The sequence below is a fragment of the Platalea leucorodia genome (assembly GCF_965183815.1).
Source record: "Platalea leucorodia genome assembly, chromosome: 2".
NCBI lineage: Eukaryota > Metazoa > Chordata > Aves > Pelecaniformes > Threskiornithidae > Platalea > Platalea leucorodia.
Genome location: NC_138824.1, coordinates 130,561,049 through 130,704,482, shown reverse-complemented (window position 1 = coordinate 130,704,482; position 143,434 = coordinate 130,561,049). Strand labels below are relative to the sequence as shown.

The 143,434-nt window shown below is 46.5% G+C and overlaps 3 protein-coding genes across 6 annotated transcripts; 2 read left to right on the top strand and 1 right to left on the bottom strand.

The window, feature by feature from the left end:
- Window positions 1-46,063: 46,063 nt before the first annotated feature.
- Window positions 46,064-47,065, top strand: LOC309586884 (olfactory receptor 10AC1-like; the record flags this gene model as incomplete). The annotated part of the gene is made up of 1 exon (XM_082304511.1): window positions 46,064-47,065. One exon carries the CDS (start codon window positions 46,064-46,066, stop codon window positions 47,063-47,065), a length of 1,002 nt encoding a protein of 333 aa, XP_082160637.1.
- A 10,823-nt stretch (window positions 47,066-57,888) lies between these two features.
- Window positions 57,889-93,380, top strand: EPHA1 (EPH receptor A1; the record flags this gene model as incomplete). Its single annotated transcript, XM_082337843.1, has 18 exons — window positions 57,889-57,982; window positions 61,174-61,241; window positions 73,024-73,299; window positions 74,930-75,320; window positions 81,405-81,560; window positions 82,469-82,801; window positions 84,064-84,188; window positions 84,764-84,923; window positions 87,480-87,576; window positions 88,375-88,430; window positions 88,707-88,829; window positions 88,933-89,118; window positions 89,565-89,626; window positions 90,020-90,229; window positions 90,904-91,053; window positions 91,760-91,953; window positions 92,277-92,432; window positions 93,302-93,380. The coding sequence occupies 18 exons, from the start codon at window positions 57,889-57,891 to the stop codon at window positions 93,378-93,380; spliced, it is 2,916 nt and encodes a 971-aa protein (XP_082193969.1).
- Window positions 93,381-99,076: 5,696 nt separating this feature from the next.
- ZYX (zyxin) lies at window positions 99,077-111,285 on the bottom strand. Of its 4 annotated transcripts, none has more exons than XM_082303909.1 (10): window positions 111,171-111,285; window positions 107,344-107,604; window positions 104,128-104,318; window positions 103,009-103,101; window positions 102,206-102,712; window positions 101,739-101,880; window positions 101,485-101,654; window positions 101,149-101,327; window positions 100,746-100,866; window positions 99,077-100,324 (listed from the first exon to the last, which is right to left on the bottom strand). In XM_082303909.1, the coding sequence occupies exons 2-10, from the start codon at window positions 107,591-107,593 to the stop codon at window positions 100,214-100,216; spliced, it is 1,764 nt and encodes a 587-aa protein (XP_082160035.1). In that variant the 5' UTR covers window positions 107,594-107,604; window positions 111,171-111,285; the 3' UTR covers window positions 99,077-100,213. The 4 variants fall into 4 exon arrangements, with proteins under 4 accessions (XP_082160035.1, XP_082160036.1, XP_082160034.1 ...); XM_082303910.1 differs by lacking the exon at window positions 111,171-111,285 and adding an exon at window positions 109,736-110,089; XM_082303908.1 differs by lacking the exon at window positions 111,171-111,285 and adding an exon at window positions 108,129-108,159.
- Between the last annotated feature and the right edge of the window lie 32,149 nt (window positions 111,286-143,434).

Genomic DNA, 143,434 nt, shown 5'->3' with positions numbered 1-143,434 from the left:
AAAGCACATTAAATGAGATGAGCGACACTGAAATCCATTTAATGTTCAGTCCCAATAACACTAGGAAAGATGGTCATTAGAACCAGGGGCTCATTTCTTTCTGTGAGCTTGGGAGTGTTTTTCTGTCAACACGTCCCATTGTAGATCACCTTTCGATTTTCCTCGCTGCCATGGAAAGCCCCCCTGCCAGCGCTGGTGCTCTGCAGAGAGGATGTGGGGGACTTGGGAGTTCTCCGTTGCCTGCATCACTCTGGGACGCAGCTGAGACACGCTCAGACTCGCTCTTTGTGTTGCCTTCATGGCTCTTACATTTGCCCAAAGGGCTTTTCTGAGGCTGCAGGTGCTGAGAAAGATGGGACTGTTCAGTTTGTGATGAATTATGTCGTTATATATATATTTTTTTTTTTCATAAACACAACTAAATAATTTAATGAGTAAAATATACCAGGAAGCTAAGAAGAATGAGTGTTGTTCAATGGCAGCATAAAGCCAGCCTATTCTAGGCTGTTTCAGTCCCTCTTCCAAACATTCCTCCCATTGGTGTGCTCATTCTCCCTTCTCTTGCCAGATGGTGGCCACCATGGTGTAGGAGTGGAATGGGGCCTTCCCCTTTCCAGCAGCCCCAAACTGCAGGGTGAGCTCACTGCAGCCCACGAAACCATGCTGGAAAGGCGCGATGTGGCAGTACAGCAAAGCTGATTTCACATCCAGCTGCCGCTAGAAAGTGAGGTCCTGCTTCTCTCCTCCAAACCCCAGAATGCAAATTTCAACTGCTCTGCTTCCAGCCTCTGCAGAGCAGCAAAAGAATGAACGAGGTGGGAAAAAAAAAACCCCATGTATTTTTGTGCTAGCTTAGTTCTGTGAGATCTGGCACACCATGAGCTCAGCCAAGCAGCAGCGAAAGAGGTGCAGCAGGAGGATTTGGCTGGAGCTTGTGTACAGGCTGCCTGTTTTGGCAGGGGTGAACTCTTTCCCTTCCCAGCTCCTCGTCTTCTCCAGTAACATCCTACCTGACAGAGCAGTGGTCCCTCAAGCATCCCACAGTGGGGCATGTTGTAACAGCGACCTTGAAAGAAGCCTTGCTGGTCAAATGTTGGCCCTTGAGGTCGTTATGTTTAATGACAGCCTAGCGCAGCATCTGCTCTGTAGCTGTAAGCACAACTACCTATTTTCTTTCTCGGGAGTTCTGGTGTATGAAAAACAGACTCGTAGCCCCTGCCTCCTTGGTTCCTCTCAGAGGATTGCACACAGTGCCTGGCCAGTCTGCCCATACCCAAGGTATATTTGAGATCTACCGCTACTGAGCTTGTGGGTATTTGATTTGCTTGCTCCACTAACCACTAAATCTCCTCCGAGTCCTTGTTGCGAGCTTTCTTCTGTCTGGTGGTAAGGGAGGGAACACTTTCCTCCGAAGGTGGTTCAGCACCCAGAGAGGCTGGGCAATTTCCAGCCTTGAAGATGTTCAGGAGTCACCTGGGCAAGGCGCTGAGCAGCCCCAGGAAGATTTAGATTCAGCCCATCTATGAAGATGGAAGGTTGGACTCAAGAGCTCCAGAGGCCCCTTCCCACCTATATCTTTCTGTGAAGCTCGACGGTCGCTCATTTGCTTTCATGGGCAGTGCAGCTTGTTCTTTTTTTTTTTACACAGTTGCTATCATTCATCAGACTGTTGCTTGATTTCAAAATTCGGAGATGGCTAAGGCAAAATAAGCCCTTAAATGAAGCCTCTTCTTTTTACTGCGGGTATTTGCAGGATCCGGATTGCTCTTGAACTAGCGAAGATCCCTTTCTTTTCTCCCACTGTAGTACAGCTTGCCAGCATGCTAGCCAACTCAACGTAACCTGCAACGTGAAAATAAGCAAAAATACTGCCACTGCAGCTCTGCCTGAGCCTCCTTACCCTGCTTTACCAGCTGTGCGTCCCTGTGGCTGCTCAAATGGCTACATACGTGAAAAGGGGGAAAGTGAATTTAAAAAAACCCCTACTTAAATGCCACCTCTGTCACCTGGATATCTCACATAGAAACCCTTCGGAAAACAAACGTTGTGTATATTAGGTGTGTTTCCCAGGTAAGCAAAAATGTAAACCGCAGCAAGCAAAAAAATTCTCCAGCCCATGCATCACAGAACACATTGATGTGTTTTTACTGCCATGATTCAGCTGGCTTCTGGATAATAGATAAAGACAAATCAAAGCTCTAAGGTCTATCAAGACACTCACTCTTCAATGGACTTTTGAATCAGAGCAGCGAGACGGCTGGTTGTAGGAAGATCAAAACCAAAACAAAATGGTTAATGATTTTTGATCTCTGAGGGTAATATTGACCACTTCTCCGTTCCGTTGAGTGGGCTGTTTCACAAGACTTCTGTGCAAGCTATAAATGCAGGCAAGCGAGCCACCTCGCAAACAGCAGCGCCGGACTGGAGGAAGTGCCATCAGCTCTCCCCATCCGCCAAGCTGACATCGAGGTGAGACGCACACTTTTTACCCGAAAACTTTCAGTGGCTTCATGGGCAGCTACCGTGAAATGCAGTTGAAGAGAAAGAGGTTTAAGTGTTGGGATGAGAGCTGCAAAATGTATGCGAGGATCTGATGTCTGTATTTGCAGAAACTTAACGCATCTTTCAGGTGCTGAGAAGACAGCCGCAGGATACACGTACCTTACGAAGGGAGAGGGTGGTGAGCGCCATTGCTACAAAATTCCAAGGGGTGAAAGTGAGAATATTTTACAAATTAATTTTGGGCATAGGATCTTTATGTTGTGTCAGCAAAATTAACTGGCTTGTTATTATATTACTTTTTTGACAGGCGGAAGGTCATCATACTAGTGCTCAATCAACACATTAAAGTTTGGGTAGCCACAGCTTCCATAAATTCAGTTACAACTGTGAAAAAAAATGCTTAAATGTTTTTAATCACATAGTGACATTTTTATTTTAAAAGTGAGATTTAAGTGAGTTTTTTTTTTTTAATGTTGATTATGTTGCTCAGGTCTTGTTGCTTTGACTTTTAATCTTACTTGGGCAGATCTGATCTTCTCCCATCCCTTCCCAGAATCAACTAGAGTAACTCCTTCTTTCCCTCAGATATATTAGCCCTGATATCTGAGATTTTGCTGCGATGACTGTTATGTGATTTAGAAAGGGAGCTGTTCTCTTAATTGGCCGCTTGTTTCTGTTTCTGCAGCTGCTACTAATAAATGCTGTGGTTCTTCATCTGCTTCCAGCCGACTTTGTGTGGATTTAGTGATGACTATTTGTAACAGTGCTCCAAAAAGCCATTTACAACCCGAAATTTAGTCTGACTCAAAGAGCTTATGCTTTGAACTTGATTGCTTCTCAGGTTATGTCAAAAGCAGGAATCTCTTGATTTCAATAGAATTTCATATAAAAAGAGAAATAAGGTATTTCAGTGAGTCTAAAAGTTCAGTTCTGGCCTTAGCAGAATAGATTTTTTTCCTGTTTACAGTACAAAATGCACTTTCATTTAGAAATTAATTGAATGTCTCACTACTTCTTTACTTGTAATATTACGTGGATCATGAAATCTAGTCCAAACAACGAACACCAATTTCTAAAATAATTCTCGAATGCAGTGTCAATTATCAACTGAAAGATTTATCACCAGTTATATATTTTATTTCATTATTACTTAGGATATACTGATAAGATGTTAAACTAAATGCTCAGATGTCCCTCGCACATATACGTAAACCAACATACAAAACTAAATAAAACTGGACAGTTTTGGTGTACATATCTCATTTTACTTTTTTCTTCCAAATTAAAATTTCTATGTCATGCCCTCACTCTTTTCCAGCTGCGGCTATATTTATCCTCTGCTAAAAATGTTTTACTTTTCCTTTTTTCCTTCCCTCCCCCCTCCAGCATTTTGAGTCTGATGCAAAAAGGCTTCTTGTGAGCATCGCTTATTTTCTGTTCTCCTTTTCTGCAGGCTGCCATCCAGCTCCTACAGCAAGAAATCCGAACTACAGAAGTCCTGCTGAGATGGGAAAAATCATCATTTACGAGCATGCCAACTTCCAGGGTTACTCCAAAGAATTCACCGGTGACATTGCCAATCTGAAAGATGTAGATTGGAATGATTGTGTCTCCTCAGTCAAAGTAATTGGCCAGCCTTGGGTGGCTTATGAGCACCTCAACTATACAGGCCAGTTACTGGTGTTTGAGGAGGGAGAGCATAGCTTTGTTGGTCAAGAGATGAATGATAAGATCACTTCTCTGCAGGTGATCACTGAAGATCTGCACAATCCCCAGATCACTCTCTATGAACATGCCCAATATCAAGGGAAGAGCAGGGTAATAAAAGAAGCAACCAACCTGGCTAGGGGACATGACAATGACATCATATCTTCTCATAAAGTCCAGAAAGGTGCCTGGCTGCTGTGTGAACACAGCGATGGAAGTGGTTTTTGTTACATTGCGCGAGAACATGAACACCTTCCAAATTACAATTCCATTGGTTTCAATGACAAGCTTTCATTTCTGCGCCCCCTTCTCCCTGGCAACCGCTGTGGCTGTTAGGCTGCAAATCCTGCAATGCTGAGGGAAGACGCAGCCCCAGCAAGAAACCCGAGATCTAGATCTCTGTCTATGCTTGTATTGCTTTTTTTCCCTTGAGTCACAGAAACACTGAATGGGAGAGCTCTCTTTCACGCTGCGCCACAAATCTGTATTTCTCAGTCCTGCCTTGCACTGTTCTCCCTCCTCATAATCCCCACGAATGCAAGAACTATCGTATTCGGCCAAATGAATGAGACTCAAAGATAAGGGACGTGCCAGGGGTGGGTAACCTATTGTACCTGCCGTTGGCCTTCCAATGTCCTGTACTATGTGATGTAAAAGCATTGCATGTTGCTTCTGTTGCTAAATGCATAAACAAAATATGAGTATAAAACCAGCATCACTCACTTTGTAATTTGTTTTGCAACATTCTTGCTTTACCATGGCCTTTGCCATTTTTTGTATTCCATCTTTTGTTGTTGCCATTAAAGAAGCTATTGAAAGCAACAGTGGGTCTATTTTATGTAGTGTTTGGGGTTTCACATATTGCCCTTCCATGATGAGATATCTCTATGTATTCAGAGAACGGTTCACGCAGTCACTTGTAAACATTTTTCATGGATCTCTCCTGAAAGGTTTTATCTCCTTCCATTCTCACTTGTCAGCTAACTTTGGGTTCAGGCTTGACTCAACCAGACTTAAAGTCTTGCTGAGCATGCCGAGTATTGCTGCGATCCTGGCCAAACTCTCACCTGGAGACTTCACTTAATTATCACAAGACTTATTGTATCTCAAGGCATTGATCATACTAATGATGGTCTTCTACTGCCCTCAATTATGTAATCAAACAGGATGTTTTGATAAATTTGAATTGATTGATTGGTTGATCAGAATAGGAAAATCTGTCTGATTTTTTAAACATTTTTTATCTTGCTATGAGATGAGATTGTTTGAAATCACAATATTTCAATCAGAATGGGAAAATCCCTTTCTTCTAAAGTTACCATCATTGCAATTTTACATTGTAATGGCGCTTTACTGTTGTAAAAATCTTGAGAGTCACCATGTGGCTATGTTCTACCACAGGCCAGACTTAAATGCTAGATCAGGTAGCTCAGGGCCCTCCAACGCACCAAGAAGTGCCAGGGGATATTGCTGTTAAAAGAGGAATCCCAGCAGGCCCTTCTTTGTCCTTTACCAATTCCATAGGCATCACAGGACCCAAACGAGATCTTTCATAGGGCAAAAAGCGGCAAATGGAGGATGAAGATGCAAGCTGCAAGAAGCAGTAAGCTACAGGAGAAGGGTTGCTGAAGCATCTGTAGTTCAGTGTTTTGCAAGCCCCTAGAGCAGCCTGGAGAATGACCTACTGCTCAGCGTTCCTGCAGGATTGTGACTCTGTATGTTTAGAATCACAGAATTGTTAAGGTTGGAAAAGACCCTTAGGATCATCGAGTCCAACCGTTAACCCAGCACTGCCAAGCCCACCACTAAACCATGTCCTTGAGCACCGCATCTCCCCGGCTTTTAAATACCTCCAGGGATGGAGACTCAACCACTGCCCTGGGCAGCCTGTGCCAGGGCCTGACAGCCCTTTCGGGGAAGAAGTTGGATATTTTCCTAATATCCAACCCAAACCTGCCCTGGCGCAGCTTGAGGCTGTTTCCTCTCGTCCCATTGCTTGTCACTGGGGAGAAGAGACCGACCCCACCGGCTCCAGCCTCCTTTCAGGCCGTTGCAGAGAGCGATGAGGGGTCCCCTCAGCCTCCTCTTCTCCAGGCTGAGCCCCCCCAGCTCCCCCAGCCGCTCCTCCCCAGCCTTGTGCTCCAGCCCCTGCCCCAGCCTCGCTGCCCTGCTCTGGCCACGCTCCAGCCCCTCCATGGCCGCCTTGGGGTGCGGGGCCCAGCGCTGAGCACAGCATTCGAGGGGCGGCCTCACCAGTGCCCAGCACAGGGGGACGATCCCTGCCCTGCTCCTGCTGGCCACACCATTCCTGATATAAGCCAGGATGCCATTGGCCGCCTTGGCCACCTGAGCACACTGCTGGCTCATGTGCAGGCAGCTGTCAGCCAACACCCCCAGGCCCTTTCCCGCCGGGCAGCTCCCAGCCGCTCCTCCCCACGCCTGCAGCGTTGCATGGGGTTGTTGTGACCCAAGTGCAGGACCCGGCCCTGAGCCTTGTTGAATCTCATACAGTTGGCCCTGGCCCATCGCCCCAGCCTGGCCAGGTCCCTCTGCAGGGCCTCCCTGCCCCCCAGCAGATCGACACTTCCATCCAACTTGGTGTCATCTGCAAACTGACTGAGGGTGCACTCGATCCCCGCATCCAGATCATTGATAAAGATATTGAACAGAACTGGCCCCAGTACCGAGCCCTGGGGACACCACTGGTGACCGGCCGCCAGCTGGATTTGACTCCATTCACCACCACTCTCCGGGCTCGGCCATCAGCCAGTTTTTAACCCAGCGCAGAGTTCACTTGCTCTTTACCTCCAAAGCAGCGCATTGAACGCTACATGACAGAGTCAACTTCAAAATAATCTCATTTGGAATATGAACTATGCAAGGCCTTCTTGCAGATGTGGGATCACTAGCTATTTCAAGAGCTGTTTTGCCACGTACAAGTTTACCTGGAGAGCACACAGTTGCAGTTTCGCATTACCACTAACAGCAGCTGCACTCTCCGAGCCATGTATTATGATAGCTGTCACGCACCTCCGCGTTGCAATGATTATCTAGCTCTGTGCTGACCTCCTGTTTGCCATGATTTTCTTGTATTTATAGCTGAAAACGAAGCCCAGGACACCCTGCGCTATCGTCTGCTGGGTTTTGTTCCCACTTTGAAACAAACACTGCAGGCTGTGCTGCCATATCAGCCACTTGTGTTCCTCTGCTAGGCTCATGTGGGCCGATGCAGTGGTGATCGCTCAGGATCCCTGTGTTTTGGGACACTTACTGCTTTGCAGCCAATTTCAGATTTCCTTGCTCTATTCACCAAAGATCTTCTTTTAATGGGATTTTCAAAATTCAATTCAAAGAACATGGAGCATTCTCCCTACTCTAGGCCAAAAGCACTTGGAAACACTGAGCACTCTCCAGATAAAGCCAGCTGTGCCCAAAGAAAGGAGATGATACTGTATTGGGAGGGGGAAAGCCGACACTGATATGTTCAAACGTGCTGTAGAAATGGTATCAGTGGGTATGTAGGACGCAGCGTTTTCAGCCTTCTCAAAAAGGTAAATTAGACTGTGGAGAGCTCTGTATTGTCACCATTAGGCTTCTTCCAGAAAGCCCAAGCACAGCACTTTGGGCTACATATAACAAAGCTGCAAAACACCAATGCACATTATGTTCCCCGTATTAAGGCAACTCTCCAATATTAATACCTTTCGGAGTGGCAAATCACGCGACAAATGCCATCTTCTGCCCAAACCAATTTGTGGAAGAAATTATTTTGGAAGTCCTACTGAATTGCCTTGGTCATGTCTGAGGGATCTCTTTCAGCATCTCAGCATGATAATGATGTTACATAGGCACTGTTAATAGGAGGGAGATTATTTAGGATGTCTCGAGTTATCTTTCCTAGGAAATATACTTAATGACATTTCCTTTGTGAAAAATGCCATTTCCTCAAGAATAAAGAAGGTATTCTCTTATTTTCTTGGCATATATAGTTGAAAATTGATTTTCAGCCAGGATGTCTCTGAATCAGGTAATTGTTATCTCTGAGTTTTCCCTCTGTTTCCCTTGGACAAAGAAAAGATTACATTACCTCCCAAAGTTGCTGTTACTCTGTGATTTTAACCATCTGTCCTGGTTTCAACTGGGATAGAGTTAATTTTCGTTCTAGTAGCTGGCATAGTGTTGTGGTTTGGATTTAGTATGAGAATAATGTTGATAACACACTGATGGTTTAGTTGTTGCTGAGCAGGGCTTGCACTGGTCAAGGACTCTTCAGCTTCCCACGCTCTGCCCGGTGCACAAGGAGCTGGGAGGGGGCACAGCCAGGACAGCTGCCCCCGACTGGCCAAGGGGCTATTCCATACTGTGTGGCATCATGCCCAGTATAGAAACTGGGAGGAGTTGGCCGGGGGGCAGCGATCGCTGCTTGGGGATGGGCTGGGCATTGGTTGGTGGCTGGTGAGCGGTTGCATCTCTTATTTTTCCTGGATTTTGTTCCTCTCTTTTTTTTGCTTTTTTTCCCTTTCACTACCATTTATTATTATTATTATTTATTTTATTTTATTTTATTTTATTTTATTTTATTTTATTTTATTTTATTTTATTATTTCTCTTATTAAACTGTTCTTATCCTAACCCATGAGTTTTCTTACTTTTGCCTTTCTGATTCTCTCCCCCATCCCACTGGGGCCGGGCAGGAGGGTGAGCGAGTGGCTGTGTGGTGCTTGGTTGCCAGCTGGGGTTAAACCATGACACCAGCTCATATTCCTGTCTGCGTCTGGTTCTCCTGGTCACCAAAGAGGGGCTTTTCTTTATTTTGGGGGTGGGTCTAGTTGCTCTTGGGATGCAATGCACTAGCAGGCAATTTCTACACTGCTCCACTAGCAGTGCCCTTGAAATCATATTCTCTGATCATCCTCACCTTGTGGCAGGCTTTAAGGGGCATCTCAGAAGGACCCAACACCCTCCCTGGCATTCCCTACTGTACTTATCACGCGATGTTCATCCCTATAAAAAAGCACTGTATGGCACTCTTGCTCATGAAAGACTAGAGCGCTGGCACCTCAATCCGCCCGTCAACACAGGGATAAACAGTATCTGGAAGCCCCGAGCCCTGTTAAAGTAGGCATGGTGCTAATACAGAGGAAAAAGACTGCTTCCAAAATAAACAATCAGTAAAAAACGTGCACAGAGGGGATTAGTACTAATCCACAGCGAAGTGCAAATGGACGTTTGAACAGAATGCTGCACAAGGAAGGCTGGGAACCTATGATACACCAAAAGGAGATGTCTAGAGAAGAAGGCTTGAACACCCTGGGCGTAACTAAGAGGTGATACCTAAACCGACTGAACTTTTCTGGGCTTGATTAGAAACATCTGCAGAACAAGTCTAGGCGTGTTTGTGTAACCACAGCATACAAAAGTTGGGCTTAAGGTCAGATCTTGTCTCCCCAGAAACAGCGTGATGATTACACATTAACCACTTATCTTATTTTGTAACAATGCCGCGTTGCATTGCGGATTAGGTAATAAGTTCTTCGGAAAATTTTCCTAGAGCTGATTCCTCACACTGACTCCGCTCTCAGGTCGTGTCTGGGCTTGATGCATTGATGGATCATGACTCTTGTCTAACAGAACCCCAGGTGACTGCCCTTCCATCTGTGGTGTTTAAAGTAAGAACTACGTTTGGCATGACTTACAGACTCTAGATCCAAATTTCATTCAGAAAATACTGCATAAAAGCTGAAATCTTTAAATCTCTGTGTACAATCATTAACTGAAAAAATATATTCCTCCTCTCTTCATATCACATCACTGTTCTTACCTCCTGTTTTTTTTTTTTTCCTTACTTACACCAGAAGTTACTCTTGGGCATATGAGAACTGCTCGCACAGCAACGTATACTCAGATGACCCCACAGGAGCAATTAGCCCTCAAAAGCGAACATGTACAGAGCTTAAGGCAGCACAAATTTTAATTTCCACCACGAGTTCGGAGGCAGTCTGAGGAGAAACTCCACAGAGCTTCAGCAGCTGCATATACAGCAACACAATTTTTGGCTGCCCCATGTCCAGAGGAGAAGGATCTTGCTGAAGGACTTCAATTCTAGGTTAAAGAACGGCAGCCTTGGTAACACTTACTGGTTTGGGACTGGCACGTTTGCTCAGAGCGGAACCTATGAACCAGTTTTGAAACTCTGACTGCAAAGGAAGTACATTGGGATGGTGTAAATTTTTATACATAGCAACATGCAGGCAGGTGTCTACTTGTCATTTTATGTTCTCCTGTGGTCACTCAGGAACCGACAGCGGGAGATGCTAACAGAGTTAGCGACCAACAAGCGTACAGAGCAGACGAGAGGATGATGAACTGTAGCTGGAAACCCTGTACAGAGCCCATCTGCTCATGGAAATACCCATGACGCGTTAGATGGACTCACAGCCTTGCAACCATCAACAGCACCATCTTTCAGGAGGTAGGAGTGACAGGAACATGCTGGAAATTCACTGTTCCCCGGGGACAAGTGCTGAATGTTGAAGTATCAGAGTGGGAGCTGTTGCATTAGGAGATCAAGCTGATGGTGGAGGACAGAGGCAAGGGTATCTTGGCAAAATTAGCGTGTAACACATACAAATACAGAAAGAGATAACAAGGAGGAAGTAGTTTGATATCTTTAACTGTTAACACACCTGCTTGATGAATCACCTTAAATGCACAAGTCAGTGGTTAAGTGTAGTTCTCCTGTAAAAGATAAGAAATCTTGATAGATCTCTTCTCCCTTGAGGAACTACCTTCTTTTACAGTGTTAGTGCTATGCTACTGGCACATTAATTGTCTTTTGCTGCCACACACACAGTAAATACATGATAGGCCTTATCAGGATCAATGGGAACCAGTAACGACTGGTGTCCTTCAAGGATCTGTACTGGGACCAATGCTATTTAATATATTCACCAATGACATAGACGGTGGGATTGCGTGCACCCTCAGCAAGTCTGCAGATGACACCAAGCTGAGTGGTAAAGTTGATATGCTTGAGGGAAGGATGCCATCCAGAGGGACCTTGAAAGGCTGGAGGAGTGGCCCAACACAAATTCCATGAAGTTCAACAAGGCCAAGTGCAAGGTCCTGCACCTGGGAGCTGGGGCAATCACCAGGACCAGTAGAGACTGGAGAATGAATGGACTGACAGCAACCCTGTGGAGAAGGACTTGGGGATACTGGTGGGAGAAAAACTGGACATGAGCTGGCCATGTGTGCTCGCAGCCTAAGAAAGCCAACCGTATCCTGGGCTGCATCAAAAGAAGCGTGGCCAGCAGGGCGAGGGAGGGGATTCTGCCCCTCTGCTCTGCTCTTGCTGACATCCCACCTGGAGCACTGTGTCCAGCTCTGGGGTCCTCAGCACAAGAAAGACATGGACCTGTTAGAGCGGGTCCAGAGGAGGACCATGAAAATTATCAGAGGGCTGGAACGGCTCTGCTATGAAGAAAAGCTGAGGGAGTTGGGGTTGTTCAGCCTGGAGAAGAGAAGGCGCTGGAGAGACCTTATTGGGGCCTTTCAATATATAAAGAGGGCTTATAAGAAAGACAGAGAGAGACTTTCTACCAGGGCCTTTTGGATTGAAAGAGGGTAGATTTAGATTGGACATATGGAAGAAATCTTTTATGATGAGGGTGGTGAGGCACTGGAGCAGGTTGCCCAGAGAAGTTGTGGAGGCCCCATCTCTGGAAGTGTTCAAGGTCAGGTTGGACGGGGCTTTGAGCAGCTTGATGGAGTGAAAGATGTCCCTGCCCATGGCAGGGGAGTTGGACTAGATGATCTCTAAAGGTCCCTTCCAGCCAGACCATTCTGTGATTCTATGATTCTAGGATGCGTAAGTTGAGCGATACAGTGAAATTTGCCCTGGTTTCACGTCAGGTTATCTTAGTTTCATATTACTCTTTTCACATCTGCAGTAGTTCCATTGCAACACGCTAGTAATACAGTTAGAAATTCTGTATATCAGCAAAAAGAGTCTCTAAAGCTCCAACTATGAGCAAAATGAATATTTAAAATTTTATGCTATCCACGGGTGACTGAGGAGGAAATCTACCCTATGCTAAGGTGTAGGGCTCTGTAGACCCAAGTGTGTCTATGATAAAGCTTTAGCGTTGTTACAGCTAAAGCTGGATGGCTTCTGGTTGTGGTATTAATGGATACAAGAATAATGCTTTTATAGCTGCTTATTAGGCATAGAGTGGATAGCACCTGGATGTGGTGAAGCACAGTGGGAAAAAAAACGTGTAGGGAAGGAATTGAAGATTATGGAATGGTTTCATTTGTAGAATGGAAAAAAAAATGAAGATGCAAGAACATCCTTGTCGATGTCATTTCCCGGTTTCTGACACTATCACATGAAGTTTCTTGTAACATTTTAGGGTGTAACATAATAAGCATTCAGTTAATCTTTGGGCTTTTAATGGGAGTAAAAACTGCTCTTAAATTGGTGCTCTGGGCTTATTTGTCCTTCTTTTAAGTAGAAGACACAAATGGCCAAATGAGTTACCTACTATTAACCTGGCAAAACCCAGTTAAAGGGATTTATTTTTCTTCAAGGATATCAGAAACTGGCTATATTTAACTTCAGAAAGGTTTAATTTACTTGCAAAAGACTCTATAACTACTCTCACTTGCTGTGTCCAAGCAAGTGTTGAAAACATTTAGTGAAGGAGGGAGCGGCAGAGGGAAGGAGATTTCTGTCACTTGCATTTATTCTATATAATTATTCATTATATTTATACCTATTGGATAAAAACAGGAAGCAGTCACATATATTCGAATAAAAAAAAGTCTGCAAATACCTGTTTGATTGATTGCCTTGCTATGCATGGCTTCAGCTGTCTCCTGTAATCTACATTAGCATGTTTTGCTTCCTTCCCATGCCACTTGTAAATGTAACCCTTCTGCCAAGACCAGCAAGGTCCAGGTAAGATTTTGAAGGGGTTGCTATGAGCAAAAGACTTTTTATCTGGAAATCTGGAAAAAGTCAACAAAGCTTTCCGGTAGTCAGGTAGCTAATTTTCTGTGTTTGCAGGCATGAAACACTTGGCTCAGTGAGCTGTATCATTATCAAAGGAAGTAAAGAGCCGTCCAAAATGGTAGGTAAATAAGGTAACACCTAATACTTAATTCCCAAATACCTGTGACAGTTTTACAGTCTCTCCCCCTGGAGAGGCAGCTGCTAGGCCACCTGGATGCCCTCCCTCTCTTGCCGTAACACTTCACGCAGCTGAGGACCGGTCTGTCCGTGGCTGCGATGCCCAGCTGAAGCTGTGTCATCTGCGGTGTTGCATTTTCATAGCCCTACGGTAATAAACCTTTCTCTTCAACACTGCTTTCTCTCCCCTAGCTTTATAACCAGCACTTGTACAATCTCTCTATTCTCTAGCTTTCTGAAAATTCCTATCCAACATGTTTTCATTTCCATTTTAGGTACTAACTTCTGTATATCAAAGCTTGTGAATTAAGATGGATCATGACTTCTCCCAATCCCATTTAGACATAATTATGTGTTCTAGTCTTCTATCAAGCATTTTAGTTTATATGAAATTTGCTCGCAGACATCACTGGGCTCCCTTTTCAACACAAATGCCTTTCCAACACATGCAAAAACCCCATGGCCATTGTTCCTATTCATTTCTCTCCCTTTTCAGCTACCAAATGGCAGTCTAGTGCACCTCCTCTTCCCGTGGGAATTCTTGGCTTTGCGTTATTTTTGCTTTCTAAAGAGGATGGATAGGTCTGAAGAAGACCGCAGCAAAAATATTGAGGGGTTTTTAAAAACATTAACATATTTTTAAGGAATGGTTGACCAAGCTAAGACTGCTTAGCCTGAAGGAGTTAATAAGAAGAGTTGAGAACAGCCTTCAGACACAAAAAGAGGAAGGAAGAAGTCTGTGCTCTGTTTCCCCGCTAGAAAGAAACACTAGAATTATTGCTGGAAGAAGCTGTGGAGTTTTTAGAGATCATGCATGGATTTCACAAAACCACCATCCTGCCACGAGCAGGGGCTTGAAGTAGAAAACCTTAGAGGTCCTTTCCAGCCTAAATGTTTCTATAGTTCTATAAACCTCTCTTTGGCATGTCACAGACACAGCTCTGCGTGCACAGGAGAGGAGTGTAATCCTACAAAACTTTTGAGGTCAAGAGCCAAATCTGGGAATTTGTGAGGCACGTTAACAGGGCTGTAGGCTGGTGTCAGCACTGTAGCAGTAAATACTGTAAGCTCCTCACAGGTGTCACAGCAAAGGAAAGTTTTAAGGAGGGATATGGATGGGGATGTGTTGGAAACCTTGCTCTGCTGTTGCAGAGCTTTTTTTTTGATCAGTGACAGAATACAAACAAATGCAGAAGTGTCAGGTCAAAAAATCTAGCAAAGGATTCTTGAAGGTTTCTCAGTAACAGGAAGAGAAAATAAAGGTGGAGATGGACTTTGACCCTTAAATGGAGCCCTGTGGATTACATTTGATAAGATAGCAAGTGAGAGCCTGTGGGAGAATTGGGAGGGAAGACTGATATTGGGGAAAAGGTCGAAACAGTAATCCGCAAGTTATTGTATATACGACTTGAAATGATGAGGAAACTTTTTTATTAAAATTGAACAAAGGATTAAATTTGCCACAGAGTGACTAAGGCTTTTTATCTTTATTAGAATTACTGACAGACAGATTTAGGCTGGAAGGGAACTCTCTAGTCCAAGCCCTTGTTCACAGCAGAGCTATCTCCAAGTGCCATCAGCTTACTCAGGGCCTTCTCCAGGTGATTTCTGAAGAACTCCAAGGGTGGAGATGCCCCAGCTTCTCTGGCCTCTCTGTCAGGGCTGAACAATCCTTGGGGTGAGAATTTTTTCCTTTATTTTTCAGTCACAGTTTCACCGTTGCCAGTTACAACTATTGCCAGTTGTCCTTTTGCTGTGCACCTCTGAGAACAATTAGCCTTGTCTTCTCCAGGCTGAACAGAACCAGGTCCCTCAGCCTCTCCTGGTACACGGCATGTTCCAGTGCCGTGCAGTGGCATGTGCGGGGCTCTCGCCACTTTGTTCACATTTCTTTTGTAATGGGGCATCTGAAACAGATGCAGTATTCCAGATGTGGCCTCACCGGTGGAGAGAAGATGGGAATAAACTCTTCCCTTACTCTGCTGGCTGCTCCTGTCCTCATGCTCTGCAGTATGCAGGTGGCCTTCTCCGACACACAATCACATGATTAACTCATGTTCAACTTCTTGTCCACCAACAGGATGGAGTGAGAAAGAGACAACTCAGAGACAACTAAAATTCTTTTATTTCTCTGTGGTTGCATATACTAAATACTGTTAAGCTTGAGATGATAGAGTAAAACCTTTACAGCAATAGTGAGTGTAACAGCTACTCTTCAAAATGAGTGTAAAGAAGGAGTACGTTGGGTGGAAACAAGCTGAAACAAGAAAATCCTCTGCTCAGAGACTACGTAAAAGTTGGAGTTAGGGGGTCAGGATGCTTTTTTGTTTCCTCGGAGCACTCTCTGAAGAGTTTAGATGTCTGACAACTCTACGAGTGTGAGAGGGCAAGTGGTTGAAATCATTATGAAAGCAAGGATGGCTGAGCAACCTCAGTGTTGAGAGAAGCACATGAGATAACATCAGTGAAATACTAGACCCTTTCTGCAATTTCACCTCCTAACAGAATCAATTTGCAATCTTCTCATGCTTTTCTGAGGTTAGCAGCAACCTGTTCGCCGAACTGGTGACCCTACAGTGAAATTTCACTTAGAAGTTGCAATCATTGATGAGAAGGAAAGGGACAAAGAATGGCAAGAAACAGTGCACACCTGTTAGATCTCAAATGCTTTAAACAATTAATTGTTCTATCCACTCAAATATTAATAAAGCTACTGTATGCAAATAGAAATGTGGTAACTCTTCAGGGGAGGCAGAGAAATTGTTATGAGCTGATGCAAATACTGTTTTCTCTGATCCTTTCACAACACTCAGGGTACATTTTCTTTCCCTGATAGACAAATCTTCAGGAATTCTGAAAGTAGGTCTTGACCAGGAATGAAATTGTGGATAGCACCTGTGATGTGTCCCAGATGTATTCCTTACCCGTAATGGGTGAGAAATTCAGAAGGCATTTGGGGGTGTAGCACTTGGGTGTTTTTCCTGAGAAGCTATGAATAAAGAGGGAGGGAGGCAGAGAGAGAGATTTCCGTAACAGACTGGTCAATAAATCTGCTGTAAGTGTGCACATCTATAATGTGAGACAGTCAGCTGAGACTCTGGTTTGCCTGAGTCAGGTTCAAGTACACGAGTGTGAATCAAATGTTCAGCTTCTCCCATTGAGGTGTAGGCAATCGTGTTTGACATCAAGTATGTGCTTCACCGAGGGAGGTTTTTCCCGGATGGTGTGGTATACACTCCGTTCCTGTCCTAGCCTCCTCTCTAAAACCCCAGGAATACACTCACGTTTAATACCATCGAGCTAAGGAGGTCATTTGGAGCAACTGGCATATTTTACATTTGCCTCTGACCTATTGCATGCCAACTTTTCCATGTAACCAGTTTTCTTTTAGCTGTTCCTCCAGAATCTCTGGATTGAAAAATCTTATTGAGAAGATTAAAAAAAAAAAAAAAAAAGGTTGCGGAATGTGTTTTAGCTTTTCTAGTTTTAACCACAGATGGTGCTCCCTCTCTAAGGAAAAATTACTACAAAGGGCAACCCAGGGAGCTTTCACCCAGGCCAGCAGCATGCCACAAAATTGCCTTGGCTTCTGTGTAACCCTGCCAGTTCACTTAACTGAAGAAATCCTCAAGCTTAGAAAGCTTGAGACCTCAGCTATAAAAAAGATGAAGCCACATGCCAAATGCTGACAAAACCCTTCACAAGCTTTCTTTGTTCATTCTTGTACAGACCATTGCACAAGTGTTCCTCCCCGAGGAAGCGGTAGAATGATAGATACGGTACAGATGTAGCTATTTGTTGACAACTACATGCATTGAATTTCCAAATTCAGAACTACAGCTTAGTTACAAAAAAAAAGGAGATTATTTCTGGAAAAACTGAGGAAAAGCTAGCATTTCCTAAACAAAATTGATTGGAAAAATCTTGAAAGATGTTAAAAGTGTTTAGAAGAAAATCTTGAATTACAGAGGAGCCTTTTAAAACTTTCCTGTTGATAATATCTGTAAAAAACAGCTTCTATAAAACAACTTCTGTAAAATAACCATTTAATAACAAAGCTTAAATGTCCCCTGATCTGTTTCTCTCAGTAACTTTGAGTACTGTATAAAACTACAGGCATGCAGTCTTACCACTGTCGCGAATGGGTGATTTAGAACGCTTAAGGAATCACCAACAAAGGTATCAGCAAAAGTGGTTTTAATATGATGTTGTTAAAGCGTGACTTAACAAAGTTCGATGGCAAGGTTCGCTCTATTAAAGACTGCGTGGAAGAATCATACAAAGGAAAACTGAGTTACACTCGAGTTAGAATGATTCCCAGAGAGACCGGAGGTGCAAAGGGTAAGGAAGACGCTTCCGTTGAGTCATGGCATTCAGAGTAGACCCCCTTGCTTTCTAAAGTCCTGATGGAGCTTAGGTGTGGCTAGGTCCAATCTTAGTCTCAAACCTGGACAACAGTTTATATAATGTTTCATTAGCATCAATTCAGCATGCAATCAAAGTTACCAAGACAAAATCAAAGTTACCATACTACAAGGTTATGCACGGTATCGGTCACTTACCAAAGATCTGTCGTTGGTAAAAGGTCTCTCTGCCTCAAGGAGCAACCTTGAGAAGTGTCCCAGCTCAAGGGGAGATCTCCACCATGCAACCACGCTGCCGAGCAGGGAGAGCTCAAAGAAGGCTCACTTAGGCCGTCATACTTACAGGATAAAGTGGTTGGCTTGTAGTCAAATTACATGCTGTAGAAAAGATATGCAGGACACTCCTTGTACCCACAACTTTGTTCCTTGATAAATGCATTGCTCTGCCCCTTTGTGGGTTTTCAGGGAACAGATTGAAACTAGAGGAGTTCACAGCCCAGCTACAGCTCAGGGCTTTATCTGTTTTGGAGCCTGCACCAAATCCCTGCCAGTCTGGTGGGTGGAGCACATCCATCACAACTACACATAAAGGATGAAGTACAAAAGTGATCAGAATAATAAAATTTTTTAATATTAACAAATTAGGACAGACCGAGGATTTATCACACATGGAGTGTAGTATGAAGGTTTACACAATGGCTTTAGCTAGCAGGTAGTGGTCACAAAATTCCATATGGTCTAAGTCGATTAGCGTTTCTACTGCTGTATGGCTAGACTACTACTGAGAGTAAAGTGAGCTCATCTGAAGTTTGTTTTGATGTCACTACAATGGTGCTGTGCAAAACCCTGAATTGAGGAGAAAGAGTTGAAAAGATAATAAAAAAAGAGAGGAGGATATATTTTGAACCACTACCTTTTATATTTGTCACATCCTCCTAGGGAATATTTGTGGATTCAAGACACCATTAGTATGAGTTCATTTACTATTTCTGCGTGTTTTCAGGAGGAGATGCAGGGCAATCATTGCTCTGAAATATCTGAGCCATGCTAACATATCATGAAAGGTTTTATTATGGCTTCCTGTGACCTTATAGAATCATTTAGGCTGGAAAAGACCTTTAAGATCATCAAGTCCAACTGTTAACCTCTCACTGCCAAGCCCACCACTAAACCATGTCCCCAAGCACCACATCTCCCCGGGTTTTAAATCCCTCCAGGGATGGAGACTCAGCCCCTGCCCTGGGCAGCCTGGGCCAGGGCCTGACAGCCCTTTCGGTGAAGAAATTTTTTCTAATATCCAACCCAAACCTGCCCTGGTGCAGCTTGAGGCCGTTTTCTCTCGTCCTATCGCTTGTCACTTGGGAGGAGAGACCAACCTTCCACCTCACTACAGCCTCCTTTCAGGCAGTTGTAGTGACTGATGAGGTCTCCCCTCAGCCTCCTCTTCTCCAGGCTAAACAACTCAGCTCCCTCTGCCACTCCTCACTGGACTTGTACTCCTTCACCAGCTTCGTTGCCCTTCTCTGGCCATGCTCCAGCACCTCAATGTCCTTCTTGGGGTGAGGGGCCCAACACTGAACACAGGATTCAAGGGGCGGCCTCACCAGTGCCCAGTACAGGGGGAAAATCCCTGCCCTGCTCCTGCTGGCCATGCTATTCCTGATACAAGCCAGGATGCCATTGGCCACCTTGGCCACCTGGGCACACTGCTGGCTCATGTTCAGGTGGCTGTTGACCAACACCACCAGGTTCTTTCCCTTTGGGCAGCTCTCCAGCCACTCTTCCCCATGCCTGCAGCGGTGCCTGGGGTTGGTGTGACCCAAGTGCAGGACCCGGCCCTGAGCCTTGCTGACCCTCACCCAGTGGCCTGGGCCCATCGACCCGGCCTGGCCAGGGCCCTCTGCAGAGCCTCCCTGCCCTCCAGCAGATGAACACTCCTGCCCAACTTGGCGTTGCCTGCAAACTGACTGAGGGTGCACTCGATCCCTTCATCCAGATCATAGATGAAGATATTGAACAGGACCGGCCCCAACACTGAGCCCTGGGGACACCACTTGTGACAAACTGGATTTAACTCCATTCACCACAACTCTTTGGGCCTGGCCATCCAGCCAGGTTTTTACTCAGCAAAGTGTACACCCATCCAAGCCGTGAGCAGCCAGCTTCTCCAGGAGAATGCTGTGGGCAACAGTGTCAAAGGCTTTACTAAAGTCCAGGCAGACAACACCCACAGCCTTTCCCTCACTCACTAAGCAGGCCACCTTGTCACAGAAGGAGATCAGGTTGGTCAAGCAGGACCTGCCTTTCACAAAGCCATGCTGACTGGGCTCGATCACCTGGTTGTCCTGCATGTGCCGCGTGATGGCACTCAGAATGATCTGCTCCATGACCTTCCCCTGGCATCGAGGTCAGGCTGACAGGACTGTAGTTCCCCGGATCCTCATTCCAACCCTTCTTGTAGAGGGGCATCACATTTGCTAAACTCCAGTCAGCTGGGACCTCCCCGGTGAGCCAGGACTGCTGATAGATGATGGGAAGTGGCCTGGTGAGCACCTCCGCCAGCTCCCTCAGTACCCTTGGGTGGATCCCACCCAGCCCCATAGACTTGTGCGTGTCTAGGTGGTGCAGCGGGTTGCTGACCATTTCCCCTTGGATTATGGAGGCTTCATTCTGCTCCCCATCCCTGTCTTCCAGCTCAGGAGGCTGGGTAATCCAAGAACAACTGGTCTGACTATTAAAAACCAAGGCAAAGAAGGAATTAAATACCTTAGCCTTTTCCTCGTCCCTTGTCACTGTATTTCCCCCTGCATCCAATAAAGGATGGAGATTGTCCTTAGCCCTCCTTTTGTTGCTAGTGTATTTGTAGAAACATTTTTTGTTGTCTTGTACAGCAGTAGCCATTCCAGTTGGGCTTCGGCCCTTCTAATTTTCTCCCTGCATAACCTCACAACATCCTTGTAGTCCTCCTGAGTTGCCTGCTCCTTGTTCCAAAGGTTGTAAACTCTCCTTTTTTTCCTGAGTTCCAGCCATTATAATTCCTCTCATCTCACTTCTGAGTCCGTGTGGCTCAGGATGAAGGAAGATGTACCCAGCGGTTTCATCCAGAAATTATCTGTAGTGTGCAGATGAAGATCAATCAAGATGAAGTCTCATCAAAAACTGGATGGAACTTCTTTATCATCCTAATACATGAACAGTTGAGTTTGGGGAAAATTTGTATTACTAGGCAGCCAATATAATAGGATAAACTTCAAAGACAACAAAAAAGGTAATCTACACATAGTTCAGTCTAAATCTTGCCATGGTAAATGACAAAACTGTTAATGAAAATAAAGTTGTGCAAATTCCCCCACTTGTCTATCACCTATTTACAGGTCTCATTTGTAGAATATGAACTGACTTACTGTGGTCCCTAATGGGAAAGTAAGCATGAAACAGCAAAGATAGGACGAGGCTGTGAAAGCCATTGCAAAGGAAACATCTGTCAAGAGGTCAATCTTGCATTTTGACAATGTTGTTTAGGCAGGAATGAAAACTTACTGTATTATGAGCCATTCAGCACATTTCTAAGTGTTTCAGAAAAAAACAGGTAATAAAGTCTAGTTCCCGGTGATCAAATGTACCTTTACAAAGCATAAGCTTTTCATTTCTCTAAACTTTGTATTTCTACATGTCAGCCTACAGAGACAGTAAAGGGTTTTACAAAAGGGTTCTAGTTTCTTTGTCAAAACCCAGGAACTATAATTCACAATGTAATTCAATGTTGAAATATCTGAGTGCCTGAAGATCTGTACAAACATGGAAAAACTGAATCCAGTCACCTTTACCTTGCTCATGTCATTCAGATGTCACCACAGGACTCCACATGAAAGGAATTGCAGTTGAGATTGAGAGGAAAACAAAAGCTCTAAGGAAAGGCCAACAGTTGTTTTGGGAAGGAGACGCGACAGATGGGTATCAAACATTAGTCTACATTTCTCATTTACTATTCTAGTTGCATAAAAAAAAGGAGGTATGCTGTAGTCTCAGCCTTTTGCTTAAAGAGGAACACAGCTTCCCTTTGTGTGAAGACTTTCTTCAGCATGCCTGCGGGGACCTGTGGAGCCAAGTCGCAGTAGCTGGTGGTGAACAAGCCCCGCTTGCTTCAGATTAGCTCTTTTGTCCTAACTACAGGCTCCCTTCTTCCTCCAATATATTATAATATAAATACCAAAGACATTTCAGGTTATGGTACGTAATCAGAGACACGTTTTGGCTAACTACTGGCAGTCTGAGGAACTGGCTCCAGAAAACAAACTATTCCAAAGAACTGCATTTAGAAGAGGCTTTCTGAAAATATAATTTGTTCAGCAAATTAATCAAAACAAAGTGGTACAAATACTTCACAAATGAATTTTTCAGTTTAACAAGAATAATCTAAATACTGAAATTAAATTTTAAGGTGCTAGGGAACAATAACAGGTCACCGGTTGTTTCAGTGCTGTGTTCTGTCCATGCTTTAGTCATTAGGTGGTGAGTGCGTGAAGACCTCATTACGCTTGCAGGTGTAACTTTGGCATTAAAACCAGCTCAGTGGCAAGGGAACACTGCTTTTGATAAATCCTATCTTTTAGCAGCTGATTATTAGCATCCTGCACATATATTATGAAGTTACATATATTTAGGTTAGAAATTAGGAAAAACTTCTTCACCGGAAGAGTGGTCAAGCATTGGAACAGGCTGCCCAGGGAAGGGGTTGAGTCTCCATCCCTAGAGGTATTTAAAGAATGGATAGATGCGGTGCTCGAGGACATGGTATAGTGATGGACTTGGCAGTGCTGGGTTAACGGTTGGACTCGATGATCTTAAGGGTCTTTTCCAACCTTAACGATTCTATGATTCTATGATTCTATGATATTACAAAATAAGGTAAGCAGGTATGCCTACTTGTCATCTGGTTTCCTGGCAGACAAGATCTGACCTGGAGCCTAATTTTCACATTTGGCGGTGAGCTAAACCAGCCCGATCTTGTTTTGTGGTTGGTTCTACCTGTGAAATACTAATTCTTTTTACCACCTTTCTGAGCACAGGTTATCTGCAGGATGCTTTACAGACCAGACACATTCAAGAGTTCCTCTGTTAAGATACCAACAGAGACACCGTTATAACTCACTCAAGGGAGCCCTGCAGGCTAGTGAGCATACACAATTTGAGTACCACCACCTCAGTGGTGCCAATGAGTTTGCTTCTACATGGCAGTGAAACACGGCCTAAAAAAACTGCTCTGGAGCCTAAATTAATGTAACATGCCAGCATAAGGCTGCACCTGGGTTAATTAGCCCTGTTGTAAATCAGGGGACCCTGGGACCCAAGCTCATATCTTTCTTTAGCACAGTGCTGTGCCCTGTAGACACAGCAGCTCATGATGGCCCCTTGTCAGAAGAACACAACAGTGTGCACAGAGACTGGCCTTTGAGTGGGTGGGTGAGCGGGGTGACTGGTGTGTGAACTGTTGGTTGGACTGAGGCAACAGCCTGCACCTAAATCTTGCGTTAGGCCTCTTAACACCATTTAGATGTAGACCTAATTAATGTGGGATCTGTACATTGCTGTCACTTTTCAACAATTGGATTTTTCAAATGCTAGTCTTCGTAAATCTTATTTTTCATCAGCTTTAGTGTTAAAATCTTTGGAAGTTTTGCACATATGCTGCATAAGAGAGGGAATCTTTTCCTAGAAGAATAAGGTGTTAAGAGAAGACATCTAGAAAAAAATCTCTTTTTGAATTTCATGGCTGAGATATCTTTCCTCTGGTGGCTTATTACTAATGATTCTGACAGTTTGAGGACCTCCCTACATGTTCCTAATAACTATGGATGAATGACAGGTTTGAAGAGTGTAAAGTGGTGCTCTTCCACCAGGCTAGTGTATTGCCACCTGTATCTTCACATCTGTTACTACATAGACCAGCAGGATCTCAGCTGCTGCTAAAATAGTTCAATTAATGATTCTTTAGCATAAAAAAGATAGGTCACCCATGGGGCAGAACAATAGAGTGCTGGCACTGTATCTTGCAGATTCTCCCCCCTCTCTTGGCATACAGGATCATCGCCCTTTTTGGCCTGCCCTTTTCCAGCTCCAGGGTATCACATTTTTGGTGGCTTATTCACTAGGACACTTCTCCTCGTGCCCCTCAGATGGAGACTTGCAGCCCCCGCATATTTACGACTGAAAGACATAGCCTGGAGGAGGTGATGGAGTGCTTGTTAAACAAGTTCGCCTACAACAGCACTCAACACCAGGGCTGCCATCCAAAGGGATCTAGACAGGCTGGTGGAATGGGCTGACAGGATCCTTATGAAATTTGACACAAACAAATACAAAGTCCTGCATCTGGGAAGGAAGAACCCCTTGCAATGGCAAATACTGGGGACTGACTGGCTGGGGAGCCGCTCTGCTGAAAATACCTGGTGGTCTTTGTAGGCAGCAAGCTGAACGTGAACCAAGTCTGCCCTGGCAGCAAAGGTGGCCAACAGCATCCTGGGCTATATTAGCAGGACCCTAGCCAGTAGATTGAGAGAAATGATTATCCCCCTCTACTCAGTGCTTCTTAGACAGCATCTAGAACACTGCATCCAGTTTTGGGTCACTTTTAGTACAAAAAGATGTTGATAAACTGGGGTGAGTTCAATAAAGGGCCATGGAGAAGGTCAGGGGACTGCAGCACTTCCCCTGTCAGGAGAAGCTGGGGAGCTGGGCTTGTTCAGCCTGGAGAAACGGATATGGTGGGACCTAATAGCAGCTTTCCAATACCTACAAGGAGGTTATCAAGAAGATGGAGCCAGGCTTTTCGGAGTGGCGCATGAGAAAGTGACAGGCATAAAGCAAAACAAGAGTTTCCAACTGATACAATGAGAAACTTTTTCATGATGAGGTCAGTAAAAGTTTAGATCAAGTTACCCAGAGAAGTTGGGTAGTATCCATACTCAGGGGGGCTTCAAGACCTGACTGGATAAAGCCCTGAGCAACCATATCTGACCTCACAGTTGTCCCTGTTTTGAGTAGCAGATTGGACTTGATGACATCTAGAAGTCACTTCCAACCTGAATTGTCCTATGATCCCATGATCCTCCTGGCTAGCATGATCATTCGAGCTCATTACTTGAGACCCAAGGCTGGCAAATCCTAATATTTCCTGTCCCATATTATTCCTCAGCAATCTTGCTATAAATAAAGATGGTCCATGTCCCTTGTCCATCCCTCCTATTCAGCCACGTCAGTCTGCTGCTATCCTGATCTGGATTTATGTATACTGACATTGACTCAAGTGGGTCTAATGAGCTTTTATGCTTTGTCCTAGCACTCAGCAATTAATTTGTCCCTGCAATTTGTCTCTCCTCAGTCTGGTGTTTAGGGCTTTTTGATGCTAATTTTTTTTCTTGGTGAAAGGAATTTTTCAGGATGCTGTTTTATTGCTTTTGACACAGCAGAAGTAGAAGAACATCCTACAACAACTGCAAGAAAAAGGGAAATCCGATAGCATCTGCTGATCTGTAGGATTTCAACACACAAGATGCTCTTTCAAGAAAGCCCATGATAGTTCCTGGAAGCAGCTGATCAGCAATAAGGAAACAAAGGGTGAAAACCTACCATGGAACAAGGACATAAAGCAAAAGCAATGACCAATAAAGTTGCACAAGCTAGTTTTTCTCTGGAAAAACACCAGTGCCAGAGTTTCTTTTTGGCCAACTCACTTTTCAAGTTTAGTGTGTAAGCAGAGTTAAGGGATGTGTGGTGGGCTTCAGCCCTGGTAACTCCTCCTGCTTGGCTGCTGGAGCCCAGCCGGGGTCTCTCTGTCGAAGGCTGGTAGACATGGCTGCTGCTTCCCAGATTGCGGGTTCAGCCAGTAGTGAGGTTGGGTGTGTAACCCAGAGACACACGCAAAGGACACTGACACGGCCAACTGCACAGGCTGCCAAAGACAAGGTGCTGCCTTCAACAACCCCACGTATAACACTACCAGGACTCACATAAAATGTAAGTGTAGACAGCCAAGTCCCCTTCCAGTTGATCAAGACTGAAGTCCACTACTGAAAACATATGCACCCTCAGTCTCTAGATCCACAAGCACATCCACAGGTCCTTCAAATATCACGATGAGCCCTCAGCCTGTCCAATATCACGCCTGGATCTTGGCTCTCTGACCAAGAGATATGCATCTCCTACTCACTGGCTAGTCCAGCTTGATGCTTGCTAGCCAACCGATGAACACACTCATCCACTTGTCTCATAGGCATCCTCACACTTGTGGATGCCTTGAGTATCAGCACAAGTCCTCTCTGCCTGTCTAATATCTCTGCCCGGATCCTGGGCCTCCTACTTGCTGGCTAGTCCAGCTTGAAGTTTGCTAGCAAATTACACCACTATGACTCATTTTGAACAAAAAAAGTCTTGGTCTGATAAACTTAATGCAGCAGATGCTCTCATATTCCACATACCCTTACCAGTACGACTTCCCATACTTCAAAATTCAGAAGTGTTACAAGCCTACAGACACAAAGAGCAAGACAGGGCTTAGGCGGGACAGAAGGAGACACTTGTAAAGCTGGTGACTGAAGGAGAAGAGACAAGGCTCAACAGAATAATTCAGTTAGATTTAGACCTGTGCAGGATCCATGCCTCTCAAATATGGTCTAGCAGACCCCATGCTCTGTAGCAGCTACGGGGCAACACTATCACATGTCACTGCCTCTGTTATACCTGAGGTTTCAATGCAAGTCCAGCCATGACTTCCCTGTCAAAGCACCACACACTGCTCTGTCCCACACAGTATTCACAGCTTGATGAAGACAGTCTTAGACCCATCATGGCTGCCTAGTGACACAGGTCTCATAGATCTCTCTAGCTTTTCCCTACCTTATATTTCTGACAGTGGTTGCGCTAGTGCAGATGGTTTCCTCTGAGTGGACACCAGTAGTGTCTCACATTCTTTAACCAAAAAAGGCAAGCAGGAATGAAAAAAAAACCACCATCATTTCTTGTTGCTTTTGTGCTGAAAATTCATTTTATGCTAATGCAGATTTTCAAAAAAGTTTTACGTGCTAACATAAAACATTTTGTGAAAACATAAAGCAGAGAGATTTTAAACAGCTGATAAAGCAACAAAGGCTGGAAGCTGACTTTGGGAACTTTTCTAGTGATGGTTTTGTAATATTGCCCAGAATGCCTGTTAGTTACTTTCAAAACCATCAGAGAGGAAGAACATCTTCTAGTTGCATGATCCTGTAAACAGGTGCCCAGTGATAAATGATGAAAGACAGATAATATTTATGAGGAAAAACAAGGTTTGCATAGCTAATTCTGCAATTCACTGTATGATGAATTCAATTCAAGAACTCAGATGATCTTTCTGGTGTTTGGTATTTGGTCAGGTACACCAGAGCAGAATGAGTGAAGACAAAGCCCCTTGAAAGATGGTGACCAGACAGAGGATGGCTGAGTCCTGAGCACCCCTACTACAGAAGGAACTCCAGTAGAGTTTATGGGATGCTGTTTTCTGCAAAGAAGAGTTCCAGTATGACTCAAACCCTGTGATCAAGTAATGACACTCATCACACCTCAGTAAACTGTTTTCCCTCGGTGTTCATAGTAGGTTGTTCACCATGTCCAGCAGTTTTCTGGAGACGCACCCTTGAAGACAGCATTCACAGAAAAGTGTGCTTGTTTCACAGTCACAGATGACAGTGATCGCGTACAGACTGAGTTCTCAAGAGCGCACCTAAGGTCCTGTCACTTGTGCGACCACAGAAGAAACACTTTGCTTCAAGACCTCTGTATCAGTATCAATTTGAATCCTATGATCATAGAATCACAGAATCGTCAAGGTTGGAAAAGACCCTTAAGATCATCAAGTCCAACCGTTAACCTAGCACTGCCAAGTCCATCTATACCATGTCTTCGAGCACCGTATCTATCCGTTCTTTAAATACCTCCAGGGATGGAGACTCAGCCACTTCCCTGGGCAGCCTGTTCCAATGCTTGACCGCCCCCTCGGTGAAGAAGTTTTTCCTAATATCCAACCCAAACCTCCCCTGGCGCAGCTTGAGGCCGTTTCCTCTCGTTCTATCACTCGTTACTAGGGAGAAGAGACTGACCCCCACCTCGCTACAACCTCCTTTCAGGCAGTTGTAGAGAGCAATAAGGTCGTCCCTCAGCCTCCTCTTCTCCAGGCTAAACACCCCCAGCTCCCTCAGCCGCTCCTCATAAGACTTGTGCTCCAGACCCTTCACCAGCTTCGTTGTCCTCCTCTGGACACGCTCCAGCACCTGATCATAAGATCTTTTGAAAAGATCCTTCAGTGCACTACTAACAGCTTTTTATGTTGAGAGCAAAATCTGGCATTTGGGAGAACCAATCACTTGATGCAGGAGATAATTTGTAGCCATGTGGAGAAGAAAATAAAGGAGGATGGGGAAACGAGGAGAAACAAGATCTGTGGTTCGGGAATTTAAAACGACAGAAAAATATGCTTAGGAGGGATAATCTCTGCTTTCATGTTCCATGGACGAAATGGAAACAGTTGATACAGAAGAAGTATTAAAAGGAAATACTATACGAAGTATTTACTTCAGAATGAATGGGAAAAATGTTTGGAGTCATGTTTAGCACAATAATATTGTTGCTTGTCAATTGCGTGAAACACCATCTCTGACCAAATTCAATTATTTAATTTCAAAACAGACAATATAAAGCACCATTTACAATATTTGGTAGTTACTGCAAACTAAAATGTCTGCAAAGATGTATGTTTATTTTCCCATGCTTCTGCTTTAAAATTTTGACTTTTAATCTGTTTTTATACCATGCTAATAGGTCTCTATTTACACACTATTTCTGGGTTCTACACTGTGACCTTTCTTTCTGTTTTTAGTACAACAGTATTGGTGCTTTTGATTATCATCTACAATAGTACCATCTACATCTATTACTATACATATATATGATTATATATGTCCATACAGACATATTTATTTAAACACATAGTATTTTCATTTTATTCTGGAAATATCTCACCATGAAAGAGAGAACTTACTTACTTCAAGAAAAAAAATCTGCAGTTCGTATAAGGTATGTTCACCATCATTCGACACTGAAAGCTACTTATCTCACGAATTTGCACAGGCCCTGTTGTATGCTAGCCAAATCATATGTAACGCACTTTCCATTGCTTGCCGCAATGAACGCATTTTATTTTCAACAGGCAAACCAGTGCTGTGGTGGGGGCCTGCTCCGGGCAGAGCAGCAAGGGGCCGAGTGACCAGGTTCTTCTCCTCTTGCACCGCTCACTGTATTTTCTCTTGGTATTACCTGCAACTACTGTGCAGATTTTGTCGCTCCAGAGTACTACTTTATTCCAGCCGTTGGAAAACTCTGTGAGCTCAAGCCTGGAAATAGCAGGGAGCTCAGCGTCGTCTGGACCAGGGAGGGGAGAAGGGTTCTTCAGGGTTGCTTGACCTCTGCTGCCATCCTCTGGAGAAAGACAAGATGTAGCTGCAGCGAGCTGACCCTAAATGAGCTTCCTTTGTATGGTTTGGGGGGTCACTGCTAGTAACGAAGCTTGCCTTTCATTTGGACGGGGGGGGAAAGCTTTGCTATGATGGCTTTGATTGGAAAGAGGTGGGCAACGAAGCTGGGACCAGTGCGTCCTGAGGAACTGGTTGCCATCATGTGCAACAGCCTTGTGCCTTTGGCCCTGGGGCCAGCAGCCTGCCAGCGGCAAAAGGGTTTTAAAGAAAAAGGAAAGACTTAATACAAGAAACTCCTTTTTACTGCTCTCTCATAGTACTTGTTAGAGAAGTTAAAATGTAAACCAAACATTTCGGGAATATCCTTATTTGCATCGTTGACATAATTAATCCTTAACTGGACTATTAATTGCAGGTTACAGTGGCCAGTATCAGATGATTGTGGTGCCTATAACCTGAATACCTGCTTCCTAAAAAAATAAATAATAGCACTCGCTACCTCTATGTTGGTTTTTGTTTTTTTTTTCAATGCGCTCCTGGGCAGCTGAAAAAGAATGGGGAGGAGAGGGAATAGTTGGCTCTTTATCAGTATTCTCAATTCATCCATCCTTGTAGTATCTGAAGAAAATTCTGCTGTACTTGCCCAGAATTTCTGCAGAACTCTCTCTTGCCCTGTCATTATGATTAACAAGATGTCAAGGATTGATGTTAAACAAAGATGACATGATCTGAACTTCAATATACCATTGGATTAAGCTATCACCTTGGTGATGGTGAATGAATATGACAGGAATATAAAGGATTGGTGATGGAAACAGCTCCCAGTCAACGGCAGCAGCTGGAAAGGGAAGCACATTAAGAGACCCTCTGCGTGAGAAGCTAGAGCTGTAAGCACAACTAAGAATTCATTTGTTATTTATCAGTTGTTCATGGATTTCCATGTCATTGAATTAGTGGAGCATTGTTCAGAAAGTCTGCTTTAAGTGGGACTATCCCCAACACCACATCAGGTCACTGTGACTTTATCTAGCCAAGCGTTGAAAATATTGATGAAGTCCGCTATCTCGTACCCGGTCCAGTGCTGCACTGACTCCTAGTGGCAAAGTTTTTCTTAATGTCCAGTCCAAACCTCCCAAATCACAGCTTGTGTCAGGGCAATTATTATTATGAGTGGATGATGACTTGTGCAAACACCAGAAGGGTGCGATTGTTGAGTGACATGTACTGAGATCATGGTTAGTGCAGCCCATGTGTAAACACTGACTTTGCCTGAGGGTTGCCCACACCACAGCACTGCATTATTTTAGTTAAGGACTTCCCTCCACTAGTAAAGGCTAGGTAGGTACAAGGAGAGGTACAGAGTATGATAAGAGGAGTGTAGCAAAAATATCTCCCTCAGCAACTCAGGCAGACAGAAGTCCTTCCCAGTATCAGGTACAACTACGCTGAGCAGGGCTAGAGGGAGTTTTTTCATGTTGCTAACTGATGTAACTATGCTCCTAACACAAGGCGATGGGATCAGAAAAGCCAACGCACATCTGGAGATGAATTTGGCAACAATAATAAGAAGGGCTTTTACAGGTACGTTGACCAGAAAAGGAAGATTAATGAAAACATGCCCTCCCCTCCCGCCAATAAATGACAAGAGAACTAGTGACAACTGACATGGATAACGCTGAGGTACTCAACAATTTTTTTGCCTCACTTGTCTCTTCCCACATCTCTCAAGCACCTGAAACTCAAGACAGGGACTGGGGGAATGAAGTCCCTCCCATCGTAGGAGAAGACCACCTTAGGAACGACAACATACACAAATCCATGAGACCCAAGGAGCTGCGCCCCAGGGTCCTGAGGGAACGGGCTGATGTAGTTGCCAAGCCACTCTTCATCATATTTGAAAAGTCGTGGCAGTCAGATGAAGTCCCCAGTGACTGGAAAAAGTGAAACTTTGCTCCCATGTTTAAAAGGGTAAAAAGGACCCTGGGAATTACTGACCAGTCAGGCTCACCTCCATGCCTGGTAAGGTCACGGAGCAGGTCCTCCTGGAAGACATGTCAAAACATATAGAAGACAGGGAGGTGTTTAGAGACAGCCAACATGGCTTCACCAAGGGCAAAGCGTGCCTGACTAATCTAGTGGCCTTCTACAATGGAGTAACTGCATCAGTGGAAAAGGGAAAAGCTATGGATGTCACCTACCTAGACTTCTGTAAGGCCTTTGACACAACATTTTTGCCACTAAATTTGAGAGATATGGGTTTGACGGATGGACTGTTAGATGCATAAGGAACTGGCTGGATGGCCACTTCCACCTAATTAGTCAACAGCTCAATGTCCAAGTGGAAACAAAGTAACAAATAGTGTCCCTCAAGGGTCCGTAGTGGGACCAATGCTATTTAATATATTCATCAGCGACACAGACAGTGGGATTGCGTGCACCCTCAGCAAGTCTGCAGATGACACCAAGCTGAGTGGTAAAGTTGATATGCTTGAGGGAAGGATGCCATCCAGAGGGACCTTGAAAGGCTGGAGGAGTGGCCCAATGTGAATTCCATGAAGTTCAAGAAGGCCAAGTGCAAGGTCCTGCACCTGGGAGCTGGGGCAATCACCAGGACCAGTAGAGACTGGAGAATGAATGGACTGACAGCAACCCTGTGGAGAAGGACTTGGGGATACTGGTGGGAGAAAAACTGGACATGAGCTGGCCATGTGTGCTCGCAGCCTAAGAAAGCCAACCGTATCCTGGGCTGCATCAAAAGAAGCGTGGCCAGCAGGGCGAGGGAGGGGATTCTGCCCCTCTGCTCTGCTCTTGCTGACATCCCACCTGGAGCACTGTGTCCAGCTCTGGGGTCCTCAGCACAAGAAAGACATGGACCTGTTAGAGCGGGTCCAGAGGAGGACCATGAAAATTATCAGAGGGCTGGAACGGCTCTGCTATGAAGAAAAGCTGAGGGAGTTGGGGTTGTTCAGCCTGGAGAAGAGAAGGCTCTGGAGAGACCTTATTGGGGCCTTTCAATATATAAAGAGGGCTTATAAGAAAGACAGAGAGAGACTTTCTACCAGGGCCTTTTGGATTGAAAGAGGGTAGATTTAGATTGGACATACGGAAGAAATCTTTTATGATGAGGGTGGTGAGGCACTGGAGCAGGTTGCCCAGAGAAGTTGTGGAGGCCCCATCTCTGGAAGTGTTCAAGGTCAGGTTGGACGGGGCTTTGAGCAGCTTGATGGAGTGAAAGATGTCCCTGCCCATGGCAGGGGAGTTGGACTAGATGATCTTTAAAGGTCTCTTCCAACCCAATCCGTTCTATGATTCTGTGATTCTATGTTCAGAACTCACCTGGACAAGACCTTGAGGAACATCACCTAACTTTGGAATTCAGCCCTGTTGTCAGCAGGATATTGGACTAATGGCCTCCAGCGGTTCCTTCCCACCTTCTCTTTTTCTGTAAATCTGTGATTCTGGCCTTAGGCCTCAATTTGGTGTTTTACGCTTTTTTTGGAGATAATTTTTTTTTTAGTGAAAGGAATTTTTCAGGATGCTGTCTTATTGCTTTCGACACAGCAGAAGTAGAAGAACATCCTACAACAACTGCAAGAAAAAGGGAAATCCGATAGCATCTGCTGATCTGTAGGATTTCAACACACAAGATGCTCTTTCAAGAAAGCCCATGATAGTTCCTGGAAGCAGCTGATCAGCAATAAGGAAACAAAGGGTGAAAACCTACCATGGAACAAGGACATTGTCCTGGTTTCAGCTGGGATAGAGTTGGTTTTCTTCTTAGTGGCTGGTGGAGTGCTGTGTTTTGGATTTAGGATGAGAATAATGTTGATAAGACACTGATGTTTTGGTTCTTGCTGAGTAGAGTTTACACTAGTCAAGGACTTTTTAGCTTCTTGTGCTCTGCCAGGTGCATAGGAAGCTGGGAGGGAGCATAGCTAGGGCAGCTGACCCAGACTGGCCAAAGGGCTATTCCATACCATGTGACATCATGCTCAGTATATAAGCTGGGGGAAGAAGAAGGAAGGGGGGGACGTTCGGAGTGATGGCGTTTTGTCTTCCCAAGTAACCGTTACGCGTGATGGAGCCCTGCTTTCCTGGAGATGGCTGAACACCTGCCTGCCGCTGGGAAGTAGTGAATGAATTCCTTGCTTTGCTTTGCTTGTGCGTGTGGCTTTTGCTTTGCCTATTAAACTGTCTTTGTCTCAACCCATGAGTTTTCTCACTTTTACTCTTCCGATTCTCTCCCCCATCCCACCGGGGGGGAGTGAGCGAGCGGCTGTGTGGTGGTTGGTTGCTGGCTGGGGTTAAACCACGACAGACATAAAGCAAAAGCAATGACCAATAAAGTTGCACAAGCTAGTTTTTCTCTGGAGAAACACCAGTGCCAGAGTTTCTTTTTGGCCAACTCACTTTTCAAGTTTAGTGTGTAAGCAGAGTTAAGGGATGTGTGGTGGGCTTCAGCCCTGGTAACTCCTCCTGCTTGGCTGCTGGAGCCCAGCTGGGGTCTCTCTGTCGAAGACATGGCTGCTGCTTCCCAGATTGCGGGTTCAGCCAGTAGTGAGGTTGGGTGTGTAACCCAGAGACACACGCAAAGGACACTGACACGGCCAACTGCACAGGCTGCCAGAGACAAGGTGCTGCCTTCAACAACCCCACGTATAACACTACCAGGACTCATAAAACAAGTATAGACAGCCAAGTCCTCCATCTAAATGCAATTCTAAGTACAACCCTGCAAAGTTGTGACATCAAGGACATCCTACTTATTTTCTACAGTGGTGGCTGAATTACTTACCAGTTCTATTGTTGTCATTCTCAGTTTGGCTGTATGTTTTATTGGAGAGAAAAAACTTGTGTTTACAGTTTTAAGTAACATACTCTTTTGAGGCCATTCCTGGGCTGCGGTGAATCTCAAAAAATTTCATCCTAACAGAGGAGATATTGTTTCTGGGTAGAGATGTGAATCCCTGCCTAATGCTGCCAACACATCAAACATCACAGACTCAACTGACTACAGGGAAAGATTTCTACGTCGGGCTTATTATCTGAATTCTCAGGCTTTGAGTTTTTCTTCCTCACTGTAGTGGAAAAAAGATGTTGGTCCATTTATCTGCCTGGATGTCAGCACAGTATTCTGTCTATTCACCTTCCTCTGCAACAGAGTTTTCAGAATTCATGTTTTTCCCCAGCTTTTCTTCTTTAAAGAAATACCCCATAAGACAAGTAGCAGCACTCAGGCTTGGTCTGCTCCCAGTTTTATCACTCTTGTTTTGACTAGGGCCTGATGTTGTAAGTCATTTACAAATCTCTATTCCCAGCAGCTTCACTGTTTGTTTTCAGGGTAGCCTTGTGCCCTTTTTACTTTCCATGGCATGCGTAGCTAATTGACAAGTAGAGCCATAATCTGCACCTTGTGTTCTGCCCACCATGCAGCATTTCCATTGCTCCAGTCCTCAACTTCTGGCACAAAATGGGTAGTGTTAAGTCTAATACGAACAACGCCTCCTGAAATGAAAAATTCATGGGAAGGCTGCTCAATGGGAAAGCAATGGTGCTTCTGGGAATAGTCATTGAGCTTCCAAAATCAGACAGGGCAAGTAGTGATTTGAGAAAGTATGGGTATTGTTGTTCCATCTTGGGTAAAAGTTAAAGCCTTTGTTTGGAGCATCTTGAAAAAAAATAATTTGTTTAATTGTTAGATATAATTATATGCATTACTTCATTCCAATGAAGTTCATCTTTTGATTTTAGTGTCCAGCAGGTGTTGAGAGTCACATATCAAGACTCCTATCTCTGTGACCTAACTTATGTGACATTAACACTATTCTAAATTTCAGGCAACAAAAGGCTGCTCTATCCATCAACGCCCGGAACAAATAAAATCAGTTTTTAATAACATGCAAACTTTGCAGAGTTTCAGGTCTCATATTTCCAGCTGGTGTTTAACAGATTTCTGTAATTTCATATCCTTCAAAGCCATGGCTGGCCCATCCTCATCATGACGAAGGTTGTATTCAAGTGTGTGAGGCTGGTGAGTATGGCTGTAACTGTTACAGCGTAAAGTAGGATCATCTTTCCCAGTTGGCTACTCACCTCTTGAGACTGTAAGAGCTGTTGTAGGACGATCTTCATTTGTCCAGTTCCTCAGCAGAGAGAAAACAGTCTACATTAGTGCACTTCTGATGACAGGAAAAAAAATGGATTCCCAACCTTCCTTTCATTTATCTCATTGACAAACTTTCATATCTGCAGCCCCTTTGAACTGACTGCCCTGTTATTCTGAAGACCTAACCACTGTGAACTGGAAGTAGTGAATGAGAGAGACATGATGATCAATGAGCTTATGGGGGGAAAAAAAGCAAAGACGAAAGAAAAATTATAAACAAAGCTTTGCTATCAGTGCTTCCCAGGAGTACAAGATATTTGTCCTGCACAGACTCAGTCGCAGTAGGTTCTCCATCCATCCGTATGGGAATCAAAAGGGAAGTGGGGATACACTGGAGGCTGAACTCAGAATCACTACACAGCTACCTACAGTCAGCTCAGCCCAAGCCATTAGCAATGCAATAGCCAACAGTCTCTGCCTGCCAAGCTCTCACCCCAGACCACAGAAGACAGCTGATATCATGCTTTTCATTTCAGTGGCAGTTCAAATGCAGTTGCTCAGCACAGAAAGACTGCTGGCCAACGGGCACAGCAGTTCAAAGGAAGGCACTGCATTTACATGGTGCTTTCTGCAAAGAAGGTCTACGCTTCACTGCCTCTCTGCTCCTTCAACTCTTTCCTCTTGTGACTTCATGCAAAAAGAGTAAAGAAGGCTACTCCTTCTTCATGCTCTTCTAACACGCTGTTTTCCCACATGGTCTTGATGTACAGATCTTGGTTTTCCTCCTTCCTGTCCTGTCCCCCTCTTCCCCCCACCTTCCAGTCCCAAATAGCAGAGGTTTATGACAGCCCCATTAAATCAACAGTAATGGTCAATGGCAGTAAATCACAGCTTGGGAGGTTCTCTTTGGACATTAGGAAAAACTTTTTCAGCAAGAGGCATCACAGTACTGGAACTGGTTTCCAGAGTGGTGAAGGAGTTTCCAACCTTGGAGGCTTTCAAGACTCAGTTAGAGAAGGCCATGACGATGTGATGTGGTGTTAGTGATACTCCAGCTCTAGTTTCTTATGCTTCTGAACGTAACAAGGAGAAATTCTGTAAGGCTGGAGAGCATTTCGGTATCACATCCACTTGATGCAGTTTCATTACATTTCTCATTCATCAGCCTGAAAGAACATCTGGTTTGTTGCTCAAGCTGTTGCAAGATCTTCAGCCTATGTTCCCTAATTAGGGAAACTCAGATTTTGCTAAAAAAAGTTGGAGAAAGCTTTTCTCAGTGTTTGAATATAAAGGAATAGGCATAGATATGCTTCTCAGCTAGCATGTGTTCTAACAAGCAGTTTATTTCTAAATACAAGCCTTTGTACCAAATAGATCCATGAAGATAAGGCTTGGAAAACAGAGGTATCAGGCTTTAGGTCGCCCATGCAAGGCCTAGTTCTGCTGTATTTGTCAGAAAGCATGTAAACATAAGCATGGTCTCTTGCAGAATGTAAGTGTGCCCACAGGTCCCCTGCCCAGGACAGGGCTCAGGACTCTGACAGCCGAAGGGGGTTTGTCAGTGCTGTAATGCGCGGTGCCACACAAGGTTCCAGACAGCCCAGCCAAGCACAAGTCCTCTGTTATTGCCACATCTTCACTGAGACTCCCAGAAGATTATAAAGGCCTAATCTTTTTGTCCTGTGTTTACAGTGAAGATTCAATGTCACCTCACCTGCCAATTATTTGTGCTAGGGGAGTCCCAACAACAGAACTGGATGGAAATGGGTGGCGAAGCTGACTGGCGTAGTTTGCCTGCTCAGCAGAAGAATAATAGGGCTATCGGACCCTTCTTCCTCCTGTTTCTCCATACAACTCATGATTTTGTTGTGCCATGCGATGCCTCCTTTCAGATAAGGGCTTTGGTCACCCATAGAGCACAATCAAGAAATTAAATATATGACCCATCTGTAGACAAGGATCCCTGCAGGCTGATATTTCTCTCCCCTATCTCTAACAGGTCCTCATGCAGAAAAGCTAGTAAAAGTCTGTCTCTCTTGCACCCACTTATCTTGAAACTATTTATTTCCTGTAAATCTGTGTTCATGGACACCTGTATCAGTACCATTTTACTGCAACTCACCCTTTATTCTGCAGTGGTGCTGCACTGCTCTGCTTTGCGTTAAGGATAGTTTGTTGAATTCTCTCTGATATGTTTTAGTTTGTCCTTTTAAGGTAAATAAGTATATAGAGATGTTGTGAACACGAGAAACAGAACAATAGAAGTAGATCATGCTTACATCATTGTGTGAGGCAACAAGCAGAAATGATGCTAAAGAATGCTGAAGGCAAGAGCTGGATGGCTCTTCGATTGAGCATCTGCTCCCTTGCTATCCAGTCCATCAAGCAGCTATATGTGGTTCTGTCCACCATTAGTGACAGATTGTTCTTTTCTTTCACCTTCTTCATCTAACTTTCTTGAAACATACCTTAAACAACCTCAAGAGTTCAGTGCTAGAATGGATTCTGCAGCCCACCTGCTTTCTCTGACCACACATATATTGACTGTCTACCACAGTTCCTCTGTCTAAATGAGCTCCAGCTCATCTGGAGTTCGTTCATTCAGTTTGGGACGCTGATTGCCAGAGTTTACTTTCTCCAAGAAGCTTCTTTGGAAAAACATGTTGGTCTAATAGTTACTTGCCTCACTACCCTGAAAATGAGCCTTGGGTTCCTAAGTGACATAGGTGCAAAATGTTAACCTAGATGACCAAACATGAGCTGGGAGGAGGAGGAAATGAGCGGTAGCCTGGGTATATTTGGGATGGAGTGTGTGCAGCATCAGCTTGGGATGATGGCTCCTGTGGAAAACTTCATAAGAGAATGAGTGTTTCTGCCATTCCTCCCAGGAGCTGCAGTTGCATCAGATCAAATTAAGCAAAAACAAGTGATGTCCCCAGGTGGAGTGTCTCAGCCACTACCACCCCAAGGAAGAGCTCAGGTGGGACAATGCCTCATTTATCATTGCACAGGGAACAAAAGGAGGCAATAAATACATGATTTTTCAGATGTCAACACAAGTGGTTCTCAGCAAGGCCCCAGGGTGCCATGATCCAGTCCCAAGAGGGGCTGAGCACTGCTGAGCTCCTTCAAGGACTATGAGAGATGCAGCTACTCCGTTCCTTTCCAGATGAGCCCCTCTGGCTGCAGGTTATAAACTGGCTGTTAAAAACTAAACTTCTAATTAGATCTACAGAGACGTTCACAAAGTTGTCCAAATGAATCTGAAACTAACTTCCAATAACATTAAGAGTTGCACTCTCCAGTTATCTCCTCTGGTCAGCAGCTTCTTTTGAACAACTGGGAAAGGCTTCCAGGGTAGAGATGAAGGGGATTGCAGCCCCCATTAACATCGCCTGGTGTCATGTATGTATTCCTTTCACATGACTGGGGTGGACTTTCTCGCTTCTTGGTCTCACAGCGGTCCAGCTCCACCTTCCTCTTCCCCATCCCAATATTTCTAAGGTCCTTGTAATTGCATTGGCATTTTTTCACTTTTGGGTGTTTTTAGTTGCTGATACGTGACTATGTCATCCTTGCTCTCTTGCCCTACAGCAATATGAGGCCATGCCAGTTTGTGTCATCAAATCCTGCCATTTTAGTCTCATGGGATTATCTTGCTGAGAACTTGACTCACGCTGTAGATGAGGTGGAGTGGTCACAATGTGAGACCTAATGTGACAGGCTGGCACATGGCGAGATGAAGAGTTGAAAAGGGCAGCTAACAGGCACCTCAAGTTTTTCAGAATTCGTGAAGGGTGCTGCCCTTAAGGGCTGTGAAAGGCTGAGGACAACTGTACTCACTACTTCACAGAAACGACCAGATGCCCAGGAAAGCTGAAATCCCAGAATAATCATGAAGCAAGTTCTCAATTAGATCAGCCAACTTAGATCTGTCTTCAGGATGTCAGCCTTCCTTACTACCTTCACCTTCTTTCTTGTCTACAGGAGTTCAAGTTAATCTTTACCAGGGCCTGTAGCTTAATTTTCAGTTTTGTATGTCTTTTCCATTTTCACTTGCTGTTTTCAGTCTAAATCTTTTCATTCTCTCTTTCATGACTCCCCCTTTTAGATTTGTTCTTTCTCTAGTTCTAAACGAGTTTTCCTTCAGTAACTTCATTTTTTTCCAACTAGGAAAAGCTTGCATGTTTTTGATGGTATTAACCGATATATGCAACCATTTTCTTCGCAGAGATGCAAGACAATGCCTTTGGCTGGGTTACAGTATGAGTAAGTACAATGAGGTGAAAGAAACGCCCCACCTTTAACAAACCATGAGGAGAAGTCAGCTGCCAGGCTGCCTACTCTTTTTCACGAAACTCTGTTTTGGTTGGTTTATGGTTCACATCTTTTCCAGAGTGAGTTCCCAGCCAGTGTTTATCAAGCCAAACAACAGAAACTCAACAAGAGCAGGGTGATGCTTTTTCTCACTAAGACAAATTGATGCCAGTCATCCTGCTATTACCACCTCTGCCAGTTTCAGCTCCCGGTTCCCAGAAAGCTCTGAACATTACAGGAATAAGGAAATGCTGCTTCTCCTAAAGGCTATGCACAATTGTGTCAGTGCCTTGCCTCTGTGGGAGGCAGCATTTCTTGACTCCTGTTGTCTAGAGAATGGGGATCCAGTACCTGTTAAAAAGTCTCTTTCCACTTGCTGCCATTTCCAGCTCCTGGCCTATTTCCAGCTACATCCCTGTCATAATCAGCCTTACTGGAGTCACAAAGGCACTTTCTCAAATGATATTAACATTTAGTTTCTCGTTGCCTTTGTTACATTTTCATTAGAGTGAATCTTACATTTCATTAATCACCAAATACAATTCAAGCAATCTACTGCCTTAATTTCTCTAATCAGATAAGTCACCATCATATTTCTGAATAACAAAGTTGCTTCTGCTCGTGAACATACATGCAGCAGAACATCAGTGAAGCTGCTAAAGCCAAAATCTTTGCTTTCTACAACAGTATGATACCCCCAGAGGATCAATATCAGCGTGCTTTTGCATGTAAAGAACATCTGCAATCTTTCTTATTCTCTTTATTCTCTTTTACCGCTGGCTAGTTACTTCATGTTGCTTGAACATTATTTTCGGCCTGCTGAAAAGTTTTGCATCTCTCTGTCATGTCAGAGCCGTAGGGCTGTCTGGGCTGAGAGCGCCGTTCCCTCCGCTGTCGCTGGGACTGGCCATCCCTCTCCTCCAGGCTCCCTGGGATGTGTCTCAGCTGTTTCCATTTTTGTCCATATTGCTCCAGATTATGCTGCGCTTCCCAGTAATGCTTCTTGCGCGCTTTATTATTTCTCTTGCCTTTTTGGAGCAGGCTGGCAATTCACAGGTGTGGATAGGCAAGCCCAGCGCTGGTCCTTTTTCTCTGAAGACCGAAGGGAGCATCCTCTGAAGTATGTTGCAAATGCTGATAGAAACTGATATGATGTGATTCATTAACCGTAGCTGGATTCCAAGAAACTCTTTATACAAATTCGGGCCAAGGCAGGCCAGTCCCAAAGCCTTGCAGGCACGTACTGAAAAAAAAAATCACAGAGCGCGGGGGAGGATAGCAGGGCTGAACTCTGCAGCAAGGAAGAAGGTACATCTCTCTAACACGCTGCAGACTCAAGACATGCAAACACTGATGCTAACGTGCAGCTTTTATTAATGTATTATGAATTTGGCTGCAAGCTGATGCAATGAAAATGCTGGGAACCTGAAAGGTGTGGGCTAGAGAAGGAAGTACAGAGTCACTTTGACATGCATATTCTCATCCCCTCCTGCTCCTTGTTTGTCTTGTTGCTGTGTGTTCTGGCACTGGGATGCATACCTCACTCCAGCTAACCGCCCCTGTTCTGTGAGCCATGTTTCGGAGGTAATGTGTAGGCGTGTGTTGAAACATTGTGGGGAGGGGTAAGTTGCATGTTAATAAATGACAGCTTATCTACACACGCACAAACTGAAACAATAATTTGCCTTACTTATTTCAGTGTAAGGCTGGGCACTAAGGTAAAAAAAAATTAGTGCATATTACTGCTGACTGTGTGGTATTGGTTACTGGGTACGTGTTGACTCACCTGGGTTCACCTCCAGTCCAGCAGCAGCAAAGGACCATCTGAAGATGAGAGAGTTGGAACAGACTTGTCAAAATAGTTCCTTGTAATTATTTTCGCATTGTTACTGAGGTAGCAGATTTTTTCCTGCGGTTTGAGTTAGAGAAGAGAATAAATATAAATTAAAGAGAGAAACGGCACCTAAACCCCTGAATTTTATTTTATAACACCAAGAGAAACTATACATGAGTTAATCAGTTGGTGTTCTGAAATTCTCACAGAATTTGCTAGAGGGAGCAATCTTACTCTGCAAAGCATTTGACTAAAACAGATTCTTCACTGTAAAGATTTACTTTCCCTTATAATCCGCCCAATTTGCTAGGTGGAATTATAGAATAACCAGCTTCTTGATTTTACTCCTGTTACAGCTGCAGAGACAACATGCCACAGAGAGAGGCTTCAGGGTTGTTGTTTTATTCATTATTATACAACAGCATCTAGAAATTCCAGCCAGATTCAGAATTCAGTTTTGTAAATGCTTTAAGGGCATTCTGTGCCCTGAATTGTTTGCAGCATCTTAAGCAAAAAAAGTGTAGAGAAAAAAATTGAAATTAAAAAAAAGTTTGAACAGTTGAAAGTTAAATAAGTGAATTGAGAGACTAAAGAGGATAGACCCCACTGTCATAGCTTTAATTCCAAGAGTTACATGACAGGTTTAAAAAAGAGTGAAAATACTTAAATATGACTTTGGCATTTAAGTTCTGCCCGATTTCAAAATTATGGCACTTCAGAATCCCAGGTAGTGGCTTTGGAGGAGCCAAAACTCCACAAGTATTTCAGTTTGTGACAGCAAAGCTCCTCAGGTACACACACAGTTCTCTTCCTGTCCATACTGGCCGTCTGACGAAGGCCGAACAGAATCATAGACTCAAAGAAAGATTTAGATGAGAGGGGACCTCTGGAGGTCTCTAGTCCAACACCCTGCTGCAAGCACAGCTAGCTCCAGAGCTAGATCAGGCTGCTTATGGCCTTGATCAGGCAACATGTGAACACCTCCAAGGAGGAAGACCTCCCAGCCTCTCAGGGCACCTATTCCAGTGCTGAACCACCCTTGTGAGAAGAAGCTTTTTTTTTTTTTAATGGCAAATCAGAATTTTCTTTGATGCAAATATTGTGACTGTTTCACTGTGCCCCTCTGAGAGGACTCTGGCTCTGTTGTAGCCCCCCAAAGGCTAGCTGAAGTCATCAGTTAGATCCCAACAAACCCAGCTCTCTCAGCCTCTCCTCGTACATCATGTGCTCCTCTTGAGCTTGTTGTCATCTCTCGTACGGGGGACTGCAACAGTGGACACCGTGTTCCAGATGTGGCTTCATGTGTGCCAGATAGAGCAGAATAATACCTCCCTTCACCTGCTGGCCACATTCTAGCTATTGCAGCCCAGTATGTTGTTAGTCTTCGTTGCCTCTTCCTGGCTCATGTTCATCTTGCTGTCCACTGGAAGCCCAGGTTCTTTTCTGCAGAGCTGCTCCCAATAAAATTAGTCCCCAGACTGTACTGATACATGTGGCAGTTTTGTCACAAAATGACTACGCCATATACATAAAATATAGAAAAATATTTTGAAAGGTAGACTTCCTCTAAGCCATGTCCTGGGAAAAATCTTAAGGTACCATATTTACATGTTTCTGCCAAGCTGGGTTAATGGGAAGCAGTTCCATTTTAGCAGTCAAAAATCTTGACTTTGCCTCTTTTTTCTACTTACATAAGCTTACAGATCTCTTTAATGATTTCAGTGTAAGTGGGCAGGAATGAATGTACCAATAGTCATAAAAATACATTGGGCCTGAATAATCTCAGTCCTATCCACTGGTGAACAGTGATTTCATCTAAGTCAGTAAGAAATAATGGATTATCTGAACTGGTGAAAACTCCACACACAGTCCTACACATGGGTTTAAAGTTTTTATATCTGTTTTGCTTTGCCTTTAAGTGTGCGTTTGGTTTAAACTTACTTAAAGACCCACAGATTTATTTTTATTTAAGAAGAGCAGCAATGCATTCTGTTAATTAAATCATTGCCATTTCTGGTACAAACCAGCCCAATGAGTAATCAGCTCCTTTCAACTGCTTCAGTGAAAGGAGCAGGAGCCCTCTAGGAGGGTGTTACAACACAGCCTTCCTCTGAAGGTGCAATTACATCCTCTTGCTTGATTTACAGAAAAACTGCAAACCCCCTTTTCTTGGGAGGAATGGAACTGTCTGTCATTCATGCAGGGAGGGCAGAGGCAGCAGGGAAGAGGAAAGACCTCTATGTCATATTGTATATAAGGAACCAGGTCCTGCAGAAGAGAAGAGAGGATGATTATGAAATGCTGAAAGAAAACATTGGCTCTAGGGACACTCGCAGCCAGAGGGACCCCAGACTGGGCAAGAAACAGAATCTCAGCCCAGATGAACCACGCACATCATCAAGAGGACGAAGTCTCTATTACCTTATCTTCTAACCCAGAGACGGTATGTTGTCACTGAAGTGATCAACTCTAAATGTAAGGAAGGAAACCCCCTGTTTCTTCCCCACTCTTTAGCTTTGTTGTGTCTAGTAGAATCCTCTTAAAGTCTCAGTACTTGGAGTGAGGGGAGCCCCAGCTGGTCCCCAGTGACTGAGTCCGCAGTCTTGAGATCATGTATCAACCCGTTACTCCCATTTTCTGTGAAGACCTACTACTTGCATACAGTCTCAAGAAAGCTATATAGCCAGACTGTTTAGAATAGCTGTCGGGGAGGTCCTGCAGCAGCAAAAGGCAGAGGTAGGAGTTATCCATGGCTTTATAACCACTGGAAACTGTGTCTAGCAGTAGTCCTTGTTGAGTTACCTGCTTTTGCAGGCTCACTGCTCCCTCTACATTCTCTAAAGAGGTCCTTCTTGGTCTTTACTGACAGTCCATTTTTCTGTCTTGGAGCTTATGGTAAAGTTTCTTCCTAACTTAGTCATTTTGCTGATTTATGCTCTGAAGCACAGAAATTTAATTCCTAGTTTTGCACCTGAGGTAATATAATTGTGGATGTTTTCATTATTCACCTGAGTCCCCAGATGTTTTGAATCATGCTGAGATACTGGATCACAAGGAAACTTTGGGGTAGCAAGTTCCAGAGATTGCAGTGGCAAAAATAAAGGCAAAGGCATGTAGGCTTATCAGGTTCACCTCCTCAGCTTTATTGATTATTTCTTTCTGGAGCTTTCTTGAGATGTCTTCTTTCCAGGAGAATCCCTGTCTCCACTAATCATTTTTTCCATCAACTTTCCATTCCTTCTATTTGCTCTTGATGGCACTGGAATATTTCATGTAATTTTCCAGCTTCTTTCATACTTAAATATTGCTGGGTTTTTGATGTGAGAAGTCGTCTTCAAGGAATCTCTGCTTTTACTCCTGGTTTACAGTAAAGTGTAGAAAGGGTTGGAATTATTCCTTGTAGTAAGTATTGCATTACATGATGAGCACATGAGCAATGAGCACTGTTCACATGTGACAAGTATACGTAATTTATTATTATACGGCTCTCTACGTCCTTATCTTTTCTAGATCTTTACAACTTAAACAACAGCTTTGCATCACTCCACATTCCGAGGAGCTTTCCATTCTTCCTGTGACAAGCAAGATCTCATTATCTTGAAGTTCAAGATATTAGCTGTGTATTTTCTTTAAAAAATTGTTATACAGAGTACATTGCCATGGACAGCTTTGGTTTTGAGTCTGGAAGTTTGTTTACTTTAACTCTGATGCCATAGGGCTGAGCCAGGCATAAAGATGTAAGCAGCCAAAATGTCAACTCTAATTTTGGAATCCTCATGTCTAATCACCGACCCCTTCCACTTGAAACCCCATTTCCATATGAACTTTGAGGCAGATCCATTGTGGGGAAGGGAGAAGCCAGTCCGTGAACACCTTAAATTCCCATTAATTGGAGTCAGATTGTAGAGCAGAAGCTCCAGCTCACTGTCTGGTTGTCCTTGTACATCTCTGGCACAGATGTAGGGAACTGCAGTATTGGTGCGAAGACAGAACGAATGGGTCTGCCTGGGAGAGGAAGCACCGGAAGGAGCAGTGGCAGAATGCCTGCAAGACTTAGGCGTTGATGGTCATCAAGATCCCAACACATCCATCAGCAGCTTCTTAGGACACTCAGATCAGGAGGGAGAGCCCAATGATGACTCTCAAAAGCAGGACAGGACTGAGAGACAGTGTCAACTCCTAAAGGGTACCTAATGCATATTCAAAACCTGCACATGGCCACCAACCTAGGAACAAGTCAGAAGAAGCGATGGAGACCCAACAGCTGACATTCCTTATTATCAACGTCATGGCAAAGAATTCTAGATAGATCATTTGGGCAGAAGAACCTTGGTGCTTGTGAGAATATGGGTCTAAGAGTGTGTTGAATGTGACTGAGTGAAACCAGTTTTGTTTTAAAATGAAATCACCTTCCTCCCCACACACTAAGCTTTACTACACTGTTTCCACAGTACTGCAACGTTATTTCCTATATGGAATTGATTGCCAGGCATCAGGTCAAATTCAACTGTCTCCCTTCTGTTTCTCTCCCTGTAGATGCCATGTGAAGGCTGCATGGAGAGGGACAACAAGAGCACTGTTGCAACCACGGAGTTCCTTCTGCTCGGCTTCTCCGAGCTGCTCTGTCTGCGGGTCCTCCTCTTCTTTATCTTTCTCGTTATCCATTTGGTCACGTTGGCAGGGAATGCAATGATCTTCATGGCAGTGGTTATGGAGCCTTCCCGTCCTCCCATGCTTTTTTTCCTCTGTCAGCTCTCTGTCATCGAACTCTGCTATACCTTAGTCATTGTCCCTAAGGCACTTCTCAGCCTGATAGCGGTGGATGGCAGCACCATTTCTTTCATAGGCTGCGTTGCACAGATGCATCTTTTTGTGGCACTCGGTGGGGCTGAATGTTTCCTCCTGGTAGCCATGTCGTATGACCGTTACGTTGCCATCTGTCAGCCACTTCACTACGTAGCTGTGATGAGCGAGGGGTTCTGCCTCAGACTGGCTGTGGCGTGCTGTCTGGGAGGCTTTGCTGTTGCCCTGGGGTTGACGGTGGCTGTTTTCCGCTTACCCTTCTGTCAGTCGCATCGTATCAACCACTTCTTCTGTGATGTCTCTGCTGTGCTGCACCTGGCCTGTACGCAGAGTTACACCCGTGAGCTGCCCTTGCTGGCTGCCTGTGTGCTCCTCCTGCTGCTCCCCTTCCTCCTAATCCTGACCTCGTATGTTTGCATTGCTGCTGCTTTGTTACATGTCACCTCCTCTGTGGGAAGGGGCAAGGCCCTTTCCACCTGCATTTCACACTTGTCCATCACCTTGCTACACTATGGATGTGCCACCTTCATGTACGTTCGTCCTAAGTCCAGTTACTCGCCAGCTCGAGACAAGATGGTGTCTCTGGTCTACACCAATATTACTCCATTGCTGTATCCCCTCATTTACAGCCTCAGGAACAAGGAAATCAGAGGGGTCCTCAGGAAAATGTTGAGGAGGAAGAAAATAGCTCAGCTGAACCGGCATGCTATCAGAGCTGTGACGTGTGTGTGGTAAATTTTAGCAGAACAAAGGTGTGCTTGTTGGAAAACAGCCCCATAATCATGTTGGGACCAGATTCTCCATAGACTTCACTACAGTAAATATCCAGACAGAATTCAACATGCATCAATACATTTATGACAAAATGACATCTCTGCTAAAAAAAAAAAGTCTCTAATGTAACACTTTACCTAAAGGGATATGCTTTAATGACTTGTGAGCTTTGATCAGTTTGTGGTCTCCCTTCTGTGATCACATACATCCTCATGCTTAGATTCATGGTCATCTCAGCACAATCAAAAGATCAACACAAAATTATTTAAAGCCACTGTATTGGTTTCATTATTTTTCTATCAAGATGAAATTAGAAGCTGGAAACTGGGAAGTCAATAAAAAATTTCAGACTGGTAAGTTTTTCAGCACAAAAAATCTGAAGAGGGTTATTGGAAGGTTAGAAGAAGAAAGCCCATGCCTAGAAAGAAATGGAAATTAAGATGTGGTTTTCTCCAAATTTAGCAGAAAGCCGCACTCCAGCATCCCATCACAAGTGGAAAGATCCTTAGTGTAAACTCACCTTATTCTGAATTATTCTAGATAATGAGAATGAAAGCGCCATTGATTTGACAAGACTATGACTTTCCTATGCCTGTTTTGCAGGAAGCAATCCTTCCTTTTATAGGGAGATGCTTTCCATTTGGATTGTTCCTATGGCAACATAAAGACTAAGATACTGGTCTTATCACGTGACTTTCATCAGGAAAGACTGTATCATATAAATAAGGATGCCTGAGGAGTGTTGAAATCTATCATCGTAAGATTAATACTACCACTGCTATAGTTATTGTAATTTCTTTAGCAAAACCAGTGAGAGTTACGGCACATGCTGGACTGCAGCAGACGTCAGAGTCTGAAAGGTGCAAAGCAGTGTTATTTTGTGTGTTTCCTACACCTAGGTGGAACAGGATGAGTCAGACAAATTAGGGAAGATCAGTTTTGGACAGGAACAGGGGGGAAAGAAGCAACTTCATTATTTTATTTAGTACTTCCCTCCCCCATGCCTCTTTAAAGCCCCAAACAGACCCTGTGATTCAGAACCTACCTCTTACATACCAAATTGTTGAGAAAAAATTAAAAGGCTTGCTTCTATTTCTCTGTCTAATCCAAAGGAATTTCAGCACCTCAGCTGCCCTCAGCTCTCTCCCTTGGCAGATTGAGAGAGCAGAGTGATATTTGCTTTCTCTGGGCTACAATCATTAAAAATTATGGTAAGTGGATTTGACTAATGTAAAAAACTGGCACTGTAACTAAGGAAGTTAACTTGGAGCCATCTGACAAAAGAAAAATGTGGAATTTAAAATTCACATTAAAAGCTGTCTTCAAGTTGACAGTCTAGCCAGGCTAAAACATTAACACAGAATATTGGCTCTCATGTCAATGAATGCCTAATTACTGCTGTGAGCAAAGGTTTAGCTGCATTATTCAAAATGATCAAAGTTGTAGTGAACATTTTAATCACCTGCCAGGTCTTCCATAAAATGAGAAGGGGAGGGTCTCAATAAAAGCACATTACTTACTAATAGAGAAGTACTTTCGAACTACATTAGAGAAGCACGTTGAATCAAATATACCATTTAAATAACTGTAACGAGCACAGGACAAAACTGAAGCATCAATTCCAAATCCTGTCCAGTCAAATCAAGCTTCGAAGTTAATCCTGCTGCAAGCAGTTGGCTGGACTAGAGACTTCCAGAGGTCCCTTCTGAGATTCTACAGCAGAGGTTTCTAGGAGGTATTGATATGCTCAAATACCTGGCAATAAAACTAAGGGACAGAAAGACACTGAGGTTTATAATACTGATCAAAACCTTGGTAGAGAACCCCCATGTGTTTCTGGCAGCTGTAGGCATGGGATAGCAGAGGTATAACTGTCATCTGCTGCTAGCTGTGAGAAGATAGCAGGGCTGTGTCCTGAACTAGAGATGTTCTTCATGAACAACTGCTGATTGGGAGCACCTCAGCAGACCTGTCCTCACTGCAAGGATACGGATGATGCTTTCGGGAGGGATGACATGACTGAAGCAGCAGCCAGGCTAGACTCCCAGGTCTTTAGTTCTAAAATACATGTGGGAAGCATAACAAGCAATGGAGGCTTCCTGAGAAGACACCGTCTCCACCCAATGTCCTTGCAGATGAATGGAGTGAGGAGATATCCCAGAGCCGAGATTATCCCCCATCCTACCCCCATCAGTACTCCTACATCCATTCACAGTGCCCACGGCCCTTCTCCTATGCCCAGCTGTGTTGAGTGCAGGGCTTTGCTGTATAGATCTGTAGAGAGAACTCAGGGATGAGAGTAGGAAGGGGAAGCTTATGAGGTAAGAGCAGCAACAATGTATATGAGATGTCAGGACCACTTCTTTTTAAATGTTATCTTTCAACTGCCAGGAGCTGCCTGAAGTCCCTTTTCCACCACTTCCCTTTACAAGTGGCTGTTTCAGTCCTGTTGACCCAGTATGCTCTATGTTGAGAGCTGGAGAATGCCCAAGTGAAGACAGCAACATCCCTGATGTAGGGCATGAGCACAGAAAAAATACGAGAATTTCTAAGTCCTTTTCAGAACTTCACATGGAACAGCAGGATCCAGCCAGGCAGTGTGGAGTTAGACAACTGCATATTCCACCTCCAACCAAAGACAGGTAGGGCAAAGATCTTTCCATGGGCATCATAACTTTCTGGGTTGGATAGGGTCTCAAGGCCCCCCAGCGCATGAGTAAGGTTGGGGACCTGCATTCCACAAATGGTCCTGTCCCTTCTTGGAAGGATAATGCCTACATCTCCAAATTTGCAGAGGTCTGAGATCTGGCAAACACAGGTGTCATGAGGTTTTCCAATGAAACCAGCTAAGACATCTCTAAGACTCCCTTCATGGTTTACACAGCCATAAAAACAGAGTATTCATCCTTGCAATTAATTTTGTCAAGGCTGCCCTGAGCAAGGCACTGTATGAGAACACAGATCTCATCAGTGCTTGAGCACCAGAGCTCAACCTCTAAGAGCTCAACCTGTAAGGCCTGTAACATCTCACCAGTGCTGTCCACGTGCTCAAAAATGAAGAGGGTTTGGAGGATGTTGAGTAACATTCAGTGTACTCAAGGTCCAGTACCTTGAATGGTACATACCATTCAAAGAGGTACCTCAACTTAAGGAGGTATTTCAAGGAGGTATCTTGAGTGCTACCTACCAGTACCACTGACACTGGTAGGGTACGAGTGACATCTCCTTTTCAGTGTAGAGAAAGCTCCAGGTACCAGTGAAAGCTCTTTTTTTTTTTTTTTTTTTTTTACACACTGTCATGTTTTGCTGGCAATCCAGGTAAGACGTTTCCTAAAAATTGTTCCTATAAATAATCAATCTCCTAAAAGAATTAAATGCACTTGCATTAAAAATATTCCCGTACTTTTCTAGGAGTCCAAATACAAAAAGTCCACTATGGGGATGTGTTTCTGTTACTGATTAGTTAAAATTCTGACAGAAGTCCAATTTTAAGAACATGGAAGAATTTTCAGTATATTCAACTCCCTTTCACAAAGGCATGTTATCACAGCCTATCCATTTTGGCTTACACGGAAAGTGAGTCCACCAGCCTCCCTCCTTTTGGATTCTTGAAAAGCTTAGAAAACCTGCAGATAATCCTATATTTACCCAAATAGCTTCTTTTGTCCTTTGATCTGAAGCAGAAGGAAAGCATCAAGGTGAAATTAATACAGCTATTTACAACAATGGAGTTGTAGCCAGTGAAAATGGATGTGTGGACAGTATTAAACCTAGAAAGTGGACTTTAATATCATGAGGGTGAAAAGCTGCACAAGGCGGTGATTTCCTTTATTGAGAAAAGGCCTCCGTTTTCCATGTGTTTATTATTCAGCATGCCAAGGGCAATAGCCATATTGACTTTACTATGATAAAAACTAGAATGCTATAGGAGTTTGTCTTGCAGATATTTATAGATATTTACAGAAGAAGGGAGATGAGTCCCTCCTGAGATTGTTTTGTGCCATTATATGAAATTACTTACCCAGTATATAAAATCAGATAGGACCCTATATGATACAAAAAAATAAAGTCCACACCCCTATAAACAGGCTAATGGGGAACAAATATGCTTAAATATTCTGCCCCTCCCCTCCAGAATCAAAAAATTCTAGACTCTAAAAGCTTTTTATTTTCCAGCTGGGTTGTTGTGCAGGCCTTAAGTCCCCTTTAATGGACTGCCTCAGGAAGCAACCAGGAATGTGGGACAAGAAATAATCAGAAGACCAAAGTGGAGTTGAGGAATGAGGTGAAGCTCCATGCTAGGTGGTTGATTTCAGAGTCAGTTTCACTTTGCCCTGCAATCATCTCCACATCAAAAAGCTGACTGAAGGTGCTATTAATAGTTCCGGCATTGTATCCCTAACCTGAAGCTCTTGGTGCTAAAGATCCTGCCGTGCTCAGTTATCTTCTAGACAGGTCCAGGAAGTGAGAATGGGAAGGTCGATACCCACCCAGTGTGTACCCTTGGCTTTACCTGCATGAATGCAAAGATATGAGACAGTCTGGTTTTACAAATTGGTATGTAAAGATATAAGACTGTCTGGTTCTACAAATTGGTATGTAAAGCTGAGGGAAGACCAGGTGGCTCAGCAGCATATAGCCTCTAGCCTAGTCACTGCCGAAAATCAGGCCTCCTAAAATCTGTGTCACGTTTTACTGTGGTTTTGGTCTACAGTTGCTCTCAACATTCATTTTAGTTCTCATGTTTTGATTTAATGAAGAGTTCAAGTTTCAAAAATCAAGTGGGAAGCTGAACTGGGAATACACTTGACAGTGAGTTGGGAAGATGTTACCACGATCAACGCCCTCTTTCCACCTGCAAGACAGCAAGGTGTCTGTTTCAAATATCTTCTCTTGATGTCAACACTGAAACCACGCAGGATGAACACAGGTTGTTAACGCTGTGACCAGTGGCAACTATTTCATTTCTGCGTAGGACAGCAACACTACAACACCAAGATTATCCTACAACAGCAAGAAATAAGGGCAAGCTTATTGTGTTTAGACTGGGGAAGCAACTCTAATTTGTCAAGAAGAGGACCATAAAAATAACTGCAGATTTGAAGCAGAAATTAATAAATTTCTATTAAAACCCCCAGAAATTAAAAGACTGATTAACTCACACGTTCAGTGAGTACACTGTCAGTGTAGAATCACACTATCAAAGTGACTAGTGATATGGCTGCTTACTGCATGTTATTCATGCTAATGATTTTTTTCAATGTCGGTGAGGTATTTTCACACTTAAGCATAATTAATCCAAGAGCGCAAAAGAACAGCTAGAAAACATGAACAAATTACAGAAAGGTATGTACTTGTCATGCAGAGACTACTATTGCTGTATTTTGAGCTGTGATTCAATTGCTAAAAACATTATAATCCTATTTTTCTACAGCTTAGTTGAAGAAGTCAAGAGCATCTCTACTAGAAATCAAATTTCTCTGGGTCAAATGTTGTGTTTCTTGTACATACGCTGTTGTGTTAGTAATCCTCAAGCAGAAATTGAATTCTGCTTTTTTTTTTCCCCCGTCTTTTTTTTCCCTGAGGTCAGTAATGAAGTAATAAAAAAGTGAAAGCTTAATGCCACCAAGATAAATAAATATCTTCAAATGTGCCCAGGAAGCATGTGCTCTTGGAGTGGTAAGTGTAGAACTACACTCGTTGGATTTATAAGTATATAATGTGCTATAATATCTATTAGAAAGTAACTAACTCTTGTGACCCAGATTTGTACCACTTAGGGCAGTTTTATGAATGGGAACATGAATCAGATTATATTATGGCTGGATTTGCATTGCTTTCCACTTGTCTATCCAAAATGTCGCAGCTTAACATAAGGGAAGCCCTATTTTGCTTAGACTTTTTTTCTTTTTGCAATAGGTCCCTCAGTCTCTCACGGCTTCACTGTTGACCAAAAGTGTTAACCTGGAAAGAAACAAAATCCCAGCCATCACCAGACAAAATGGATTGCATCACTCTTACACTACGCGTGGTCCTGATGGGTGGGGTGGGCTGCTCTCTGCTCCTGCCACAGCACCTTCGGGCAGCCGGGGCCTCTCAGGCACCACATCCCCTGGTCAACCAGGGTGAGCAGAACTGGGATATGAAGGCAAGAGAATTTTCTCAAGTAATTTCTGGGAAAAAGAAAGATCCTCCACCTCATTTTCAGGACCATACACTAATTTAATTTACTCCTGTTTTGCAAGCCCAACAAGAGCATGGCAGACCATACGCAGGATAGCTTATCAAGAGACAAAAGCCAGAAAGCCTGCAGTTCAGCCAACAGTGGAAATATGCTTCTGTGCCTAATTAGATATCCAGCCAGGGCATCAGTAGATAGAGAAACATCTATGAGTACGTTGTTGATGAACAAGTAAGTGGAGTTTTATGCAGGGATACTGGATTTCTAGTCCATGTTTAGTCCTTCCTATCTCCATTAGGTGGAGAATATATACAGGAAGCTGCCCTCCCATTTTGATTGCAGACCAAGTAAGGAGCTGTCTACATTCCTGGTGGCAAGAAGACATGACTGTTCATCTACGAGTGACAAACAGAATCAGAAAAAGGTGGGAAGGGACTACTGGAGGTCTTCAGCCCAAATACCTACTCACAGCAGGGTTAACACCAAAGCTGCGTCAGGTTGCTCAGGGCCTTGTCCAAGCAAATCCTGTACATCTCCAAGGGTGTTCCTCTCTGGATATGTTAGGAAGAGTGAGGGAGTGTCCCCTGCTTCTACTGAGATGAGCAATAAAAATGAAAACCCGGATCTACACCCTGTCTCTATCAGCTTCATTCGTTCCCTTGCCCTTGTTATTCTTTTCAGGGGAGAAAGATAACCAGCTTGACTGCTTGTGCAGTCAAGATCCCAAGTTCCTAAGCTAGGGGTGACCACTTTGTGATCAAGAGGAGCCACTTGTGCTCCTTTGTAGGAGTTTATAATATCTGTTTAAAATAAAGCCTGAGTTTCTGAATGAAAAAAGTCCATGTACAAAACTAATTTAACAGCTTAAACCACTAGATGGTAGGAGTCTATTTTCTGCAGAAAGACTGTCTGAAGTCAGTTGTTTGAAATATTCTAAGATAATTGCTGGTGGAGTAGAGCCAGAAAACTTTCCAAGATACAAAAGAAAACACTAGAATATTAAACTGTGGTCATGGAGGTGAGAATAAGAGAGAGAAAGCATGAATTCTCTATGGGAATGAAAATTGAAACAGTGTCCCCTATGCTCTACAGAGCTGTCATAAATTTTTCTTAGAGTTGTAGAGATAGTGGATAAAAGGAGTGAATCAGAGGCCACAGAACAAGGGCAAGTTCCTCCTTTAGACTGAAGTGGGGCTTGTTGCAGAATGTGATTGGGGCCCCTGCGAGCCCTATACATCTATGTTACTATAACAGCTTACTGAAAGGCAGTTCAAGATGAACAGGTTCAAGTTATCAATGCCAAAGGGATGCTTTGATAGTTTATGAAGTATATAGCAAGTGGGGAACTCCAGAGATTGTTTCTAGGTTCAGTTTCATTCGTCATCTAGAAGGACATTTAACAGCGCAATAGTGAAACTCATAGCTCTTTCTAAAATGTGAGGAGCAGCAAACACAGTAAACAATTTATAAGAAACATATGAAAGAGTTCCGTCTGAACTGCAGTTCAAAAGAAGCACGTCCCAACTCAGCCCTTTGACTGTCCCAACAGTACATCAAGACAAGACCCGCTGCATACCGTTCCTCCTCACTTCCCTCACCACAAGCCCACATATCTGTAGGAGGAAAGCCCAGGTGTGTTGTGTAGTGATATTTTTTCAGCTAGATACCTAATCTCAGCAATACACGAAACAGGATACTGGGAAATGGAAGGAAACAATGTGCCCTGCGATTCAGAAATATTCAGAGAGACTAGAAACACAGGATGAGATTCAACCCAAAGACATGCAGAGAGCGAGTTTAAAAGATGCAGTTATCTTCTTACCATCAAAAAGCATGCCAGAGATGGGAAGCTCACTGGGAAGCCATGACAGTGAAAAGGTTGTGGAGGTGTAAATCATATAATCATAGAATATGATTTTAAAGATAAACATTTTTTGAAATTAAGTTATTTCAGATTTTTTTTTTGCACTAGATACTCAGAGAATTAGTTTTGTCCAATAATTTAAAAAGACAAAATCCAACCTTGTGATGCACAAGCAAAAGGATCCTGTCAATGAAACACTCAGCAGAGTTGTATGAATAATTCACGTGTAGTACTCCACTGTACTGGGTACAGCCTCTGTGTAGATTCCCGCTTTTTCCCTTTGGATCTGCATTTCAGTGCAGAGGACACATGGCAAAGCAATGCAGCAGAGCTTTTACAAATATCAGTAAAGTTCCAGGCATTTGGGGTTTCTACTTTTTTATGCTTCCACTTGTTTATAGATTTGCTGCAGATCTTGATCTTGCTGTAACATTAGATCATATTTTGTCTGACTACCATTGTACACATTCTGACTGGAAGCTACAGTAGGTGAACTCCAATCTACAAAATAACAATGCAGTACATACGATTTCTGACCACCGTCATCTGGAATACCCCAATTTCTGACCCCCATCAGCCAACACTAACAAGGGGGAGAAAAAGAAAGTACATAGTCTTTAGGCCATCTTCTCTGATGAGCCCTAGTAAATCTGTTCCTGCCTATTCCAAATCATTAGATTTGGATCAAATCTTAGATCAAATGTCCTGAGTATCTGCACACTAATGAAACAGAGCATCCCCAGGTTCTTCACCCCAGAGCGCTTCTGAGATTCTACAGATGCAAACTCAGGTAGCCCTGAGGAACGGAATGTAATGCTGCAACACTGATTTTTTTTTTTGCCTTAGGAAGCATATGAGCTCCTGAGCTGCCCTAGAGCCTCACCCTCCAGTCGCAAATGGTTCTTTCCCATTTCATGTCTATGTAGGCCTTGCCTATGTTGTCCTGTCACAAGGGAGAAGTTAGCCATGGGTCCATCTGCCCCACTGCTACATCGCAGACTGAAGAAGGCACAGAACTGTACAAATGAAGACTGAAATGGATACATTCCACTAGTGCAAACTCAAGGTATGGGGTGTAGACAAGGAAACCTTATATTGGTGCTGCAATGGAAGTCATTCAAATGTAGGGGAAAGGTGGGCATAAAAATCTGAGACTTAGCACTGTACACTGAGAAAGAGCACTTTAAACAGGATGAAACTGGAATGAATTTAAGATATAACTACTCTGAATGACACTAACATTTGAATTATTTGTACTGATATAAGTACACTTACACTTATACACTTTACATAAGTAAACTTCATGTGCTACGTAAAATTTAAAGCTTAGTATTTTAACCATTTGTTCTCAAATTTCTCTTGCCTGTGTTCAAACTTCTTGGGATAGATTTTGGTTTTCCAAGATGTATGGCTAGATAATCACAGAACTCACCGAAAGATTTAGATGCAAGGGACTTCAGGAGGTCAAACTTCTTGGGATAGATTTTGGTTTTCCAAGATGTATGGCTAGATAATCACAGAACTCACCGAAAGATTTAGATGCAAGGGACTTCAGGAGGTCCATAGTCCCAACCCCTGCTCACAGCAGGGCTGACTCCAGAGGTAGATAAGTTGCTCACGGCTGTGTCCTGGCACGTCTGGAACATCTCCAAGGGTGGAGATCCCCCAGCTTCTCTAGGCAACCTGGCAAAGTCCTTTCTTTAGCCTTCCTTGGGGAGGAGGAGTAAGAGAGCAGGAGGAATGCAGCCTTACAGCAAGTGGAGGAATAATGCCACCTGTATTTTATGGGGAGGGGTGTAACAGCTGTGTTTGGGTGGGAGTAACATCCTTGATGAATGGCAAAAGAGACACAAAAAAAGCAAGTTCTTTCATATTTGTGTCCCTCAGGAAGGAAGCTAAAAGTCCCATGAGGTCTTCCTACATAGAAAGAGAATCCTTCTGGCTCGGTTCCTCTCCCAGGATTTTTTTATCGAAAAGCAGGCGCCTTCCGTTGATGCTGAGGTTACTAAAAGAAAAACCAGTAATTCCGCCAGATAAAGTGGCATGGCTACCGCTCTGTGGCATGCTGTCACAGCTTGGAGAACAAAATGGGCCACTGCCGCAGCGTACAGATGGAGTTCCCAAATACCTGCTGCAAGGGTGGCTCAGTGGTTTTGGCCACGTTACCAGGGGGAGAAGCGGACCGAGCAGTCTCGAAGGCAGCGTCGGGGCTGTTTTCGTCTCTAGAAGAAAGCGGGGTTACAAGTGCGCCTGGGGGGGCCGGGGCAGAGGCGGGGCCCGGGCCCGGGCAGGCCGCCCCGCCGAGCGCCCCGGGGCAGCCCCCTCAGGGCAGCCCCCGCAGAGCCGCCCGGGGCCGGCGGCGGCGGCGGCGCAAGAGCGGGGACGGTGGCGAGGCCTCCCCAGGAGGTGGCAATCGGGAGCCTCTTACGGGGACTGGAGCAAAGGTGGAGGGAGGCTCCCAGGAAAAAGGTGGCTGCCTTTAAGGTGGGTTTATTTGCCTGCCAGATGGGAAGTCTGTGACCAGCCCCTTTAAAACAGGTAAAAGCAGTAAGGCTTCTCCACCCACTTGCCTTGATCTTTCATCATAACTGTGGGCCAGGCAGGGAGGTTGTGCAATGTGTGCGCTCCAGTCAGGAGGCTGCGGGAGAGGTTCATGCACTGCGAGCAGGAGCCCAGGCTCGGAGGCCTGAGCCGGGAGAGCAGGCAGGGGCTGGGAGCCAGCCCCCCTCTACAGCCAGCATGGAGCTGAGGACCTGGAGCAGCGGGATCAAGCTCTCCCTCCGGCTCCTTCTCTTCTGGGCTCTCCTTCCTCCCGAGGTGCCTGGGAAAGAAGGTAAGCGTGGGACCTGCTGGTCCCTCTGCCTGGAGGGTTGGGCTTGGGCGGGCGGCCAGAGAAGGACCTCTCTAAGGGGCAGGGAACAGGGCATGGCCAACACCTGTGGGGCCCCAGGGACACCACAGCCCGCCCGGAGGGACTGGAGAGGGACTGGGGTGTCTGGGGAGGGCAGGTGGGTCTGGGGGGATGAGGGCCAGGATCGCACGCCATCCAACCCCTGGTGGCTCAGTGAACTGAGCCCAGGTATGTTCCCCCACTCCCTCTCCACCGCCTCCCAGTTGAAGCACAAACGCCTCGGCATATCCAGTGATCCAAGAGAATTCTGCCTTGTGTTTGCCTTAAACACAAGCGTTGCAGATAACAAGTTTAAACACAAACTCAGAAAGTTTCTCCCCCCCCTCCCGCCAACACCCCCGCAGTTTCCTCAGGAAGCCCTCTTGGGAGTTAACCCTTGTGAGCAAGAGGACAGTCATTTTTTTGGAGGCTTGGAAGGTGAGACAGTCTCTTTCATCTACCCCAGTCTTGGAAGGTAGAGCTGGGCTTTACAATATCTTCTTCCACCTCTTCTCTTAAGACTCCCTTGCTTCCCTTCTCTGTTCCACTTCGCCCTTTTATTAGATGTAATGATCTTTTTTCCTTCCATCTTGGCAGTTGCACAGTAGTTATGAAACATCCGGGGAATGAGAATTTTAAGAGAGGTGAGGAAGAGTAAACCTCTGTTCTGTTCCCTACCTCCTCTTGCAGTTAATTCCTGCCAGAGACTTCTGGTCTCTGTTTTGCACAGTGAGAGATGTTGGGGCTTTTCCATCCCAAGGACAGCCCTCTCCTTTGCTGCTCCAGGCTCTCAATCGAGAGGACTTAGTCATAACTGGCAGTTCAGCCATGGGCTCATCTCAGACTCTGTGAGTGCTGAGCGCTCTTTTAAAGCGTTCTTGACAAGCACGTTTGTATTAAGGATCCAGCTACATGGATGCAACTAGCAGATGTTGTGGAGAAGGCCAAAGTAGGCGAGAAGTAATACAAGTAGCGCCGTGCGGGCTCTGGTTTTCCTAAGTATGTGACCAGTAGTTGGCAGTAACGCTCGGGGACTTCTCTGCCAGCTTCTCCCCTATCGGAACCATCTCATTTGGGCTGTGTCTGTGACCCACTCTTCCTTAACGTGTCTATCTGGGAGCAGCTCATTTCCCTGGCGTCCTCTCTTATCTGAAGTCTGTCTTCTCTTTGGAGAGAACTCCTGCCATGTGGCTGGACAGCCACGTGAGAGTCCTAGCAGTGAGGCTGTGGACCAAAGAGCCCCAGAGTACTCGTATTCCCTGTGCTTTTGTAGTCTTGCTGAGTCATTCTTCCTTTCCTTGGAGCACACCTGTTGTGGGTTTCACGGGTTTCACTTTGAGAGGAACTTCTTGAGAATGGACTTCGCCCCCTCCAGCGGCACTCGGCAGCTGAAGGATCCGCTGCTGGCGGTGCAGCAGCATGGCACACGGGCTGTGCCAGGCTCCCATCCCAGCCGCTTCTGAGTTCCTTTTCCTTTGCTCTGCTAGGACTTGCCATGCAGCCCCTCTCGCTTCCACATCGCTGCGTCAGGCCTGAAGTGCGTGGGATAGGTATTAGCTGGGTGATGGTCTTGGAAGGACAGGCTACCTCACCTTGAGAGTTTTTGGAGCCAACACCACAAGAACAGTATCTCAAATAGAGAGACTGAGAGCAGAAGGGAAGTGAGTGAGGAGCCTTGTCTGGACAGGGAGTCTGTGGCTAGGAAGGTTTTGCCATATGACCATGCTGTGAACACCGCGAACTTGCAAAACCTGGATTCCTGCTTTTCCCTTCTCCCAATCCTGAGCCGGTGTTTCAGAGGTGAGAACAGCAGTGCAATCCCTCTTATCTCCAGTTCTGGGCCCACAGCCTGCTTCCTCATTCCACAGGACTCTTGCTCATCTGCACTTTACGCTCTATTACTTGTAGTTGGCAGGCAGTATTTGTAAAGCAGTCAGATGAGGGGGAGGAAATCTGGTTATTTAAATGTCATTTAAATATTTCCCCCCTCCTACCTTTCACCCCCAAATTCTTTTCGGAGATGTTTAGAAGTGACCCCTCTGTATACACCCACAGGAATCTAAAAGGGAATCCAAGGAATTTTTCCTGTTTCCTATGTTTCCAAGCTGGGGCTGCGATAGGTGCACCAAAACCAGTAGTCTGTTCTGGCAGCACCGGCAGACCCAAAGGCAGGCATGAAGCCGCACATCCAGCAGTACGACTTATTCCAACTCCTCTCCCTGTTTGCCTGTGAAGTGATCCGTTTTAAATTTCTCTTCAGACCAAGACTTGAGGGCAAACTCTGATCACATTTTCAAATTTCTTTGAGGGCTAAGAATGAACAAACCGCTGAATTTCTCCATTGTCACATGACTCCAGGAGCCAAGGCTTAACAACACAGCCGTGCAGTGCAGGTCTGCAAGAGGCGGCAATGCTGTGCCTGGGAGCTGTTATTCTCTTCCTGTCATGGCTAAAACACTTGTGGGGGGAGAGAGTGAAACGATTTCAAGGCCACCATCAGATGGTGGACAGCCTGGGTCAGAGGTAGAGGGTTCAGCAGTTGGAGGAACTGATGCATCTCATGGCTTTTGGGTACTGTGACCATGGAAAGTCCCTTCTACAATTTCACACTGCCTCTGTACTTTCCCACAGTGTTTCAAGCACCGAATACTACCTCTAGGCGACAATGATTGATCTTTTGTGTTGGTAATTTAGTTGATTGCCTGCCTCTTCATCCATTTTGTCTGCTGCCTTCCTATTCCAAGGAAAGATGTGTTCAGCTGCTAATGCTGGGTTCCCATTTCAATAGGCTTCAGCCTCCTGCTCCCATCTTGGGGCAGCTTTAGGAAGTGGAAAAATTTGTCAGGGCTGCATTTTTTGGATATGTGTGGGTATTACTTGAGAGGAGCGTGGAAGGGGAGGGGGTCTTATATGCGAGGAAAATCTTTTAACTCCTGACTAGCTGCACTGTTTTGTATCTTCCCATCCCTCCTCTAGCTGTGCTTTTTGAAGGTAAAAGGTCACAAAGGATCTGGGGCTGAGAGGGGAAGTGCAGGCTTTGCCTTCTGTGACGAAAGGAGGATGAAGCCAGTCCACAGGCTGTATGAGTTGGGTCACTGATTTTTTTTTTTCCCTCCCCTTCTTCTGGTGTTCAGTGGATCTACTCGACACAAGCACCGCGCAGGGTGAACTCGGCTGGCTTCCAGACCCTCCAGAAGTAGGGGTGAGTACGCATGTTCAAGGAAGGGGAGCCACTGGGAGTACTAAATGATGGAAAAGCATAATGCAAGTTGAAATTTCACCCTGCCTCCCAAAATCAGGCTTCTTCAGCTCCACCCTCTCGCGGACATTGTATGCTTTGTGACTCTCCTTTGCAGCCCCTTCACCTCTGCAGCCTCACCCGTTAGCCAGCTGTTTGAGGACTGATGCCCCATTGACTTCCAGTAGCTCATCTGATGCCTATTGACTTCCAGTAGCTATCAATGATTAAACATGTCCTTGAAATATATTGTTTCCACGAAGTAATAAAACTTCATGGAGAAAAAAGAAAAAATCAAATCATCACGCTGTTTTTCATCCTAACATGTTGCAAATGCATCTTATGTCTCCTTTTCCGGGCAAATAGCCATGGCAGAAGTATTTCTGTCTCCAAGTCTCTTAAAGAATTTAGAATCTTTGTCTGTTCAAGGCTGTTCCGTCTTTTTTTCTCTTGAGTGCTAAACAGTCACAGATTTTTTAAATCAGCAGCTGACTGAAGAAATAACTGTTAACTCATGGGGCAGCAATCCGGCCTGCTGGGTGGGCTGCAAGGTTCCAGGACTCTACACCCAGCCCTAATGCTGTGGTTGGCCCACACAGCTGATGATGAGAGAGGCATTTCCCTTTGTTTCATGACTAAAATTGAGTTGATGGAAGTGCTTCAAAATCTTTTCCTGGAACCACTGCAAAAGTGGACCCAAAAAGACAGCTGAGCTCTCAGCTATTTTTGTACAAGTACAGCTATTTTGCATCAAGTACAGTTGAGCAGTCCCTCTGGCGTCACGACCTACGTTATTGAAGATGGTTTCCTTTGTAACAGCAGGACTGTGGGAGTGGTGAAAGGAAGGCACAAAGAAAAGGGAATTCAGGGGCTAGGTTGGAGGAGTTAGAAGGACATTACGCTAATACATAGTTCCAGTTCCTCATCCACGCTCTTATCTTTCTAGCAAGCCCCAACCTCTCCTATGGAGGAAGAGTCCCTTGCTGCTTATAAAATAGACCTGGGTTCAGCCTGTTCCTAACTCATTTTCATAACTTTCTTCTGTAATGCGCTGTGGCTGGTTTAAATTCACCCCAGCCTCCTCCTACTCCTGGTAGTCTTGCTGGGTGAACTGGAGCCAGACAGTGAGGTTCTCCTGTACTGGCATAACTGCATTTGTTCCATTAGTACAACTGTTTTGGTTATTATTATTATTATTATACCCTAACTCAAAACAGGTGCCCTAGTGAGACATACATGTAGATCATGTTTTGCCTATTGTTCCCTTTGTTGTCCCCATCAACTGTCTGTGTGGTAATTTTAACTCAATACTAGGCTCCAGGCATGTTCAGGATGAAGTCTGCCTCTTGAAGAGATTGGAAAAAAACACTGAAAAGCGCATTCTAAAAATAATCTGGTAGGAAGAAGACAAAACCTTTGTTACAGAACATCTGATTTTTGCACAGTAGGTTCACAGCAGTGCTAGGAGTTGGCATACCCTTCTGCTTGTGCTACATCTGCTTTTTATAATATGTACATTTAAAATATAGTAGTTGTACCTGGGAATTGTAGAAGGTGCTGGAAGACATGACCTGAGAGCAATCTAAACTAATAGATCAGGGTACTGATGACTGATAAACTAACAAAGGATGAAGAACAGATTCATTGACTTCTGATGAGCAACTCTTTTGCAGGGATTTGTCTAATGACGTCATTTCCCAATAACTGTTAGGCGGAAGGCTGACAAATTGCCTCAAGCAAAAAGGGAACAATGGGCAATTCTCTTGGAATCACAACTTTGAACAACTGTTTCTGAAACTATTCTTCCAAAATGAAGAAGTAAATACGTTCGAAAGAGAACTGAGATTAATTCAGAACATTTTTTGACACAAAAGAGCTAAGGTTAATACTGAATAGTCAGACTAGCTTGATTAGTAACAGGCTGGAAACACCTGAACTGTATTGCATACAGAGTTGAAGGGTGTATTTCATGTAACACTGCTACTTGTACCTAACCTCAGATGCCAGAGATCTCCCATCTGTGAGCTGGATTTGTGTCAATATGCTTATGACACAGAGGAGGAATTTGCTGTGAGGAATTTTCATGCTTTATATGGACAAGGTCTCCGAGGCATAGCTCAGAAGAGGCTGGATAATACTGTGGAGGCAGAATTACACCTTTGTTCTCTCCTCGCTTTTACCCACTGACAACAGATGAGGTGGCTTGCCATGTGTGATTGTTCCATGGTCAGACTTGGTCTGTATCCAGTAGAGACAATGCTTCTGTTAACACATGCTCAGCTTAAGAACACCAAGCTGTGTACCAGGCCGTTTTGGACAGCATGGGTCATTTTTCTGGACTCTTAGAGTACATTAACTGGCAGTGAAATCTTGCCTAAGCTTAAAGGTAGTCTTTAAGTGAAAGTGTCTGTACTTTAAGTAAGGTGTCTGTAGAAGTTTGTTTGCTAAAAGGTTTGTGCTAGCTTGCTTTGTAATAGCTGTTTAGAAAGGGTTTCATTCATTTTAAGCTACTATTGGAAACTAGACCCTTAAAAAGGCAGACTGTAGTTCCTATAATCACTTTCTTACCACCCGCCCATCATCTAACAAATCCCTTGATAAATTTTTTGTCCCTGAACTTTTGAGAGAGCAATACCAGTTGGGCACGGAGAGCTGTATTACAGTACAGTGGTAGATTCCCATCCTTCAACATATATTACAGAGCTAATGATGATCACTTTGAAGGTATGAGGAGTCCAGAATTTACTTGCTCTGACATTTCTTTAAGGCTCCCATGCTGCAAAACCAGCCTGGCTACTTGAACTGATTTCAAAAATCACTGAAACTGTCCAAAAAGGGCTTCTCAAATCCTATCATGAACAAATTCAGTTACTGAGTATCATAGCATTGCTTTTTGGCAGCTTGTAAAATAACAGTATAAAAAGTTATTTATCTCTATTTTGCTTTCAAGTATAATTACATCAGCTTTGAACAGATGGTGATGAGGAGTCATGTTATCCTCTTGCATTTTGCTTTTAATAGACAAGGCCCTGAGCAACCCAACCCGGCTTTCAAGTTAGCCTTGCTGTAAGCAGGGGATTGGAGTAGGGACCCAAAGATCCCTTCCTACCTAAATCTTTCTGTGCTTACATGAAAGTTTTGCGTTGTTTGTTCATTCGCATTCTGAGCCTGCGTTTTTAGCCCAGGCACAAAAGGTTCTCCCAGTTTTACCCGATTTAATGTTTTGAGCTCTGTAATATCTATTCCTATGGATTTTCTGTATCAGTTTATGTAGGCTTATGATACAACATATTGGGCAATTCAATATTTGTCTTTAGCTGCTATGATTATTTCACCCCCAGCTTGTGGGCCTATCTTCAAGTTTTCCCTTTTATCCACTATTTCCAATTTCCTTTTTGTGTGTGTGAACAATATTTGCATAATCCAGTCATACTTTCCTAAGTATATATGACTACTTAAATTCCTAGCTGTTGGTACTGTAGGATGCTGTATACTGGGCCTCTCAATATGACCTTCTGTCTCTATGCTGTTGAATGGATTGTAAATTAAACACACTTTATTCTTTTTTAGCTGGTATGTTTTCTCGGGAGGCATGCTTTCACCAGTTCTACAGCTGACTGCTTGTAAAAGGGTCCTTTTTCACAGTAACTTTGTTTTTAAATTGGCTATCTGTTATTTCAGAAATCCCATGAACTCTACTGCTGCCACTAATTGCCAAATCGTATCATATTTATTACATATTAAAGGTTCAGCAGTGCTCAGTTCTCAACTGGTAACTGGTTTAAGGAGCTTATTTTTCCCAAATGATATTCCTGCATGGATCGTAGTATTATTGAAGTTTTCAGATGATTTTTTTGGTCTCTTTTCTAGGCTGCAATTGTTCTCAGTCTCCTATATATGTTGAGGTGGACGACATCATTTTTTCTGCCTATTCCATACTCTTGCTTGCTTCCACACATACTTCAAAGTGTTGCTATCAGTTTCAAACTTTCTACCAGGTCTCCCAGTGTGCACGGCACCTGATCTGCTCAACTTTTCCAAAGTCTACCTTCACACAGATTAAGGATGTGCATTTAATCCCAGTGACCTAATGTATCCTGGAGGCTATTCATAAATAGCCACTAACTGCAACTATTGTGGCTCCAAAAACGCTTGAAAAACTTTGGAAATTATGTAATTCCTGTGCAGTTCTGCACCCCGTGTTTCACAGGAGCTCTGGTTATGAACATAGCAGCTGCCAAAGCCATGTGAATGCAATATGAGTAAGCCAGTGCTCAGATTTTTTTTTTTTTGTTGCTGTTTTTCCTATTAAATCCCAGGCACAGTACAAATTCTACGCTGCTCAATTATTTTCTTTAGGTAATAGACTAGATCAAGTACCTGTGATCTGCCAGCAACTTCTGTATCGCTGACCTCGGCATAATGTTTACGTGCCTTCAGGTTCTAGCAAGGCGAGGTAGTGTTCCACAGGACTAAGAGGTCCCAAATGTTAATAACAGCTGATGGCTGGTTTCTGTTTCCACCGCTTCTGCTCAGACAGATAGGCCTGGTCATGAAAGAAATAATGTTGTGGGCCACACAGCCCTCAACCTGCAAGTTATTCCAGCACGGCACTCCTTTTTCATTAAACCGTGGCCGTTCACTTTTAATCAGGCTTCTTTGTATCTTGCTTAGATAGTCTTACTTGCAGTGAGTCTCAACCAGTCAGCTTTTTGTAGCATCCAAAGGTGGTGTGAAAAATAACCATCAGAAATGCTATTGCGTGCATCTCTTCCCACAGCTGTTGACAGTGCATGTCCTTTAAGATCGAACTCAAAGCTCTATCATCACCTCTGAGCCTCGAATCGAGTAGCAGTATATACCTCAGTTTAAGTATATCAGGCACAGGGGATTAGCTCTTCCAAGTGAACAGGATTTGTATAGAAGTAAAGGACAAATGCCTAGTAAAGTCAACAACTAACTGGAAATAGGAACAGTTCTGGCTTCAGGGTCATATCCTGACATGCCCCGCTGCTGTTGATATGCAGACTGGTGGACATACTTGTTGATGATATTCTGTCAAGTGAAAAATAGTTATTTTGTGTGGATTTGGGAGTGAAGGAAAAAAAAAAATGTTACGCGTATCCAGATATCCTTTACTTTACTCAGAGGGGTGAGAGGGGGGAGTAAAAAGAGTGAGATGAGAGGAAGTAAAGTGTAAATTAATAACTGTACCGTAGGCCAGATTGCATGAGCCACCAACCTGGGATGAAGTTACGGCCACAGACCCAAGTAGCAATCTCAGCTGGTGCACTCAGTGTTGTGACCTGAAGGGCAGAAAAGACCACGTTCTGAGCCAAAACGAAGATGCTGTACAACCACGACATGCATCACCATGGCTGCTCAGGGACTACAGTCATGACAGCACTGTTGCCTAGCAGCTTCAGGAAGGTGATTCACCCTTTTATAGCAGTCGAATGAGAGTGGACAAGGTTCACTGAACTTCCTCATGTCAACACAAAAGCACCACAAGTCAGCTGGAACTTTGAGATGAGTCTGCCTATAGCACGGTCCTCCAAGAAGACTAACAGGCTATTTAAAGTAAAAACCAAAACGACTTTTATTATATTACCAACCAAAATACTGGTGAGTTTGCAGGCAGGAAGGTTAGAAAGGAAAGGCTTTATATCTTTTGTTGCCTGCTGTGTCCTTGCTGGATAGACCTATGCTTTGAAGTGTGATTCTTACCATCTCAGAAGCAGAATTGCAGAAAAATGTGTCTGTTCCTTCTGATTTCTTGGAATGTTATTTCCATTGCTTCTAAGGCCTAGTTCCTGGCTTCCCTATGCTTGACCTGGAGCCTGCCAGCTCCTCACTGTGACTTTCATGCTGCCATCTCCTGCAGCTTCTTTTCTCCAGGCAGGTTTGATCATCTCAAAGAAAAGGGACAATCACCCTCTCCCTCTGTGGGATTCCACCTGGTCTGTCGCTCATCTTAAAAAGGAACCTATGCACACAGAACAAATATTGCCCATTGCCATCAGACTCATTTCCCAGGTTCTCTGTAAATACTGGAAGTATACATGACACACCATACAAAACCATAACTCACACCATACAAAGCCCTTTTCCTTGGGGAAAAAAAAAAATCACTTCCATTTACAATGGGTCCTATGCAATGTATAATGTAGCGCAAAAATAACATGAGAGCTAACGTTTGCTTTATTGGTAATAGGACTTCACCCATGAATTCTGAACCGTTAAGATGCACCATCTGATTTTCCACTCCTGTCCTTTTTGTAGTTATTGATATTGTTAGCGGGTGTTAGCAAAATACATATATATAAAACAAGTGTTCCAAAATATCTAGGTGAAATGTTGGACTAGAGTATCGTTATTCCTTACCTGGTAGCATCTGTTGTGACCAGAACTGTTTTCATGCAAGACTTGACTTAAATGTGACCAGACAGTTCAGAGAATGAGCAGACAGCAGAACCTGGGTTTGATAAACAGGTTCTGTAATCAATACGCTGGAGCTCTGTGGCTCACATGAGCACCTTATCTTCCCATAAGAACCTGAGTACAAATTAAATCGGAAGGAGATGGGTGGGATGGAGACCTGTGTGCTAGTGCCCTAAAGGACAAGTAATTACGTAATGCAGTTGCTCCTCCCTGAAAATAATCAATGGATCATTGCGGAGAAAAAATATATCATCCCACCCAGAAAGATACCGTAGACACGTAAACATCACTTCTGTGTTCAGTTGTGTCCAAGACTCCATGCTGATGTGATGAAATCAAACTTCCCTGACCATTGCCAAAAGATCAAAGAAATAAAAGCAGCTTCTTTGCTGTCCTCAGATCTAAAGTTATAGGACTCATGAAGTTAAGTGTCTAGGTGTCACCACACTTCTTTCGTCATCATCATCTAAATTGTCTTCCACACCAGCAAAAGAACTTGCAAGAGTACTGGGAAACTTTCAGTGAAGGGTCACAGGGACTTGATTCTGGAACACTGTCAGAACACCGCTGTGGTGCTGCTGTTTTCGACTGGCTGGTCTGGCTTTACTGCTGACAGATTCTTGTCAGGTGTATGAAGAGAAGAGAAGGAGAGAAGAAGAGAAGCTGTTCATCCTATCACGGCAGGGATCCGCAAGATATCTCTAGTGTCACAGTCTTTCCTCTGAGGCACCGTGCTAAGAATGTAGTACAGTTGAACCTGTAATGTACAACTGCCTTCAACTCTGAATCTATTCCAGGAAGGTTTTTTTGGTGACGGTAGCATGCAAATGCTACTATACAGAAGTCAGAGACTCCGTAGGCAAATGTGCTGCCAGGGGAAGGAGGTAGAAACCATTCACCGGTGCATGTTCTGCTAGGTGGTTTCAGGCTTGCGACGCCGGTGATGTACTGTTGCTGAAAAGGATTGCTGTTTTGGGGCTCTGTGATTTTTCTTCAGGAAGAGATTTCATGGATTAAAATAGCACTTGCTAAGCACAGGTACACTGTAGCTGGCTGTACTAACTCAGTTGGTCTTTGCATCTTAGTCCAGCTCTCTAACCCAAAGTTAAACAAGTGTTTAGTTTTCAGTATGTGAACTCTATCTTTTCCAGTGGAGATATGCAGCTTAGTTTAGTAACTTTAAGCCTACTGGCAAGATGCTTGCCTTGTTGTTGCCTTCTGTAAGTCTTTTAAAAGTATCGCTGTGCCTTTCCCCAGGGGCCTGCAGGCCACAGATTGGAAGCCACTGTGCTAAGCTCATGTGAAGGCAAATGAAATATAGGTCACAGCAGGCAAGCTCTTATCTGAAAGGAGGCAGGGCAAGTCCCTGGCAAGCTGGAGATGGAGACAGCATTACTGTTGCGAGCCACAAGCTCTTTTGACTCTAGTCTGAGCCTAAGGATTTGCCATACTGTCACAGTCTGCTGCCTCTGTCACCGGTAGCCTACCTCATTATTAGCGGGGATGACATTTGTATTCGTCATCATAAAAAGTTTGTTGTTTTTTTTTTTTTCTTGCACATAAAAAAGACTAAAACCAAAAGAGACCACTTTATTGATGCCTGCAGAGCCTGAGGCAGTAGCTCCAAGAAGACATACAAACTGTCCCAGTTTGTTTCCATTTTATACCTTACGGCAGATCCTAAGAAGAGTAGCCCACGGATGGATGGAGGAATCACAGGTTGTCCTAGATAGGCTCCTTGACACAGACCTAACCTAGAGAAGGCTCTTTTGTAGAAAAAGCAGGGTAAGCCTTCCTTCGTAAGCCTTCAAACTGTATAATCAATTCAGAGTCAATCAAGGCAGATATTAAAAGGCATGTTCCTTATCTTATCTTTGGATCTTTACTCACAAGGCAGACCAAACCAATACTGTTCACTACAAATATCTCCTGGCGCCCTTCCAGGTTGTCATTCCAGTCATTCTGAATGGCCTTCATAAAGACAGCTCGTCTCCACCACTGCTTTCTTTATATTAAATCCAACCTAGCAATGGGAGGAAAGTTGCCTTCCTTTTTCCTAAACTTGCAGTGTTTTGAGGTTATTGAGATAGTACTTTTGCTTTGAGGTTTTCATTCACTTAACACTAATTGCTGTGCTGGAATTATTTTGCTCTGTATTATACCACCAGACCAAGACTTTCGAGAACAAACCTCTGGAAGTAAGTGCCTTTGTTCGTATATGGGTTCCTGAGAACCCCTACACCCTTTTGTTCTCAAATGCAGTGGCTACATCCTTAGACTTTTCAGAAAGTCAAGTTACTAATTCACGGCCCTCTCCAGAATGCATTGGCTTTTGTTTTCTTAGCAACTTTTTAAGAATTCTAAAAGGTTTTAGAAGTTTGAAGACTCGTTTAAAGACAGTTGAAACTTAAACTTAAAAAAGAATTTAAATATAAAAGAGTTTAAAAAGAGTTTTAAAGAATAAAATTTAACGAGTTTAAGAACTCTTTAGCTTGCTTAGAGCAGAGAATTGGACTAGATGATCTCCAAGAGTCCTTTCCAACCTAAGTCTTTCTGTGATTCTGAATCTCATGAGGAAGTTTTCTGTAGCATCATAAAATCACAGTTCACTCACTCCTAAAATGAGGAAGTCTGACTCCTGCTGACCCCCACTTCTCCTAGAAGAATGTTTCCCATCCTGTGGCCAAACTGATGACTGGAGTGAGGATACAGTTCTGGAATGAAATGAGTAGAAAGTTCTATTATCAAAGGAGGTGGATTCAATGTCATTGGCAGACAAACTGGAGAGCCAAGTAATTCATATTGATTGAGCCAGACTTTACCACATATGCTCATTAAGAACATTACATTAAAAATCTGAGGCATACATTTTGATTTTGCAGCAGATTCTTTGAGGATGTGAGACAGTCGCCTAGCAACTTCTGGACTCATCACCCTTTCATTAAGTGTTGTATGTAACAGTTTTCCTCTACTACTTTGAATTTAAAAGCTTCGCTGAATAATGAAAAGAAGTCACAAGCATATTTAACAATAGTTCTGTATTGTTAGCATAAATAATATCCTCATTTTACTTCCTTTACCCATCAGCAGCAGAGTCTAGAAAAACCAAGTCTGACTCCCTTGTTATTTCTTTGCACCACTCTGCATACGAAACTGTGCAATAGTCAGTGCTCAGCATCTTTGCCCTGAAGAGCTCAGTCTGGAAGAAACTGGGCTGATATAAGCTAAGAAATATAGGAGTTTGCAGTTGGATTTTTTTTTTCCAGCAGCAGAGTTTGAAGGAAATTTTTCTGCTAGAGTTTTCCCTCTTGAAAATGAAATTTTGGTCCTGTATCACTTAAGTTTTGAAAATGGTATATTCAGGACGTGCATCACAACAGCTCACGTCTTTTGGTGAGACATGTCTGTGGCATTGCCTTAGGATAAACTGCTAATGGAAACTTGTCTAACTCTCAGCCTTCAAATGCAATTATGCATTTCCCATCAGCTTGGTGGAGGCAGACAGTCATGGAAAAACATTTCTAAAAGCCAGTCCTAACATTGGCAGTTTCTTACGAAAGCTACTTTGCTCTTACTCTCCCTTCTAACTTCTTTTCTTCTATTTCAATATACTTCAGGATGTGTTGTAAATTCAGTTCCGTAGCATTTTCCAAAAGTTTTTCAGTGAAATAGTGCAAGGGGCGATGAAGTGATTGCCTCATCTGGTTGATCAATGGAGACTGATCAGTCTGTTTCTCTTGCTGTCCTAAACGCTTTGACCTCCAGTAAGTGAAATAAGTGTAAATCCTGTGTGGTGCAGGTGTATGCCAGCTGGATCAGATTAAGAGGGTGGGGTAACACTGGAGATTAATTACATGGAGAAAAAGAAAACCAGAAGGGACACATAGATACCATCCACAGAGCTTCCTGGGAGGAGCCTGCTAGTATGCGCTTAGGTAAATGGCTGAAATCAGCCAGATACGAGCTTGGGCTATCAGCAGGGCTGGCTAGCGTAGCGAAAGCACTCTGATGGGTTTCAGAGTGGGGCTGCATGGGAGGTAGGCTCTAAGTCACGGGATAAAAGCAGAGCCTCCTCTGGCGCCCTGTGGGTCCCTATCTTATATTCCTCTAGCAGAGGGATGGTCTGTGGGATGCAAGCGAGGGGAGAGGCTGCAGGGTTGTGCTGTGAGGACAGGAGACGGTGGTGCTGGAGAAATGTGAGTCCCACGCTCAGCCCATGAGACTTGACAAGCCTGGAGTAATATAGAGACTGAGGCCTTGTTTAAATTGCATCTTAACCCGGGGTGTGATTTAAAACCAAGATGCTTAAACTTGTGCCAATACCTATGTGGGCACTTGTTTCAATTTAATTTGATTAAACATTTAAAGCATAATGAGAAAGGCAGTCTGAGCACGGGTGGAAAAAGGATCTAAGTTATTTTCCCTGTGGACAGAACCTCGCTTTCCAAGTTTTCAGTTCTCATGTGCGACTTACTTACTTACTCAAAGTGAATATTCTATGCATTTTGTATCTGACCTGTGGTGAAGAAACAAAACTAGGACCACAAAAAATTCAGCAAAAGTGTATATTAAAATACGTATCAAACCCTGTTGGATTTGTACAAATAGTATCAGTGAGGTCATATAACCAGCTGGGCCCACGTGCTTCTCTCAGCCATTATTTGCCCGAGGAAGAAGCAGAACCTAGTATGAAGTCAGGAAAATCAAGTGAGTTTTAATAGTTAAATTAGGGTTTGCAAAATATCACACTTAAAGAAGCATGAACTCCAAACTAATGAGTGCTTGCTCTAGCACAGTCCTTCTGCAGCTGACCTTCCCATTGTGTCGGGCCATCTTTTCTCTTACCCCGAAGTGCTGTGCATTATTTTCAGGGGCAGATAATAGTCCTGATCTGGTACATCCTACAGTGCTCTTTGAATCAGAGAGAAGTTGCCAATACATGGGAGTAGCGGGTCTTTTTCTCAATCTAAGCTAAGGCAGCGTATGAAAGAAATAGTTTGGAACCAAGGTAGGATGAAGGGGATGCGCAAGGGTCCGTGTACTGTCGTTCCCTTTAATTTGTCGTAAGTCAGATCCTAATTACAGTATCCTCTTTGCTCCCTATGTTAAGAGTTTAGGCAGATATGGGGGTCTAGACCAGATGCAGCTTTTTCTCAGTGTAAAAGAGACCTGTTAGCTAGCCCGGCTTTGAGCCCTGAATGCTATATGGGAACGGATCTTTTAGGCTAGATTCTGTCATATTTGAAGCGAAACTTGTTTCTCACATCTGTCTAACAATGTGTGTTTTCTTCTACCTTGGGAGCAGTGGAGTGAAGTGCAGCAGATGATAAATGGTACCCCGGTCTATATGTACCAGGACTGCAGCGTGCTTTCCGAGGGTGACACTGATCACTGGCTTCGCACCAACTGGATTTATCGGGGTGAGGCAGCCTCCCGCATTTATGTGGAGCTAAAGTTTACTGTGAGGGACTGCAAGAGCTTCAAAGGTGAAGTGGTGACCTGCAAAGAGACCTTCAATCTCTATTACATGGAGTCTGAACAAGATGTCGGGATCCAGTTCCGCCGCCCGCTGTTCATCAAGGTCTGTAGCGCTGGGAGTGAAGACTGAGTCATATCTTTCAGCTTAAACTAGGTGTGTCGTGCTGGCTGGGGGAGGCTAGGAGAACCAGCATCTGGGGAGAGGCACGGATAGTAAGCTTGTCCTTAGAATAAACTTTGCCTGCAGTGCCCTCTGTGATGCTCAGAGCAGTCTTTGCCACAGAAGGCACAGGAGTTTTCAAATGAGATCAGCCCTCCATTCTGCGTAAGCACTTATTTAACTGGACACCACGTAGGTAAGGATTCTAAAGGGTCATAACAGTGCTAGATGGTTACACCAATTTTTAGAAATAGTAAAGCAGAGACCAAAGGAATTTGACTTGCCTTAGGTAACAAAGCAAGATTAGACAAAGCAAAGAACAGAATCCAGTTCAGGTCTCTGTGCTCCTGATCATTTACTCTGATTGTTACGAGATACAGGGTCTTTCTTTTCTAAAACTGGAGGTGATGGCTTGCTATAATGAAATTCTCCCTTGTGTGAAAGTATTTAGCACCGCTATATTTTAACTGCTGTTTCCCCCAGCAGAGTTCCCTCTTGCCATGGAAACATTTGAATTGCAGAACAGGGAACCTCAGATTTTTTTGTAAAGGAACTTCTATAATCCAGTTCTGTCCTAAAAGAAATCACAGACCTAAATTATTTGCCCTTTCCTCTGCGGTTTAAAGGGCACGTGATGAAAACAAAGAACAGTAAAGGCCACCACAGGCCGAGCAGGACTCTGGTAACGGATTCCCCTCCTTCCCCAGTGCTCCTCCACCTCCCCTGCAGCTGGGACCTACCAGGTGAATTTATGCGATACCTCCACAACTCCTAAAGCTGCCTTAGGATCCCTCTGCCAGATGCAGCTGCTGTGCAGATCCTTTCATCTGCCATCCCACTCCACAGAGTGGGTGGTGTCATGTAATGGGGAGGGGCCTGCGGTGGAGAGGATCAGTTATCAGGCTGGCTCTCTGAGAAGAAAGGCCACCCCACCTACAGTCCAGCTCTTCCATATCCCATGCTGTCATGGAGGACTTTCCCATTTGCCTAAGCATTGAAAGCATCTCTCTCTCTCATCCTTTATTTGCCGAGGCAGTGGGAATGTAAGAGTGTGGGAGCGTTTTTCACCTGAGTACCTACAGTGCTGAAATAGTGGAGTGCTGTATGAGAAGCACCTTGCAGTAGATGATGTGATCTGTATCAAGTACAGCCTAGAAACAGGTGGCTGTAATTCAGTGGTCAATTTAAAACCACAACTCTAAGCACTGTTGTGATTTTACTGCATACAATTTGCAAAGAAGAATATCACAGAAGAGAGATTTGCTCCTTTAGGGGCAGTTCCTAAAGACCTCCGAGATCAGAGACCCAGAACACAGTGTAGTATATAAGACCAGTGAATGACTGCCAAGGAGTTGAAAGGAGATGCTGGAAAGTATGGAGGCAAGAAGGGATGCGGAGCCCGTTAACACTTCCTCCACGTGCAAAGAAAGCATGCAGTGCGCTGGCATTAGAAACAGTTGACCATGCAGCCTCTAAAAGGCCTTTGTGTAAAAGAGGTTTGAGAGGCATGGGTATCTCAGCTGCTGCTGCCTGCTCGGATGTTAATGCCGTTGTCTTTTTCTCTTTCGCTTAGCTCAACACTGTGGCAGCAGATCGAAGTTTCACAAGCAGAGACATCGAATTGGGCGCCATGCAGCTGAACACAGAAGTGTGCCCCATTGGGAAGCTGTCTCGCCGGGGCTTCTACTTGGCTTTCCAGAACTCCGGGGCTTGCGTAGCGATGGTGTCTGTCCGAGTGTATTACAAGACTTGCCCGGAGGCAGTGCGGGGCCTGGCCCGTTTTCCAGAGACACTAGCAGGTTCAGAAGGGCTGACAGAAGTGCCCGGGGTCTGCGTGGAGTATGCAGCTGAAGAAGCGGGCTCTCCCCCCAGGATGCACTGCAGCACTGACGGGGAGTGGCTGGTACCAATGGGCCGATGCCTTTGCGCTGTGGGGTTTGAGGAAGCCGATGGGAGCTGCGTAGGTGAGTATGCAGACAGACACTGGCTGTAGGCCATGGGAGAGGTTCCAGGGAGCTAGAGATCAGAGCATCTGTAAGCATAAAGTGGGATTAGGGGCGTCAGTGTGGTCTACCTCTCTCTTGCCTGCCCTCTGTGCCTGCCAGGTGTATCTTATACCTTTCCTCCCCTCCTTAGCTTCTCTTTTTCAGTTGTGATTTTTCTCCTCATGTGCAGGTGTAAGACCTGCACACACCTCTCCACTCCCTCTTGGGCTTCATCCAGGAGCCTTCAGCTCTGGAGCTAGTTTCTGCGAGCTCTAACTGTGTGATTGACACTGACTCACTCAACAACTGGTTCCCAACCATTAAATGGCAGCCTTGTTCTCTCAGGGTAGACAGGTCAGACACATGGAGCAGTGTATTTGTCCCGTGACTAGAAAACTGAGAGCTGGAGGAGGTCGAGTTTCTCCTCTGTGTCCCCTTCTGCTTGGACTGGGATGGCTTTTCTGCCATGGGAAACCATGTAAAGCACATTGCACAATACTGTCGGTGCCCAGCTCGTTTCTGAGGAAGAGCAATTAGCAGGCAGAGGAGTCACTGGGAGACTGGAGCCACAGAACGAGCCAGCGTTGTTGGAGCAAGCAGTGCAGGGCTCTCCCTTTGCCACAGAAGGGACAAGATCCAGCTTCTTAGGGCAACTTTGTGTGTTTGTCAGGGGAGAGGATATGCCTGGTGTTTCGGGGGATGTATATTACTGCAGGGAGAGAGGTAAAAGACAGCACATCTCTGCTGTTGTTGTCAGCGTCGTATGGCACAAGGCTAAGGCATATAGAAAAAGGAATCCATGCACCGCTGTCAGGGTCAGCGGGTGCCCTGTCCCTGCTTTGTTCTGCCTTTGCCTCGCTACGAGGATCTGGTGCCTCTATGAATTCCGACTGCCTGCTGCTCATTTCACTTGGGGAGCTGGTGTGGGTTGAAGCACAAGATCCTCTCCCTTCTCCAGCAATCCCCTCTCCTTGCGTAGCTCAGCCAGTTTTTCCACTTAGGTGCTACGGAGCTCTCCCCGCCCTCCGGAGAGCACTCCCCTGGGAAGGGGCAGGGAAGCCGTCATGCCTGGACAAGCCCTGACTGCTATCGCAGTACAGGTTCATTCTACATCTGCGCTTTTATCCCACTCCGCCCAAGTACAGCTGCAGCCAGAAGTGTCTTTTGTAGGATCAGTAGGGACTGGGGAGGTCTCCCAGGAGAGGAAGGGAAGAGGGGAGAACCTAGCAGGGGTACTTCATGTTCAGAGCAGTGTCTTACTGGAGGATCAGAGCAGAAGATGAATGTAGGTTGCCTGCTGGGGGATATCTTGGTGTCCTTCTCCCCCAGCGGAAAAGACCAGGCATTGTGCAAAAGAACTGGGAACTATCCAGTTCAGGATAAAGACTGAGGTCACAGCTTCTACTTCGTCCTCAGAAGATGAAGGACTTCTCCTTCAACATGTACAGGGAGACAGGATGAAGGAAGACCTTCTGGCAGTGTCTTCTGGTTCTGAGTTTTGCCTTAAGTAGGAACCAAAAAAAAAGGAAAGCTTAACTACAACCCTTGTCTCATAACAGGGAGGAGAACCTGACCTCTGTTACAGGACAGGAGGCAACAGAAAGCCAGAGGTCGAGGTTCTGAACTCATTCACTCCACCTCTCAGTGAATTCCCAGCCGTATAAAGCTCTGCTGGGTACATAATGGCTCAGCCATCCCGTGGTCCCAGAAAAACTGTGCCTGCCCAGAGCACCACCTCTCAGCCTCTCATAGCGTTGCAGACTTTGCTGCCGATAAACCCAGAGCTCCGCGATTAGCTTCCTCAAGTATGTAATTTACCGTGAACACAAAGGCTGGCTGTGCCCCTGGCCTGTGTTCTGGTTCCTTGATGGGCTCTGCAGGGTGGCGGGCAAGCCGAGCTCCCCGTCAGCTCAGGCCTGGCGCCCGCAGGCTGCCCGGCGCTTGCTGGCGGTCTCCGAAGAGCACCTGTAGGGATAAGGAATGAAGGCAGGGCCGCCACCCGCCTCTCTGCCCTCTGCAGTCCTCAGCAGGCCCTTTCCCAGGCCTGTTTTTCCCATCTTGTCGCCCGCAGCCGGTGCCCAAGGGCCGGGGAAACCGGATGCCAGAGGGGCTGGGCGGGAGCGGGGCCTGCGGGCTCTGCACCACCCCCGCCGGCTGCGCTGCGGGGGGAGCCGCGGGCAGCCGCTCGTCTGCTTCTGCCCAGGGAGCCCAAGGCCTCCAGGGAAGGGAGGCGGGCGGCGGTGGGAGCCGGGCTCCCCGGCCGGCCGGGCAGCGCCGCCTCACCCCCGCCATGCGGCAGGCCCGGGCCGCGGCCCGCCGGCCTCTGCCGCCCCCGGACCCGCCGGGCGCCACGGGGGAGGCTTCGCACCGCCTCCGGGGCGGGGCCGGGCACCGCCGGGCCTCGCCGGTGCTGTGCAGCCACCTGCCGGCCGCTGCCGCCGCGGCGGCTGCCTGGGCCCCGGTTGCCGCGGCGGGGGAGCCGAGGCGCCGGGGGTGCGGTCAGGCGGCGGCCCGGCGCCGGGTGAGGGTGGCCGGGGCCCGGGGGTCCGCCCTGAGGCGCTGTTCAACGTCTTCATTGATGATCTGGATGAGGGGATCGAGGGCACCCTCAGTCAGGTTGCAGGTGACACCCAGCTGGGTGGAAGTGTCAATCTGCTGGAGGGCAGGAAGGCCCTATAGAGGGACCTGGCCAGGCTGGGTTGATGGGCCGGGGCCAACTGCATGAGATTCAACAAGGCTTGGTGCCGGGTCCTGCCCTTGGCTCACAACAACCCCATGCAACGCTACAGGCTGGGGAGGAGTGGCTGGAGAGCTGCCTGGTGGGAAAGGACCTGGGGGTGGTGGTTGACAGCCGCCTGAACGTGAGCCAGCAGTGTGCCCAGGTGGCCAAGAGGGCCAATGGCATCCTGGCCTGTATCAAGAACAGTGTGGCCAGCAGGAGCGGGGAGGTGATGGTGCCCCTGTACTGGGCACTGCTGAGGCCGCACCTCGAGTACTGTGCTCAGTGTTGGGCCCCTCACTCCAAGGCGGCCATGGAGGGGCTGGAGCGTGGCCAGAGGAGGGCAACGAAGCTGGTGAAGGGTCTGGAGCACAAGGCTGGTGAGGAGCGGCTGAGGGAGATGGGGTTGTTTAACCTGGAGAAGAGGAGGCTGAGGGGAGACCTTATTGCTCTCTACAACTGCCTGAAAGGAGGCTGTAGCGAGGTGGGGGTCGGTCTCTTCTCCCCAGTAACAAGTGATAGAACGAGAGGAAACAGCCTCAAGCTGCGCCAGGGCAGGTTTAGGTTGGATATTAGGAAAAACTTCTTCCCCGAAAGGGCTGTCGGGCCCTGCCACAGGCTGCCCAGGGCAGGGGTTGAGTCCCCATCCCTGGAGGTATTTAAAGAACGGATAGATAGGGTGCTCGAAGACATGGTATAGATGGACTTGGCAGTGCTGGGTTAACAGTTGACTCGATGATCTTAAGGGTCTTTTCCAACCTTGACGATTCTATGATTCTCCCTGGCTGCGGGGCTCTGCTCTGCGTGCTGCTTCCAGGGCGCCAGTTGGGGCTGGCCTGGGCTTGTGTGGGCCACCGGTCCGAGGCGGGGTGGCCTCACCCCTGCTGCTCTGTCCCTCCCAGCGGGCCCGGGGCCGTGCTGGTGTCTGGGTCGCACAGGCAGCCAGGTGCCTCCGCTCCTGCCTGCACCTGCTGCCCCCCGTTAGGTTACTGCTCTAGCCGCAGGCTCAGGTGATGTGACCTGGTCCGGCCAGCCGGTGCCTGCCCGGTTACCTCCTGGCTTTGTCCCTTCACCCAGATGTGCCCTGTGCAGTTCCCTGCCTGCGCTCCCTCTCCCTACCAGGTGTGCTCTCTCCCTGCCAGGCAGCTCTCCTGGTGCTCTCTCCCTGCCAGGCAGCTCTCCTGCTTGAAGGGTCTCGGCACCACCGATGAGTAAAGTGGAGACCAGAGACGAGGCAGCAGATGGGGACTGTGGGCTGGAGTGACACTGGAGCGTAGGCTTGGAGGAGCAGAGGCCCAACAGAGGCTCTCTTGGTGTCAGAGCTAGCTGCTCTTGCAAAGGTCCCCAAACCCAGATTTCCCTAATTTACATGCTGACTGTCTCAGCCTGATAATAAGAGGGTGTGTATGTCATCCCATATTTATGGCAGGTGGTATTGTCCAGGGAACAATGTGTTATACAAGTCTGTTGTCCTGCGCTTTGTTTGTTTTTCATGTTGCTGTCAAAGCTCTCCTGACCCAAACTGATCCAGTGTCAGGAATTTTGAAATCTCATGCTGGAGCAAAATGGCAGGAGGCCACAAAGCTTTCATCCTTGCTCCAGCATGTAGAGGTGCTCCCAGTCATGAGCAGCCCAGAGATCAAAGTGACTTTTCTTCTTGCCAGTTTCTGAAGGAGATGATTTGGTCTTGAATATAAATGGAATCTCTTTGGGCTGGTGGCAATGCTTGAGCCTTGTAATTCTTTCAACAGGCTTTGCTATCATTGACCACATTGTTGTATGATTGTAGCTCAGAATAACAGACTCATTCCTGAGTGGTTCTGTTATTTCTCCAAATTGGAAGGTGCTGGTTGCTTCTGCTTCTTTTGATTACTTCTCCTTTCCATCCTCTTTAGGCTTAACTGCTGCAAATCCTTTTGGCCTGTGTATTGTCATAGTATCCCCACATGGTTGTGTGATGGTATTACTATGCAACTGGTAGGCCAGTTGACGTTATCCAATGTTAATGGGCCAGTCTGCCTGCCATCCCGGGGCAAGAAGGGGGACCAATAGGAATGAGATGAAGCCACTTCTCTGCTGATGTTCTAGAGAGAGATCTCAACGTACAGTGAGGATAATGACTCTTCCTCAGACTGATGGTGAGGAGTCTTGTTTGGCCTTTGTTAGTGGAAATTTTTTCAGGTCCCTCAGGTGTTCCTCTGTGTCACATAGTAGGAGTGGCTGGATTGATTTTTGTCTTTTCCTATGCTGTGCTCCACCGCAGTAAGCTATTTGTGTCAGGCTCCTGAGCTGGTGGCTTTAGGGTGTTCTCCGTTGGGATCTCCTGAGGGTTACACAGGACATTGTTGTTTTTATAGTGCAATATGAAAAGGGTCATTCCCTCAATGCTCAAGTTAAATGCAAGGTGGTAGCTGTGGCAGAAAATGAGTATGTGCATTCCTCAACCATCTGATTAGTGATAGGTTGTTTGTTTCTTTAGTTTAAGAACATTTGATAGATTCATTTAGCACAGGCCGGTAAACCATTAAATTCGCAGGTTACTTCAACCTCCCTCCCTCATTTTCTCCCTGCTACACACCTATAGAGGTGAAGCATTGACCTTGAGATAACTGGTAGATAGACCAGTGCTCCTGTAGATCAAGCTAATAGTAATGCAGCAAAGCAGCAAAGCCAGAGTGTTAGTTGTTATACTTAGAGAAAGATGTGGCTGCTTATTTTTGTAGGACTGGAAACAGAAAGCACGTGGCACCTATTCTCTTGCAGTCTGTGTTAGCTCCATAGCCAGTTACACTCAATGCTGGTAGGCGAACTGATAGTTATCTAGGTATTCCCCAGGGCCCTGCTAGGTGATGCTCTGGTACAGCACTTGAAATCAGAAGAGATGCTTCTGCTGGCTTTCCCATATGAAGTCAGGAAGCAGAGGACTCTGACTCGGAGTACGAGGACTTGGAGCTAATATTTACAGCTCTTCTTTATGGTGCAGAAAGCTTGAAGGGCAAGGTGGGGACTGGTCTGGGTTTATGTTGAAGGAAGTCTCTGAGGTTGACCAGCTTCTGTTTTCATACAGTATTGGTGAGGAATGAGATCCCCCTTCTTCAGTCTACAGGTCCTGTCATAACATTGATCCTACCTTGAGTTTGCATCTCCTCTCTATCTGTTCTGAGAAGACAATTGGTCTGGGTGACCTCCAGGGGTCCCTTCCAACCCAAATGTTTCTGTGAGCTCAGAAAATGGAAGAAAAGCAAGCAGATAAAGGAGAGTTCAAGGAACTCAACAAAACTGGCAGGTGGTTTCTTGTTGATCTTAGTTTCTTGTTCATCTTCTATTGACTTGTCTCTTCACAGCCTGCCAGCGAGGATTCTATCGTCACTCCCTGGAGACGAAACGCTGCCTGAAGTGCCCGCCCAACAGCTTGTCCAACGAGTCAGGGGCTACATCTTGTCCCTGCAACGCAGGCTTCTACCGAGCACCTTCGGAGGGCCAGAACGTTGCTTGCACCCGTGAGTCGCAGATAGAAAGAACAATATCTATACAGACTGGGGGAAGAACTTATTGAGAGCAGCCCTAGAGAGAAGAACTTAGGGATACTGGTGGGCGAAAAATTGAACATGAGATGGCCATGTGTGCTTGCAGCCCAGAAAGCCGATAGTATCCTGGGTTGCATAAAAAGAAGCGCAGCCAGCAGATCAAGGGAGGGGATTCTCTCCCTCTGCTCTCCTGGGACCCCACCTGGAGTACTGCATCCAGCTCTGGGGTCCCCAGTACAAAAGAGACATGGACCTGTTAAAGCGAGTCCAGAAGAGGGCCATCAAAGTGATCAGAGGGCTGGAACACCTCTCCTGTGAAGAAAGGCTGAGAGAGTTGGGGTTGTTCAGCCTGGAGAAGAGAAGACTTCAGGGAAATCTTATTGGGGCCTTTCAATACTTAAAGGGGGCTTACAAGAAAGATGGAGAAAGATGTTTTACCGAGGCCTGTAGTGACAGGACAAGGGGCAATGGTTTTGGACTGAAAGAGGGTAGATTTAGACGGGACATTTTCTGTGATGAGGGTGGTGAGACACTGGAGCAGGTTGCCCAGAGAAGTTGTGGATGCCCTCTGTTTGGAAGTGTTCAAGGTCAGGTTGAATGGAGCTTTGAGCAACCCGATCTATTGAAAGATGTCCCTGCCCATGGCAGGGGGGGTGGACTAGATGATCTTTAAAGGTCCCTTCCAACCCAAAACATTCCGTGATTCTATGAACAAGGAGATGGGAGGAAACAAAATGTTGGGAAATGGGAATGCAAGATCAGAGAGGGAGAGGCTGGGGGGACAGAAGGCTCCATTTGAAATGCATCAGCAGATGGGAACCTGCCACGGTACTTTGTGTAGTAACAGCTGGATGTAATACTTTCTTTCATGCTTCTTGTAGGCCCCCCCTCAGCTCCCCGCAATGTCAGCTTCTCCCTTGTTGGCACACAGCTGAGTCTGTGGTGGCAGCCACCCAGCGACCACGGTGGACGAAAGGACCTGACTTACACGGTCTTCTGCCAGCGCTGCCATTTCCTGTCGTGTGAGCCATGTGAGGCCGGTGTGGTATTCTCCCCCAGTGCTTCTGGTCTCACTAAACCTGCTGTGGACGTGGATGGCCTAGAAGCTTACACCAACTACACGTTTTCTGTGGAAGCCCGTAATGGTGTCTCAGGAATGGGACCTGCTCCACAGAGAACTGCTCCAGCTCTCTGGGTCGCAGTTGGACATGCAGGTTAGCAGAAGCAGAGAAAAGTTCTTCCTGCTCATCAGGAAAAGGAAGAATGTTTAAGCTGTGAATGTTTAAGCTTTCTCCATCTTCTCCTTCTGTCTGCCACATGTGTTGGGATGGTATGATAAGGACTTTAAGGTACCTCTGCCTCTGGCATGTGAAGTCCATCAGTCATATTCCTTGTGAGTCAAAGCAGCAGTAATCATTATCCACCAAGAGCTATGAATCCACCAAGGACTTAACAGAGGTGAGGGGGATAAAGCCCTCCCTGTCCTACACTAGTGCAGTCCAGCCTAAGTATTCTTACCTGTGTGACAAGAAGAAAAGGGACTGTGGCATTAAATATTTCCCATGACTTGGATATTGCAAAAAATCCAACCAAAAATCCAACTAAACACAACAGAAACCCTGCTGTAACTGAAAAAAAAAAACCAAACCTTTGAAAGCATGGAGAAATAAGGATGTTAAAAACATGCAAGTTCTTGACACATTTCTGTAGTTTAGCTTCAAGCTGGCTGGTTTGGCTGTCCTGTGAATATTTTTCAGAGTGCTGTGAAACGTGATTACAGAAAAGTGACATCGCAGTGCTCGACAGCCCTTGGTGCCTTCCCCATGTTCTGATTTAGTGACAAAGTACGACTTTTCTCCTGATGCTATGTGGGGGCAGCGCAACTCTGAGCTAGAAAAGCAGAGCTACTTTTGGCTCGCCTCATCACTTCCTGGTGATGATGAAGGACAAGGAGAGAACCAGACTTGACTCTTCAGTCCTTGCAGACTGTTGAGAATTATCTTTTTATTCATGAACAGCATGCATTTGCAGTCAGCTGACAGATTTTGAGCACTGAATTTCACCATGCCCTTATGAAAGGGAGCTGCATTCATAAATCACACAGGATAGTTGTGTTACTGCTGCTGTAAGAGCGTAAAATCCTAACATTTTTATTTCAAATTGAACGCTTCCAGTGCAGTGCTGGATTAAATGTAATTTCTTGGAACACTGATTTTGTTTTGAGGGCCAAACAAAGTTATGCTTCCGTTGTTGGGGTAGAAGCATACTATTTGTGGAAAGCAGTTAATTACAGCTGGAGACCTCGTTTCCCTTTCACCGCAGAAGAGAAAGATGAGGGAGTGCCAGTGGCAGTGAGAGTCAGTTCCACTTGCGTGATACGACCAGAGAAGGAAAGACAGAGCTTCTGGTGGAGAGAGGGCCTAGTTTGCATTATGTTTGTATTTCTTCCTGGTGTTCTCTGTTCTCTCCCTTGCAGCTCCGGTGACAGTATCCCAGTTTATTCTGACACAAAGAGATGACAGTAGTCTTTCTGTTTCTTGGCTTGCCCCACGGCAGCGCAGCCGGACCTCAGTGGAGTATGAGGTCATGTTCTTTGAGAAGGTGAGACCTGCCTTATTTGTTCTTTCCCCTTTCACCCAAAGGGGTATCATAGCATATCATAGAATGCTTTGGGATGGAAGGGACCTTTAAAGGCCATCTAGTCCATCCCCCCTGCAATTGGCAGGGACATCTACAACCAGATCAGGTTGCTCCAGCCTGGCCTTGAATGCTTCCAAGGATGGGGCATCCACCACCTCTCTGGGCAATCCCTTCCAGTGTTTCACCACCCTCATTGTAAAAAATTTCTTCCTTACATCTGGTCTCAATGTCCCCTTTTTTAGTTTAAAACCATTACCCCTTGTCTTATCGCTATTGGCCCTGCTAAAAAGTCTGTTCCCATCTTTCTTATAAGCCCCCTTTAAGTACTGAAAGGCCGCAATAAGGTCTCCCCGCAGCCTTCTCTTCTCCAGGCTGAACACCCCCAGCTCTTTCAGCCTTTCCTCACAGCAGAGGTGTTCCAGCCCTCTGATATTTTTGCGGCCCTCACAAAAGCACGGAAAAACCCTCACAAAAGGGTGGAAGTGTCCTCTTTCTTCAGCTTGTATTTGTTACTTGACCCTGTTTGATTTCTGCAGGGAGAGGAGGCACGTTACACAGTGAAGCACCTTCTTGAGCCAAATGTCACTCTGACAGACCTGCAGCCAGACACAGCCTACCTGCTTCGTGTGAGATCCATCACACCCCTCGGGCCTGGGCCCTACTCCCCGGAGCAGGAATTCCGCACCCTTCCACCAGGTAAAGGACAACCACTGGTATCTCATTTGGGAGAAGCTCACTTCTCCATTGGATTGTGTATTCAAATGGTACACGGATCTCTTTTTGTGTTCTGCTAGCTGTAAGGCACAGACACCACACTCCTGAGTTTCTTGTCACCAGGGCCAAGCCTGTTGCTTTGTAAAAAATGTAGAACAAGGAGACATTTATCCGTTTCCTTGCTGTCATATAAAATCCACTTGAACTTTCCCGTTCAGAACTGATCAGTCTCAGGTTTGTACAGTGTACTGGCAAATTACTTACCAGCACTTCATCTAGTTCTGAAAGATATTTTTATTCTGGCTGATGTTTCTAAGCTTGAACATTAGCAAAATGATTACCATATGCCTCCTTTTGTGTGAAAGTTACTAGTGGAAAGGAGAACTCAAAGGACCTCACCACTATTTTTTTTTCCAGCTTTATCATTTCCACTGTATGTAGTCTAGCCCCTGAATGTAAGCTCTGCCCCAAAAGATTGTATGTGTGGCTGAAAAAAAGTGTTCCACCAAAGCATGAAGTGCAGAAGGCCAAGCTATTGAGGCCACAAGGAAGACATTTCACCTATGTCAAAAAACATCTCATACAGGCCTCACATCCAACCTCCTCTTTCCCTGGGTTACTCAGAGACTTCCCCTTTATCAAAAAAATTGTATAATGGAGTTTGCTCTCTCTTCGTTCCACACATTCACAGATCCTATTGACTCCATGGATAATTTTAGAAATACGTCCGTTGGAATGATGCCTTTGAAAGGCTAGTCTCATTGTAAGGACATGGAAGAAAGCAAAGGCATACGTACCTTTATGTAACTAAATAGTTAACTGTGTAAAAGCTGATAAGGAGTTGTGATACCGTGATTGGAATATCATTTAAAGATTGGGCTTTTTTGGCACCTGGAGCTTTTGGTAAAATTTTCATGAAGTCACAGAGCCAAATAATGATGACATAAATGATCTTTAACCAATAGAACAAGGTACCACAAAGGCTCTGGAAAATATGCAAGTTAACGTGTACCTTCCATGGTTTTTTTAATAATTAAAAAAGGACATGTTAGAAAATACTTTCATCAAGATTATGCTTTTTTTTAAATAGAAGTTGATCACTTCATCATGCCAAGACAAAGGTATCTTGAGTGTGAAAGGGATTAAAAAGAAATGCCAGCAAGGCTTCATTTGATGGGAGTTCTTCTTTGATAATACTAGAAACATTGTTTAGCTGTAATGGCCTAGGGATATTAGTGGAACCAGCTTTGCTGGGAGGGGCAATTTTTTTTAATCTGAATTTGAGAATTTATATCCCTTAATTTCCTGCAGAAGTGCTATGTACCTAAAAGCTTGTCCATTTTATTAATAACAGATATTATTTCACCTTCCAAATCTTGCCTTTTTGTTTTTAACAGAAAAGAACATTAGCTCTGCCTCTTGATTTCTGCTTAACTAAGCTAGTGATTTTTAATAGTTTTAGTGGGATGAGTCAGCGTCGAATTGAGCAGGAATAACAACGGTTAATTAGGCTTTACGGATGCTGACCATTGAACTGGATGTTAGGAAACACTTCCAGAGATAGTTGTCTGTGTCACACAAGCTGTTCCTCACTTTAAAACCTGCTCATTTATTGAAACAATTTCTTTAGGAATTTTCTTTCTTCTGGGTGTTTTCCTAAATCTCTTTAGGGAAAATACTAAAAGTGTAGTTTCTCATTAGATACGGATATGAAAACTTTCCAGTAATGCATTTTTAATTTTTTTTAAATAGTTTTTAGAAGTTATGGGAAATAAGCTTTAAAACCACATACTTCACCAACAGAGGTCATTTAGCGTTTTCTCTGATGAATTCAAATACACTGTTCGGAAGTGGATAGCTTTAGCTTGAGAATCTCAGTGGAATAAGACAACCTGTGTTACATGAACACTATTTGAATGCTACCCAATCACAAAATGAAACCACCTGAGGCCTAGTTTTGAGAAAGCAGGAATATGATGTTAGACTGCAGGTTCATAAATCAGTACCTGCTTGTTTCAAAAGACCTAAGCAGGCTTCTGTCAGGGTAATTAGGCGAAGGACCAGCCCCAGATATCGATGGAAGGGGAGGGGGAAATTAATTTAATAAAAAAAGGAGAGAGTCAAGTTAGGCTGCTGGGGAAAATCATGTCTTTGCTGTGCCATAGTCTCAATCAGCTACTGAGCAGGAAGAAGGGTCGGATCTGAAACAGTGGTTGGAGAGGAGTGGGAGGGAAGGAACAGCTGTTCTTCGTTTTTGAAAGTGTCATGGAATTTCTGTGGGAAATGAGGCATAGGGATAAATGACTCAACCAGAAGACCAAGGCTGTAGATAAAAGTCAACCAGATGATACCCACCAGAATGTGCTCCATGCACATGAATAACAATACGATAGGACTCCAATCTGGTGGCTCTGCTGTCTGGAAGACAAAAGGCCGTAGCTTACCTAATACCATTGGCTGGTAGAAGCTGGTTGCTACATTACAGACAAACAGTTCTTGGTCTTTTAAATGATATGGCCTTTCTCTTTGTTTCTGCAGACACGGGAGCTCTGTCTGGTGGAGTCATAGTCTCTATTATCTTCGGAGTTCTATTATTTATTGGGCTGCTTCTGGGACTTCTCATCTTTCGGCAAAAGTAAGTGTTGATTTTTGGTTTTGAAAAAGGTATAGATGTAGGAATAGCTATGGGGGCTTGAGAAAGGGAGGGAGGCCCTAATTTCTCACAGAATATCGGACAGGTAGAGGTTAGAGAAGAAAGAGTAGGACCAGTGTGTTGCAGCAAGATGGAATGAGTCTCAGTAAGGAATTTTGATTAGCAGGATTGGAGGGGTTGATACGTCTGTAAGATAATGCTTGCTGCTGAGGACAGAAAAATGCGGTGACTTCTCAGTTTTGTTATAATCCAGCACTATCATACTGTTATCATGACAGATAAATAAAAATATTGTTACGGTACCATCATTTCTATAGCTGCCGATCAGTTAAGTAGATGATACATGTATCCAGTCATTTGAAACCATTTTCCATATACCATTACTTCAGTGGTCCTCTACCCAGATACAAAATTCTACTTCCTTTCTAAATGTCTATAAGGCTGCTGTTGCTTGGTTTTAAGAAGATCCGATATTGTACTGAAAGTGTACAGAAAACATAAAATAAATAGATAAACATAAAATTCATCTGTAATTCAGCAAGCAGAAGGATGAACAAAACTAACTGCATGAAAACAAAGCTCCATTTCTAAATGTAAATGAAGCGTCACGTTTTCTTGCTAGCTGTATTCTACCAAGTAGGTGCAATGTCTGGTTCCTCTTTGCTCTGTGCTACCCTGAACTCTGTCCCTGACCAACTAGGGCAGACACCCTGGAAGTCTTGCTTTTCTCTTTGCTATCTGCTGACCATTTTATTTTCATGACTGCTTCTTACATTCCAGGCAGGCTCGTCGGAGACAAGCACGGCCAGATTACAATACTTCAGGCTTTGATCGAGGTGAGCTTCAAAGGGGTAGTAGAACCAGGGAGAAGCCTGGAATGGGTTGAAAGTGATGAAAAGAAACAGTAGTTTCAAACCAGACACTGGCATGGATTTTCTGACGTAATTCGCCTCTTCCCATAACAGCTCTAGTCTTCAATGTATGTTTGGTGGATTTGTTGACTGCCGTTGTCAGAATCCCATGGATTCACCTCTGCTTCTGTAGCTTTGCCCTACAAAGCTTCTCCAAAGAGCTGACAGGTTAATTTGCTCTTTTGTTTCCCTTTACCATAGAGAAAGTCTGGTTGAAGCCCTACGTAGACCTGCAGCCGTATGATGACCCCAGCAGAGGGGTGCTGGAATTCACTAAGGAACTGGACGTCTCTTGTGTCACTATGGAGAATGTGATTGGAGAGGGTGAGTTACTTGTTGCTCTCCCCATCTTTCAGTTCCCCCACACTGTTATTTTGCTGCCCATTCCCGAGTTCATCTGTGACCTTTGGCCTCTGGTTGTCCTCAGGGGAGTTTGGGGAGGTCTATCGTGGGTCCCTACGGCTCCCAGGGAAAGAACGTATTGTGGTTGCCATCAAGACCCTGAAGCCGACGTATTCAGACTCACAGTGGTGGAACTTTCTGCGTGAGGCAACAATTATGGGGCAATTCAATCACCCAAACATTGTGCGTCTGGAAGGAGTTGTCACCAAAAGTAAGAGTGTGTGGGAGAGAGTCCTGGAATGAGTGTGGAAACTAGCACATTTCTCGGGCCTTTCTTAGAGCGGATGCTGTCAGAGAGGCTGTGTTGGGAGAAGACAGGCATTGTCATGTTTGCCTATGGCAGAGAATGGGCAGAGAGGAGAGGTATGGATTTCCAACAGAGTCATGAGGCAGTGTTAGGAGAGGTCTTCTTGGGTTGGTGACTGGATGAGAAGTTGGGATAGTGTAAGGGGTGCTGTAAGGTTATATGTGTGACACGAGGAGGAATACAAATTCATTGGGGGACGTCTAAAGAGAAGGGTCAGCCAGCTGTGCCGGTGGAGTGGGGATGTTGGCTGGCGTTGGATATGGTTCTCTGTGTTGGGGCAATGTGGAGAGCATTGAAAGGCAAGAGTAGGAGAACTGCTAAAAGGCTGACACCTTCTTGTCTTCCTCAAGGGAGGCCAATGATGATCATCACTGAGTATATGGAGAATGGAGCGCTGGATACCTTCCTCCGGGTGAGAGACTCCGATCTGTAATAGGCTTGTGTACTGCCGGAACTTGCACTTGACCTGGATTTAAGACCCTAAAAGAAGACTAGAAATAAGATCCAGACATCCACTTGCTTTCTCTTCACTAACATTTCCAGTCTCAGCAGTTGAAGCTTGATGCCGTCCCGTTTGTTCAGTGTCCAGAGTGCTCTCTTTGGTAGTTGAAGTGCAGGTGCCTAATGATGACTCTGGAGACTACCACCGGTCCCTTAGTGAGAACCTGTTGGGTCCTTTGGGCTGCAGCATTGCCTTTTTTCTTGCTCACCAATGCCCACTTTTGCAAGTTGATAAGGCCGGTAACTAGAACCCAAGCAGATTGATGTCACTTGACCTGGCTCTTCTCTCACTTCTTCCATGCAGGAAAATGAGGAAAAATTTAGCCCTGTGCAGCTTGTGAGCATGCTGCAGGGAATAGCCTCTGGCATGAACTACCTTTCAGAACACAACTATGTGCACCGGGATCTGGCCGCTCGCAACATCCTGGTAACACGCAGTCTTCAATGCAAGGTGTCTGACTTTGGTCTCTCCCGAATATTGGAGAATGATGCAGAGGGAACCTATGAAACCAAGGTAATGCAAAACCAATCTCTCAGTCTTGTAAATGAACTGTAGTCTCAGGGGGATTTGGATTCTGCCAGATAAGAATGGCAGAATTTCTTCACAATAGGAAACACCAGGCCAGGGGAAGATTTGGATGGAAAATCTCTGAGGAGAATCCATCATAAAACTGCAAGTCACAGCGTGGATGATTCAGAATGTGGTGCTTTTCTGTCTGGAGTCTGTGTTGGTTTTGTTTGACAAGAGATTCAGAGGGATTGTGGTTTTGAAATGGGAAGCAAAAGAAGAGGTCTGATCTTTTGGACTCAATTAACTACGTCTAGCATTGAAGATAGCCCTGCTGTGATCAGGGGTTTGGACTAGAGACATCTACAGGTCCCTTTCAATGCAATTACCAGTGATTCTAACGTCTGGTGTCATTCAAAGTAGGGCTGTGACTGGTGTCAGGCTCTTACTCCCACAGCAGTGGTTTTGTGTAGCATTCAACCGAACAGAGGGCTTAAACTCATTCACTTTCCAAGAATGTTTCTGTCCTTTCGAGAAGCTTCCCCAGGGATGGTTACACGTGACTTCAAGTGAAGCGGGCCTGGTCTTCGAACCACTTTGTAAGCTCCTTGCGTGAAAGCACTGGAGAAATGCAACTCAATGATACATGCTGGATACACGATGTCTCTGCTCTTTCACAGGGTGGTAAGATTCCCATCCGATGGACAGCCCCAGAGGCCATTGCTCATCGGATTTTCACCTCAGCCAGTGATGTCTGGAGCTTTGGAATTGTCATGTGGGAGGTGCTGTCGTTTGGTGACAAGCCGTATGGGGGCATGACCAATCAAGAGGTAACAGACACTGAGCTCAAGTGCTGATTTAAAAAAAATAAAAAAGGCACATAGGCCCAACTTTTGTAGATCTCCCTCAGCCTGCGGTCTTGACATTCTTTCGAGCGCATAACTACTATGTCTCCCTCCCTGCTAAAAATCAATGCAACCAAGTCAAGGGCAATAAGTGTTGGGCCTCTGGACCATGTTCAGGTGTCAACAGCAATGAGCCAGATTAAAGACTGGTTAAATCAGCCATGGCCTTTGGGTCTGGAGATGTTCTCTGTTGGTTTCTTTCTCTCCTTCCTCTGGCTCTGGAGTATAATACTGGTCTGGTCTCATACTCATTCCAGGTTCAGCACATCTGTGAGGTTAGCACATGCTGTTGAAATTATTCCGCAGAGTCTGGTTCCCCTTTTCTCACCGGGCCTGTGCCAGGATCATTTGGTCCTCAGCTCTCATGAACACGTCCCCCGAATGGCAAATGGGAGCTAGGCTAGTAAAGCATTGAAGGTGCCTGCGTATGCCTCTTCACTTTTTGGCATCCCTTAGGTGTCCTGATCCTTTGCCGTGCTGCCCAAACCCTACTTTACACACACGTCATCTGGTTCAGCCCCCTCCCCGACCGCACATTGTGCAAAATGGTGAACTGCCAGCCCACAGAGATCTCTGGCTCCTCCTTCGCATTCTCTGCTCTTGGCCAGATTTCTCTCTGTCCTCTGTGCAGGTGATGAAAAGCTTAGAGGACGGGTACCGACTCCCCCCACCTGTGGACTGCCCATCTATCCTCTACGAGCTCATGAAGAGCTGTTGGTCACACGATCGGACGAGGAGGCCTCATTTTCAGGAAATCCGGGCACAGCTGCAACATTTCATCTCAAGTCCCCAGCTCCTCCGGCCTGTTGCAGACTTTGACCCCAGGTAAGCAGGCTGTCATTGGAGGAGGAGAGGTTAACTGGGAGATTTTCACCTCCCCGTCTCTCCAGCAGGAGGAGAGGTAGTGCTAGCAATGCAGGCTGGCCAGAGGCACCTTGAATGCTCTGCGGGCAGAAGACAGTCATCATCTCTCTCTCATGGTGACAGAGGGCATAGCCATTGGCCTGGGCAGTCTGACCTCACTGTGCAGAGAGCAGATAAGTTGGCCTAGCTCTGGCAGAGGGTGCTTGCCCTTTTTTAGCTGCTATCTCATAATACTGGCCATTTAAGGTAGCTGCCTGGCTAATGAGGGTTTTATCTGTCTTTAGGGTAACACTCCGGCTCCCCAGCTGCAGTGGATCTGATGGGATCCCCTATCGATCCATCCCCGAGTGGCTGGAATCCATTCGCATGAAGCGCTACATCTCCAACTTTCGCACTGCCGGCCTGGACACCATGGAGTCCATTCTGGAGCTCACTGCTGAGTAAGGGCGGGCTTAGCTCCCACAAAGCACCCCAGGCTACGCTACAAACAGCCGTGTCTATCCCCATGCTAGCTGAACAGGCACCCATATTTACTTGGAAGGCTTCTCTCCACCCTTCTCTATTTCGTTAATTGGAAGGGGACTGGCTTCTTGCCCTAAAAGGGAAGAATCAGCCCAGAAGAACTGGGATCAGCCCAAACTGTGAGACTAATTCCCTAACTGTCCGTGCTTGAGGCTCTTCAGGGGCCTAAGCGGCTCTGAACTCCCATCAGACACAAACAGCAAGGGGAAGCAAGAGATGGCAGACAGGTCTCTCCCCACCCTTGTAGGACTTTTTAAGAGAATTTTCCTGCCTTGGACTCCAGACGGGCTAGTGATATTCCCCCCACATCAGCCAGGCACTGTTCTATCCTAGAGCAAAGTCCTTCTGGGCTCCCCAGAAGGACTCGGGTCAGATGTTTAACCAACCCAGGCATGTTTTGTTGTAGGGCTGGGGCTGTGTACCCAGCTCCAACCAGGGCAGTTACAGGAAACAAGTGAGCAGGCACAGTGCAAGGACAGACCTGCTAAAGGGCTGAGACATGGCCCATAGCACAAGCTGACATGGACCCAGTCCTGATTTAATGGGAGCGTAGGCCTAGTTGCAAGGTGGGAGAAGCCAGTCGACTGGGTGGGCAGAGGTAGCCGGGGAAGGGCAGGAACATCTAGAAGTTTCTTCCCTCTAGAGAAAAGGTTGTGGTTGTGGGAGGCACCGAGGGAAAGGAAGCTCTCTGAACTAATGCTTGGTAACTGTTTCTGCCCTTACCCCCATCCCAGCCCCCAAGGAACAAGAACAACAATTCATTTTTTTCCTTTCTTTTCCCATTCAGGGACTTGAAACAGATGGGAGTGTCACTTCCAGGCCACCAGAAGAGGATCCTGTGTAGCATCCAAGGCTTTAAGGAGTGATCAGTCGTTGCTCTCTTAAGCTCAATGCCCGTTCTTACCAGATATCACTTGGAATCATTCCTATGGCAATTGCTTCCAAATGAGTGACTGGGACAAGCAAAGCGAAACCACCAGAACTGAAAAGACTCGTGAGGCAACACCACCTGCTCTCATTTCTGTTCCCCCTTGCTTTAGCTCTACAGCAGCCATCACTACGTTTCAGAGCACTGGGCTCAGAAACTGTTCTCAGCCCTGTCTTCCGTAGTCCGTGCTGTGCAGCACTAAGTAATCCCTGTAGTCCGCGTACTGGAGTTACGGAAACATAAGGATACACACAAAGCGGGCTGGGGACGGTGGATAATGTTTTAAGATTGGAGATGAGAGTTCAGATAGACCGGGCCATCCAGGGAACATGCAGAAGGACGCAGACACGTAGAGATTGGGCCTGTTCGCTCCCTGGCGTACATCCCATCTCACTTCAGCAGCCTTCTGTCTTCCTTATTTTACAACAGGAACAAACTATTCAGTCTTTCACAAGGCTGCTGGTAAGGGATATATTTTTTTTAATTAATTCAGCTATTCTTGCCTTAAACACCAACTCACGGTGTACTTCTTTCTTTGGAGGAGAAGTTGGGAGTAGCAGCACACCCTGCTGTAACTTGGGTGATCCCGTAACCTCAGCATGTTGCTGTTTTGCACATGCACACCTCAGCGGGGAGATTTATGTCTCTCCAACCTGCTTAATACCTTTACTTGTGCCATGAACAAAAAAAATCCCTTAGGTACCCATTTTTCTCTGCCCCTTTTTAAAAAAAAGAGAATAGTCTTGTTTGGCTGGATAGGGTATTTGTAACAGGAAAATGTGTAGGTGGTCTGTCTTATTCCTTCTCTGTGGAGGAAATGTTATTATTTATCAGAGCTCAAGACAGTTATAGACTGTAAATAGTATTTTGTAAATAAACCTGTGGCAGAGCAGGCTGTGCTGGAGTCCTTTGGCTTATTTCAAATATAATTGGGACCTTTAGCGTATATAAGTTCCAGCAGGGTCCTTACATCCATGTTTAGTTGTTGGCTTTGTCCATTTAACTGCAGCTGTGACATGGAAATGCAGTTGCGTTCGGATAAAAGGATACGTATGCAGCTGGTCACTTCGGACTTTGTTCTCTAACCCCCGTTACAGCTGCATCCAGCCATTAGCCAAGTCCATCTTTTTACAGCTCCTCTGTTTACCCCTAAACCACGAGAAGTATTCGAAGCTACTGCTGTGTTTTGATGAAATACGTGTGAGTAGTACTTCCTTCTCCTGCAGAATAGACTGTCCGGGTGGGGGGGAATAAAAATCTCCCTCTGATGTTCCTACCTGGGAAGAGTCATCACCTCAAGCTTTATTTTTCAGTGTTTGAGCTCAGTCGAGGTTGGTGAAGAAGGCGAGTGCTCGCCCTTCAGCAATCAGTTACTTGCTGTAGATAGCTATCGGTGTTGCCGTAATTGTATAATGCTCCAAATTCTTAAGGCTATAAATTAACGCTCTCGCTCCTGGGAAGGCCTTGCTTAACCAGAAATGACAGAAGGGTGAAGCAGCAGAGGCCTAAAGAACTGCAACTTAAAGCAAGAAGGCTGGTTTCTGTTCAGCAGGAGAAGCAGCGGAGTATACACAAGGAACCGTAGTACCACCTACCTCAGCTACTCATCGCTGTGGCTGTAGTAAGAGAGACAGCTGACAAGATAAGCTCTTCCTGTGAGTCTTTTTAGTATATCAGTAAGTTCAATCTCAGTAATAGGTGTCTTTAAGATGTAGTATAGATAATAAATGAAGTTGCTACGTGGCAGATATCCAGGCTAGAAGATAATCCGTGATGAGGCTGACACAAGATCATGAGCTTGTGTCATGCATATGTAAACTTCAGCCTTGCAGATGACAGAAAAGCGGGAGGGGTTGATAGATCAGAGAGTTGTGCTGCCATTCCGAGGGACCGTAACAGACGGGAGAAATGGGAAGAGAGGAGACTGGTGAAGTTGAACAAAGGGCAACGCAGAGCCCTGCAACTGGGGAGGAATAGCCCCGTGCATCAGTACGCACTGGGTGCCGATGGGCTGGAAAGCAGCCCTGCAGGGAAGGACTTGAGCAAGTAACGCGCCCGTGTAGCAAAGGAAGCCAACTGCTGCCAGCAAACGCAGCGCCAGGAGCTGGAGAGAGGCACCAGGAGCTGGAGGGAGGCAATTCTTCCCCTCCGTTCAGCATCGGTCAGACATCCGGAGCGTTGTGTCCAGTTTTGGGCTCCCCAGTACAAAGGACACGGACTTACTGGGGCAAGTCCAGTGAAAGGCCACTGTGATTTGGAAGGAATTCGAGCATCTGACATAGGAGGAGAGGCTGAGATGGCTGGAACTGTTCAGCCTCGAGATGAGAAGGTTTGGGTGGCTCTTATTGTGTATAAATCCCTGATGGGAGGGAGTGAGGAAGAGGGAGTCAGGCTCTCCGCGTTGGTATCCAGTGAAAGGAGAAGCAGCAGTGGGAACATCAAAACACACTAAATTCCATTGGAAGGTAAGGAAAAAAAACTTACTGTGAGAGTTGTTAAACCCCGGAACAGGTTCCCCAGGGAGGCTGTGGAGTTCTTATCCTTGGAGGTATTGACAAATGACGGGGTGCGTTCCTGAGCAACCTGCTCTGGTTGACCCTGCTCCGAGCAGGGAGTTCCCTTCCAGCTTCGACTGAGGAGCTGCTGAATCAGCTGCCCCGACAGAGAAGAGGCTGCTCGGCTCCGTGGCCTCAGGAACAGCCAGCAGCAAGCCTGAGCATGTATTCCCAACAGGCGCTCACGCACGCAAAATACACGCGTATATAATATGTGCATGTATATATATGCACACAGACCGTACATGAGCGGCCTGAGGCAGAGAACACAGCAGTCGCGCAAATGCAGCACAAACGGCCCGATCCTCTTCCCTTCTCCGGCTGATCAGGATGGACCTGTTAGCAGGAAATGCATACACATACATATACGTATATATCTCTCCTATGGATCCCTCTAGTGTCTAAGACCAGCGACCCAGTAGCTGGCTCCATGATCTGAACTGGTCTCCTCAGTTGCTGGCACCATAGGAGTCCTCGAGGCCTGCAGCCCCACTCCAGTGGTGGGCACTCAGACCCCTCCTGTGCACACACACGTACGCAGACAGACAGACAGACACACACGAGCCCTCCAGTAATCACCCTTAGGCATCGGCTGTACCCAGCAGCTGGCCCCAGGATTCCCTGGTCTCCCAGTCACCTCATGCACAGATGCAAACTGGTCTCTGGTAGCTGGTCCAGGCTTACCAGTAGCTGACTCCCAGACCCCAGAGAGGAGCCTTGGACCTCCTGGGAGCTCCAGCAGCTGACTCTCGGACTGGTCTTTCCAGCATCGGGCCAGACTGGCAGCCGTGCCAACTCCTGGCTCTCAAGTCTCTCACCTCCTCCCTCAGCAGCCAGTCCGGCTTGATTTTTTTGCTAGGGATTACGCATGGGTGTACACACCCACGCAACAGGCACGCGCTCGGGTAGTTCCAGTTGCTGGCACTTGGACCTCCGCGTGCACTGAACAGAGCCCCTTCGCGCAGGAAAAGAATAAAAAATAAAAACAAGTTTAGTAAGAAGACGGGACAGACTGCGCTGAGGACACACGGGCACAGCCAGCCCCTTCCGTGCCCCTTTCCCCCCGGTTTCCCTACGCTGCTTCCTCTCCTCGATCGCTGCCGTCTCCTGCCTTCGATCCCGGCCGTACACACCCCGTAACAAGTGGTGTAGTCCGCTCTCCCTGCACCCCGTGCTCCTCAGAGGGATCAACCTCCCCTTAATCTGCAAGGCGATCCAGAGAGCCCTTCCCATTGACTCCATCGGACAGGTTTCATACCCAGACACCAGGGCTGTAGTCCTCTGCTCTCTTCTCTGCTCCTTGGCGTTTGGGGGCACGAGCTTTTAATCACATAATCTAGACACAATCATAGAATTGTCAAGGTTGGAAAAGACCCTTAAGATCATCGAGTCCAACCGTTAACCCAGCACTGCCAAGTCCATCTATACCATGTCCTCGAGCACCACATCTATCCGTCCTTTAAATACCTCCAGGGATGGAGACTCAGCCCCTGCCCTGGGCAGCCTGGGCCAGGGCCTGACAGCCCTTTCGGTGAAGAAGTTTTTCCCAATATCCAACCCAAACCTGCCCTGGCGCAGCTTGAGGCCGTTTCGTCTCGTGCTATCGCTTGTTCCTGGGGAGCAGAGACCGACCCCCACCTGGCTACAACCTCCTTTCCAAAACAATGCCTACAAACCAGCCAGAAAGATAAGAAAAAGAAAGCAAATGTACAATTTGTTTCTTCTTTCCTCATCCTATAGGAAACCTCCAAGCATTTACTGGATCAATTTGCAAGGAGTCATTAAAGATTTCCCCCAAAGCAGTAAAATAACAGGAGTAGGTTTCACGTCTTCGAGGTAGAGAAGCATCGATGCTTACCACAAAGAGGAATTTCACCTGCAGTGACCAAGAGAGCACCATGGTTAAAGCCATAAACATCAAGCACCAACACTTTCCGAGTAGCGGTAGTTAAGGCAAAGCAAGCAAATCGCCCGCGTTGTTCCGGTCTGATGCAAGCGGATTGGAGTAACTCGCCTCCCAGTGACACCGTCAAGCAGACGACAGCTTGGCTGTACTGAAATGCAGCCTTCCACTTCTTTAAATGCTCTTCAGGCACAGAAAAGTAGGGAACTGAACAGTTTGAAAAGGAGACCAAGAGGTGGAGAGAGAAAGGCACTTTTCAGACTCATCCTCTGGCCAGGCTGGGTCGATGGGCCGGGGCCAACTGCATGAGATTCAACAAGGCTCAGGGCCGGGTCCTGCCCTGGGGGCACAGCAACCCCAGGCACCGCTGCAGGCGTGGGGAGGAGCGGCTGGGAGCTGCCCGGCGGGAAAGGGCCTGGGGGTGCTGGTCGACAGCCGCTGAACGTGAGCCAGCAGTGTGCTCAGGTGGCCAAGAGGGCCAGTGGCACCCTGGCTTGTGTCAGGAATGGCGTGGCCAGCAGGAGCAGGGCAGGGATCGTCCCCCTGCGCTGGGCACTGGTGAGGCCGCCCCTCGAATGCTGTGCTCAGCGCTGGGCCCCGCACCCCAAGGCGGCCATGGAGGGGCTGGAGCGTGGCCAGAGCAGGGCAGCGAGGCTGGGGCAGGGGCTGGAGCACAAGGCTGGGGAGGAGCGGCTGGGGGGGCTCAGCCTGGAGAAGAGGAGGCTGAGGGGAGCCCTCATCGCTCTCTGCAACGGCCTGAAAGGAGGCTGGAGCCGGGGGGATCGGTCTCTGCTCCCCAGGAACAAGCGATGGGATGAGAGGGAACGGCCTCAAGCTGCGCCAGGGCAGGTTTGGGTTGGGTATGGGGAAAAACTTCACTGAAAGGGTAGTCAGGCATTGGAACAGGCTGCCCAGGGCAGGGGCTGAGTCCCCATCCCTGGGGGGATTTAAAAGAAGGGCAGACGTGGTGCTTCGGGACATGGTTTAGTGGTGGGCTTGGCAGTGATAGGTTAATGGTTGGACTCGATGATCTTAAGGGTCTTTTTCAACCTTAACGATTCTATGATCCTCTCTGGAGGGTAGGTCGAAGAGCGACATTCCATACGTTCTCACCCGCTTAAGACAGCGATTCCCACGGGCAGTGGAACAAATACAGCAGACACGTGTTAATGGAAAAAATCCCACATTTTATTGAATGCAAACAGTGGTTGGACAGTGTATTTATTCAAAGGTTTGTTCAGTTTGAGAGGTTCTAGTCCAGGAAATGGGGCTCAGTGCAGTAACACCTAGAGCCAGACAGTCCACTGCAATTACACTGCGGCTTTCACTGACAGCAGTGAAAGGATCCCTACTGGGACGGGGAGACATTCCTCAGCCTGCTGAACCCTCCTCCGTGCACTGAGACGCCTCCTCACCACGCGCTGCCCGGCCTTACGGCAATCTTTATTTGTAAACATGTATTCTTTGGACTCCTTTGCTACTCTGGTGCCCAGCCTGGCTGTCCAGAAACCACACTGGGAAACGATTCATTTTGGGGAGGGAAAAAGATTTAAAAAAAAAAAAAAAAAAAAAAAAAAAGAAGTTTCCAAACTCAGGAAGAGAGTAGGATTCCAAACATTGCCAGTTTAATCTGGCTAAGGAAAAAAAAGAAGTGACAAGACAGTTAGCCAGTAAAATCCATTAGAGACAGAAAAGCTATAGTAGGTTAGCTTTTTCCAGCGACAATAACAGAAATTCCCAACACGTTCTGCCTCCACACTCTAACCCAGGAGTGAGGGATGGGCCAGGGGAAGACATCCTGATAATGAAGTGGCACAAGGAGGGGAAAAAAACCCAAACCAACAGAAAAAAACAAAATACAAAAAACCACCATGAAGACGGAAGTGGCGCCGAGATGGAGGCTTCCACCTTCTAAGGTCAACTCATCGTTCTTGGCTCCGTAGAACAGAAGAATGCTCAGCCCTTCCCAGCACCTGCCACCAGGTCGTTCTTGCTCCTTCCACCAGGCGGTGGTGGAGGTCTGGTCTTTCTCCATCAGAGTCTTACGGGAACAGAGATTTCGCACTCACCTTGGTCATAGCCCCCAGCCTGGAATACGCTGTGGCCAGGAAGTGGCGACAGGAGAAGATGTCCTTCCGTGGTGGGTGTGCGGAGTGAAGTCTAGGAGCAGTGAATCCTACGTGAGTAAAGAACCGCGCTGGCATAGTCTCCATTGGTAGCAATCTGCCTTGTCAGGCAGAGGGAGAGGACAACGGCGGGGAGGGGAAGAGTATTGAGCGCAGGGGTCTCGAGGGTATGCCCGCTCCAAGCTCCTCAGCGTGCCGTTTTGGCACGAACGGTGTGACACTTCATACACAGCACGTGCCCATCCAGTGGAAAGCACCCGTTCTCGTCTGCTTCAATGGACAAGGGCTTCCCACAGTCCTAAACAGGGAAAAGAAAAGAGGGAGGGAGCTCAGCGACAGCCAACAGCAGGGTAAACGCCTTCAAGGATGTAAGCAATGCCCCGCTGGGTCAGGATAATGGCTCACAGCCCACCGCTCGGTCTCCGATGGTGCTAATGGGAGACACTATTTTGAGAGAAGAGCAAGCCCCTTCTGTGATCCCAGCATGTTCCTCCAGTATACACAGCTGCTGTACTGGGGATGTTAGAGACTACAGCCCTGCATAGTCCTTGTTCATGGACCTGTGGTCTGGGAATGTCTAATCTTTGTCTGAACCTGCTTCAAAACACTCCAGATTCATTCAAAACAACCTTAGTGTTTGGTCAGGATAGACAACAAAAGGGCCCAGTTGTGGGCGATGGGAATGGGAAAGATGGGAGGAGCGGCGCCACCAGGCTTACCTCACACTTGTAACATTTCATGTGGAAATTTTTCTCCAATGCCACCACACGCACTGTCTCATCCTTTCCAGGCTCTGGCATGATAGGTTCACTGCAGACTGAGCAGCGTGGAGCGTACTTCCTGCAACCCACAAAACCATGGAGGAGACCATGACCACCATAGCGGCATTCAGCGCAGGTTTCTGACTGCCGTACAACAGTATTAGCAGCAGAGGAGTAATAAATCACAAAGAAGTTTAGGTGGGAAAAGATCTTAATTGCTACAAGGTACACTGCTGGCTCGTTTTTAACTTCCTGTCCAACAGACGACATGGGCAACCCAACCCCGTATTGCAGCGAAATTAAGCAGGTGGGAGGGAATCTGCCTCCTTTCAGACACCGCATGCAGGTGCTCTCTCCTTACCTGTGGTAGTCATCCACACAGTGAGGCTGGTTGGCCTGATCCACAATAAAAGAGGCCCCCTCGAGAGGGGTGTGGCACATCACGCAGGTGAAGCACTGGGGATGGTAGGAGTTACCAGTGGCCTTCAGCATCCGGTCTGTGATGGTCTGTTTGCAGACACTGCACTTTTCCAAGGTCCCCTGAGCCCAAAGGAAACAAGTAAGACTCATTAATCCAATCCCCCGCTGCCGGGAGGCTACACCACAGACAGGCAAGATGGAAGGAGGAAGGGAAAGCAAGAGAGAGCAACGACCGCAAGCTCAGCTCTCTCCAGCAGCTTTCATCCCAGTGACTCACAGCATAGCAGTCCTCGCAGAAGGGCTTCTCATCCACGTTGTAGAACTGCTGCCCCTGCAGCTGCTTCTCACATTTGAAGCAGGTGAAGCATTCCACATGGAAAAGGCAGTCCAGGGCCCTCACAGCTGGCTGGGTTCGTGACAGGGGCTTCCGGCAGAAGCCACAGAGCTCTGTCAATGGGAGAAGAAAGGGCTTAGGAGAGAGGAAAACCCACCACAGCCTTAGTCCTACAGCAGTTCGCTGAGGGAACGCACCAGAAGTAGCAGCCTCTGCTGCGGGTGGATGCTCCATATCCTTCATTAGTTTCTGGGTCAACATCTCCAGCTCTTCTACCTCCTTCATGGTCAGACAGGAATTCCCCTTAGGTGGATCTGCACTGGAGCCTGTGGGTCTATGCTGCAGGAAGCGGAAACATTCAATCCCAAAGGACACATATAGACGGACTCGGTCCCACCCTGTCCCTAACAAACCTACTTCTCTCACCTTGACTTCTCCTCTGTGTCCCCCTCTAGGGAACAACCTGCCATCCACTGTGCTTGCTTCCTTCCACCTTTACATCAAGTCCTGTCCCTCTCCACCACTGTCTCTAGTTACATCTCTCTTGCAGACGAGTAACAGCTTCCCCTAGCCCGGGACAGACCCTCCCTCCTCATCCTCCAGCTTCGCTCCCAGTGATGCTGTGCCTGTCCGACGACACTGCTCCCATGGCTCTGTCCCTTACCGTGTCTTTTGCAGCAGCAGGTTTTTCTGTGGGACGTGGCTTCTCCTGCACTTGGGGTCTTTCCTTCTGCTGGGCATAGGTGAAATTGGGAGGCTGTGGCCGAGAGGAGGGACCTGAAGGTGAAGGGGCTGTGAACTGAGTCTGAAGGGAGGTGGGATATCTTGTGGAGTTTGAGGGAGCCACGGGAACACTGGCACCTGATTTGGACCCAGACTTAGGAGAGCCAGCAACAGGGGATGGAGTGAATTTAGGGGTAGTCTGAGCAGGAGGGAGAGAGGGGGGTGGAGGGACTGATGCTAGGGGCTCCGTGCGTTGCTGTGGAGCTGCCCATGGGGTTGGGGCAGGGGTCAAATCCACTCCAGGGGGCTTGAAAGATAAGCTTCCACTTGACTTTGGAGTGAACTTGGAAGGAAAGGAATGAGGAGTATTTTTGGGTGCAGTTGGTATTTCCACATGGGCTTTTGGGGCCGATGGCTTCTCCAGAGAACCTGCGGATCCTGAAGATATCTGTAAAGTGAAGCAACAGAGAGAAACAGGCAGTTGTCAGCAAGGTGAAAGAGAAAACATGCTGTCTATAGCAGTAAGTCAGCAGCTATCCCAGACCCACAACGCTAAGAGTTCCCACGCTATTACATATTTAGCAGTCCTGACAAGTTGCAAGATCTATGCTTTCTGGTCTTTCGCGTACACTTTCTCGCTATGGTTTATCCAGACATTTTAATCTTCAGTAGCACCCTTCTCACTACCTCTGTTCAGCAAACCAGTCATCTCTCCTTCCACCTGCGACATTCTGGAGAGCTCACCCGGGATTTGAAGGGGTCATTCTTCTCCATGTCATCCAACATTACGGACAGTGAGTCAATCTCAAGATCAATGCTGCTCATCTTGCCACGTACCTATACCACCATCCATGAGGAAAGAGGGAGCAGAGCACGTTACAGGAACAGCCAGAGAACCGGGTGTATCCCCTTACAATAGCAGATTTTGACATTTTGGACTGTGGTACAGATCTGCTCCTTGCTTTGAGTGGATAGCAAGTTGGTGAGGATGAACAGGGCACAGTCTCCAACATCTACAAACAGCGGGAAAACGCACAGCCCAAAGAAACCCACAGACAGATTTAGGTGGGAAAAGACATCTCGAGGTCTCTAGTCCAACACACAGCAGGGCTCACGCCCGAGCTAGACCAGGTTGCTCAGGGCCTTGTCCAGGTGATTTCTGAACATCCCCAAGGATGCAGATTCCCCAGCACCTGTGCCAGTGTTGAGCCACCCTTGGAGGGGAACAGGTTTTTCTTCCGTCCAACAGGAATCTCCCTTGCCGAAACTTGTGTCCATTGTCTCTTGTTCTCTTGTTGTGCCCCAGTAAGAAGAATCTGTCTTCTCTCCAGCCCTCCTTTAGGTATTGCAGACTGCAGTTAGATCCCTGCCTTGGCCTCCTCTTCTGCAGGCTGAACAAACCCAGCTTTCACATCATATGCTCCAGCCCCCAACAATCACTATGACCCTTTGCTGGACTGCATCTAGTTCCATATTCCTCTGGGGTTACTATACTGGGGAGCCCAACTGGAACCAGTCCTCCAAGATGCAGCCTCACTAGCACCAAAGAGAGACGAATAATCAGACCTTGTCCTGCTGACTACACTCTCACAAATGCAGCCCAGCATGTGGTTGGCCTTTATTGCCACAAGGGTGCATTGCTGGCTCGTGTTCAACTCCCTGTCCACCAGGAAGCCCAGGTCCTTCACCTGCAGAGCTATAGCCCAGCCAGTTGACCCTAACCTATGCTGGTCCATGGAGTGGTAGTATTTTCTGCTTTCCGAAATCTCAGGGCTTCCCGCTGCTGAGTTCAGAGAGTAAGTGAGGAGCTGCCCCAACTCACGGAGCATCACAAGAAACTATACTGCCCTTGACCTCACTCACCTGTGGGGCAGGTACCTTGCTCGCAGGCCCTTCATCAAACATCGGTGGTGGCGGAGGAGGAGGAGAAGGAAAAACTTCTTCTGGGGCTGGTGGAAAAGGCTCTTCAAAGGGTGGTGGGGGTGGGGGAAAAGCACAATTTGAGGAGAAACTTGCCTCCTCTCCAGGTGGGGGAGGAGGTGGCAGCGGCAGCTCTATGGGGAAGAATGAGAATAAAAGCAAGTTTGGGTCATTTCTTACTCTTAGCCAGTACAAACCCCAGGAGGGGTACTTGAAGGTATTACAGCAAGTAGTGCCCCAGTACCCAGGGGACCCCAGCACCCATCAAGGACAACTGAACTCCACAGGCTGGCTTTCACCTTGTCCAAAGCTATTTGCCATCATATAAACTTTCCTCAGTAGCTACTGCAATTAGTTACTGGGAATAGTTACTGTATAATTGGGAAACGTGTCTTACTATGCCCTTTCCCACTCCTCCTCTCATTCTTTGGTCCCCAGCATACGCTTCTCTCGCCAGTAACTGGCTCAGATTGCTGAATACAGAGCAGCGTTAGAAGGAATACCAGCAGACAACCCAGGACCCCGAAGAGCCTGCATTATTACAGGAAAATAAGGAGGGGGAAAAGAGGCAAGTCAGACCAACTACCCCTTATGCACATGAGGAATCTTTGAAACGGCTTTATTCTTCTGGGAAATGAAAAGAGCTTTCCTTTTGGAGGCTAAAATGGCCCCATACTCAATACAGATTAGGACATGAGAAGTTTTCCAGAACCCTTTCAAGCAGGCTGAAAAGCACCAGAGTGCCTCAATCTCCTGGAAGAAAACCCCATCACTTCCACCTATTCATATTTGCCAAAGATGTGGAACAGGCAGAACATTTTCTACTACAACACAGTGGAAATAAATGTGAATCCTCTTCCCTTCACCATGTAGGGGAGAGGTTGCCCTCCTATCATCCAAGCAGCAAAGAACACTGAAGACAAGGAGACACAACTTCCACATCCCTTCTTCTGGACACCCACCTCTCTTCCTAGCTAGCCCCAACCAGCTGTAGGGTGAAAGACCACGTTTTTCACTCCTGCTACTCCATGTGCAACTTTCAACAGCAGTAATTGAATCGTCTCATCTTTATATCCAGCTGTTGTTGACAGACTTTATAAGGACTTCTCATCCGTAACCTAAGGGAGACGATGCTGCCCTTTCAGAAAATGAAAGCCGAAATCTTTTTAGCCAGTGGAAGGCATAAACTGCACTGGTATGCAGCACCTCTTTCAAGCCTTCTTGTGCCACAGAAATTCTGCGCAGCGGGGAAGTAATACTAGGCTGGTATTTTTATTTTGGAACTACACTTTGGGATCAAGTTTGTATACGGTTGCCTTTTGATTTATTAAAATGATAAAGAATATTGCAGAAATTAAGCCCTGACCTGCTGTCGCATTGTTTCAGATGCACTAAAAGCCTGTTTTATGAATTATTCACACAAACAAAAAGGTTCCCCACAAAGTTACTATACCAGATTTATAGAATGATCAATACTAAATATAACATTCCTACACCAATACTAACTTAGCCATCCTGTCATTTAAGACAAAGAGACCAACTGCTATGGCTTTATGTTATATTACTCTTTGTTTGGGGAGTGTATAGGAAAGGGAGAGAAGGACTGAAGAGATGCATCAGAGAAAGATCAATTCAGATGCATTTCTCTCAGGACTGAGTTTTGGTGGTTCATCTGTACTTCAGATATCTTGCTGGCAGCCCTCACCCCATGGTAACACAGCATCTTAAGCCGAATGGCTCTTTTGTTAATATTTCTGTCAAGTTAATTCCTCCATAATAAGCTTTATAAGGAAGGAAGAAGTGGAGCAAACACCACCCAATCCTCTATTCACGCTGTATATTGAAAAATAATTTTTAACATCCATCTGTCTACTTTTGTACTTCAGGTAATGTATTTGTGTCAGTTTGAAACCTTCCGACAGACACATCCCTAATCCACACAACTACAGCAGAAAATCATAAAGCCTAAGATGGGAACTTGGATTACGGACACAAGATTCCAGCCAACAGCGTGTAAGAAAAAGGCCACCAGAGTTAGCTGGCACAATGCTAGGAGAGAGAAGCACCAACATGCTGAGGCCCTCGTGGCTTGAGAAATGGAAAAAATGGCTTAATAATTTGTCGTCTCTGAGCACTGGACCAGCTGTTCTACCATCAGGTCAGCTTCCAACTAACTTAGCGTGCTAACCTAGAAAACATCAGTGTTGCACAGTCTACGTCAGACAGCGAAAGGAAAGAAACTTCAAACAGCAGTTAGCGTTATCTGAAGATGCGTGTGCCGACTGAAGTGCACCGTGATAGAGTCGTGGGGTAATATGCAGCATCAAGCATTAGCAAGAGGTCCCTAGGGAACTTTCCGGTGGCTCCATGCTGATCAGTTCCAACTAGGGAGCCGCACGGCCAGGAACGTTCTGCCTCTCAGAGGACACAAAACCCAACCAACCAACAAAAAACGAAACAAAAAACCACCCCCCCACAACAGGAAATAAAAAAAGTTTTAAAAATTAAAAAAAAAAAAGAAAGAAAAAGAAAACCACACTAAAGGAAGAAGTCACTCTAACACAGGAAAACACACCCAACCCAAACCACTAGGAAAAAGTATAAAACTCTACAAGCCATACAAACTCTAAGTGTCACTTCCTGTTTATGATAGCTTCTACCATTCTTCCATGCAATTATTTCTTCCTCCCCATCTCCAGCAGCAAAGATGGCAATTGCAGAGGCCACAAGAAAGATCTTTACAGTCGGAGACAACCAACTTGAGCTAAGATTAATCAACAAGAAGGAGAACAGCATGATTCATCACCATCAGGGTCAACTTCCCTGCAACATATTTGCTCTCAGAGATGCTGGCCAGAAACTGACTGCAGTTGCACAATTATGCACTGAGGGAATACTACGAAAAATCCATTGCATTCCTCCAGCATCAGTGCAACAGAGGATTGCCTTCCCAGCTCCTTTCCTAATGGAGATACATCATCTTTGGAGATGCCTCTACAATTGTTTTATTTCATTTTGGAACCTGCCAGCCTCTACAGCAAGAGTATCGTTCACTTATAGCAGTTATGGCCCTGTTCTCACATTAACCCCAGTTACAGACCTCACACCCTGAGAATTTAGAAACGCGTATTCACGTCTGACACGCCAGCCCGCACCTACCTTCTGCCAGCACGGACGCGGGTGCTGATGGAATCTCCCCCACCTTCCCCATCTGAGCACGCTGGGCACCAGCTCCAGGAGGCGGGGGCAGCGACGACTCTGATGCACCCCCAGCCTTGAAGGGGTTCACCTTGGGTTTAGGGGCGACCACAGGCGCAAACTTCTTCTGCGGGTTGTAGAAGGAAGGGGTAGAAATGTTGATACTGACTGTGGATGTCATGCGGGTCCCTGGGGCGCCTGAGGAGGCCATCTTCTCAGCACCTGCCAGGAGAGAAAAGGGAGGAAAGCTATATGAAGCCAGCCTTGGGCCAGAGTGGAAATTAATAGAGAGGAACGTATGAAACAGAGGGATACAGCAGCTGAAGTCTGGCCAGAGGCTGAGGTGCCTGAGCAGAGCACAGAGCACTGCCAGGATCAGCACGGGAAAAAAGGAGGAACAGAAACTGCAGACAGCTCAAACGAGCCAGCACGCTTCACCATCTCAGCTCAGTACGGCATTAACCGCAACAGGGATCTTGCCACAGAGAAAACCAAGCTCTTTGCTGCACGAGAACCTTGCACGCATGCGCACTGGAGAGGACAGCGGCAGGCCACCAGAACGAGCGTCATCCACCGAGCCCCGCGCACCCTGAGGAGGGTGCCCCCATACACGCTCTCCCAGAACGGGAATTAGCATCTTCCTCTCCCCCGCTTACCCGGTAACGCCAACCAGTTCCTCCTGACCTCAGCCTGTGACAGCCCCAGTAACGTCCCCCTTCGCCCTCCCCGCATCTTCCATCCTTTACCTCCAGACCCCTGCATGCCGGGGGGAGCGCAGGCCACGACGCAGAACCACCAGGGCGGGTGAGGGGTTCCCCGGCCTCACACCCCCGGGGCGGAGGCCCTGCTCTCCGGCTCCGGCCTCCGCCGTCTCTCCTTCCCGCCCCCGCTGATGGTGACAGCGGCTCCCGCCGCCCGCTCCGCCCCCGCCGGGCAGCGCCCTCGGATGCCGCCCGCCCCCCGCCGCCCCCCGGGCCGCAGCCGGGGCTCCGGGCCTCCGGGCAGCGCAGCCGCGGCCCGGCCCGGCGCCGGGAGCGGGGCCCGGCGCTCGGCCCGCGGCGTCCGGGCGCCCCGACCCTCTCCCCTCGCTCCTTCCCACCACCAGACTCGGGCAGCCCCGCCGAGTCGGCTGTTTGAGGAACGGCAGGTCTCACGATCTCCACATCTCTAGGATTCCCTCCGTCCTGCAATCCGGGCCTGAAATCTCAGCCGTGCTAGAAATCTCCATGAAGCCAGATGCTTTGTTGTAAAGCCTGGCATGCCTACAGTCCTCCTAACACCCCAGCACAATAGCGCTTCCGCCAACACAGGGGCCCCGTGCCAGCGTTTCGAGTTGGCATCTTCAAATCAGTGCCCGTCCACACTGCCGGCCTCTCTCACACGGACAATAACAGCTGCTGGGACAGACAGCCCTGGTGCCACAAACATCCACCCACCGCTAATTCACCCACGGCTGCTGCTGAGACCTGCATGCCCCGTTCCAAGCGCTCCCACGATTCAGTACAACATGGCACCGTAACCTGTCACAGCTTCTCCAGGTCCCAAGCGTGTGACATGGACATATGACTTAACATAGACATGTTAAGTCCATGTTTAGACATGTTAAGTCCATGCTGCCGCGCTTTTTGCTCCCTTGGTGCAAGGGCTGATGAGTTGCGTGCGCTTTGACAAACTCTTCTGGGCTTTTCAAAAGAAGGAAGAGGCTGCAACAGTAAGCAGCAGCCAAGAAGCTGTGCCGAGCATCTTCCACATGATCCAGCAGGCGAAAGGGCCAAGGCAGAAGAGTAATTAGCAAGGTCCATCCTCAGTTCCTCAGACTTGTAGGGGTCAACAGACTTGCAAGTCAGAAGGGACTCACCAACTCCCTCCAGTCTGCACTTCCCACTGAGCTGCAGAAGCTATTAAAAAGACCTCCAGCCTTTCTTTAGAGAATCCTGACTCGTGCTCCGCTGTTTCACTACGGTGTCATGAACCGCTTGGTAGTAGTTCTACCAGAATCGACAGCACCATGAGCAGAAGACCACAGTGACAACGTCACTTCTGATCATGATCCATACTGGGGTTAGTCAACACAGAGACAGTCCTGGGACATCGGCCGCTTCACAAAAAAGTGCTGGCTTCGCTACCAGCAGCTGCTATCTCCCTTAACCCAAAGCAGCCCATTTCCCGGTATGCTATGTCACGCTTAAGGCCCTTTCTGCGCAGAGCTGTCTCCATCCAGCAGCTGCCCCTGCTCATCCTCACTTCTGTTTATCCGTCCACCCCCACATGGACCAAACAGGCTGAGAAAGGCTGGCCTTGCAGAGCGTCAGCCCCCCAGCCCTGCAGCGTTGCAATACTATCTAAGCCTTACCAGAAACGCACAGCTTATGTGAGTCCTGTGGCGCCGTTTGCAAAAGCTACCGGAGAAGGAGTGTCACACCAGCAGACCTAATCTCAAATCCTTCTCATCCTCACATTTTCCCTGAGGGGAGAGATTTTTCTGCCTGCTGTTGTATTTAAGATGACTCAAGTGGAGCTATGAAGAAAGATGTCCCCAAAGGACACAGTCAGGATACTCAGTTGCCTCAAACACTGTTTCTCTCCAACAGAGCAAGGGTAAGTAGGAGGGCAGAACCAAGTGACACCTCCCTCAGCAGCAGGGTCACCTCCCAGAAGGTCCCCCGGTGGGTCTGCCACCTCTTACGCACCCAGCCAGCTTTCCGTTCTTCGACCCCAAGATACCCCTTTCAGAAGCTCACCTCCTTTCCTGGGGTTGAGAAAGGAGAAGAAACCTGAGGGAGCAGAATGCTGAGCGTTATTTTTCACGTCTGCTGGTAGAAAGCAGTTTGGCTCCGGCCGCGCAGGGAGCCCCGGCACAAGCTAGCCCAGCACCACGGTCTGACACACCGCATCTGTGCTTCCCCGATTTCCCAACTTCCTCCCAACTGAGGGGGGCCAGGAGAACTACAGCAAACAAACATAGAATATGAAGTGAACAGATTAAAGAGATTTAGGAGTTATGCTTATTTTCATCCTCTCATACGGGCTAATTCCAGAAAGTTCGCCCAGTCTGGCCCCAAGTTACCAAGCTTCAAAGAGAGCAAAGTCCTACCAGCTATGCAAGCTGCAAGGTAGAGCCTTAAAACAACCGGGCTGGGGGAGGGGGCATTCAGAGCTACAAACTTCTTCCACGTATGTTGGCCTTGCCAAAACAAGGAGAAAAAAAAAAAAAAAAAGATAAAAACTCCCAAAAGCTATGCAAACATATTTAAAACGGTAGGAAGTTCTACGACTTTGCAAGGCTTACGTTTTCACTTTCTCAGGGCACTCCCAGAGAGCCAGAAACTCATAAATTAAACAAATTTCATGCACAAAGAGCCCCAGATTCCTCTCTCTCTCTCTCTCTCAAGCACATCTGGAAAAAGGCTCCGTAGGTGCCTCGCTCATCCGCAGGCAGACAAAAGAGCGCCTGTCCCGGGGAACGGCAGCAGCACCCCCCCCGCCCCGCCGCTGGAGCTGCCCCGGAGCCCTCAGCTGCCTCCATTTCACCGGGAGGCAAGAAAACTCACCAGATGCAGGCACACGCCAACCCCTCTTCTGGCAAAAGGGCAAAAAAACCCAAAAAACAACCCAGAGCCACGACCGTAAGTTAATCCCAAAGAGACCAAGGCTTTGTACGGGGCGAGGAACCCTCCCGGCGGCGGCGGCAGGAAACCCGCACCCGCGACACGGGCGCGGAGCCGTCAACGCCAGCCCCGGGGCTGCGGACAAAAAGCTTTATCGCCAAGCCAAGAGGAGAGACTCACCTCTGGGGACGGGGCTCGGAGGAGCGGGGAAGGGAGAAATGCTGCTGCTGCTGCCGCTGCCGCCGGGGCTGGAGATGGCGGGGCTGGGCTCCTCAGCCCCCGCACGGCCGGCTGCCTCGGCCCGCCCGCCTGCCTGCCGGGAAAGGCAGCAGAAGGGAAAGGTGGGGGAGCTGCTGAGCCTAAAGGCTTCTTACCAACTCGCGAAAAAAAGCCTCGCCCAGGCAAAGTTGTTTGACCATAAAAGGAGAGAGGCTGCGCGAACAGCTGAGCTCACTCGCTGGGGAATGTGGCAATGAGGTAAGGGGGGAAGGCGCGCACCGCCGGGGGACGGGGCTTGCTGGGGCAGCGGTGGCGGGAGCCCGGGGCTGGCATCTTGTCCGCGTCCCCTCCGGCTTTCGGGGGAAGGGAAGAAGGGGAGGGGGGTTATTTCTCTGCCACGAAGAAATGCGCGTTGGGGATTTTCCCCCGGCCCTTCGCCGCCGCCTCACCGGGGCCTCGCAGCGCGGTCCCTCACCCAGCGCCCGGCCCCCTCAGGCGCCCACCGCGGGCCGGGCTCGCTGCCTCCCACCCTCACGGAGCTCTCCTCCTCCCGCCTTCCCTGCCTCCAGAGCTGCCCCCAGCCCGCGATTTCACTTCCAGTCGCTGAGCTGGACGTTAGGAAGAAATTTAGCAACTCTGGTGAGTCAGGGTCCCTGCTGGCCTCTGCCTCGCATGAACCAGCTGCGAGAGCATCTGACTCAGCCCCACTCTTCCAGAAACTAAAGCAAACATCAGATGACTCCACCGTGCAGAAAAGCGACTTGTTCTCCTTGTACCGGCTGCAAGGCAAACACTAAACTGTTTTATACCGAGCACTAGCCACTCGAATTGCTTTGTTGGATTGTCTGTGGTGCACACTGGTTTTATTTTTATCCCAGTGCTGGCTGGGGGTTCAGCCCTGCTTTAGACCGGGGACAGCCTGACCCAGCACAACAGAGCACGGAACTTTCAACCCCAATCTCTTCTTCTTCTCCTTGCTTCTAAGCCTCTTGGGGAGGAGGGATACCAATAAAGACATAATTCCTGTGCTTTGTGCAATCATTGTACTTTGTCTTTGGAATTTGGCCTTAATATCGGGGTTAATACTGTTGTAAATTCCCTGGAGAATTACTATATTTGGTAATGCTCAGGAGATGTGGGGCTTGTCTGCTCCTAAAACTTACCTATCAACATAGGTACCTTTCAGTACTGGTAATTTACTCACAGGTGGGTAAGCCACAAACCACAGCAGTTAGACTCCCAGTGTGCAGTATTGCAAAATGCTCAGATTGGAGCGCTACGCAAAGCGGTTCATCAAGGTTTAAGAAATCCGGCGTAAACAAATCTTGAATTTTACAAGCAAGGTTTGTACAAAGAGGTAACATTTTTTTATTCAGCCAGCTGATACAGTTGGAAAAATTGGGTCCTCTGTGAGGTTTTTCATTTTTATATACCATATGAAAATGTCACCCATAGCACTGAGCATCTTGCTCTTTACATAGCTGCAACTGTTGAACTACCGGTCTATAGGTGTGAATTGCTCAGGGATATATAGCTCTTGTATGGGTGTTAAATAATCCTGCAGTTACTGCTGCTTTTGTAGGCACAGCATCAGCCCCGTTACCTCCCATGACTAATGCACGAAGTAATTGTATCAGATAAAGAAGGTGCTGGGTCTTCTAATGCTGTCACTTTTCTACTGCAGACAATTTTTCCCTCTTGTTCAGGTAAAGATGTCGGTGCAGAGCTAAAAAGATTTCATTGTGGAATTGCTAACCAAATTCTGGAACATCACTGCACACCTTGCACAGTCAGCCTGACCTCAGAGTACTCTGCCACTGTTCCCTGGGCTAGCCCTGACTCTGGAGAAAACAAAGAATGTTTCAGGCTGAGATTAAAAAAGTGCTGAGAGAATATGAAAAAAATCTGCTCTCTCATGCTTTCTGGTCACACCCCCGTAAATCCAGATGCTGGCATGTTTGTCTTACCAATGTGGTGAAGTTAAAAGCTCATGAAGGCAGATCAAACAAAGTGGGAATAAGAAAAAGAAAAGCAGACCGTCTTAGATATTTTGTATTAACTCCTCACTATGAGGAAAGAGATATGAAATGAAGCCTTTAGCAGGTTGGACATGTGAAAGTTAGAATTCTCAAATCGAAATACATCAGAATATACAGGGGGAAACTTTAATCTGATTTTGTGCTTGCCATATGGTGGATTTAAAGTTTGTGCTTTTGTAATCGGAAATGAAGATGAACTAACTTCCCTATGTTGGTTCTGATTCCTCCAGAAAGAAAACAAGAATCTCCTTATGCTAGCAACCTTCCTTCATGCAATTCTTTGCTTGGAAGAGCAGACATCTTTCTGCTGCAAACTGAAAGTAGTGCCTTGAGATCATAGAACCATAGAATCGTTAAGGTTGGAAAAGACCCTTAAGATCATCGAGTCCAACCGTTAACCCAGCACTGCCAAGGCCACCACTAAACCATGTCCTCGAGCACTGCATCTATCCGTCCTTTAAATACCTCCAGGGATGGAGACTCAACCCCTTCCCTGGGCAGCCTGTTCCAATGCTTGACCACCCTCTCGGTGAAGAAGTTTTTCCTAATATCCAACCTAAACCTGCCCTGGCGCAGCTTGAGGCCATTCCCTCTCATCCTATCACTTGTTACTGGGGAGAAGAGACCGACCCCCACCTCGCTACAACCTCCTTTCATGCAGTTGTAGAGAGCAATAAGGTCTCCCCTCAGCCTCCTCTTCTCCAGACTAAACACCCCCAGCTCCCTCAGCCACTCCTCATAAGACTTGTGCTCCAGACCCTTCACCAGCTTCCTTGCCCTTCTCTGGCCACGCTCCAGCAAACTGTACACAGTTGTAGTCAATCTCAGTAGCTGAAGCAAAATATTAGTCCTCCATAGGCATTTAGCTATCTGTGTATAGAGGTGGATCAGCAGGTATGCTCAGCTTGTTGTGCCAGGTGACGCATGTTTGACCTTGTCATTTCTGGAATTAGTAGCAGTCCTCTGCATAAATGACTTCAGCTGTCCCATGCCATGAAAAAAGGCAGCTGGTATTTTGAAGTATATTGTGGTGTGAATGCTGCTCTGAGCTGTGGGTGAAATGGCAGCTGACTACAAAGCAAATGTTGGAGGGATTTGGAATACGCAGTTCTAGCTGGGTGCTTCTTTGAGGTGAGTGTCAGGAAGCAAGCCCCGGTACTGGCCCTCAAATCAAAGCTTAGAAATTCTTAGAGTTCAAGGAACCCACTGAGAGAGACCCAGTTTTCGTGGAGACAGATGTAAAGAATCTTCACTGGCAATTCAGCTGTGTAATGCAATGAGTAAATAAGGAATAACGCGATACAGAAGCAATGTGGCAAACTCATGTACTGCACTGAGGGGAGGAGTATGTTAGCAGTGGTTAGGTGCCTATAAATTGAAACTAAAAATAGATGTAAGAGAAGAAAAAATAAGTCCTTGAATGCAAACGGAAGGATTATTTCCAAGGACACTAACAGGGCATTAAACTTGTTGGGTAGAAAATCTTACCTAGATTCAAGAGGGTTCAGGTAGCTGCAGGTGGGAATCTTTGTGTTAAGAATAGGTTTAAGGTCAGAGGAAAGCAATCTGGATGCTGGACAGGATGATTTAGTTGTGTTAATAATGTAAAACGTCTGCATCTGTATAATTTCCATCCATATCAACAGATCAATTAATGTCATTTTATCTCAGCGTGAGTTAGTTAATAATTAGTGATGCCATGTAGGAGTCCATGTTTTTCCTAACCAATGAAAAGTTCTGACTCATATCTGTGTTGCATCTCTGATACTTCTTTAATCATATAACTTCTGTTTAGTCTAACCACATTTTACTGATTAATGCTAAGCTGCTACTCATAAGTTTACCCTGTGCTGTATTAAATGCTATGTCTGGGCCTACTGGAAGAGTTGGGAATATATAGTGGGTCCACTTTGGTCCCCAGGCCAAGAGGTACAGATGAAGTTAGGCCCACACTGTCCAGGGCAGGGCCACCTGCAGCAGATTGTCTGCATCCATACGGACCAACGGATGTAACGCACCCTGCTAAGAGCTCTCTTAGGATCTGTTGTGCTCCCACAGCACAGCCCTCTCCTGGTGTGCTCCTCGCTCCCTCCCTCGCGCAGGGTGTTCTCCACGTGAAAGGCTACCTCTGGCATAGGTTGACACCTGCCACACCTGCTGCTCCCGCTCTTTGTGGAGGCCGTGACGTACGCAGAGCTGTCTTTCTCCTGACCAAAAGGCAGTTTCAAGTTGGAGTGCCTCAGTCCCGTTGCGGGATGCGTGTCGACAGGTGGGTGCCAAACACGGAGAGCTGCACTGCGGATGGCAGAGCCTCCAGTCCTTATGAGCCTAGTCATCCTCCTGCATCCGTGAAACTGGCGTGCCGTCAGGAATGCTATTTGCAAAGGTCACAAATTCTCCTGGACAAGTCCCTGAACAACCAACTACCCAGGACAGATAACTAGCGTCTCTCTGCTGCTTGCCTTCAAAACTGAGCCTGCTGTGCAAAGCACACTTCGGAAGTGTCCCTTCCCAGAAGCGGAGCTGTTTAGCAGCTACAGCGAGCATCGGCAGTCTCTGAAAAGTGTCATTGCAGGTCTTCAAATCCCACTATGAAAGTATTGCATGATCCACGTGCTTATGTACATTATATTAGGCCATTCTAGCCATATGCATACAACTAGAGTACCCTGACTAAAACACTAGAATAGGCCATAAACGGTAAACAAAACAAAACAAAAAACCCCAAACCTTGCTGTGCCAGGAAACACTTTTTTTAGTGAGGCAATTCAGCCACATACAAGTAAGACAGAGCAAAGTATCTCTATGGTATGGCCATGGTCATGATGGTGTGTCACAGGCCATCAGAGTGGCCAGGCAGCCAGGGGAGCAGGGGTCTGGGGTGGTGTCTGTCCAGGGAAGAAGCTCCATTTCCAGCAGGGCTCTTTCCTAGACAGAGCCATGACAGGGGCTCCTGGGCAGGAGACGCAGCTCCCAGAGGAGTTACCAGCCTCACTGCTGTTTCCTTGTCTGCTGCCACCAAGATTTCCTGCTGAGCTGCTGCCTCCGTCTGCTTCTCGGCAGCACGGCAGGCCTGCAACTCATGGCTCCTGGGGCTTGCTCACTGGCAGGCTTCCTCCCCCTCACACCGCTCTCCCACACCTCCTGCTGACTGCTGCTGGGCTCTGTGCCTGAGGGATGAGGGAAGCAAGCAGGCTGTCCCAGCAGATATCTCTTCCCCCAGGTGGAGTATGAGCTGTTCCGCAGCTCTGGAAAACTCTGAGCAGTCAGCTAAGGCCTGGAGAAGGCAGGGGGATGCAGCTGAAGCACGGATGGGTGACCGGGGCATGCCCGTCTATGTGGTGGAGTACAGATGGCCACCAGAGCCCATTCTGCTTGGAAAGTAGCCATTTCCACGTTCCAAGGTACCCATGCCATTTCCTCAACCATATGCCCCACCCCTTGCCACCAGCAAGACAAGTGGGGACGTGTTTGGCTGTTCTGTGCGAATATTGCTTGTCAGAACTGACTCTCAAAGAAACAGATCTGTCAGCCTGCTAATGAAAGAGTTCCTGTGTGTGGTGCAAGCCTCTTCCCACCCCTGAGTGCCATGCTTTTGTGGTAGAAGTCTCCTTTCTTCACTCAGTTATGTAGTGTAGTCTTCTAAGCATGGCACAAACAAGCCGTGTTCCTTCCTGTAAATGAGTGTGATGAAATAGATGTATGTACTCAACAAAGCTGGATGCATGCCTTGGTGCATCCTGGGGGATTTTGGCAAAAAGTTCCAGGAATAATTTGAGTGGGCGTATCATAGGATCGTTAAGGTCGGAAAGGACGTCTGAGATCGAGTCCAACCGACTGTGTCGGTGGAGGGTGTCATGCCCTTGAAAAAGGGGTTTTCCTTCCATATCCTCCCTGTGACAAAGCTAAGAGGCAACAGCAGGTTCTCAACAGCCTTGGTCTCATCCTGAGCCGCCTCCTATGTCATGTAATAGGAGAAGTTCTGTGGTGGCTTCCCAGAGAAGCATCTAGTGAAGCTGCTGAGTACTGGAGGGACAGAGATGTTGAGCTACGCTCTCAGTAACATTAACCTGGGACAGGATCCTGGTCATTCTGGTCCCCATGTGGCCCCTTTCTAACCCAGTGCTATTTTCTTGCCTAAGACGTGAGATAGCCAAATAAGCAGGGACAGGCTTTGGAGACTGCTAATTCTCCATTTTGTAGCACGCCTACAAAGATGTGCCATGCATCTGCCAGGGCATGCTGGACTTGCGAGTGCATTAGGAATACATAGGAAGATTGTTCTGGTCAGGAAGAATGAAGCCTGGTGTAGTCCACACCTGCATTATCTATAGGCCGTGGATCCTGAAACAAACTACCCTCTCTTTTGAGCCTCACAAAACCAAATAATTGGTTAACTCTAGACTGGAGTCCTAGCAAAACCTAGTATGTACACGGTGTAGATGATCAAGGAACCAAGGCCCTAGAGCAAAACAACAAACAAACCAAATAAGCATGCGGTCCGACAGTCTGCCTGCAAAAATATTAGGCCGAATGTTATCTGCAAACTGCACAGTAAAACACAATGTGAGTACAGCTTTAAGAGGTGTAGCCCCTCAAGCCCTTGCTTTCCAAAAGCAGGAGTTGTGGAGCTATATGAAGTTTGCTGCAGTTCCCAGGCTTAGTACACGTGGCTACTAGTGTGTTTGCTGGTTAACTTACTGCCAGTGTGAATAAGAGGATGACTACAGACCAGACCAAACTCTTTGACTGTTTCATGGGGTTGTCAGGATAATTGGCAGGGCCTTGCAGCAGAGCCACTGTCCTTTCAGTGGCAGCTAGGAGTCTGTGACAAGTGACAACTTAGGGGAGAGAGCTGGTCTTCAAGCAGAGTAGGATTTTCAGTAGGTTGAAAACGTAAAGGTGTGACAGGCCTTGCTGCAGATTTGTGCTAATTTCATTCTATATCTAGCAAAGCGATCAAGCACTGTATGAAAGCCACGGCCTGTGGAGAATAGGGTAGTAGCAGTTACAGGCCACCACTGCCAGAGCTTTGTAGCTAGTCTAAGTGATATTGAGAGACCAGTAGCCACAACTATTGTTCAAAATGCAGGAGAGGTCCTCAGAAGTGTTCCATCTCGTATTACCAAGTCATCGACAATTTGCACATTGGCTTCTCCAGAGGTATGCTGGGATGACAGAGGCATAGCCTAATTTCTGGATCAGTTGACTACCAAGGTGGTCATCAAGCCTCTATCTTAAGAATATAAAACAAAAATGAGATTCGATAAAAAAGAAAGGATGTGTTTGTATTGAAAACGTGTTTTTGAAGTAAAACAGAAAAGATTGTGGATTTGTGGAAGGGTAAATTTAAAACAGTGCAAGAGCCACATATTATATCCAAACAACGTACAGGCAGGCAGTGCATGATGATATAACCACAGCATCCTCAGATGTAACACCCTGAAAGGGAAGGAGCCTTCTTAGTCAGTTCCAGATGTCCACTTGCTTTGGGACACACCGGACAGCCTGCATTTCTCCAATATGACTTCAGTTTTTTCCTGATCCAAGAAAGTGGAAATCTGTATCCCATTTGAACGTACATATGGGATACTGTCTGTAACTATTCTCTCCTAAGTTTCAAAAGGAAGCATTCCAGAGGGGCTAGACTACACACTACAAATGAGTCTTCTTGAGGAATGGGACAGAGGAGGTAGAGGGTACGGGTCAGTACTGAGAGGAACGCTTTGAAGAATATGGATGAAGGTCTGGTCTGGTTGATGCTGTTCATTGCCTCTAACTCCTCAGACCTGATAGCACTGCAGACAGATATCAGCCCTTGGGTGCCAAAAGCCTAAATTCAACTTAATGACCTTAGCTTGAGATTAAGATGAAAGGGACGCTAAATTGTAGACTCTTTTTGACTCTTCGATGTTCCATATTCTCAGGCTCCTGGCTTGGTTCTGAGGCTGGAATGACTCCCTCATTAGACTCAAAATTCATTTTGTCTTTCAGCTTACACTGATGAGAAGCCTACAGGATGCTGCATCCTATCTGCTTTGCTTTCTTACCAGATTATACCAGAGTCCTAGAGTCTCCATTTGTGTTTGCTCTTGACTCAGAAATTATTGTTCTCTGAATCCCTGCACCTCCAAGCAAGGAACGGAATTTCAAATTACATAGTTGGTGCCCTGTGCCTGAAGAATTCCACTCTCCTAAACACAGCAATTATTTACCTGATTTGAGGGACCATGAGACCAGAACTCTTCTCATCTACAATTGTTTCAACTCTTTTTTCCAGCTGACAATAAACTGAGGAAGAGGTAGTAAATATGAAAGTATGATAAATGTTCTCTTGCCTACTGCAGATTAAAACCAGCTTTGGGGAGACAGAAAGGAAGAGCAGCCTTCTGTGAGAGCAGAGAAAAGCGAAGATCCCCCAAAATGCAGAAGACATGCTCTTGCGTTAACTGCACCTTATGTTTCAGAGCCTTACTGTATAAAAATGGGCCTAACAATGCATGAGAGTGTGAAAAGTGGGAAACTTCTTGAAACATCGTGTTGGCTGATCGTAGTAGCATACTGTGGAAAAACCCGTATATTGAATCAATGTCTGTCTTGATTCCATTTAAAATTGCTTTTCTGTCAAAAACATGGACAGAACAGGGTTGGCTGAAGATTAAAGATGCTGGGTAAGGACAAGCCACTGCCCATCAGGTCAGACAGGGCTTTGAGTGAAAGATGTCCCTGCCTGTGGCAGGAGGGTGCTTAAGGGTCCTTTCCAACCCAAACAATTCTATGAAAAAGTACTTGCGGGCATTAAAACCACTAGCGATTCATGGCAGGGGTACCCAACTCCAGTTGCTGGCCAGTCACAAACTCAACCAGGTTTAAGAAAAAACAGCAGTCATCTGCCAGCACAAAGGCAGAAGCGTTAAAGGAGGCCTTCCTCGGCACTGGCCAGCAGGCATCCTCACCCGATGGTTGCTTTGTTCCAAGGCAGTAGCACTCCTTCATACGTGTGGGAAGGGACAAGGGTTACCAGTTGCTGCCCAGACTGGTGGCTTTTGTCTTTCCTGTACATGGACTTCAGGGCCTTTGCCTCAGCCCAGTACCGATACATATGCCTCGATATGCTGTGCGATACAACAGTAAACACTATTATTCCAGGAGTTTCTAGTGGCTGTCTCTTGAATTGCATCGGTGCCACAGAACGCAGAAATTCAGGGGATTTCTTTCAAGGATCAGCTATGATCGCAGCAGGTTTGAGGACAGGATGCTCTCCTTTCCTGGCCTGCTTCTGGTAGGGGATGCCTCCTGGCCAGAAGCACCTGAGGGTATCATCAGGATGTCAAGGGTTGCAAGACAATAAGAAAAGGTAGCAAGGCAGCCTCTTCTGAGATCCTGTTCCTCAAATTTCAGTAGAGAACACAGAAAGAAGCAAGGCCCAAATGTGCTTATTAAGGAGGTTGTCAGCAGGTGGAAACATTTGACCTCAGAAGACTTGTAAACACAGATGGGAATGGAAAGGTCACCTCCAAATAAGCACAGAGGCAAGCATTCTGGATCCCACCATATTCCTGATGGAGTGCAGCACAGCAGAGCAGGTAGATTTATTCAGATCCTCCAGAAACAGCAGCAGGCCTGACTTGATTCCAAAAATAGTTTGAGTCAATGTTGATTTGCCAGAGCCTACTCACAGCAGCTGTGTGCTCTGTGTTACATGGAAGAGGGTACTTTCTGGAGATTTTTTAAATATGAAGGCCATTCTGTCAGTGCATGAGTGAACCGTATAAGTTGGTATTTTCCTTCTGGGTACATTATACTATCATTATTCCAGACATAAGAATTTGGCAGAGAGAACAGAATCACTAGCTTTTAAATTAAGAAGTACTTTCTTTGTTCAGACTTGATTTTAAGCGTTTGGGTATTTTCATATGTTTTTATTAAGATATGTATAACCCCAAAACCATATTGCAGGGAAAAAAAAAAAAACCACCTTACTTTTAAAAGAGTTAATATCTACAGTTTCTGTGAGCGTCTATCTCCAGTATATCAAAGGGAGAGAGTGAGGAGATGACAACTGATATTTTGTAAGGCTAAAAATATTGTGCCTTTTTACATAACACTGGGAATTTAAAAAGCACATTAACTGCTTGCAGATTATTTTTAAAAATGCAGTTTGAGCAGCATCGCTAGTATAGATTCAACTGACATTTAGGAGAAGTAGCTGCTGTATGTTTCACTGTTTGGAAAAGGAGACATTCAGTAGAAAATGAAGTAAACGTTTTAAAAAAGGCAAAATAAGACTCAGACTGCATCAAAGATGCCCGCGCCCTGATATACACCTCACATTGATGTCACTGGTGGTGTCTGTCTTCCTAGTGCATACCACGTACCCTTTTTGACCCTCCAAAGCGACCTCCTCGGACCTCCCCTCTTGGCACTACCTACCTGATGGCGAGGAACCTGCGCACTCTGTTTGACTGCCAGAGATTCACCAAGTTCCCTCTCTCCTACATTCCTGGAATGTCCTTTCTTTTTTCCTCCTCATTTGTTAGCATCTGCTGAGCCCTTCCTGGCAGGGAGGGAGTGGGAAAGAGGCCCTTATCTGTGAACTCACTCATCTTCCCATTTCATGTGCCACTGGAAAAGCCCCAGGCCATGGCAGAAGAAACTGGAATTTCATAGCATGGCCCAATCTACCTCCAGTCTCATTCCGTGCGAGCAGGCATTTAGCTGGTTCCGACACAAGTTAAGGACACACGAGGATGCAGAACAGATTTATGAACGGTACTTGCCAGAATGGTGTTGCTGAGTGGGTGAAGTCTGTGGCAGATGAAGCAGGCTAGACTTGCTAGTTCTTTGATACTGAGCTGCAGTTCCAGAGAGCAACGGTTCTCCGTGCTCCAATGGAAGGTGATGATCACATGCAGCAGGTCATCAGTGAAGTGCTAACAGAACAAACCGCACCACCACAGTTCCAGATGGTAAATTCCTTTCTGTAAAGTCTAGAAATGGGAACCGTATGAAAGATGAGATCTTATTTAATCTATATAGAACAGATGATGACACTTCTGCATGACTCTGGATAAAAATCAAACGTGGATGAAGATGCTGAGAGAATATCACACTTGCTAAAAATCTGCAAAACAGCACTGTTGTTCTGAAAAACCAGGAACCTACAAATCCTTAAGAAAAACTAATGGAAGGCAAATACCAAGATAAGGTGAGAAAAGAATGACGAGCCCTGAGCATTGACCATTTATGTACGTGTGTACCAATACGCCAAACCTATGTGTTTTAAAGAAAGGTGATTGTATCTTAAGAGAATACCGCCAAAGAAGCGAGGTCACGTAGCAGGGATCTTGCAGCAAAGCAGGTATGGGAATACTGTCTGTTGTTAGTTTACAGCTGCTTGCCTGCTCTTTACGTGGTGGGATGACATACCTCTGCACTGTAGGAATTCTTAAAATTTGTTTCAGAAATATATATTTTTTAAAATGCAACATGCATTGAAATGGGTGTGTTTTTAAGGTGTCTGGCTTAACATCAAAGTATTTCATACCTCTGAGTACGATTGACCTTAATTTGGGACACTCCATCAGCGTTCAGTTTCCAGTAGATGATGCCAGGATATCCAAAGCGTGTGCCTCTACTCTGGCAGCACAGGCCAATTTGAGAACTCATCGTGCAGGGGAAGAGGAAAAATAATCTTTCTGTGCTCACCATTACCTCTCTTCAGCAATATGGGACAAAGTACCCAGGAAGTTTTTTTGATAAATACACTGTTGAGAGGGTGGATTTATTAATTCTGTCTCAGCATTGAATTAACATGCGCTCATAAAGTTTTTTATGACCTCTGGGGGCAGGCAGAACAAGATCACATTTGCTCGGATGTGAGTGTAGCTAAGCACGAGCTTATATCACAACATGTAGTGCAAACATACCCTACGTCTATACCTTCACCTATTGTCCCTTCTAATCTTCAGTTGATTCATACAGCCTCAAATATTGTCCCAGCTTGAAAGGACCCAGCCTTCCACTTCTATCAGATAAGTTACGCCACTTTCAGGATCTGAACTACGTTGGCCCCGCTTTTCTCATTCTTTGAACCTCATAAAAAGCCTTTCTGTTTGTCTCCTGCACCGAAGGAGCTCTGAACAAGAAAGAACTGTATGAATCATTTTGCTATCTCATTTCCTTTTCAGTCCACATGAAAATCCTATCAGTAGCTAATACGGCTTGATGTAGAATTAACTCTTGTGGCATCTACTCCATTACTTCTATGAAGCAATTACAGAGATCTTTGCCAGAAGCAGCATTTACTGGGGAATCCATACTGCCAGTGGCAGGAGGCCAGCAGAGAAGCATATTGGAGCAACAGTCCCCGGAGGATGATTCCTGCCTCTATAGATCTGATACAGATACTATTTTGGTAAACATCTCCTACTCGTGAACTTCATAGGCCTCTCCATATTTTCCACAGCTGAAGACACATCTTCCAAAAGGCATGTAGGAAGTTTCTCCATGTCTTTCTGTTACAGAAGTTGGTCAGGCCATGGGTTTTAAATAACGATTTTGAATAAGGATTTTAAAAAGGATCGGAGAAGGAGGTGAACAATCATTTTTCAGAGCCTTTTCATGGGAGAACAGACATGGTTGCCAGTGAGACCTCTGGGGACAGGAACTAATGGTAGGATGAATGATAGAGAGAGAAGAAAGACATTTTAAATTATTTGGGGGTTGGCAATGTTTACTTGAAAGTGAAACATCAGGTGGCAAGATTTATATTGGTATTTTTGTTAATTTTAACTGGTTTAAATGGCAGGTAAGGGAGACGACAGGGGCGCATTACCTACTGTGATATAATCTGCATCCCTGATAATTATTTGATGAAAAGAATACATTTACTAAGCAGGTATGACAGTGACAATAGCTCTGTATTTTATAAGCGGTGTTTCTTAGGAAGAAGCTGTTCCAGTATTTATAAAATCTTTGTATTTATAGAGAGCTACAGGGAACCTCTGGAAAAATAGGTTTAATAGATCCATCAATGGCTTATAGCAAAGATAAACAATGCTGAACAGGCATCTCTTAAAAAGCAAACATCAGTTAACAATTTACAGCATAAGCCTGTCTGCAGGGTTAGGATGGAGGTGCCTCAGTGTGCACTTGGAACACGTTGTTAAAAATCAGAGCTCGTTCTCAACCTGCTTTGCTCTGTGCTATTACCGGCCCCTCTACCGGGCACGAGGTCGCTGTCTTTAGCAAACAGAAGCTCCTAATGGCAGTGACCTACAGCCCACGCCAGCTCGACCACAGCCACGTTCTTCCTTCGCTCTTGCCCAGCGTGCCTCTTGCAGGAGGGTCTGTGGAGGGGGAGGTCTACAGCTCTACAATAAACAGTGACACACAATTTCACCCATCGTACAAAGAATTTAGGAGGCTGCAAGTGGCTGTCTCCTACTGCTCCTTCCAGGATACCCAGCTATGTAGAGAATCACAGAATCATTAAGGTTGGAAAAGACCCTTAAGATCGAGTCCAACCGTTAACCTATCACTGCCAAGTCCACCACTAAACCATGTCCTCGAGCACCACGTCTACCCTTCTTATCTGTGTTTCTCTCTCTAGATACTTAAACGTCTCCACCTCCCAACCCTGTATGAAAACTTAAAAGATCTTTCAGATTTAGATCAGCACTATACAAAATGTATTGTGAACACCATTTCCGACATGAAATTACAGCCTTGTTGTTTAAGAAAGTACCTTCAATGCTTAGAGGAAACAGTCAGAGCCTGTCAGAAAGTGTATTTCAAAGAAAACAAAACAATTTATATTTTGTCCTTTACCTCCTGTTCCTTGCAGCAGCAGTGGGAATATTGTTGCTCAGGAAGAGCAAGGACAGAAACTGGGGGGGTCAGTTGGATTTCTGCTCTATTTTGGGCCCTTGTTCAAAGATTTAGTCCTGTCACTTCCCTCCTACATGATAATTCTCATGAAATCATTTATTTCTTCAGAATGTAAAATAGCTACTGTTTTCTTATGCTACTGTATGATAAATATATTTTAACTGAATTTAGGAAGTAAAAGTTAGGTATTGGCTTATTAAAAACTGATGATGAGCTGCCTGTTGCGTGGATCAGGGAAAGTATGGAAGAGCCAAGCAGCTGTGTCAAAACGGATAGCTGATAGTCTAACAAAGTCTTCCCAACTTCTAATGAGAATGAAATCTACTTTAAATATAGAGATTTATGTACACAAGGTCCATAACGAATAAACGTATGAGTAAGAACCAAAAGATGGGGAAAAGTCCATCCTTTGATTAAATCGAGTACGTTAAAAATGGCAGACAAAGCACGGCTGTAGGTGCCAAGATGGGTAGCGCTTCCAGTAGCTAAGTGATATTGATTCCAAATAAAAAAAAGGAGAGAGCTTGCGGCATCAGGACATGAGACAGGCCAGCGCTTCTGTGGAGTGAATGAACGGACACTTGCGTATCATCCTGTTCTTTCCAGTTCTCTCTCTTCGCTGGGCATGCCTGACGCTTGCCTTGCAGCGGCAGAGGTGCTGCCCAGATCCCTGTGTGAATTCCCAGCTCGCTAAAGCAGCAGAAGACAAACCCATCAAGAACTGGAAAGCTGCTTTTCAGGCAGGGTAAGCGCTAGGACTGGCTCAGCTGCCTGTGGATTCACACCCTGAGGCAGAAGTCAGAACAGACTGATGTAGATGATATTGCAGCTTAACGAAAGGAAAGCCAAATGTGCGCTTGCTAGGACCTGGGGTGTGACTTTAAGCTTGAGACAAAGTGATAGACAAGCTAAAGCATCACACAGCGGGAATAAATTAAGAAGATTCAATGTGACTTACCTGAGATCTTCACTGAAAAGGAAACCACAGCAGAGATCAGTCACAGAAAGGAGGTTCACGGAGGAACAGTTTTAGACTGGGTGGGTGGGTGAGGGGGAGAAGGGGATTAAAATGAAACCAGAATCTCTCTGAACAGAAGAAATTGCCCACAGCTGCGTCAGTAATACAGCCTCTCAGGCTAGGATGAGCTGCAATGCTGTTTGGTGGGGTTTGTGGTGAAACTCCGAGGCCAGCTGCCCCGGTCAGTCTGTCTACAGGAGACTGGGGGTGACAACAGTTGGCTGGGCAGCCACGAACTTAGAAAACATTTCTCTGCGACAGACCTTGCGTCTTAATATACCACGCTTCCCATTCCAATCTGCTTTTGTTTCCCCTTTCCTTGCATTTAGCCCTGGAAGTCAATACGGATCCGCTTTTCCGAGATGCCAAAACACCTCTGGTTAACATAAAGCTCCACCAGATCTACGGTTTCCCAGCATTTTTACAACTTAGGTTTCAAGAGTGCAGATACATCGGGGAAAAATACCTTTAGTGAGTCATTCAAAAAGACTGGATGAAAACTGATAGGTTTGGAAACATGTGGGGGAGGTGGAAGGAGGAGCGAAATAGGGAAAGAATTCTAGCTGTGGGAAAACTTCCTCCTCAGCAGAGCTCTCGTGTGCCGTACCCAGTGAGGAGCGTTAGAGCAGGCTCTCGCAGGCCTCGGGCACCCAGGCGGCAGGAGACGACGATCTCTTACACTTCAGCAGCGTCATGTTCACCGTACTCAGTAAATCTTCAATACCACGAAGAAGGGAAAAGATATAACGGCTGCTCGTGTTCAGACATTGCTATCTTTATTTCTGCAATATGTCCTTCCTACGTAAATTTTAGTTTGTAAACTGACTTTGTGTGAGTAGGCTTCCCACTTACTGTTTCAGAGGCTCAAGCAAAATATGTTCTATATGAAGTCCTTTTATTTGTAGAATCTTTTTTTTCCTTCCTTAGGCTGACTCTAAGTTGTGAAGGGGAAAACAAATGAACTTACCTATTCCCCATTACTGCTGTCAATCAGGGCTGTCTTGAGTGACTTCTCAGCAATGCAGGCAAAAACTGAATTTTCCAGGCCCAAGGATGAGAACAAAATGGCTCATTTGGGATCAGCAAATACCCATTTGCTGTTACTAGAGATTGGTGGAAAGAAGCTGGTGAGACCGGTCAGGCTTTTGGGGTGAAGGAAGCACAAAGGGATGGGGAGAAATCGTTTCAGAGCGTGAAGGTGGAAGGAGCAGACCGGGGAGAGCCGGTGGTGCTGGGGAAGCGGACCAGGAGGACGCTGCCTGTTGCTGCTGCTATCGGGCGAGGAAGAATTTGGGCTGCGAAGGGAGCAGACCTAACAGCGTCTTCTCCACCTGCAGAGATCCCTCCTCACTGCCATGTTAGCGGGGAGGACGTGGGAAAGGCCTCAACGATCTTCCCCGGGGCTGCGCTTGCTGCTTGCACCGCGCTGCGGGGCGATGGGGAGAGGGCAGCGCCGCGCACCTGCGCCCGGGGCGCCCGGAGCCCCGCAGCGGGGCCCCCGCAGCGGGCCGATGGGACAGGGGACCGCCGCCCTCCCGACCCGCGCCGCCGCCAGGGCCCCTCCGCGGGCCGCAGCCGCCTCGGCGGCTCCCGCAGTCCCCGCAGGGCTGCGGCGGGGGCCGCTCCCCCGGGGGCCGGGCCGCCCGCCCCGGCTCAGCCGGCGGCGAGAGCGAAGGCGGGCCCGCCCCGGGGGAGGCGGCCGCCTGTAACCGAGTCGGGCCGGCGAGCGGGGTCACCGGGGGGCCGCGCCGGCCCCCGCGCCCCTCGCTTCTTCTTCCGGGGCCGCTCCCGCTCCCCTCCCGTCCCCACCTGCTCGCCGCCCCCCGGCCTGCGGCACCGCCCGCCGCTCACCTGTGCCGGCCCCCGCCCCGCTCCGCTCCCCGGGGCGGCCCGGAGGGGCCCCGCGCCGCCCGCACCTCTCCGCCCGCCGCCGGCCCCGGCCCCGTCCCGCCGCTCCCCGAGGGCGGGCGGACGGCGCGGCCCGGCCCGGCCCGGCCCGGCCCTGCCTCCCCGGGCCGCGGAGGCCGGCAGCCAATGGGAGCGGCGCTGCCGGGCCGGAGCTGTTTACCCAATCTCAGCCCGCCTCCCCGTCGGGGAGCCGCCGGGGGGGGCACGGCGGAGGCAGGGACGCGGCCGCGGCGAGGGAGCCGCAAGGGGAGCGCGGAACAAAGCGCGAAGGCGCGGCGGGGGCAGATGCCGGCCCGGCCCGCGGGCTCCCCTCCCGCCTGCCTCGCCCCGGCGGGGGCACCCCGCGCTCGTACCTGACCATGACCCCGCGCCGGTCCCGCCTGGGCCACCCCGGCGTTTCCCGCTGAAGGGACCGGCTCCTTTCCGACCTCCCCCGCTGCCTTCCTCCTCCGCCTCCTCGCTGCTGAGGCTACCGCCTCTCCCCGGAGCCCTGCCGGAGGGATGGGCTGCATCGGATCCCGCACTGTGGGTAAGGCGTTGGCGGGGACGGCGCTAGAGGATGCTCGGGCGGTCGCGGCCCCCGCCCGGGTACCGGCACGGCGGAGCCCGGCGCGGCGGGTCGCCCCTCGCAGCCCCCCTCCCGCTCGCCCAGGGCCCGTCCAGCGCCATTAGCCACCGGCCCCCGCCTCCCCCTGCCCCGGTCCCCCCCGCGGCGCGGAGCCCTGGGTGCCGGCAGCGGGGCCGCGGGGCACGGCCGGGGCCGGGGGGGACACACGTCTCCCGTGTCGGCCGTGGCGGAAGGTCGCGGAACATGTGGGTCAGTGCGGTGCCGCCGGAGGAGGGGGTGGGTGCGGGACGTGCCCGGCCGGCGGCTGCCTCCTCCGCTCGGTGGCGGGTTATTGTTACCCGAGTATACATAACGTTGCGTGAGCCGCACGTCGCCTTCTCTCCCCCTTCCCCCTACGTAGACTTCAATGGAGAACAGCCAACACCGCTGAATCCCTTCCCTCTCGCAGAGCCATTGCGAGGGGACACAGTGGGAGGAATCGCATCTTTCCGCTGGGCCACGCACATCTCGCAGCGGAGGATCCCGAGCCTTTAGGCTCTGTAACCTAGCTCTCCCCTCCTACACACATGCGGATACCAAAAAGATCTCTTGATCCCTAAGCGCAGGTCTCTACAGGTAAAAACAGCGTCCTGTGGCACGCTCTCCTCCCCGCAGGAAAATTTCTTTCTGTGCAAACCACATGTACAGATATCGGTTACGTGGGGATGTGTCATTCAAGCCACCAAAACAATCTCTGAGAGAAAAACACAGCTCGTTTGGTGGCTCGTGTCTCTCTCTCAAGCCTTTCCGCAGAGCGCACAGGCTCTGACATGTGCGGGAAAAGGAAACCTCTGAGGGCAGGGATGCTGAGCCACCTCCCCAGAGTAAATCTGAGGGACCGTGTCAAAGCCTGGTGCTGTGGCACCCCTTGGCTCAGTGGGAAAGCCCTTTGGGAGCGCTTCCAGGGAACCATCTACTCCTGCAGCAGCAAACTTTAAACTCCAGACTCCAGTGTCTGCTTTGGGATTTAATTCCCGCATCTAGCCTATGTCTCTTACCGGTCTCGAACGTCCTCATGACCTAAAGAAGTCTCTTCTGTCTTCTGTAATGTCCATGTGGCAAAGATCACTGCAATATTTCCCTTAAGATTCTTCAGGCTCACCTGGATCTGTGTCCCTATAGCGTATCAAAACATGTATTGCCTCCCTCTCCTGCCTTTCCCATATCCTCCACACACACCCACCGCCAAGGGCGTTATTATCCCGTTAGCCGGCAAATTATCCGCACCCCTGTTGTCAATGTGCGTCTGAACTAGCAGCGTTAATTCTGGGTCCCTCTCCCCACGATGCTGTTCAAATAAAGAACAAACGCGCACCTACTAACATCCACTCTCCACTCCGAAATGTGGTTGAGCTGTCGTAGTTAAGCACGCAGGTATCGGTTCCTATGCATGGCAGCGTTTTTATGATCTGTGACCTGGAATCTGTGTTACAAAAAAGCCTTGTATAACCGAGCTATTGCAAGTGTCGTTCTCATATATATATATATGAGGAATATATATTTATATATATATTTATAAATGTCATACGGATATGTGGGCATAGATGAAAACAGAAAAGAGCATCTATGCATTAAAATGATGATGGGATAATGACAATTGACTCCGTCTGCAAATTGCACTCCTTAAATATAGACCTTAATGGTACAGATATTGGACTTTCCATACTACGGTGACTCTCGGTTTATGCAATATATGCTCATTCTAGATGGTGGGAGCACAGTGGACGTTAGGGACCTATTTATACGGTTAACTGAGGAATTTTTCTTGACCTGATGTTACGGAGGTGTGCATGCAGGGGGATCGCCCAGCTGTGACTCTGATCTCTATGGGAGTCAGATAGGAATGTAGCGATAGTGCCTGATGCCTGGTTCGCGTCAAACTTTTACGCTGTTTTGCTTCAGGAGGGGCTTCGTCTGTTTGGAGTCCTAGAGGTTGGACTGGGCGAAGGTGGGATCCTCCAGTTTTATTTGGACTCCTCCACCTAGGGAGGTTTGTTCAGAACAATTCTTATTTGGCAGCCTAGATTTTTCACCCCAGCCTTGCTGGAGTTATTGGGAGGATTCTTCAGGCCTGTTTGGGGAAATCAGGGCTTTTAAGTGCTAGGACTGAGCTCTTGGATGTGGTTGGAAACTAACACCCTAGCATGAGTAGAGCTCTGCGCTCTTGCTGATTTTGCAGAATTAGTTCAATATAGAGGCTCCGTATTGCCTTTCCAAGACCAGGCAGATCCTAGAGATAGAAGAAGGGCGGTAGACTTGTATTGGTTTTAACTTGGAATTTGCATGTGGCAGATTTTGAACTCAGAATTTGGGAGGTTTTAATTAGTGATAGAAAGCTTGTAATCAGTCACATTTAGTTTATTCACCACACAAGGGCCAGTGCAGGATTGTGCCCTGAGCTTGCTCCGGGCCTTTTTCCATTCCAGTTTGAAGCAAGCCACATGATTTCTCCATCTCCCGCAGGGACGTTTTACTATGATCTAGTTAGATGTCATAGTTTGCACATGTTTAGTGATGTGCAACTTTACATTTTCTTTCCTAAATATGAGTTTTCTGGTTATTTCTCCCTGGGGAAAAGTAATTGAGAGGGTCATAACAGAGCAGCTCCGTATGCGTAAAATTGAAATGGGGTCGTATAACATCTTTCAGTCTTATAGAGGACACCAGAAATCGCAATGGCAATGATCAGATTAGGATTTCCTAGGGTATGAGAAAAGCTGAACAGTGATCTTTAAAGGTTAAACGGATACCCAGTCACCCTGTCCACAGATGCAGGCACTCACACCTCGATGTCATACCTGTGCTTTGTGTTACACGGCGTGATAGCAATGACACAACGTGCATTGCAGCTGGCTTCTGCCTCATAATAGCTCCAGGTCAGGTCTGTGTATTGGTGAGAATCGCCCCATCAGAGTTCCCGGAGAGCTGCCTAGGGACTCTCCTGATAGCTGGGACTCAATTTCGGTGAATGTAAAGGAGGTTTTTCCTGAGGTTGCTGGACAGTTAAGGCTGCAAAATCCAGCTGGGAACTTGTAGATATTTGAGTGCCAACTAAATGCAAAGATCAGCTTGATTACCATCAGTGACTGAATTAGCCAAATTTAAGATTTCGGGCCTGCATAGATGTCTGAATGCATTGCAAGCGTGGCTTTGACCACAGCTTAGACATCTCCTAATATTGGCTGTTCTGACTTGTGTGACAAGATCTCTCTCAATTCCTTGAATGGATTTAAATGAATAGGAACCTCAAGCCTATGAAGCTCAAGCCTATTAAGCTCAAGATCAGTCTCTGTTTTTTTTCTGGTGGTGCCTCTGATTTCTCTCATGTCTTTGCACAGAAGCCCGCAGCAGACGTGTTTTGTGACGTGACATAAAATGGTGGAATAATATTCCAAGAAATTAAAAACTAATAGTACTTTTGGAGTGTGGGGGAAGTGAAACTAGAGATGCTCGCACTGGATATCAGGAAAACCTTTTTGACCATGAGGAGTGTCAAGCATTGGAAGGGGTTTCCCAGAGAGGTTGTGCAGTGTCCATTCTTTGAGGTTTTCAAGACCAGACTGGATAAAGCCCTGAGGAACCTGGTCTAACCCCATAGCTGATCCTGCTTTGAGCAGGAGTTTGGACCTCAAGAGGTGCCTTCCAACCTGAATTATCCTGTAATCCTGTGCTTAGGATCTAAAGCCTGGCGTGGTTGACGTTCTGAGTCAGGTTTGACCTGGTGCTATAGTTCTGTTCTGCCAGAGGACCCCAGGTCTTCTACATGTCATTAGTCTACTCCTACTATACCTTCCCCCCATCACCGCTTCCCTTTAACTACTGAGAGTACCGTGTGCCGCAAAATCCCTCGTCGTAATAACCCCAACTGTCAGCCAAAGTCCTCCCCATGCGTGTTTGGTCTGGCAATTTTGCAAGAAACCACTCAAGTGGTAGCCGGTGTAGGCTCATGCACAGAGTATCACTCACTGGGTAGGGAATGCGGAATGGAAAAGACAGTGCTCTTCATTTATCAGTCTCTGGGTCAAATTGGACCTGCCAAAGCCAGCTAGCTGGTTTACTGGACTCCCCTCTCCAAAGAATGGTCAGTGTACTGGCAGAGGGAGGAGTACATATATTTCTATGTTGCTTTCTCACTGGATGTGCTATACTAAGTGTGAATGAATGGCTCATAGCATCGACAGTAAAGAAATGGAGCCAAAGACCACTCGCTCCTAATCCAGCCACTTTAGATGCAGCAGAGTGGGCGGGAGAGGGGGTAAGCAGCTGGAGGAATAAGTGAGCGTCCCTTCATTGCTCTCCTTACTCATCCCTCCGCGGAGCTGAAGGTGTCTGGAGTGAGATCTGGTATGGCAAGCGTAGTCTATGCGCTTGGAGCGTGAAAAAGTGAGACATCCAGTCTGCATACACACGTCATGTCGAGGGGGTCCAGCGTCCAGTTCCTCCCTCCTTCACCTTCAACATGCGAGTGAGTCAGTGGAAAGAAATAAAGAGAGGGAGAAGCCTAGGAGAGGAAATGGTAATACAGAAGGAAACTGAGTCATGGCATTAGGGATATATTGATTTACTTGTATGCACACAGGTGGAAGGGGAAGGAGCACAGAGCTCTGTGTAGAAACCTCCACTTTGTAGGCAACGTGGGTAAAATAGTGGGAATAGATGAAGTAGGGCATCCAGGTATCTTGCTCCTCTCTTACCTGGGGGAGAGACAAAATCAGACCAGAGGGACATCCCTTCCAGATCAGCCTGCTTTGTGCTTGGTCTCACTTCATTACTCCCACTTCTTCCTACTCTGGCCTTTCTTCTTTTGAGCAGTTCTCAATCTGATCACTTTAAAAACTCAACTGAAGAGCTCTGGGATAAGAAGTTACTCCTGCCAGTAAGGATCTGAACAGACACCGTCTCCCGGACCTAGCAGCCCGTTGTCATGAAGCGCATACAAACTGATCGTCTCTGAGACTGCTCTCTGTCTTGTCAGGGTTGCTGAGAAAGGCTAGTGGTTTCGGAGTTGTGGGGAGAGGGCTAACACGTAGCATGATTGCATAAGCCTGGCTTTGTAAGGACACCATACTTAAAACCATGTGCAAGATAAGTGTATCGGCAATGCTCATTAGTATAAGAACACAGTCTTTGGCATGTTGCTGATTGACCTAAGACCTTATTGGTTTTTTTGTTGTGGAGAACACAACAGATGTGATTTTGAGGAACAAACTGAAGGACACCATACTGACTTTGTGAACTCTTATGGGCAGTAATATGAGAGAATTATGAAAGAAATTACAAAGGAGCTGATGGGAAAATGGAAGTAACGAGTAGTATTTCATTGACATGATAGAGTCTGACTTTTAAAGACTGATGTGTATTGAAGCAGAAAAAGTGAACTAATCAATAAATATTTTAGGCCTGTTTTCTTGGGGAAAGTAGGAAAAAATAGTTTTCAGCTCATTTAATAAGAATATCCTCTTCAACAGCAAACAACCATGATTTTAGAGTGATGCTTACAACAGCCAAGTCAAGATAACTTGCACTCAAGCCTTTTTAAGCAGCTGGATGAAAAGTCAAAGCTTTGTTTTTCAATAAGTCTTGAAATAGCGACAAAGGTCTAGAACTGAAAAGCTGGGGTTTTATCACAACTTTAAAAGGTCTGTGAGATGACCTAGGTACTTAATTTTGTCAATCTGATATCATTCCTAATAAAATATTAGAAGGAAAATATGCCAGTCAGAATGGGCTTATGCAAACCAGATCCTGTCGAGGTAACTTCATTCATGACTTTTGTGAGACTCCCTGCAGCCAAGTACTTCTAGGATAGAAGTACCTTTACCTACAATCGTGGTAATGGATCTAAAATACTAGAGTATAGATAAAAATCAGTTAGCAACCAACTTAGTACCACATGATTCTTTGACTGGTAATACATGAATATGGTACATTTTAAGTGCATCAAAATTCAATAGATGATAGCAAAATAGTAACAAAGAAAGAGTCGTTGAAAAGCTTGTGTTCCTTATGTGATCCCACCGTTCTCAATATAGTTGTCAGTACCGTGTGATTTTAACATATTGCTCAAAATCCTGAGGGAAGTCTAAAATACTGATAAATTTGGTAGAATCTACAAAGACTGCAAGAACTGCTAAAAATGAAAATACAAATTAAAAGGATAAATCACTGATATGGAACAGTTTGATTCATGTGGAGTACTGAATCTTGACAGACAGTGTATGTTTCAGTCTAACTAAATACGAGTTCATCTCTCCAATGACAGAGTGTGAACAGTATTTACAGGACCGGAGCTCTATGTTAGAAAGCAGTCACACTGAAAAAGATTATAGATATCTGAACAGATAATCAGTAGATCAACAGCCACTATTGTGATGCTGCAGCCAAAGAAACTACCGTGGTTCTTTGATCTATTAAGAGCTGAATATTGAACAGGAGGAGAGAAGGTTATATTTTCTCTGCATTTGGCACTTGTGAAAAGATTATTTTTCATCTACTTTGTCTAATTCTATTATTATCACTTTGAGAAGTACTGCAAAACTGAAGAATGGCCAGAAAATAAACATGGAACCATGAATAAAAACTTACAGAAGTGACTCAATGACAGTCTCTAAGTGTTTGAGTGAACAAAAAAAACCTCAAAACCATCTGACTCTTCAAGGATGGCAGATACATTCAGATTGGAAATGAGGCAAAAAATCAAATGGCAAAAATACTTAACTATTGGAATAATTTACTAAGAGTTGTACTGAGTCCTCTGTCACGTGAGCACATAAAAATCAAGATTTAAAAAACCCCCAATGCTCTAGTTCAAGCACAGCAACATAAAGTATAATTAAGAAACGGAATGCCTTTAGCCTTTCTTATTTTAAGAAGGTCAGATTAAATGATCAGGATGTTTCTCTGTGAGTTTAAGCCCCAGGTTCTCAAGTCCAGGAGTATACTAGACTTTTCAAGGAAACGTAGTTTCTGTATCCTGGGAAGATGTGGTTGTATCCACAGGTGCTGCTCAGACATGGCTCATGGGGAAAGTTTCAGTGCAAAATTTCTTAACCAAATCGGAGAAAATAGTTTGGTGATCCAACTGGCTAGCATGTGGATTGATGTTCCACATGGGAAAATTAGTTTTAGGGATTATACTACTGACCATTTACGATCACCGGCCAGGATGGTGACAGGGAGCTGTGACAGCCAGAGGAAGATGGAAGAGGCTGTGAAGGCAGAAAACTCGGGAGTAACAGGGACTTCAGTTAACCCTATGTGTAGGCTGGCAAATTAAATATTTACTTCAGGAGCCATTCAAAGAGCCTGTAAAAGACAAGTACCTTGCCTTGTGTCATGATTAGGACTTTAGTGCATGATGTTCCTGCTAAAGAGGCTTCAGGTGACTCAGAGAGATTAAGACCATAGCAGAACACCACCACCACCCCGCCACTAACCCCCAACCTCAAAAAACCCCAGAACAATTTTGTATCTGTTCATTGTGGAGGAAGTTGTGGAAGTTTATCCTGTGGAACTTTTTTAAAAAGTAAACAGATGAATAGAAGAAAACTCCTTTAAAGATGACTAAATCCAGAGACAACATCTCTGTCTCAGGAACTACTTGAGGTGCAAATTGCGGGAGGCTAGGACAAGTATTCTGGGAAAATATCACTACTGTTTCCCCTGTTCTTATACTCTTTCTTACACATCCACTCCCACTTTAGGGACAAGGTGATATCCATCCCAAAGCAATACTAAATGCCTACTTTCCCACTGCGCCCCCAAAAGAAGAAGAGAGTGAAGAAAAGAAACCAAGGAGAAGGAAAGACAGTTACTGGGGGTGGGGGGAAAGAAAAAAATAAGAAAAGAGAACAGGGTAAAGACTAACAGGCTAAAATCAGAAAAACAGGGAACCGGAGAGGAACAGTGAGCAGAGCACCCCTGTATTTCCATGGTATCCAGGGACTGGTGGATGCTGCCTAGTGATGCCCTGCCCAGAACAAGGGAATAAAAATAGCACTTCTAGTTGCTGGGATCTTGGATTTTCCTCCTCCTGGAACTGGAGATAGCCAGCTTGGTGAGAAACGGGGAAGTTGATAAAGAGGGCCCAGAATTCAGTAGGTCTTGAGATGGGAACTGTACAAGTAAAGATGTGAGAAGTGCAGCCATAATCTCAATGACAAGTTCTGGAGGAGACAGAAGACTAGCCTGCTTGATGTGCAGAGGTGCCAGTCTCCCTCTCATTGCATACGAGACATGAGTCAGGGGGTCCTGTGAACAAACTTGTGCCTCCTGCTTGATGGAGGATTTTTCCAGCTGATGTTCCCAGTCGTCCATGGGATTAGCTCAGAGTAGAAGCTGGCCATCAGGTTCCTCACCCTCTCCTGCCAATGAGTGGTCCTACAACCGTGCATCGTGATTGCGTGTAAGGGTGAGCAAGTTGAGCAATCGATGCATGAATGTGTAGAGGTGTTCTCAAGGGAGGTCATCTGGTTGTTCAAAGCTTACTGAAGTGACGCGTGAGTTGGACAGGGAGTCACAGGCCAAGGCCTCCATGGAGCTAGGTGTTGGAGGGGGCTACCCTCCTGTGGGACTTGCCTGAGGTAAGAGATGGTGGTATAACCTGGGTGTTGTACCTGTACACCAGGCAAGCAGTGTGAGGTTGATCCAGACTCATTGACCATCGACCCAGTGGTCCCCAGTTTTAGTGATGCTGCAGGGATGATCCTTCCATGCAGTGATGAGGTTTCTGCCTGCACATGGAGGTGAGTTTTGTTCAGCTGGGGTTCAACAGGGAGATTCCCCCTAGCTGGTGAGGATGAGGGATTTGATTACTCCATAGGGCTTCTGCTTCTGGGTTCTGAGGAGGGCCTTGTAAAAGAGCAGTAGTTCAAGAAGGTCTTGCAAGAGGCCTCTTGGATCAGCAATGTAGAATGACAGACATCTTGGAGGTGGTGGGGGAAGGCACATTCCTGCATAGTCCAGGCTGGACTGCCTGAACTATAAAAGACCATCCAGAAATCCAGTACTTTCTCTTGGAGGCTGGTCAGTGTTGCAGGGATAGGGCACAGGGTGTTGGTACAGTATTGAAGCATGGTCAGCGCTCACCGGTTGATAACCAGAACCCTACCTGAAGGAAAAGTTGCTGCATCAGTTCTGCCCACCTCTGCAGCTACTCAGACCTCTTGACCTCCCTCTTTTCCCAGTTAGTAGCCAGAAAGTGGCTGGTAGCACAGCGGTAGGCTAACAGAGCAAAAGGCACATGCCTTACTGGTGTGGAGTGCAGCTGGGAGGTTGCTAGCTGCCTGCTTAGCATCAGTTTCCAAACACGTGGTGAGACCTCTTGACCCAGTTGACTTGGGCAGAGGAAGATGCTATATACATGACTTGGTTGACCGATGTGTGCTAGGTCTTCTGGATACCAGACTGTGAGGAGGCATGTCAGCAGCGTTAAACCCACATGACCACACATAACTTTAGGTCTGTGAGCACCAGGCCCATCATTCCCTCACAGACAATACAGAGGTGATGGTGATGGAGCAGCGATGGCTGGAATAGGATAGCCCTGACTTCCTTCTCTTTTGAAGCCAACAGGACCTTGTTGAGCTTGAACAAGCACTCTGCAGTTGTACAGAGCTGCTGGAGACACCCCATGAAGGAGGAATTGAAACTGAGTGCCTCAGGGTCCCCATAAAATAGCCATTACCTATTCTGTTAAACACTTTCTCCTGGTTGGGGGACCAGGAGGAGGAGAGCTAATGACAGACTGTCTCTTTGTGGTCTTAGATCGTGCACAGTTTCATGCTCTGGACTGGAATCATCTGACTCTGGTCTGGGTGGACCACATACACCAGCACAGACTTTAGCTGCGTTATAGCTTTTGCTGTAATCTGTGCTGAGGATGCTGTACTGTCCTCCCTTTGCAGAGGTCCCAGTTTTTTTGGCAGAAGAACTCTCATGCCTCTCTCTCATGAGAAGCAAAGCCCTTCACTCCTGAGAGGCCCAGCCTGGCAGCCTTGGAGAGCCTGGGGTTTTGTTACTGGGCACGAGGTGCAGAGTTTTTGAGATCTCAGCCACAGCAGGAAGGAGCTCCAGTGAGTCCTGGTCAGCCATTGGGTACTTTTGCTCAGAGCATGACAAATGCAGAAATCAATGTTATCCAAACAGAAGTGGGCTGCACATAAAATCCTTCCTCCTTGCCTCTGCTCTGGACCAATGTGAGGAGCGGTACCCTTTGCAAGGATGCAAGCAATGTGTTTTTATCATCTCAGTTCTGGTAGAAGCAAGTGCCATGATCCATCTCCCAAAGGAGCTGGGTCTGCAACCAGGCAATGCTGTTCTGGACCTGAACTTCCTCCAGGACCCAGAGCTTGCCCTGCTGCATGTGGTACCCACTGAATTCCTGAGGGCAGCCAGCCTCTCCAGCCTGAGAATATCCTGTTTGTTCTGCCACATTCCTCCACTGCCGTGGTGCCATCATGTAGTTGTAAGAGAACTTGGCCCACAACTTCCTACTCTACCTTCTAGCACCTTTGGGACAAGGGAAAGGATGGCTCTTCTTTCATGTGTTGATCCAGAGGTCCTGGGAAGCTGCTATAAAGGTCATATTCTTTAACAGGTTGTTAAATTACTGGTAGCCCAGCTTCATCCTACAGGAGGTGGTGGTGAGCAGCATGGATGGTGATATGAGAAGAATAAGCTTACAACGTGTTGTTGTGTGAAACAGATGCCATTCAGACAGGAGCGGCTTATGCTCTACTACTCAGATTCAGATGGAGGAAGCATAGTCAGGTGTATGGAGTTTGCACCAGGGCATGATCTTCTGATGGACACGTGCTGTGGCCTGATATCTACCCATGCCAGTGGAGTTCAGTGGGATATTTTAAAGTTCCTGTCCAGGAATAGCACTTGGGAGGATCCAGAACAACAAAGAATGCGAATATCAGCTAGAAGAATTATAAATGTTCTCGGCCTGGTTTTAGGAGACAGACGTCAACTGGATTACTGACCCCTATTCTATACAGAGTTAAAGGCGCATCAGGTGACGGACATGTCCTCAGTGACTTCCAGCACCTTGGGTTACATTTCTAAGGTGAACAGAGTTGCTGTTCCACCAGAGGTAGTGGCATGCGACTTTATCCATGAGGCAGCTAAAGTAGACCATGCTGTTCTACCACTGCAGCAACGAGGCTTGGCAGTTAGATAGGTGAAGATCTCCTTCAAGAACACAATGGAGAACTCTCCTGCCCCAAGCAAGGAGAATACCCATCCCCTGCAGAGACCTTCTCTCCATCCTGTGGGGTTTAATGATGGGATTTTGAGCTGTTTCACTTGGAGGGAGAGAGAAGGGGGGTGAGGAATCTGCTGGCCAACAGTGGTGGTGCCAGTGGTACCAACAGTGCTGTATACCAGCAAGTTCTGTAGCCAGAGCTGTGGTCCCTTGTTGAATGAAAAAGGACTCTGCAGCTCTCCGTGCCATGTCCTGCCCCCACTGTCTGGATGGGGACTCTCCTCTGGCAGAGGGAGTAGTCGTTTGCAGCCCTGCAGGAGAGGGCTGCTGGGAAATACCAGCTTCTTCATGGCAAACAAGGGGAAGATAATGAGGAGAGCAGCATTGGGGAAGAGGGGTGAGACAGAAGTTAGCGTCACCTCTATGCCCAGCACCTGGAGGAGCCTGAGGAGAATGAAGAACCCCTCAGCATGAGCCCTTTACCCATTGCATCCCAAGGAGTGGCTTGTGTTGCCAGGAAGAAAACCTACTATGGCTTGGAGGCCATTGTCATGGCCTAGGGCATCACTGCCTCTGGAAACTCCCACGTTTTGGTTTTTGGGGAGGGTGGTGAGAGGGAGGCAGCAGTCTCGGTGCCTCCTGCCTGGCTCTGACCATTGCTGCTGTTCCAAAACCAGGTGCTTGATGGGGACTGTGGCCAAGCACACGATGGCTGTGGTGGAGAAGTATACACCTGGCTGTATACTCTGGGGCTGCCCGAGTGAGACCCGACAGCTGAGGGGGAGGACAGGTAAGGAGAGTGGAGCCTGGAACTGACAGACTGCCGCTGCCCCCATGTGCTGGTGTTTTGAGAAGGCTTTTGTTCTGCTTCTTCCTCTGACTTGTCCTGCTGGCTGGAGAATGGTGGTGGGCCCGCAGGTGCAGCGGTGGAGTCCTGCCTTGGCTTGTTGACGTTGCCTTGGCAGTGGTGCTGCCCACCCCACAGAGAGGGACTGAGAGCGTCCCTGGGGTCAGGGACCCCCATTCCTCCCTCCATTCCAGTGTCTCCACGCAGGCAGGGAAATGGGGATGGGCACCTGGGGTGTTTTCTGGGTGTTGGTCTATGCTAATGCTTGGGAGAGCGTCCAGGAGGGTGCAGGGGGGCTGGAAGAGGGGAAAGGGCCCAGGCTGTAGGGCAAGGCATGGAGCAGGGCTGGCCCAGGGACAGGCAGGGGCAGGAAAACCGAAGATGAAAAATGTGCGGAGGTGCTGAGGAGGAAGCGAGAGCCCAGGAGGGCTATGGTGTGAATGGGAGAGCCTGGGGGAAAGGAAGGGTGGGGGACCATCAGCATGTGTTTTTCGTATGTATAGTAACATCAGGGAGACGGAGGAAAAAGGTAAAGAGGGAGAGTAAGGCTCCATGCTGTTCCTTCCTGAAGTCCTTTGGTGTGTTGCAGAACCTGAGGACAGCAGGAGATGAGGGAAGCGTGGCCCCCATTTCACCAGGTGGACATGGGGGATGAGCAGGGTCCTCAGAGCCCTTGGGCTCCTGCTTTGTGCGGGGTTACGTTCCAGATGCAGGTGGGGATGGAGGTGGCAGCAGCAGCCGTGGTGGCGGTAGTTCTGGAGGCAACGGCGGTAGTGACACCTTTCTCTTCTTGCTCCAGGGTGCAGAGAAGGGAGTTCAGGGAGAAAGGTGCATTGTTTGTCTGCTGGTTGGCTCCTGGGGAGTCTTGGGGATGGTTCTTCTTCCCCACTGGTAGAGATGATACTGCGAGACATAGATGTCACAACTAATGGTATTCTTATGCTCTAGGACAGTGCCCATGTGACATGCTGGCCGCAGAGATTAAAATTTAAACACATATGGAGAGCCGTATATGAAATTCCCTGCTGCATATTACTTCTGTAATGTTGGCTATAGGCCAGCATAAAAGGGCTGCTACCTTGGTTCATATTGACGTTTTTATACTTACTGTGCTGAATGAGGCCCCTGGGGACACATTCTCTGCACTTCAGAGACGCAGTGAAGAATGAGGATAAACCCATTGCCGCTGTTCATGCTGGCTGATACTTGTTCTGCAAATGAGACAGGGCTTTGAGGTTTTTTAAAAAATTGCGTTAATTGGAAGTGTTTCGTTTTGCAGTGCCTCCTTAGCTTAAATGACATGACTGCTTCTCAGAACAGAACTGCCTGTGTCTAACATTAGGCTCTCTGTTCGTCTCCTTTTAGTTGCGAGGACATGGTATGCAGTAGTCTTTAGTATTGGTTTGAAAATGTCAAGAATGTCTTCAGTCAAGAAGAAAAATGTTGGTGTTGGAGATTTGTTCATGAATTCTATTTCCTAAACAGCTCTAAAAAGGGACCTACCTGCGGAAAGAGGCAGAATGGTCTGGAAAAGAATTTAGATTACCCAAATATAAAGTAAGGATCCTGAGAACTGCCCATCTGATTCCTAATCTTACAGGCATCTCACAGCTGTAGGTGTTTTCATTTTTGATCAAAAATTTCAAAAAGACACCTGTTTTGTGGAGACCAAGACATTTCTCTGCCTTGATGGGCACCAAACTGTTCAGCCCTATCTCATCCATGAAAACAGACTTTTTGCTGGTCATCTTCCACAAGTGATTCTGTTGGTAGGTGCCAACAGCAGCTAACTCATTTTGATGTTTCCTCATGCTGTACAAACTAGAATACTTACACACTTGTGTGAATAACTCTGATTTCTCAACTTTACCTCGGAGAATTTCAATGCTTCCGTCTGAGGTTCACCTCAGGGACAGTTCACCTGACAGAGGTTTATTCTTTTCCCTGATGTTGACCTTTTGGCTGGCTTTGAATGGCTCTCTGTAAAGCATGCAGGGAAGGAAAAGGTTTCTATGATTATGCTATCCATCCATCTGTCAGTCCTTCCCAGTAGCTTCAACTGCTTTTATTTCAACCGCATTCGACAGGACATGATGATGTTGTGTTTGACAAAGATCCTACACTCCCACGAGTATCATGAAAATTGATATCAGGGAAAGAACAATTTAAAGACTGATCATAATTACTGCAATTACATTTGTTGTTTTCTTAGTTGTTCAGGAAAAAGAAGGGAATGGAAAAGAATAATTGAACCATTTACTCTAAATATTGGGCTTTACCAACATTAACATTGGCTACCAATATCGAATGATGATGTTTCTACTCTCTGCTGGAAAGTAAAACTTGAGAAACAGAAGAAAGTTTGCTAACAGTGGATAATAGCGGCGCTGGCAATTCACTGTTTAATTAATATGTTTCTTCTTATGTCAGTTGGCATGACAGATCAGAAAGCAGTTGACACAAATACATGTTTGGTATATGTTGTACATCTTCACCAGCATCATGTCAGGAAGGAAAAAACAGAATTTAAAACTCTCAAACTGTATTAGTCTGTTTAGTGTGGAACAAAAGAAAAAGACAGCTTAGAGATGATGTTCAGTATCCAGCACAGATGTTAGAACAAAATAGATTATTAAAGGCTCCTGCATAGATGTGGATGCCTGACTCAAGCGCGTACCTTGTTAAATGAACAAAATACAGGCACA

Coding starts and splice junctions, on each gene's coding strand:
- ZYX (XM_082303908.1), bottom strand. Junction 103,102..104,127: donor GCAAGGTACCTGCCCCACAG/GTGAGTGAGGTC, acceptor ATGGTGGTATAG/GTACGTGGCAAGATGAGCAG. Junction 101,655..101,738: donor AGCAGAGGCTGCTACTTCTG/GTGCGTTCCCTC, acceptor TCCCATTGACAG/AGCTCTGTGGCTTCTGCCGG.